Raw genomic sequence first — 121896 nt, 5'->3', positions numbered from 1 at the left:
GCTCTTATAATTTCCTGCAAGAAGCTAAATGATCACGAGGTCTAGACAACCCTTTTGTCCCTGACACTGGCCTTATTATCAGCATGTGTCCACCAACAGTTTCTCCGTATCTCAGTTCCCCCATCTGCAAAATTTAAGTCTTTTAGGCATGGAATGAGGATTGGGTCTAGAAGGGACCCTTAGAAGCCACCTAGTTCAACAACCCCATTTTATAGATAAGGGAAAAGATGCCAACTGAAGCTGTAATTTGCATCCATTTACAAGTGTATTAAGTGGATAAGAACCTCCCGTCTGGCTGCAGATTCAACACTTGGCAGGCCTCTACTTCCAGACACACACACACACACACACACACACACACACACACACACGCAGCTTGCTTCCAGACACACACACACGCAGCTTGCTTCCAGACACACACACACGCAGCTTGCATTTATTTTATAATTGGGAGAAGGATCTGCAAGAACCCGAAAATAAAGTGATAGACTGTTTTAGAGAGTGGGGACTGGGCACATTTTTATAATTAAATGCTATGTCAGAGGGCACATAACTAATATTTCTATCCAGTATCTTTTCATGAAACATGTAGGACAAAATAAAATACAACAGTACACAACCTAATGCGATGTTGGGGGATCCATCTCGAAGCCCCTCTCTCCCGTCCTCCCTGCCCCTCCTCCTCCCCCCTATACAGATAAGCTTTCCTGCCCCTGGTCCAGCAGAAGGCAGCCGGTGACCGGACATTCACGGAGGGCCTCGGGAAATGCTAAAAAAGGGAAAGCGCCGCTCCTTTGGCCCTAGGACCCCCGCGCAGCCGCCCAACTCGGGGCCGGGGCCCGCCCCCTGACCTTTCGGCTCCTCGTGGGGCCCCACCACCTGTTCCCGGCAGCCAATGGACGGCGCCGGGGGGAGGACGAGAGGTGGGGAACGTGTATATAAGGCTCCCCGGGAGTAGGGTGCGGGTTCGACGTCTGCTTGCGGTACGGGTGGGAGACAGCCCCTTGCACGCCGCCCCAGCGGAGACCATAGCGATCGCGGACCGGCTGCCCTTGGGGAGATGCTGCGAGTTCGGTGCCTGCGCGGTGGCAGCCGCGGGGCCGAGGCGGTGCACTACATCGGGTCTCGGGTGCGTACTCCCCGCCGCTCCCCCGCGCCCCCCCACCCCAGGCACGGTGACGTTGCCTCGACTGCCGCGGCAGGACGGGGTCACAGCCGGGCGCCTCGGAGCACCGCGATGGGACTGGATGAGGGGATACGATCCGTGTCCTCCCTCGTGCCCGTCTCCGGGGGCCTCTGAGGGCTCTGGCTGCGGCTGGCCAGGGAGATGGAGGCGGGGCGGCTGCGGGCGTCCGGGAGGGGAGGGGAGCGTCGGGGGACTCAGAACCCGGAGTGCAGATGAGAGAGTGCAGAGAGCCGTGGAAAATCGGGGGTGGGGCGGAGGGCCCAGCTAATAGCGGGCCCCTCCAGGAACAGGAATAGCTCAGACCGCGCCCCGCAGCTGTTTGAGGAACAGCTGCCCCTCCTCCCCACCGCGCGTCCAGGGGCCCCCCAACTTTCCTGCGTCCAGAGCCCCGCGGGCAGGACCAGTGCAGGCTGCCAGGTCCCGGCCCTGACCGAGGGGCGTCACTGCGAGGCTCATTGATTTTAAATAATAATTGACCCGCCCCCGCCGCCCTTTTCCCTGTCAATATGTGCCCTGACTTAATCTTATTTCTTGCTTCTAAACTCTGGACTGCCCCGAAATGATGCAGGACATTAGCTCCCAGATACAACGTGGCAGGGACAGTGAAGTATTTCAGAGGAGGAATAGGTAGGTGGTTTGGCGCTGTTTATCGTGGAAGAGAATGCCCTTTTGAAATGCCATCACAGAGGTTTCTTTTGCAGAAGAAACCTGTGACTGATAACCTTTCATTGTAGAGGCCAAGAAGGGCTGAACCCAAGCTACAAGGCCTGGGGAGGAGCGCATAGGATAGATAGCTTCCCCCCTCACATTCCAGGCACCAGCAAACGTTAAGCATTCACTAAGTGTGCGGTGCTCTACCAAGGCCCTGGGAATAGGGGATTCAAAAGCCACCAAGGCCCTGCCTTCAAGGAGCCCACGATTCAGTTTGGAGGGAAAGCTGTACACAGCTAGGACGTGATGAAATAGACAGGACAGGTTAGACGTGACTTTGGAGAGTTGTAGGATGAGAGGGGAGAAAGGAAACCCAGGGGGGCAGGCTTCATGGAGCAGGTGGCGAATAAGCTGGACCTTGAAGAGGGTGATTTCAAGCAAAGATGTGGAGGAAGACTGTGGAGGGGTGGGGAAGAGAAGGCCTCCATGCAGGAAGTAGGAGAGGGCCAGTGTAAATAGGTGCTTCTGAGGAATAACAGATGTACAGTGACTTTATGCTTATCCCTGGCATAGAGCAGTGGTACACACGGAATAATATTCTTTCCTCTTTGAAGCTTGGAAGAGTCTTTACAGGATGGGTGCAGCGAACTTTCCAGAGCACCCAGGCAGCAGCAGCCTCCAGAAGCTCCTTTGCTGCTGATGACAAGGCCACTGATCCTGTTCCTAAGGACTGCCCTGTCTCCTCCTATAATGAATGGGATCCACTTGAGGAGGTGATTGTAGGCAGAGCTGAAAATGCCTGTGTTCCACCATTTACTGTGGAAGTTAAGGTAAGATCGGCGTGCTCTACAGGTGTGTTCGTGTGTACATATGTGCATGCACCAAGTGTTTGCGTGTCTGTTTATGACACATCTTAGGTGTCTTGTCCCACTATTGCCTGTATGCAATTTAAGTTGTACATTTTGCAGCATAGATGCTGCCTAAAGCATAACATCAAAAAATCAGGTAAATTTTCCTTGGGAAGAAATCTAGAGCTCTTAACGTCAGTCTAGCAAAAGTTGTGCCGCATTTCAGTCTATTTGACTTCAAGCCACTGAAACCCATTAAATCAACATAGTTACCACATTGAAGTGAAGATGGAGGGCAGTAATTATTTCCGAAGCTGTCTTAGAGCTCTCAGCATTGTGGACTGCCCAGGTCGCAGTCCTGGGTTTTAGGTCTGGATCTGCCACTCTCTGCTTAAGAGGCCTGAGACAAGTTGCTTAACCTTTTCTGCTCTTGGCTGTATAACATGAAGGTGTCAAGCTGGAAGTTATCTAATGTCCCTTCAAACGCTAAACATCATCTCCATCAAATGGGTGGTTAGAAGATAGAAAAATGCTTCCCCACTAAGTTGCCTTCTTAGAACTAAGTCATTGTGAGAATCATTAAGCTGAGAGCTGGAAGAGATCTTAGAAGCCGCAGAGTCCAATTCTCTGATTTGACATGAAAGGAAGCAGCTACAGAGAGGTTAAGTGACTCTGGGTCACACAGATAGCAAGTGTCTCAGGCAGGATTTGAATTCACATCTTCCTCAATATATATCCATTATTAAGTCTGTCCATGCAATTTTTCCACCTGTACTGTTTGTCTTTCTTCCTTCTTCCCCTTCCTCTCTTCCTTCCCTCCTCCTTCCTTCTCTTCCCCCCACCTTACTCCCACCCCCCTCTTGTCAACATTTGAGTTCATCAACAAACTTCAGACAATATCATAAAGTATGAGCAAAATTCCAGGTTGCCAAGAAAAAAATACACTTAATTTTTAGGATTATTACGTTTTTCCACCATAGTCTTACTCTTGCTGCTTCATCTTGGTGTGGGAGGTGATCATGGGTTCCTAGAGGCTGCCAGCGGAGTATAGGTTCTGTCACGTCCTACCAAGCTAGAAAGGCCTTGAGTGTGGGTCTAGCCACTGTATGTCTGGACTCTGTATGTCTGTCATCTGAGGAACGGCCTATCAAAGTGTGGAGAGTCTTATCACTTCATTGATTTGGGGGTGATTTTTTTCTTTACCTTGGTAACTCTCCAAGAACATCTACTTAGATAAAGCAGGATTGCAATCTGCAGTTGCATTAGTGAAGAGTGCCTATAAAGAAAATTTAGATATTTCTTTTTTTTTTTTAATTTTAATTTTCTTTATTATTCAAAAAACATATCCTTTTTATTTACTTTTTTGACTCTGTGCTTATGCCTTCAACACCTTCACAACAATTTTCTGCTCCTCAATCAGGAGAGCACGCTTGATCCTGTCATGGACACACTTAGCACACATGAAGCCACCATAAGCCCTGCTGACATGCTTTTTTGTCTTCGATAGCCTCATAAGAACTTTAGGTCTCACTGCACGAACACCTCGAAGTCTTCCTGGGCATACACCACAGGCTGATTTTGGTGCTTTTCCAACTTTCTTGATATAAAGGTAAACAATTCTGTTACCCAGGGTTCGTGACAGCCGAGTTTTGTTGGAAGCTGTATTGTAGGACAGCCTACAGCGATATGTCAGATGCTGAACCATTTTTAATTTCTGTCAGGTCCGTCACCGGAAGAGGAAATTTAGATATTTCTAGTAAATTAATAGTTCTTTGTAGAATTTTACCTATGCTTTAAAAATTATAATTTATCTAGATGTATGAGAGGAGAGGTGAATTGACTTCTGGCAGAAGTGAACATGTGGGTCTTCTGCAGACTCATGATATAGGATGAGAAAGTAACCTGATTACCCCCAGTCACATTGTACTTCTGTCCTGAAGACAGATCCCTAGAATCTCAGAACAGAAAGGGGCCTTAGAGGCCGTCTTCTCCCACCCTACCTACCCAACAGATCGGCAGGCAACTTTTGCTTAAAGGTCCGCGATGAGGAGTAACCCTACTTTTTGACAAGTTCTAATTGTTAGTGAATTTTTCTGTAATTGTGTGAGTTTTTGTTTCTTTAATTGCAATTTCCACACTGTATGAGTATTTCTTGTTTTTCTGTAAATAGAAAGTACAGCTGTTATTGGAGCTATTAGGCTAGCGTAGCTCTCTTATGCATTTATTAAACACTGGCTCTGGACTAGATACTGTGCTAGGTGCTGGGGATATAGCTGCAAAAGTGAAACAGGCCCTGGCCTCTAGGAGCTTACATTTTATCATGAGAAACAACCTGTATGTAAACCTCAGAGAGAGAGTGTGTGTCAGTCCATATCAGGACAAAGGGAAAATTTCTCTGTTTTAAAGTAGGTCATAGTATTATAACGACATAGGATTTAGAACTAGAAGAAATCTTGAGATCTTTTAACACAACCCCCTTTTATATCAAAATTTATGGATATTTGTACCCCCCTTGAAATTCAGTTCTTTTTAGCAAGTCAAAACAATTCAGCAGAAAACCCATACAGAGGCCGTACATGACAGGCAATGCAACGTTCTCCCATCATAGTTTCCTTCCTCTCTGCCAAGAAGAGTATTTATTTATCTGTTCTCTGGGATCATTACTGATTTTTCTATTACCTTAGAGGGAATGTCGGCCAGGGCATGGAGGAGGTGGGCAAGTCTCTATTCCTTCCCTCTTTACAGTCAGATCTGACATCAGCTCTGTCCTACATTGCCCCAGGTTGAGAGGCTGCCCACATGTGGCAGAACTGAACACCTGAGGGATGATAAGAAACCTCCATGGTGGGAAAAGCCCTGAATGTGGAGGCAGAAGCTCTGGGTTTGTATCCCAGGCCAGCTGCTTATTATTACTTAGGTGGCCTTAAGTGGGTCACTTGGCTTCTCTGGGCCTCACTCTTCCTCAGATCTGTAGATGAGGGGTTGGACTAGATGACCTTTGAGGTCCTTTTTAGCCCTAGCTCTAGGATCCTGGAACTTTTTAAATGACATTTTCATTCACATCGTTGCAGTCACCAAGAAGGCTGTTCTTCTGCACCTGCTTATTGCATTGACCTGTGTCTCTGAATTAATCAGCTTAATTATTGCTTTCTATAAGATACTCCATTACATTCATGTGACTTGGCTGGTGCAGCCTTTCCCCAAGCCATGAATACCCACTTTATTTTGGTTCCTTGCTGCCACAAAAAGTGCTGCTATGATTATTTTGGAATACTTTGGACCCTTCTTTCTCGTCTTTTACCTCCTTGGGGAGTATGCCCAGGAGCATTAGATTGTAAACTCCTTGAGGGCAGGGACTGTCTTTTCTACCTCTTTTTTGTATTCTCAGAGCATAAGCACAGTGTGAGGTGCTTAATAAACATTGACTGAGTGACTGGGATCCCTGGATCAAAGTGTATGACATTTTCTCAGCTCTTTTTGAGTTATTTTTGGCTATGGTTTTTTTTTGTGAAAACTAAGCAAGGGCCAGGTTATTAACAAATATGGTGCCAGCTCAGTCTGTATGGGAAGACAGGACAGGTGCAGAGAGAGCCTGGCCTGTTGTATTTACTACTCAGCTTTGGAATTCAAGGTATTAAATGATCCCTGGCAGGTGAAGTGTTCAGAGAAAGCTTCTTGTTCCTTCTGAACAAGTCATGAAGAAGGGCAGGACTTCTTAATGACTTGATGTCCAAAGTAATACTTCCTGTCATTCCAAAACTCTTAGGCTTCCACCAGTGACCCCTCTGATCCTGACTTTTCAGAGGAATAAAATCTGTAAACGAATTCTCTAGTGCCCTTATTTGATTTTAGAGACCTTAGCTATTTCCTCCATCAGTCTTGGATCTTTTATTTGTGAATAGTCCTTTATATTACCCTTACATAGGGAAGCTATTCCATTACCTGCATCGTTTCTGTTAGATAAAACCCAGAAAAAATCAAACTCAGACATGTTTTGTTTTTTTATCATCTTTGAAAATGCTGACCTTAGTTCCATACCTTGTGATCTCATTTGGAATCAAGACGACTTAGATTTTATTATGATCTCTGTTCTGATTTGCTCTATAACCTTAGACAGTTCACTTTGAAGTTTCATGGTCTAGTGGAAAGCATGCTGGGCTGGAGGTCAGGAGACTTGAGTTGGCCAATTATCAAGTATTTATTGACTGTCTAGTCTTAGTTCTTTAACTAATGAGCTTTGTGTCCTTGGGCAAATTACTTCATAGTTCCTGGGCTTACTTTCTGCACCTGTAAAACGAAGACAGATACTTCTCCCTGCCTACCTCAAGCAACTATGAGAGCAAAAGGAGTTAACAAGTTAATGTAGTTTTTAAAGATTTTAAGCACTAATGCATTTTTATAACTCAGATCTTGTTTTTGACTCTTTAACAGTACAGATGCTATTGGCTAACACACTCCCAAGTTACATTGCTAGGATTGTTATTATTAATAACCTTTTTGTCAATAACTCTGTTAGCTAGGGCGTGGTCTGATGAGACCAAGGCTGTGGTTTAAAAATGGGGTGCTTGGGAGCTATCTTGTAAATGAGAATGGTAGCTCATTAGTGGAGTAGATAAAGAAGAAAGAAGAATCGGGCTCAAGACTGTAAACTGCTTAATAACACCAGCCATATCCTTACTATTAGAAAAATCAATGGCCTGTGTTATAGATGGTGGGTCAGTCACATCATCTTTTTGTTCAGAGGACGAAAATTAATCCATAAGCAACTCTTGTTTTGAACCTAACACTGTGTATGGTACTATAGGGTTCATAAGACATCTAATTCCTTCTCCTCAAAGGACCATACTGCCCAGCTGGAGAGGTTAAATAACACGTGCAGATGAAATATTTAGGAAACAATAAAATGTTGGTACAGATTGTAAGTGCCAAGGGAATCAGACACAAGAAGATGGCAGCAGATATACATACACACACACATAATATGCACACCATTATTAATGTAAATGTGGTATTTTTCTGTAAAAGATGACTACTTATAGCTGGAAGGGACCTCAGAGACTACCTCCAGTCCATTCCCCGGATGGAAACTGAGGCCTAATGAGGTTAAATGCCTAGCTTCAATGTTCATGAAGAATTTGAATCTTAAGTCCTCTTAATTTTAGAGCCAACACTATCCACTGCGCCACACCACTGAATGAAGGAAGGGGAGTGAGAGTGTGTGTGTGTGTGTGAGAGAGAGAGAGAGAGAGAGAAAGAGAGAGAGAGATTCAGTATAAATACAAAAGGTATTTAAAGTCACAAGGTTGAAACTAGCTCAGTTTCCAGCTGGGTAAATAAGGAACAAAACATCTGCTGAAGTTCCTTACATTTCCAGGGACAGCAAATAGCTCTTTAACCTTTCCTTGGCTATCGATGCAGAACTTACAGAGCTCAGTAACAGGGCCAGCTTTTCTGTTCTCACTGCCCTCTGTTAAAGTACTGTGTGCTGAGCATGTAAAATGGTGCTCTTATCCTGCAGACACTGAGTAAATGATTGTTAAGTAATTGAGCCAGTTCATGAAAGAGTGCAAATAGCTTCTGTCTCACCCTTGGAAAAATTATTATATCATGAACACCTGGACCTTGTCCAACTGATTTTCAACCACAGCTCTCCCAAGTAACCCTCATACTTGTTCAAACATTTCTCTCTCACTGAGCAGTTTGCTTCATATCTATGTAGGAAAATTCCACCCCTGCAGAATCCTCCTTGGGATGGCGACTTGTGCTTGAGCACGGCAGTCAGCAGCCTATTCTGCTGTAGGCCTGGCTGACGTCTAAAAGCCTGCTTGTCCTTTGGCTGTGGCCTGCAAGAGATGTGCTTGGCATGAAAAGAAGGAAAAAGTGAATGGGTGCTGCAGCACCAGCATGTCTGAGAGGACTGTAGAGAGTAATTTATTATCCCTTTTTGTTAGCTGCCACGGTATGAGTTTCCTCCTTGGTGGGAGAGGCTGGAATGAACTCACTACTTACACCTTAGCGGACATGGTCAGGTTTTGGATGGAGTCACTGGGAGCCTAATCACTTTGGTTCTCATTGTTTTGTGCCTTCATAGAGATTGTTTGTGTTTGTAATGGTCTCTATGGTTTGCTCAGTCCTGAAGATGAAGGCAAAGAACCACTGAGTTAGGGCATAAGTGGTGAAGAGGATAGTGTGGGGCCGGCCTGCCTGCTGAAGATCATTGTCCAATCTCTCCTTCCCATCTGGCGTCTCATCTAGGTCCTCTCTCATAGCTGGAGCCCAACAGTTGGGCCTGCCAGGTTCTAGTCCAATCTGCTCATGACAGCTGGGTTTAAGTGGTTCTATTCACTTAATCCCTCGATGCTGGGCTGCAGAAGTTAGGATCATAGGACATCAAGCTGGAAAGAGCCTTAGAAGTCAGCTAGTTTAACTCCCTTATTTTACAGGTGAGTAAACTAAGGCCCAGGGTAGTTAGGTAATTTGCCCCAGGTCATACAAGTAGTGATGGGCAGAATTTGAACTCAGGTCCTCTGACTTGAAACCCAGTGTTCTTGATTAAAATAGATGTTTTTAAATTTTGAGATCGAATGGGATTTCAGTAGTGGAAGACCTTAAGGCCTGGTCTAGAAGTTACTCTCAATTTAATCCCAATTTAAGTTAAGAATTATCGACCATAGTTTCAGGTAGTTGCAGAATTATTGATTTTAGCGATGAACTGTTTGAATTTGGGTTTTTTTTTTTAGTTCATAAAATTAGTCAGTGAAAATGTGAAATATAAGCCAGGGAAGCAACATGCTTTGAGTGGAGGAGGAAAGGCAAGGGAAAGGAATTGGCAGGAGTCTTCAAAGCCAATTCCTTTCAACAAGCATTTTTTTTTAGCAGTTGCTACTGCAAGACATTGTAAACAATTAAATAGTCCCAGCCCTCAAGGAGCTTATGTTATATTAAGGGGAAAGATCATAAAAACAGATGATTATATACAAATAATTAGGAAGTAATTTCTAGAAGAAGAGAGCATTAACAACTGTGAGGTGTCAGGAAAGGCATCATATAAAAAGTGATCCCTCATCTATGCTTTGATGGAAGATTGGGGTTCCAAAAGGCAGAGAGGTGAGTAAGGGGTACAGTACAGTTCCAGCAGTGGGGCACAGCCTGTGGAGAGAGAACAGGGTGGGAAATAGGATACTCTGGGGAACAGGTGAGTGGAGTAAAATGCAATAAGCCGAGAAAGGTGGATTAGAGCCAAACAGTGGAGGGCTTTAAATGCCAGGCGGAAGGGTTTGAATTTTATGCTGGCAGTAGGGAGCCACAAGACGTGCTGATACAAAAACACAATTTGCTTACATCTGGAATGCTGTGCATTTCTGGTCAGTGAACCTTAAGTACTAGAGCTGGAAGATGTCCAGAGAAAGGTAACTAGATAGGTTGTACAGTTCCCATATGGTAATAGAAGAAAAAAATAAACTGCACCCTTCAGTTTGGAAGGCTATGTCTGTAGAGTCGTAAATGGAGTTGAACAGGTGTTTATCAAACACCTCTTCCTTCGTGCAGAGCGCTGTACTAAGTGCTGGGGAGATGCAAAGTGTGGCTAAGACAGTCTCCCACCATGGCCTTTCTGGGGCTATAAGGGTATGATGTACAGGTAGGTACAATATGAAGTTATAGACCAGATGGGCACGAAGGGTATGAATGTTCATCAAAATAATGAAACATTAGACCTAGAAGATACTTGTTGAGGCTTGGGAAAGGATAAGTTAAATACAAATACCCCAAACTCTACTTTTCTAATTGTTAGTAAGGAACTTGCTAGCTGCATGAGCCGAAGGGTTTCCATATGCATTTTTAGAGCTAGAAAGAACCTTAGAGGTTATCTAGTTCAGCTCTCTTAATTTTACAAATGAAGAAACTGAGACATGTCAAGGTGGTGATGTAGTCCTTGACTCCGGGTCATCTTGCTCCGAATCGAACAGTCTTCACCTGGCAACACACAGAGGGACACTAGGCATGTTCATCCCCTCCTACCTACCCCAACCCTCCCCTCCCAGTAGATTATCCACTGACCTATTATTGAGGAAAACAATTTTACCTTTAGAAAGTCTTACAATCCCACCAAACCTCCTCTGGGAGTAGAACACTGAGCTGGATGGCCCTGGAGTCTGGCTTAGTATTGCGATATTTATGTTCTTATCTGTTCACTGTTTCCTTTTATATTTCTCCAGGACTCATAAGCACTTAAGCTTAAGCCTATGGAACATTGTGGAAAATGGCCAAGAGTGTTCTGGGGCATACTTAAGACCATGTTATGGATGATAGGGTATAAATGATACGCAAGCCAGAAGAAGATAGTCCCAAACATTAGACCAGGAAAGCTGTCCCAGTTACATTCTATTACATAAAGTTGCACGTTGCCCTCAGTGAATGGTCTAATCTATCAGGAGTTATATTTTTCTTCCTTAAGGATTGATCTGCTTTCTTTTGCTTCTAGGCCAACACTTATGAAAAGTATTGGCCATTTTACCAGCAGCATGGAGGCCAGTATTTTCCCAAGGAGCATCTGAAAAAGGCTGTTGCTGAAATTGAAGAAATGTGCAATATTTTGAAAATGGAAGGAGTGACTGTTAAAAGGCCTGATCCCATTGATTGGTCTTTCAAGTACAAAACACCAGATTTTGAGTCTACAGGTGAGTGGTGTCCTGTAGCTGACTTAGCTCATAAAGTTCTGGCTCTAGTGATCTTTATAAATTGCAGACTACTTTTAAAATAATTATTTGTAAGACCATCCCAATTCAAAGATGTTTCATGGAGAGAAGCAAAATCTTTCCTAAATTCTGCTATCGGGGTGTGATAGAACTGGATTTAGAGAATGAATGATTGAGTTTCAGTCCTCATTCAACTACTTCCTCACTGTATGCCCCTGGTTGAGGCCCTTTCACTTCTCTGAGCCTCAGTGTCATCTATAAAATGGGACCGATAGTATTGGCACCATGTACTTCAAAGGATTGTTGTGAGGAAAAATCCTTTAAAGCACTAAAGAAATGTGCACTCTTAAGAATTACAGCTTTCCACCTATAGAAAGCAAGGCATGAGGAGTATATCCATTTTGTTTAGGAACCTGGAAACAGATGTAGCCATAGTAGAACCCTAGTATTCTGAAGATGCGTGATTGTATTTACATTGGACCTGAAGATAAGAGCTAATATTTTTAATCATTGACAAGCTGGTCCTTCAAATATTTAATTTCATGGTTTTTTTAGCTCATGTGTGAACAAGTGAATCCCATTAATCAGTATTATTCTTTCGTTGCATTTAATGGAATTTATTCAGTTTTCTTGTTTTCCTTAGAACAGTGGCCCTTAAATTATTTATTAGGAAAAACTTGTCTAACAATTAACAAGTAAATCACAGAAACCAAGATGTTTGCTGAGCTAGTCTTCTGTTTTATCTAGTTAATGATTTTTTAAGAAAAAAGTTTAGAAATACCCTGTTTCCAGACATCTAGGGCACCCTTAGATAAAGAGCTTATTCAGGAAAGCTTCTTTAGGAAATGAGTTTCCGCCTTGGCTAATATCACTGCTACATTATTCTTGTTCTTGAGTTAAATATTTTCATTTATAGTTCTGAAAATGAGATCAGGCTAATTTGTAATTTTTTACACACTTACCTGAAGAAGCTTACCTTTCTATATCACAAAAGATATGATATAAAGAAATAAAAAGCTATAAGATAGAAATGGTTCTGTCTAGTGAGACCTGGAGATAGCCCTAGTCTTATAGATAGGTCTCTTTATGGGAACATAGGATTTAAGGCAGGGACAGACCTTTGAGATCATCCAGTCCAGTCCCCTCATATTAGAGATGAAGTAACTGAGGCCAGAGAGGGACAGTGACTGACCAAGGTGATACAGGTACTCAGCATGTATTGTTTTTATTAATATTTAATGCCTGTCAGTGGCTAAACTATTGATCAGGTGCGTTTCTCTTAGTTTTATAGTAACTCATGTTTATATTATAGGGCTTTAACATTTACCAAAGTGTTTTCCTTTCAACAGTCCTTGAAATAGGTAATGTAGATTTTGTCTGCAGTGACTTGCCCTGACATGGTTGTAACACAGTTAATAAATACCAGAGTCCACACTTGACCTGCAGCTCCTGACAACAGTCCTCCTTGTATTACACAATAATAAGTAGTGGAGGAAGTGGGCAGCTTGGTTTAGATAGAGTGCCAGACTTGGAGTCAAAAGATCTTGCCTCAGACACTGATTAGCCTCAGCGTCCTTTGAAAAATTAATGTAATAATGTCATTTATCCACCTTCTGATAGAGAAATGATAGATTAAATATGCAGAATCATACATACATTTTTAGACATAGCCAATGCGGGAATTTGTTTTGCCTGGATCTATGTATATTTGTTGCAAAGGTTTTATTTTTCTGTTTTTTTCCAGTGGAGATGGGGGGAGGAGAGAAGGAAAAAAAACTTATTAATTGAAAAAGATAAAAGCACCTACATCAAGTTATTGTAAAAATGCATTTAAAACACTGCAAATCTTAAAAGTACTATTTAAATGTGAAATGTCATCATGGTTGTCATCATTACACCAATGGGCTTATCCTGGCTAAAATTTTGAAATCTATTTGTAAGCAAAACCTTCTTACTGCCCAGAAAAACCAGTAGTCCTCATTTTCAAGATGGAGTAATGCATAGTGCCAAAGCTAGGTAGAATCCTCACCTTTGTGTTGTGTATTATACCTATTATCCTCTCTCTGCCACTTATTTGGAAGTGATAGTACCACTAGAAATGCTCTGTGATTGTCGGGATATTTCTTTGGATTGATGAGTATGCTTTTGTGTGGTTGCTGGAACAACTTTGGGGAGCAGATAATAAGAATTTCTCTAGTGACTCTCTTGTGTCAGGCACTGTGCTAGATATTGGGAAGTATTTTGTAAGGTGCAGTGAAGGCACTAGCTGTGGGTGGTGCAGGAGACATCTGAACTAGTCCCAAATGTCTCGAGGACTAAGGGAGCTCGTTGTTGACTTAGCGGTCCCAACTTAGAATACAAGCACCTTTGGGGGTAAAGATTATTTCATACTTTGTACTCCAAAGGCTTCTAGCACAGTACCTGGCATATGGTAGATATTTAATGCTTTTTGATGAACCATAAAGAATTGGGATTTTGATAATATAGAAATGGCAAATTTCATTCAGTACAGGAAAAAATGTAATGAGAGAATTTGGTATCCCAGATTCGAACTGTTCAAGTTTCTTGCTTGGAAATTATTTTTAAGAATAATCTGTCTCTGAAAATTTGCTATTGTGATTATTTTAAGACTTTCTGACATTTTCAGGTTTGTATGGTGCAATGCCCAGAGACATTCTGATTGTAGTTGGAAATGAAATCATTGAAGCTCCCATGGCATGGCGCGCACGCTTCTTTGAGTATCGAGCTTACAGATCAATTATCAAAGATTATTTCCATCGTGGGGCTAAGTGGACAACTGCTCCTAAGCCCACAATGGCTGATGAGCTTTATGACCAGGTACTTTCCTAACTTTATTAATGTACCTTTTTCTACATAGCCCATCAGAGTTGTGAGTAGGTTCTATATTGCAGACTCTTAAGATTGTTACCTATTTGCTATTGTTGAAGTGATTTTTCTAGTATGAATTATAAAATCCAAAACAATAGAACTCAGTCTGATGACTAAGGGTTCCATTTTCATTTTGGGCTTAAAATCACTGAAAAATTCTTCTTTCAAATGATTGGTTACAAAAGTTTCTGTAGTTTGTGGGAGGTGGAGACTGCAGGGGTTGTGCTCAGGAAGGGAGGGAAACTCCACCAGCCATCTTTATTTGATGGTAAAGTCATATACGTAGAAAGGAGTATTCTCACTGTAGAGCGTTATCAGACCCCATTTGGAGTTTTGTGATTTGTTCTGGCTACGGCAGTTTAATAAAGATGTTAATAAGCCGAAAAGTCATCAGAGGAAAGGACCTGAGGTGAAGGGTGTTGAGTCCAATGAATGAACTAGAGATATTTAGCCTAGAGAAGAAATGACTCAAGGGACATACATGATAGCTCTCCCTAATATTTGAAAGATTTTTCCTGTGGTCTGTCTGGCTTCAGACAGTAAAATCATGTGTACTAGCTAGAAGCTGGAAAAAGGGCAAATTGAAGCTTAACGGGAGAAATGTTTTTCCCCTAATAATTAGAGTTATCCAAAAGAAGACCGGACCATTTTGTAAGGTGGTAGCTTCCCTCTCGGGGAGGTCTTCAAGCAGAGACTAGATGACCACTTGTTGAGTAGGTTCTAGTACTAGGGTACTCCTTTTCAGATATGGGTTACACTAGATGGCTGCTGAGCTCACAGCAGCTTTCAGAGAGAAGAAAGAAAGTTATGATTTGCATTGTTGGAGAGAATACCCTGAAATAACATTTCAGACTTTTGAAGTGTAGGGGACCCAGAAGGACCAAGAGCGATTTCCTTTTGTAAGAGTATAGAATGACTTCATTCTGGTAATTTCCAAGGTTGTAGCTAACCATATATAAATCAATATATGGCTCATGGAATGTGCTCTACAGGATTCAGCTGCTGACCTCGGCATCACACCAGCTGTCTCTGAATATCAGAAAATTGCCGACTACCCTAATCCTTTTTCCTTGTTTACACAGACACAAGTTTCCCATTCACGCGCTTTCACTTAGTTTCAGAAATGAGTGGTACAGATACTTCTTAAATAGCATACACCATGCTAACGGATTCTCAGTTGCGGAGTTGCCTTATTTTTCTTCCTCACAACTGGTGTATTGATTTAGGTGTTGTTTGTTTTTCCCGTTAGGATTATCCAATCTATTCTGTAGAAGACAGACACAAATTGGCTGCTCAGGGAAAATTTGTGACCACTGAACATGAGCCATGTTTTGATGCTGCTGACTTCATTCGAGCTGGAAGAGATATTTTTGTACAGAGAAGCCAGGTAGAGAAAAGCTGTATATAAAATGCCATGCTTTCTTGTATATTTTGTATTTTAGCATAAATTATTAGTCCACCTCTAATGGCACATCTTTATAATTTTCTTTCCTCTTGTTTTCAGGTAACTAATTACTTGGGCATTGAGTGGATGCGTAGGCATCTTGCTCCAGACTATAGGGTGCATATCATCTCCTTTAAAGATCCCAATCCAATGCATATTGATGCCACCTTCAATATCATTGGGCCTGGTCTTGTGATTTCCAACCCTGACCGGCCCTGTCATCAGGTAAGAAAGAGTTAATGACCCTAGAAATAGCAAATATGACTAGCAGCTGAGATAATAGTAATTCAAACAGCATTTCTGTGAGAACTGGGCATTTCTAATTCAGTGCTATTGTAGACTTAGTTAGGCTTCTCTTGATAATGGTCAAACATTAGATCGATGATGGGATGTAAATTAGCATGGCACAGTGGTATCGGTGACAGTCAGTGGGATTCCACTGGTATCAACTTCGGTTGCTTGCTTTTGTCATAGCTTTAGGTTCATCTGTATGTGTGCACGCACATGTACACGTGTGCTTTGAAAATCTCTTCTCCCACGTTATAGTCACTGCTTATAACAAAGAGTAACAGTTAAATCAAAGCAATCCATACTTACAGTAACCAAGTCTGACAGCGTGGTCACCTCTCTTCCCTTTTAGTCCCCAGCCTCCACGTGGAGTAGCGGGAATGTTTCACTATGTGTTGTCTGGTACCAACATTGATGATTTCAGTTACTCAGAGTTTAGCTTCCCTTTAGTGTGTTAATTTATTTCATTGTACATACTGTTCTCCTGGTTCTACTTACTGCACTCATATTTATAATTTCACATGGTAAAATAATATGCTGTTAAATTAATATTCCCTAGACAGCATGCCTCCATTTTGCTTCTAGTTTTTAACAAAAGAAGTGCTATTTCATAATATGCAACAGCTGAATCACAGATATCACAGACAAGACGATGCCTGCATGCCCAGGGCAAGTCCCGTTGAATAATGGGTGTCTTCCCTCTCAGCTGATCTCCTGGGGCCTCCTACTTCTGCTCACTGCCCCCTACTTCTAGTTGGGCAGATAAGTGGTTTTATTTTTAAATTTCTAGGCAGCGGTACAACAATTTTTCAGTAATTTCTGCACCATTAGGAAAATAAATGACAAGGTTTTATATTTGCTAGAAGTATGTGGATAAATCCACAGCAGGTCACGAAGGGATATGTCACAAGAATCTTGGGAGTTAGAAGGGACCTCAGAAGCCATCTAGTTGGATGTGTATCTAAACAAGAATTCGGCTGACCTTTGTTTGAAGGCCTCTAGTGGTGGGGGAGGCCTGCTACCCCGAGACAGCCAACTTTACTTTTGGATAGCTTTAATCAGTAGGATTTTTCTTGCCTCCAGTCTTTTTGCACCTTCTGCAGGTTGCTTCTAGTTAATAATTGTCATGATGGTTAACAGGTGACATACAGCACTTTAAGGTTTGCAGACTGTTTTTTGTATATTGTCATTAGAGCCTTACAGTAGCTCCATGAGGGAGATACTCCCAACTGTTTTCCTCATTTTATATGTGAGGAAACAGGCTCAGAAGGGTTAAGTGATTTCCCATGAACACTTTGGAGTAAGTATCAGGCAGAGGTGGGGTCACCATTGCACCCGGCCCTCTGTACACCCCCCTGGGGCCAGGAGAGCAAGGCCTGTCAGAGATTTGAAGACGGTTATTACGTCCCTCCCAGGTCATCTTTTCCCAGGCTAAATAACCTGTTTCTTCATCTGACCTTCACATAGCATGCACTCAAGCTGCTTCACCATTCTGGTTCTCCTCTGGACACTCTACAGCTTAATGTCCTTCCTAAAACATAGTGCCTAGAATTAAACACAGTACTCCAAATGCAGTCTGATGGGGGCACAGCACACAGCAGGAGCATCACTTGCCTGCTCATGGACACACCTTAATGTGGCCTAAGACTTCACTCAAGTTCTTGGCTTCTCCAACATGATGTTCAAGCCCACTGAGTTTGCAGCACCCTAAAACCCTGGGTCCAACTCCACCATCTGTACTTTTTTACTTAGGAAGGTGATTTTTTGAAACCAAGTATAAGACTTTATACTTACCCCAATAAAGTTCATTTTTATTTGATTTGTCCCAAATGTTCTACTGATGTTAAGGATAGCTGTGTTCTCTTCATATCTCTCTGCTTACCTTAGTTTTCAACTCATTATGCTCTGAACTTTCTAGTCCAAAGATTATCGAGCATTAAGTTCTGTCCTCTCTGCATTTATAATTATTCTATCCAACTCTCCCAGGACTACTATCTTTTCTTTGATGTTCCTCCTTTCTCCAGTATATGACTTGGGGTGGGGGAGAGACACAACCTTTTTAACTTTCCTGGTCAGCCTCAATTCATTCTGAACATTAGCACTCCTCACACAATTCTTCCTATCCTTTTCTATGTTTTTTTTTTACTCATTTTTTTTTTTTTTTGCTTTTTTGGCAGGGCAGTTGGGGTTAAGTGACTTGCCCAAGGTCACACAGCTAGTACATGTGTCAAGTGTCTGAGGCCGGATTTGAACTCAGGTCCTCCTGACTCCAGGGCCGGTGCTCTACTGACTGCGCCACCTAGCTGCCCTTTTCTATGTTTTTTTATTCTTCTTATGTTACTTCTTTTCTGTAAATGTATTTTGAAATCTAAGTTGATTAATGAGTTTCTTTTACATCTTCAGAATTTCATTTTTGAGAGCTTCTCATCCCTTTTAGGTTTGTTTTCCTAAATATGTTTAGGCCAGGGAGTCCTACCTGTTCTTTTTTTAAACACTTTGAAATCTCTCTTCCCTAGATCTATGATGTCTTTCAAGCTATTCCTAGCTTTTCCTCTCCTTTATCTAAAATAGTGATCACTTCTTTTCAGAAGTTCCTGTCCTCTCCACCGCAGGAAACAGCTTCTCCTTGTTGGTAACCCAGACCTAGAACAGAATTGCCACTTGTGGGTTTCATAGCCTTTTGAATAATGAAATTATCATTTTAGCAAATGAAAAAAATTACTGGAAAGCTGTTCTGTCCTTGGCAGAGAGAGGGCTCCAGCAGATGGCTGCCTAGTTGAAGTCCTTTGTCTTTATGGTGCCGTGACTCTAGGCCAGGCTTATAATCTGTTTTCTGAGTTCTTCCTGTGTTTTCTCTTTCTGTCCATCTAGTCTGTAATTTACTCTGGTGGCAATATTGCTTCTATTTCTGTTTCCATTCAGTTACTCTTACCATGTTTCCCCACTCTGGTTCTTAAGTTTCCTCATATGAGTCTGTCTTCTTAATATAGAATGCTGCTTTAACAAACCCCCACTCTCCACCTGTCTTGGTTTCCTGTTCAGGGGTACAACTCTAAATCCTTTGGAGTTAGAAGTCTTGATAACTGAGCCCTTGTACAACATAACTCATGGTATCACTGTCTAAGACAGAATCCTGAGCTAGATGGATTTTGGACTTGGCCTAGGATGGTTGAACATGGCGTGATGCAAAGAGGCATGACCTGGGGAGCCAGAACCATCTGGGTTTTAGTCTTGGTTCTGCCACGTTTAGCTGCGTAGCCCTGAGCAAGTCTTCAGAGTCTTGGTTTCTCTACCTGTAAGATGGCAAGAGTGATTGCCCGTACTATCTCAGAGATTGTTGCGGGGATATAGGTGACATAATATATTTAAAAATCATCATGTAACGTATGAAGTGCTATGTAGATAGAAGGTATCCTTATGATTTTATGAATAGGCATTGGTTAATAAAAGTGAATCTTATTCAGAAACATTTTTTGTAAGATATAAAAAATACAAGTTCACCTAAAATGTTGATTAGTCATTATAAAGCTCCTTAATGCTTTCAAAACATTAGGTCAAATTTTTCTTGCTTTATAACATAATACAATTTGTATCATACCCAGCATAATCATTAGTCATAATCAGAATGTTTGAAAAATAACTGTTAAAGATGGGAACTATTGGGGCAGCTAGGTGGTGCAGTGATAGAGCACTGGCCCTGGAGTCAGGAGGACCTGAGTTCAAATCCGGCCTCAGACACTTGACACACTAGCTGTGTGACCTTGGGCCAGTCACGTAACCCCAATTGCCCTGCCAAAAAGTTAAAAAAAAAAGAATGGGAAATATTGAGATGACATTTCAGATGGAATTATTGATAAGGGCTGAGAAAGAGAAATTAAAAAAATCTTTTTGGATTTTTCTTTTAGATTGAACTTTTCAAGAAAGCAGGATGGACTATAGTTACTCCTCCAACTCCAGTCATCCCAGATGGTAAGAATTCCTTTTTATTGTGAGATTAGCCCTGGAATTTGAACTTATTTATGTGAAGTACAAAGTTGAGCAATTTGGGAAAACATTTTTCCCCCAAAAAGAAATTAAGTAGTTCTTAGGACTAACTTTCTTCTTTTTAGGACATAAAAGTGAGGAGGAAAAAAAAACTGGCCGACAAGTAGAGGGAAATTGTTTAAAAGATCATTTAAAATATAGTATTGTGAAATTCAGATGTATAATTGAGACTGATATATATTTATGTATTTGTGTGAAGATAATGAAGGAAGTTCAGAGGCCTCCTAGAGAACTGCTGCCAGCATGGAAGTACTATCACCTTCTTGTGCTCTTTTCTCGAGAACCTCAGATTTAAGTGGAAAATAAGAATGGGGACTGAAACATCGTTATTGATTTTGTCCTTTTTAGACCACCCACTCTGGATGTCATCCAAATGGCTCTCCATGAACGTCTTAATGCTGGATGAAAAACGTGTTATGGTAGATGCCAATGAAGTTCCAATTCAAAAAATGTTTGAAAAACTGGGTATGTTCAGTATGTCGAAATCTTTTTAAAATTACATATGAAAGAGTTAAGTTAAAATGAGATCTAAGCATCATTCTGGGTCAGAGCAGTATTTTATTTCTAACAGTGGTACCAAGGGACATTTTGTGGAAGAACATTGTATTTTGCCTTTCATGATCTCAATTTTAAAAAATTACATGTCTTCAAATACATCTAACTTTCCTTTAGTAACCAGTTATTTAACTTCATAGATAATAGTTCCTTTTGGTAATTTAATTGATTCCATGAACCCAGTTACTTCTGTAAAGGTTACTTCCAGGTTTATGTACGTAGCCTTGCTCTCTGTCCTGGGCCTGAGTCCCAAATCACAACCCGCCTATTAGACATTTTGATCTGGATGTCCAGGAAGCACCTCAACCGCAGTGGTTTCAGAACAGAATTGGTTATCTTTTTCCCCAAAAGTCACCCCCTCTTCCTAGCTTCCCTGCTTCTATCAAGGGCACCCTTGCCGCCCAGCTGCCACAGCTTGTCAGTGTCTCTCTCACTTATCTCCTCTTTATTCACAGGCACTGCCCTGGATCGGGCCCTTAGCACCTTTCTTTCATTAGCTCCCTTCATGTGCTCCACAGTCTACTTAAAACGGCCTCTTTATTAGTTTTTACATAGAACATCACATCTCCCATCCTGGTGCCTTTGCAGATGCTTTTACTTTGCCTGGGATACCTTCCCTCTTCACCCCTACATCTTCAAATCCTTAGCCTCCTTCAAGCTCAGTTCAAGTGCCTCCTCCTCCAGGAAGCTTTTACTGATAACCTGCTGGTATCTCCTCTCCAAAATTATCCTGTAGGGGCAGCTAGATAGCACAATGGATTGAAAGCCAGTCCTGGAGTCAGGAGGGCCTGAGGTCAAACACAGCCTCAGACAAGTTACTAGCTGTGTGACCCTCGGCAAGTTACTTAATCCTGTTGGCCTCAAAAAAAGTTACCTTGTATCGTGTGTGTGTGTGTGTGTGTGTGTGTGTGTGTGTGTGTGTGTGTGTGTGTGTGTATGTATGTAAGTGTAATTCCTGTTTTGTATCTGGTATTTCCCTAAATATGGTATGTCCTTCTTGAGGGCAAGGATTAAGGGTTTAGGGAACTGCATTTCTGGTGCCTAGCACATAGTGGATGTTTAACGAATGCTTGCTGAATATTTATTCCTAATTTCATTTCTAATAATTTAAGCCTTTTAAATGGGAAACTTAACAGGTAACTTATAAACCAGTCCAAAGTCTACCAGTCAAAGGTTGTTTTGTCTTTCTTTTAAAGGAGATAGCACTATCTTCCCATCATTTGGAATATTAGTCTGTTTTAGACTGAATCAGGAAGAAAATGCATATATTTTGAAACCTAATTTCCTTCTACATTTTCAAAGTGTATTCCCATCCATCAAGGTGCAATCCAAGTCTCACCTCAACGAAGCCTTCCCTAATTATTCGTCTTTTCTCTCTACTTGTACTTACTGCCACACGATTTTATCAGCTCATTGTATATTGTCTTATATTTTATGTATATCTTGTCTTTGTGATAAGTTTAAGTTCCTCAAAAATTTTTAAATGCTTAAGGGACATGTTGGATATTTGGTAGTTAATTGGCTAATAAGATGTTTATAATTAGCTTAGAAATCATATTTATACCATGGCATTCCTCACACTATTTTGCATTGTGAATATAAAATTGAACAAAACTCTATAGCTTTTAAAGTCTTAATTATCTCTATTTTACAGTTGAGGAAACTGAGACAAACAGAATAAATTGCCCAGGGTCACATAGCTAGTAAGTGTCTGAGGTTGGATTTGAATTCAGGTCTTCTGATGCCAGGCCTAGCACCCTCCCCACTGCCACTTAGCTGCCAACATTTTACTGGTAGACTTAGAAAACTGAAAATGAAGACTTTTTTATCTAGTAAGATGTTATATCTTGTATAAATCTTATCTCTTTGTTTTCATACAGGTATTTCGACAATTAAAGTTAATATTCGGAATGCCAATTCATTGGGAGGAGGTTTCCATTGTTGGACCTGCGATGTCCGTCGACGTGGCACTCTGCAGTCCTACTTTGACTAGAACCATCCAGATGAGTGGTGGTGGCTGCTTAGCTTGAAATAAGCCTAGGAAGCTTCCATGTAAGCTTCATTCTACCGCTGAAACAAATGCATGAGCTAGCTATATAGTGCTTTAAGCAATCACATCCTTAACTGGAGTCTTGAACCTAGTTTATCCTCACTCTCTTCCATTAAGGGAAAAAACTTAATTGCTAAGTCTTTGGGCTAACTTTTTGAAACACTTTATTTCTACTCCTGAAATCTTATTCACCTTGGCTTCAAGTGTGAAAATGTGACAAAATGTGTTTCAAGGCAAAGGTTAGCTGCTAGAATATCTTGGCCACTAATGTTTAACCATCTACCTCTGTTTAATTTTCTATCCAAAAGGCAGCTTGAAATGATAGCCCTGAATTTAACATTCTTTTTTTTTTCTCGGTTAAGTAGTGTTATATATGTCACTTTTTTTCAAAATAAGAAAGTACTCAAGTACTCACATTTTAAGTGGTACCAGATAACTGCCTCTTTTTCTAACAGTATTTTGGTTAATTTTTTATTTCTATTTTTTTAAGATAAGCTAAACTATGCAAACATCAAAGGGAATTCTCCAGGAATTTTGCTAATATTTTCATCTCAACATATTCAACATTAGTATTACTTGTTTCTAAAAACATTTTCATATGACTTACCTCATTTCAAATGAAATATTTTGTCCACATTTCCTGTTATTTCTAAGATTCTTACAGAAATATTCAATGCAGCAAGATAAAATTGTAATTTCCCATCTCTAACTCTTTGGTGTGTTCAATAGCTATACACTACTACATCTGCAAGTTTCCTTTCTTTGGTAAGTTAAGATTTGTTTACGTAAGTGCAAATTCTTTAAAGCATAGCTGAGAAATAAGAGCATTCAGTAATTAATGGAAAAAGCCTGCATACATGGTATGACCTGGTTTTAATGTTGGATACTAGACATGTATTTTTTATGCTAATAAAAATGTTTGTGTTCAAAAACAAATTTTGTGCTAATTTGGCATTGGCTGAAACCTTTAGAATACAGAAGGATATAGAGACTGCACTTCTGATTCAAAGCTGGAGATTAGGTTCTAAAGTTATACCATTGTACTTTGAAGACAGATATTTCAGTACTGTATTAAACCATCAAGTTGCTTAGAAGAGCCATTTTTTGTTCTTTTAGCTTGAGAAGGTATGAATTTTTCATAGATGATGGACTTTGGAACTAGAAGGGAAGAGACTTTAGAGCTCATCTATGTTAGAAATGAAACAAACTGAGGCTCTAAGAGTGATTTGTTCAAGGTCGCACAGGCACTAGAGCTGGAAGTTAAATAGGTGAAAAGCCACTGTTCTCTCCATCTTTCTAAATCTGTGATGTGAACTTTAATCGAGGGAGTTATTGATTTCTAATCATCAGTAATAGCAACTAACTCAGTAATTAATACTTGGGAAATTTATAAGGATAAAGCCCAATTTCTAAAATGTTATTCCTTCTCCCCCTGTTCGGAAGAGTTGTTCTTCCAGTATATTAATACAACTTACATAACCTAATGCTGGTTATGTGAATTACTTGAACAACCTTAAAATGGCTTGCTTTCAAGTTTTAAGCCCATGTTCAAAAGCCTTTTTTAGCTTGGTAGGCCTTGCTAAAGCTTGTGCTACTGCGCTAGCCTAACCTTTGAGGAACCATATATCTTTGTGCCAAAGAGGAGACATAACGGGGGTCTGTGAATTAGGTGAGGTGTTGAACTTGACAGTCTCTGGGGATTTGTAGCTCTTCAGATTCTACCTTTCTAGTCAACCCCCACCACTCCCTTTAATAGTCTCTGTGTTCCAGCTAAACAGAACTACTTGCCCTTGGTCAGATACGCCCTGCCCTTTTGCCTCCGTACCTTTGCTGACACCGTCTCCATTTGGAATGTCCTCCCTCTTTGTCCAAATCCTGTCCATCCTCCAAGACCTCGCCCAGATGTTTCCTTTGTGAAACATCCCTGACTCCTTCACCCACGACGATCTCTTCTTCTGAATGCCCAGAGTGTTTTCCATATACCTCCCTCATGGCACTTAGTACAGTCCGCTCTGTATTAGAGTTCTCTGAAGGCTCACCTTCTCTCTGAGTGCATAAAGTCCTCATGAATAGGGGCTGTTGTTTTGTTTGACCAGCACAGTTCACCACATAAAGTGAGCATGATACGAATTTATTAAAAAAATAGCTCTGGGAGTTCTATAGAAGATAATTTTTACTTGACGTTCTTGTTACGATTCGCATAAAGAAACCAGTTTCATGATGCAGTCTGGTGGACAGAGGGCTGTCCTTGGAGTCGATGACCTGAGTTTAAGTCCTGCCTCTGATCAGTTTGTTGCTGATCTTCATCATTGGAGGGATTTTCTACACTACTAAAATCACAGGTGTGTGTCCCACCTCCCCAAATCCTTGCCATCATCCCAAGCCCTTTTTTCCATCACTCAATCTCTGATGAAGTGGTGGCCTCTTCATTTCTCTAAGCCCAAACCTTTCACGTGTTCCCTGTGTGTGTGTGTATATATATGTATATGTACATATGTACATGTTGGCTCCCCTTTTAGAATATAGGCTCTTTGAGAGCAGGCTTTGTTTCACTTCTGTCTTTATATCCCCAGTACTTTGCCTTGGTACCTGACACATAGTAGGTACTTTATAAATATATGTTCATTAATTGATTGAAAATTCACAAACATTCTATACTGTGAGCAGTATTTAAAAAGGAGTAAAAATAGCATTAACTCTAGACCAGAGAAGGTGATTCCATCAACTTCTAAAACATGACTGAAGAGTCGTCTTCAAATCTTGACTTAAAGCTCTCCAGTGAAGGAAAGAACATACACTTTCCAAGGCAACCCATTCCACTTTTGTATAATTCTGATTAGGAATTTTTTTACCCCATCCAACCCCATTTGGAGATTTCTTGGCAGAGATACTGGAATGGTTTACCATTTCCTTCTCCAGCTCATTTTACAGAGGAGGAAACTGAAGCAAACAGGGTGAAGTGACTTGCCCAGGGTCACACAGCTGGTAAATGTCTGAGGCTAGATTTGAACTCAGGAAAGATGAGTCTTCCTGACTCCAGGTACTCCTGGTACTCTATCCACTGGATCACATAGCTGCCCTAGAACTAATCTAATGAAGTTTATTATTATAACTTGTTGCTCCTTTACCCCTTACTCTCCAACCAGCTACAAGAGTACCTGGGTTGTGTTTATGTTTATGCATGGGTAATTTTTTCCCTCAGTATGAAGTAGACACAGCCCTTCCCCTCATTTCCACTTTCCCTCCTCATGGCTCTACCGCTGACTAAGGCAGAACTCTCCTGAATGGTTTAAGCAAAATAATGCCAGGAAGACAGCTGAAAAAAGGGGCAGATCCTGAAGAAGATTCTGGCTGTAAGACCACAAAGGGCAGTTGTGACAGTGAAGGTGCTATGAAGCCAGAAACATCATTCTATAGGGTAAAAACTATTTAGGAGGTAAGAGCACTTTTATTTTGAAGTACCTGCCTACAACACTCTCTGTTCCCGAGACTTACCAATTCTAGAATATAGCAGTTCCCAGGCCTTTATTTCATTTATATGTTTATTCAGAAAGCTCAAACCCACATTATTACTTGAATATTTTTCTAGGATGAATAAGCCGTGAAAGCCTGCCAACCTGAGGGTTCTGACTTCTCAGTTCTGTTTTTTCATTATGGATTAGCTCTGTTCACCAAATAGGCTCCTCAATGGTGCCCACAGCATAATGGGGGTCAGAATAGTGCCCTGCAGCTGAGGTTATAGACAGAGGAAGACAGCTTCCTACAGATCAGGTAACTAGAGCTCAGGAGGGTCACGTTCCAGGTGGGCAGGAGTGTGGTTGAAGAGCTGGCAGCAATTGGTCAAAATTTCTGTACTGTGCTCCACACCTTCCCAAAGGTGAAGGGGGTTCTGATGTTGAGGACAATACTGAAAGGAAAAGTCAGCATCTGCTCAGGCTAGTACTTAGAAACAAGCAAAACAGTGAAAACACATGTTCAAAGAAGCAACTGACATTAAACCCTCTTCCCTATCATACCAATAGCCTGCCTATCCTTTCCAGCCCATACCTTCATTCATTCAGGCTTCCACCAATAAACAGGGAGGAAGGAATAACATGGGCCAGAAAGGATGTCAGCCTTTCTCTTTACAGCTTAAATAAATACTGCTCCCTGCTATCTTCTGGTAACTTAATTCTTCCTCTCCTGTGGTTCTCTTCCTTCCCCAAGACACTTGTATTCAAAGAAGGAGCCCTATAGTCCTGGAGGTTCTTACCTTTTGAAAAGTTCTCTGCAGCAAACATAGTTCTCCTAGTTGGTGGTGGTAAAACTTGTTTTGTTGAGAAAGGAAACACAATTGGCCTTAGCCCCTCTGGAGACATAGAGGATTCCTGAGGAAAGGCAATGAGAAAAATAATGCTAGAGAGTGTGAGAAATAATTGTCTTAACAAAAAACTCCACAGGGCCTCAGTGAATTAAAGAAAGATTCTTATTTTATGTCATTTCAGATGGGTGACCTGGCCAGCACCCCCTTGTGGAAAAGGGTAACCTAGCAGGCACAGTCACACACTTTGGGACAATTAAAAAGCCTTTTATAACTTTTCCGGATTTACATTTCCCTCTCGTATTCCACTGGCCCAGCATTTCAGTGTTCACAGCCTATCAGAAAACACCTAAAACCCACCCCTGCTTACATCTCCTTTCCACATTTCAATTCCCTCTCCCCTTTCGTCCTCATTCTCTTTATACTTTATTTAGTAAAGAAATGACAAGCCATAAATACTTTTAGTCTGCATCACTTAGATTTTATAATCTCCAAGGCATGAAAAAGGAATTTTCTCAATTGCTAAGAGAGTTGATAAAAGTGTGAATTGAAGATTCAACCTAGAATATCCATAAGAAAAGTCCCATTATCTAAGATAGCATCTGGGTTAACAGGTCTCATCTTTAGTGAGGTGCACCTGGCCTGGCAGTTTTTGATACACAGGAAAAAGGCCTCAGAACAAAAGGGAGTGTCTGCTCTCAACTTCTGGGCTACATTCCCCACTGCTTTATACTACAATCAGTTTATCTCTTACATTAGCCATAAGTATTAATCCTTAGGTTTCACAAATTATGTTTCCCATGATTTCTGTGGAAACAAAATGCTCTAATTTTACTGTCTTGTTTTTTTGCCTCTTTTTTTGACTCCTCAAAGGCAGAGGCCATAAGCACTTCCTCTATAAGCCTACTGCAGTTTACACACAGTTGGTTCTCCAAAAATGTTATTGATTGCTTCTCTTTGGGTACTGGGTTGACCCCTTTCTTCTCGGTAACTAACTGACCTCCCTCTATGACCTATGGGTTATATGGATCAAAACAGTCCAAACAGGATCTCTTGCCATGGAACAAAAGTAGCTTTGATAAGTGATCCCATTTCTTGCTGAAAGATGGAGGAGAGGTACGTACCTGCCACACAAGCATTGACAAGGGATACACAGGACCTTGTGAGGAGAGCACTGATCACAGCATTGGAAAAATCACTCTTCCAGTGGGGCATCATTGAAGCTGCAGGAACAGAAAGAGACCAGAAGAAAGGACTTTAATGTGATCAAATAAATACAATAGATGCTCAGACTTCTCAGTAGAAGAAGCATACTTAAAATGAAAAATGGCATTTTAATTCTGTCCATAGTTAAATCATATACAATTGGTATGTATACTAAAGTAAACCTCTTACTTCCTTATCCACTTCCAAAGTTTAATTGTTCTGAAAAGAAATGACATCTAGGATGTGCTCTCTCAGACTCAGAATCCTTGGAAGAGGAGAAAATTTTATCTGCTTGTCTGGCAAACGTTTCCCTTGATCAGTGACTTAACTGGTAAAGGCAACTACAATATGTTATCTGCTGAGGGTGAGGCAATGTCCTTTAGCAATGCAGGTGGGCACTGTGAGGTTAAGGACTTGCCCAGGGTCAGCCCCATAGCCAGGATGTGTCAGACATGGGACTTGACCACAGGCTTCCAGAGCAGTTCTCCATCCACTATGTGCCATGCTGCCTCACACACATACTTTCTGCTAAGATGTTTTTAAAGTATGTCAAAAATAGGAGTCTAGCTGCTTTTAAAAATCAACATGTTTGTGAACTAGAGGTCTGTTAAATCCGCCAAGAGAATCAGTGAATATGTGTTTAATGAGTTAGTTTTTCAGTGTAAATGAGAAACAAGCCTTTGCTTCTAAAGAGTGAAAAGGTGGTCCAATGAAGGAAAACCTTGCCTGAGCAAACTGCAGTCATGGAGGAGTTGATACTAGCAAACTCAGGCTGTTCCTTTGTTCTTCCAATTGTGGAAAAGGAAAGATTCAGGAACCCTTAGTCCTCAGAGATCTTTAGAGATTGTATGACCTAAGGCCATTCTTGGGAAAAGAAAAGGGAAATATGGATAGGATTCTTTCATTGGAATAATTAATGTCATAGGGGAAGAAAGCTTAGAGATTTTTTGTTAATGGACTTTTGGAGAGCCTATACTGAAGAGATTTTCAGGTTATAAAGTTGTGTACAACCTGACAAAATCCAGGCTTAGATAGTGATTTGAGATAGTTGAAGATTGGTGAGTAAGGTACCTATTGTAAGGTGTTCTTTTAAACTTTCTCTATGTTGTCTTTGTAAGTATGCTAGTTTCATTATACTTAATTTTTTATCTAGTTTTTAATAGTGAGCTATTTTTTAATAGAGAGGAGCATAGCTGAATGGAAAAGCATGTTAATTAATCTCTGCCTCAATTAAGCCCGGCTATTTGGACCATGATGTAAGATACTATGTACCACTCTCCATCTGTTGATAGCTTATCCAGATTGTATTAATAATCTTCACATAGCACGACAAAATTTATAAAATATTTTATCTAGTTAAATCACTCGAACATTATCATATTCCTGCAAGGTAGGCAAGGCAAGTATTCCAATCCCCATCTCACAGATAAGACTAACGTTCCAAAAGGTTAGAGGACTCGCCCAGAGTTACTAGTGGCAGACAAAGATTGGAACCTGGGCCTAATGGCTCCAATCAGTTGGTGTCTCCACTGTACTACAGCTGCTTCCACAGACCTAAGTACCAAGAAAACCAAAGGATTCTAGAAAGTCATTGGTGCTGACTGAAACCTCCAATGTAATTGCAGGGGTAGGGAATGGCCTGTGATCCCTTGGATCAGGGAGCTCCTGGGGAGGACTGTCTGTGGCTTGGAGTGTTGCCTGGGGCACAGAGGGGCCTCAGCTTGTGGCAGAGGCAGGACTTGAGTCCAGGCCTCCAAGGCCACTTTTCTGTCTGGTACACCAGACTGCCTCCCACAGCTAGTTCCTTTCTTCTCAGTCATCTCCTCACTTTTAGCAACAACTCTCTTAAACATTCTTTTCTTCATTGGAAAACATTTCTAGGATTTTAAAAAGTTGCTTTTTTTTTTTAAATCAGTGATCCCCTCCAAATCACCAGATAACTGGACCTCTGGGAGACAGAAGCACTGCAGGCTTACACCAAGAGATCCACATCTTTGCAAGGTTACAAGCAAATCTACTAGAGGTCGTGAGCCTCCCGAGTGTCAAAGATACAAAGGGTCTGTACTTCCAGGGCCTCAAGATCAGAAGGCAAATACTTACTCTGTATGTAATGTGGTAGCTGGGTATGCTTCCGTTTCCTGCCATCTTGAGAGGCAGTGATCTGAGACTAAGTCTGAATTCAGTCTAGCCTGAAGGGACCCAGTCACAATTTGTAACCATCATCTGCTACTGGCTGAGTCTTAAAACTATAAAGATGCCAAACCTCGAGGAAGCAGAGGGCCTGAGGGGAAGGACATTCATGAGTGAATTAGAGCGAGAAGCACCAGAAAGCTTGCATCACAGGGAGTATACATCTGTTTAAGATCCCTGTCACACCCATGGAAAAGTTAACGATTCAGACAGTCAAGGTACTGGAGGTTCCATGCTTCTTGAGGCTGCTAGGTGGTGCAATGTATAGAGTGCTGTGCCTGGCATCAGAAGAGAGTTCAAATCCAACCTTGACCACTTATTAGCTGTGTGACCCTAGGCAAGTCACTGTTTCCTTCACCTTCCTCAACTACAAAATGGGGAAATGATAGCGCCTACTTTCAGAGTTGTTAGGATCAAATGAGATTTGTGAGGTACTTAGAAGATTGCTTGGCACACAGTAGGCACTACATAAATGTTTATTTATAAGCATATTTCCTCTCCCCTTTTCCCTTTTCTGGAACTTAAAAGACTGGTAGCTGAGGGTCTGTTCTACATGCAGGTCTTCTGGGTGTGCCTTGTATCCAGGCCATCTTGGGATGACAAGGATATTAAGCATTCTATGGGACTGGTGCTAAATGGGAGTTCAGTCTGACATGTTGAGAATTTCCTGCTGCCTCCAGCTACTGGGGTCTATTCTCAGATCTTCTGGGTATGGAGCAACCAGCTTTGGAAACTGACACTTCTGTCTCCATAGTGACATCTGCTTAGTTATAGAACCCCAGAGGTCCTGACCACCTGATTTTCCCCCATTTCTTAGGGGTGGGAGACAGACTATAACCGCCAGCTTCTCTTATCTCTGGGATTCAGAATCACCATTGGATAGAGTTAAAATCCCTTCCCTTGGTACCTTCCCTGTACTTTCATTGCTATCCCCCTCAACCTTACCTTCCTACAGTTCATATCTGCCTCTGTATTCCCTCTGGAATCTGCACTCCATAAAGAAGCTTTATCTCAACCCTGTGATTATCATGGAAATCTGGCTCCCTCTGGAAGATAACAATTCCACTTGTATACTATATGTTTCTTCTAAATCTATGCAAACTTTGAACTCTAGTTCTGCATTATCAACTACATGTTGGACAGCTCTACCTGGAGGTCACACAGGCATCTCAAATTCCACCTGCCCCAGACAAAGCTTGTTCTGTTTCTCCCCAAGTCTATCCCTTGTCTAAACTTCCTACTTCCTTTAAAGACACCACCATCCTTCCAGTCACTAGGTTCACAATCTCAGAGTCATCCTGGTCGCCTCCCTCTTCCTTACCTCATATACTCAATCAGTTATCAGGACTTATGAATTTCACCTCCACAATATCCTGTAAATTCTTTCCCTTTTATTCACTCACATGACTCCTACTCTAGTTCAGGCCCTGACCACTTCTTGCCTAAACTACTGCAACAACTTCCTAACTGTTCCCCTTCTTTCCCATCTCCAGTTCTTCCTCCACACAACTATCAAATTAATATTTGTACCTTCTTGGCTCAGGAATATACAATGGCCCCCTGTGGTCTCTGGGACAAAATACACACTTATCAGCTTGGCATTCAAAACTCTCTACAGCCTGGCTCCATTCTTTCTTTCTAGCCTCTGCCTATGTTTTTGCCCTCCACCTACTATGTTTCAGACAAAATGATCTATTGGTTGTCTGCTTAACTTGCTCCTCTGTCATCCATCTCTGTGCCTTCATAGAGGCTCCCCACTCCCTGACCCCATGTACCTGGGATGTGCTCCCTCACCTAGACCTCTTAGATCCCTTAGCTTTCCTCAAGCCTTAGTTTAGTACCACCTCCTAAAGAGAACCATTTCCTCATTTCCATCTGTTGTTAGTGCCACTTTTCTCAAATTATCTTTTATTTACTTATCTCCGTATGTATTGTTACCACCTCAGTAATAATCAGGTCTCTTGAGAAAAGGCATTTTTTCATCTTGTCTTTGAATCCCTAGAACTTAGCAGAGCACCTTGCATATAGCAGACACTTAATGTTTGTTGAGCTAAATTTTTTACATCTAAAAGATATTATCAATACTTCCAACTTTATTGTTCCATTGCTCTCCATTATATTTCAATATGGTATTCACACTCTTAGTTCTATAGATAGATGCCTCAACAAAATCTCCATTTAGTTCTTTCAACTATCTCCTTCAAGATCCTATGAATGTTTAGGAGGAGTTCTAGTAGAGGATTGGGAAATAAAGAATATATTTATTTTACTTACTCAGGCCTCCTCATATGATCCCCATAGAGCCCAGGTTGGCAAATTCACAAAGAGCAAAAGTCATGATGATTTCTGCTCTCACCTAAAAAAAAATAAATATAGGAGAAGCTGTGGATACCACTGGTGTTCACGTCTTTGTAAAACCTAGTGTTCCTAGTCTTTCCATTCTAAATATGGATAAACAACCTTGGGCAGACACAAGCTGAATGGGAAGACACAAGAGTAAGTGCTCTTCCCTTCAGTGGCAGAAGAGAGCAGGAGCCCCTAAGTTTCTTTTGATTGTTTAGTTATCTGTGAACATTTCAAAATGATTTTTTGGCATTTAGAGAAAAAGTTAAAGAAAAATAACAATGGAGATAAATGTTAGTCAGTAGAAAATTAAGCATTCTAACTCTCTGGAAAACATAGAACAAAGTATTGTCAACTAAAGAGTATACATTCAAGTCTGTGGATGAATCTGACTTTTCCTTCTACTGACCTTTCCCCTCGACTTGCTTTTTAGTTATATGACTGCTGATAGCACCTTCACCAGGAGACAGAACAAGAGAAAGAGCTAAAATTCAAATTAGTCAACTCTTTTCTTGTACCAGCTTTGCTTTTAAAAAGTTTGATAAAAGTATTAGCTAAAAATTGAAATTTCAGAGTAGATGAGATCTAACTTTATGCTATCCCTGTGCAGCAAAGTTTATCATTAGTACAATATGGTACAGGGAGTGATGGAGTCCTAAGACCTAGGTTCATATCTTGATGCTGTTGCTATGGGACCTTGGGCAGCCACATCACTTCTTTAGTCATCAGTTTCTTCATCTGTAAAATAAGGAGATTAGATTAATGAAGTCTACAGGGGTGGGGAACCTGTGGCCTTAAGGCCACACATGGCCCTCCAGGTCCTCAAGTGCAGCTCTTTGAATCCGAACTTCATAGAATAAATCCCCTTAACAAAAGGATTTGTTCTGTAAAACTTGGATTCAATCAAAAGGCCAAACCCAAGGACCTAGAAGGCACCCCTACAAGATCCCTTCTAGCTATAAATCTATAAATCTTGTTTGCTTATTATTTTAGTGACACTTCAGCATCCAAGTAGCAAATTCTACTTAAATGCATTCAGAGTTGTATTAGAATAATTCTTTAAGTGCCACGTTCTATAGAACTAATTGTCTCAAATTTTAAATGGTAGGGAAGATCATTTTGTTAATTCTCCTACATAAAGCCTTTCCATAGGGAACAGTGAACTAGAATTCTGGTAAGGTAGGATGAAAGACATTATTATTAGATTATCAGGGTACTGCCTGCCCCATGTGTAACAGCAATGCTACTTACAGCTGCTGTGGAGGTGTAAGACCAATAACACCAGCATGTAGGAGGTCTGCTAGCACAGGTACTTTGATCTGCTTTTGAAAAGGAAAACAACTTCAAAGGGATCAACAATCTTACTTTAATTAAACACATATATACATACACACACATATCATTCACTTAGTTCAGGGGAAAAGTCAGCACCTTGGATTTCAGAGAAAATACAAACAGAAATTACAAGCAGAAATTACAAACAGCAAAGACCAACAGACAGGGCTTCTAACTGTCTGAGAAATTAGCACATATCAACAGACATATCCAACCGTCTGACCAACATACATAGTTACCAGAGAGACAAGCACCAACATCTGGGTTTTCAAAGCTAGGGGGCTCCTTAATGGCTACCCAGAGTCTCATCTGGCCAAATCAAAAGAACATTCTTCCAATGAGTGAGCCCCAAAGCAAAACCTTACCTCAGAGTATATATATATATACCCTTTTCAGAGCCAGAGAGCATCACAACCCTTGTGACCAAGAAATTAGCAAAAGGTATGATCCTTCCTACAAATAACCCTCCCCTAATCAAGCTTCCCTTAATGGGCTCCACGTGAGGCCAATTAATGAAGGAGGAAGACTTTCAAGTCCTATTCTATTAACATTACACCATGACATAAAACCAAGAACTGCCTTGTTAGTCACCATTAGAAGTTGTGATGCTCTTCATCATAGAAGGGCTTAGACAGTATTCAATGATGAGTGACATGCATTTTTCCAAAAATTTAGGGTGAACAAAGTAGATTGAATCAATGGGGCTATCAGGATTGATCACAAGAAGAATGAAATAGATGTTTGGGCCTGCAAGCTTGTTGATTGAACTTTAAGGTTATCAAGCACAACTTTTTCCTTTTTACCAGCATCAAGGCAACACTTTGATTCTAGAAGGATAGACAAGATCCTGAGGAAATTACAGCAGGGAAGCTTGGATCACACAAACCTTAAAAAATATTAGGAGTAAAAGACCTTGTTCTAATATTGACAAACAATATCTTGTTATTTTTTTCCATGTTAATTGTAAATCCTGGGAAGGGGATTCTTGATACTGCCTTAAATCCTGCTCTAAAGATAGGTAGCCACCATGACTGAAACTTCAGATGCTTCTCTGGCTATAACACTTAACAAAAATCCACTGTTTCTCATCCCTGACCCACATCTCAATTCCAGAGAGTCATTTGTTCTTGTACTGAGACAGCTGCTTATAGGTCACAGACTCATTCAGGAAAAACTTTATTCCCAATATCTCTGCTACCATTGGACAGTCACCCATCATAAAGGCTATGGGTCTCGAGGTATCTGAGCAGATGACCTGAGAAAGAGTCCAGGACAAAGAAAAATTAATGGTAAAAGAAAATGGTAAGAAATTCCTCTATAAGCAGGGTTCGATTCTTCCCAGATTGGCCCTTGGAAAGACTTCCCTTCTTCATGACTAGCTGTCTGACTCTGGGTAAGGCATATGAAACTAGTAGTCATAGCATTAAGGTCCTGTTAGAACCCATTTCTATCACAGCTTCTGGAGGCTGGACTTAGCACTATCTCGTCCACCCCAAAGCCGCTCATACTGAGATAAGGCTGGCTCCCTTGGTTCAAAAATCGAGGACTTAAGGGCACAAGTACAGCTCACGTAACTGACTACTCACAGAAGAAGTAATCATTCTTGATGTTGATATATTATTATCTGGAAGCCAAGTCCCTGTATGTTCACCATCTGCCCTAGCCAGGAGAGGGCAGTATTGATAAAGGCTAATACAGTCAGGAATGTGATCAAATTGGCAGCAATGTTAGCAGCAACTCCCAATGAAATTGCTGCTCCTTTGATAACAGCTTCCAAAAGGTTCTGCGCCTTCCTGTTGGTAGGAACTATTTTTACTGAATTCTTTTTAAACATTAGAGACCAGAGAGATCTGTCCCTACCTTGTCAATTTGTAGTCTGATTCAAACAAACAGGAAATTCCTACTTAGTGAAAGCCTGAGATGAGGAGCCAAGAAATCACAAAATCAGATTCTCAGCAGTGGAAAGTGCCTCCAGAGCCATCTATCTCAACCTACACCTGAACAAGAACACCTTCTACAACTTCTGACAAATGATTATTCAACCGCCTTTTGATTACATCCAATTACATACAATCCAATGATGGGTTACAACTATTTCTTGAGGCATACCATTCTTCATTTGAATGACTATAATTGTTAGGAAGTATGTCCTCATATTAGATCTACACCTTCTTCTCCGTTATGTCCACCAACTGCTCTTAGATCTGTTCTCTAGGACCAACCAGAGCAAACTTAAACCCTATTCCACATAACATCTCTTCAAATCCCTGAAGACAGGTATCATTAGCCTTCTCTTTTTTTCTGACTAAGCGCATTTTTCCAGAGCATCTGATAGATAACATAGGTTTTTTTGAGAATTATAAGGCTGATAGTTCAGAAAGGATGAAATGATGCAGAGAACATTTAAAGGCAAAAGTGAAAGGAGAGAAATGAGCATGTGCAGAATGGAGAGCACAACAGAATAGAGGAGAATGAGAGGCAGGAAGAAGGAATGGAACAATATGGAACGATGATATGATAATGAAACATTTTTACCATTCAGAGAAAAATGGGAAAGTCAGAAGAAATTTTGGAGAATGGTTGAGGTAGCATTCCCAGAAAATGCTCATGGAAAGGAAATCAATTTTTACAAATGACTTTAAACAGAAATTTGTAAAGTCAGACCAGGTAAAGAAGAGAAAGGTGGCATGTACAGAATTGCTTCTTGAGCAGTTCATATGAAAGCTACTCTTTTTCTCCCTCAGTACTATACTGAAACGACTGCTTCTACTGGGACTGTTTTACTGAGACTGTAACCATACTGTCACTATTATATTGAGACTGTCGCTCCCTCCCCAGACCTACCTTTGTCTTTCTAACCTCTTCAACTCTCTTCACTTTATCGGACTCACCCATGTAACAGTGTCACCCCCTCCTCCTTCAACTTGGAGACTTCCACTTCTGGGTAAACCAACTTGGACAGGGCAAGAGCACAAGGTGCAGCCATTACAGAGGCAGCAACCAAAGAAGTGGAGTCAATCTGAAAGACCATTTAACAGGGATTGGTTCCTATGCCAAAAAGTTCTAAACGGGGGGAGGGAAGGTTGGAAAAGTCCTTGCATAAATTGGGTTTATGTTTAAGAAATATCACAGAAAAAAAGAGAAACACTGGATACAATATTGCCCTCAAACGTTAGCTTTCCTTTCCCTTTTTTTTTCTAATGTCTTATGAGAACATTTCCTCTACTAGATCCAACCCTCAACTCAGCATTGTCTTATCTACTGTGGGGATTACCCAAGCAAGAATTGAATTTCATTATAGATAATGGAATGATGTTCCCAATATTAATTTATCACACAATTGTGATTTCAATAGGATTACATCGGATGCAATTAAATGTAATTAAAGAATTAAGAAATGCCTTTGTACCAGGGTAACTTATCTTTATCCAGATATATGCTTCCTGTTACATCTTGGGGAATTCTCATAACAACACTAGAAAAATGCAAAGCAAGGTAAATTTCTTTCTAGTATCCCTGGTACAAAGGCAACTAGGTACACCATCTGCATGGCTTCCAGGTAGCTTCAAGGGTCTCTACTCCAAAGGTAACCCAAAGGTGGGAGAAGAGCTAGCCTAGGGAACAATTTTGTCCTGCAGCTGCCATAGGGGAAGGGAGCATCCCCTGGCCAGGTCAATTCCAGATAATCAGAGGACTCCTTCTCCCATTAGCAAGTCAAACCCGGGTCCGCTGGAAGAATCTGGATTTATGAGGGATCCCTGGAGCTTCCCCTTGAGCTGAATGAAATACATAAGAGACCCTGGAATAAATTTGACCACCTAGAAGATTCCAAACTAGACCCAGGTTATCAAGTGGAATCTCTTCACTTCACTCCAGAGGTCTTTGGTTTCTTCCTAAGTGTGCCTTTGTCTTGACTAGGAGGATGCCAGGAGCCCAAGATCATCCCAAGGTTTTTAGTGCAGACAGCTATGCCCTCCTTACCCCTACAAATGGTAGAAGAAACGTGGTGAAATGAGATGTGGGTAAGAAAGGGGAGTGTTTAATTTCCCTGCGGTGTTGACCTGTGTCATATAATAGGGTAAAATATGGCAAAACTAGGCACTTTTAGGGAATGTTTACTTGTCATTGCCCCTAGATAACATATCACAGGAAGTATACAATGTTCCTGGGACTTTATTAGAAACAGGTGTTAAGAGAGATACTGAGTACTTACATTCCAGAAATAAGTCAACAGAAAGTTCTCCGGAGGCTCTCATTTTCTCACCTTGGGCTTTCCAAAAGAGTCAAAGCTCTTAACATCCTAACATCCATAAGGCATTTGCACACATTTTTGCTCCATCAGAGGATCACTGAAGGGAAACAGTAACATTACAAACCTGGGAAACTTACCTAGGGAAGTTGTGCTTCCTCATTGGATTTCAGTCTGATGCTATTGCTTACACAAGGCTGAGACAGTGATTCTTACCCTGAAAGACATGTAGGCTCCCATGACGCTGCCTGAAATTGTGGTAAACCCTCCAATCGTCAAAGCATGGATTTCAGAGAGTGTCATATCTACAAGGTAAGGCTGGATCAGTAAAGGTATCTCTGTAGACAAGAGAAGGAAGTCAGACTCTTAGATATGGGCAACCATGAACTAAAGTGGATTGTTGGTTACTTCGTGAAATAACTAAATAGAAATAAACATGCTCTTTCTGCTACCTAGATTTGCGAAACAAGGTAGCAACATATCAAGAAGGCTTTAAATAAGCAGGGAACGGTTGCTACTAGTGTGAACATTTCTAAATATAAAAGTTTTGAAAAGTTCTTTTCCATCTAGAGTTCTGTATGGTTCTTAAGAATTATTCTGAAGCTGCTAGAGACTGTATGCTGCTTATCATGCCTCCAAAGATGTTTCCTGCCACACTCAGACTCTCTGTGGCTACGGTAGATATGGTGACTTGCATCAACCAGGCAATCTATAATAGAAAGGGCAACATTTTAGTTTAAGTAGGCAAAATGAGTACTGGGTACAGATATTTTTCTTACCAGGTCCCCTAGACGAGTCTGTAGGTCTATACGCTGACATGATATGAGTCCAAAACTACTTTAGGCCTCTAAGTTTTACATTGACCTCAATTTATATACCATTTTGGTTTAGTTATTGCTTGCAGTGTCCTTTCCCTTGTTCTTACTAATGTTTCTCAATATGAAGAAGGCTACCCAGATTAATACAGAAGAAAGGACTTCATTATAACCTTAATATGTATGGTCAACTCTTGACCATCATCAATACATTATATAACCTTTGCACTCTGAAGGCTGACCATAGAGCAAATTCTTATCTGGTTATGCAGCCTCTTTTCTTTCACTACATTCACTGAATTAACTTTTCTTACTTCCATTCCGCAATGTTATGAAGGCTTATGTTTTCAGTCTTCCTACCCTTTTTCATTGTCTCAACCAGGGGTAGGGAACCTTAGGCCTCGAGGCCACATGTGGTCTCCTAGGTCCTTGGGTGCCGCCTTTTTACTGAGTCCAAGTTTTCCAGAACAAATCCTTTTATTAACAGGATTTGTTCTGTGAAATTTGGATTCAATCAAAGGGCCGCACTTGAGGACCTAGAGGGCCAAATGGCCTTGAGATTGCAGGTTCCCCACCCCTGTCTCAACCTAATATGGCAGCCTGCATTCTATCATCAAGAAGGACTGGAGATGGGTAAAGATGAAAAGAGGAGGTGTGATGGTAACAATTCCTCTAAACTCCTGATCTGATGATCCTTAAAAAGCTGACTTTAAGAGGCTCCATCTACTCCTTTTCCTTTTATTTAGGAATGCTTTTTGTTCATCAAACACTTCCTTTCCTACTAATATTATTACCTTCTGGATAAGGATAAGGAAAGGAACATTTAGAGGTATGGTGTAAAATGGTGGTGGGAAGCTCTGAATTCATCCCCTCTCCTTTAATTCTTCCCTCTGGCTACCTCTCAGCTCTTCAGCTCTCTTTTTATTTGCTTTCTAAGCTTAAAATCCAGATGCCTCCCCGACTACAGATGGATAATCCATTATTTTGTATTGTCCTCAGTATCATCTTTTTACATTTGAAAAAAAAATGTGTTTAACTGCATTACTGCTTATTAAAAAAAAAAGAAAATTTAAAAAAACAACCAATAATGTACTAAAATAGAGCCTCTGAGAATTGAGTGAAATTTCAAGCTTATCCTAACAACTACTTTCTCAATTTCTAAACTTAATCATGAACTTTCAGGTTCCAGCAATAAACCAATGATTATTTAGATTGGCAGTGGTAGTGGAGGTAGTATCTAGAAACACATATGCATAAATTATTCAGGATAGATTACAGGGGTGGGAAACCTACAGCCTCAATGCCACATGTGGATCTCTAGGTCCTCAAGTGAGGCCCTTTGATTGAATCCTAATTTCACAGAACAAATCCCCTTAATAAAAGGATTTGTTCTGTAAAACTTGGACTCAGTCAAAAGGCTGTACCTGAAGACCTAGAAGCCACATGTGGCCTTGAGGCTGCAGGTTTCCCCACCCCTGGATAGAACAAAGTCAGGAATTGCCATTTGTACAAGTTTAAATGAGATCCAACTAGGAGTGGTTGTGGGGAGAGGAGTAGAAATTTACCTTCCAGATTACTCACTACATAAGGCCCAGGTGATAGAGAACAGACATTACACAGTGAAGAAAAAAATTATTGGTAAAACCTGCGGACAGAACAAGGCATCATAGGTCTGGAGTTGGTCAAAGACAAATGTACAAATGTATCTTGCACAATGCCTGAGAGGGTTCAACAAGCCAAGAGCTATATGCAATTGAAAGACTTTAACTTCAGGTTTTTGCTAATAATCAATTAATTGATCCAATTAAACGTAAGTTTGCAGGTTCTAAGCTCCATTGACTCTCATTTGAAAATTGATGTGTTTTCCCCAAAGAAACTTCTCAGCAGCATCACTGGGAAGTTTAACTGTACACAGAAATATGGGAAGAATAATAGATTTTAGAAATCATCTGGTTTTAGAGCTGCTGTGCAGTACAATGGAAGGACCACTGGATTTGGAGTTAGAGGACTTGGATTTGAATCCTGGCTCCTCTATCTACTGCCTATGAGACCTAGCCAAGTCATTCAACTTCTCTGGACCTCGCTTCCCTTATCGATAAAATGAAGGGACTAGATGATCTCTAAGGTTCTAGCTCTAAATCTATGGTCTTAGGAAAACCAATGGTGTTAGGTGCCTTGTTCTCTAGTAAGTGATAAAACTGGGCAGTTAGGTGGCACAATGGATAGAGTGCTGGGCCTGGAGTCTGAACAACCCCTTTTCCTGAGTTCAAATGTGTCCTTAGACACTTAGTAGCTGAGTTACCCTGGGCAAGTCACTTAACCTTTTTGCCTCAGTTTCCTCATCTATCAAATGAGCTGAAGAAGGAAATGGCAACCATTCCAGGCATTATCTTTGCCAGGAAAACCCCAAATGAGGTCAAAGACTGAAAAAGTGAATAAACAGTGATAAAACTGGGACTAGAAAAGCAAAAATCCTTCTCCCAGATTTCTCTTAGAGCAGGGTTCTTAACATTGTTTTGTGTGTCATGGCAGTCTGTTGAAGCCTATGGACCCTTTCCTACAATAATGTTTTTAAATACATAGGTTTCAATTATATTGAAATAAAATTGAAACAAAGATACTGTTCCCATTCAAGCTTATAGGCTTCCTGAAATCTATCCAGGTACCCCAGATTAAGACCTTGTCCTAGAGGGATTTCAACTTGGTAGGCACCAGTGTGCCAAATTGTTCTATCCACATCCAGAGAAAGAACTATCTGAATGCAGATCAAAGCATACTATTCTCTCTCTCTCTCTCTCTCTCTCTCTCTCTCTCTCTCTCTCTCTCTCTCTCTCTCTCTCTCTCTCTCTCTCTCTCTTCTTTCTTGTGGTTTTCCCCTTTTTTCTGATTCTCCTTTCACAACATGCCTAATATAGAATTATGTTTAATATGATTGTACATGTATAGCCTATATTGGATTGTGTGCTATCTTGGGGAGGGGGAAGAAAAGGGAGGGAAAAAAATTTGGAACTCAAAATCTTGTAAAAGTGAGTGTTAAAAACTATCTTTGTATATACTTGGAAAACATAAAATACTATTAAGTGGGGAAAAAGATCATAGCTCTTACACCTCATTAGTACCCTTTGCCCCTGGGGCTCCTCTTATTGGAGGGTGGAGATCCCTTCCCTGAACCTTCATTGAAGAAGGTTGCTCACTTCTGCACTTCTCTACCATGACCCTGGTTTTGTATATTGTCTTTCCCCATTCGTTTGTAAGTTCTTTGAGGGAAGGAACTTCGTTTTTTTTCATTTGTATTCCCAGTGCTTAGCATAGTGCTTGCCAACTACCAGCACTTAATAAATGTTTATTGACTGGCTGACTGAATATATCGAATTTTAGTCTCTTTCTTATCTCCAGTCCCATATCACCAACTGCCGATTGGACATTTAACAACGGACGTCTCATAGGCATCTCAAACTCAAAATGTTCAAACAGAATTCATCATCTTTTCCGCCAAAGCCATTCCCTTTCCTAACCATCACCATGTCTCCAGTCACACAGGATAACAGTCTTGGCTATCCTCATTCTCCCTCTTCCCACATATCCAATCAGTTGTCAGATCTTGTCATTTTTACTTCCACAACATCTCACACAGAGTCTCCTCTCTATTCACACAGCCACCACCAAAGTTCAGACTCTTATCACCTTTCATCTGTATCATTATTGCCAGTCTCCTAATTTATCTTCCTGCTTTGTCTTTCCTCTAAACAACCTATTCTCACAACTGCTGAAAAACTTGGATGATTTCACAATTTGGTTTAGCTTTTGCCCTGTTGGCTTTCTGCACTTTCCATCTGCCCTAATTACTGCTTCATCCTCCAGGCCACTGCATCTTTCCATCCCCCTTGCTTCTGTACCTTCTGCACCAGAGATTATGTACTGGGAGACCTTCTAGCACATGGATTCTTAACCTGAGGTCTGATATATAGATTTCATGGAGTCTGTCAACTTGTAAAGGAAAAATAATCATACCTTTATTTTTATTAACCTTGAATTTCTTTTGTAACCTTATGTATTTTATTTTATACATTTAAAAACATTATTCTGAGAAGAGGTCTATAGGAGTCACCAGACTATCAATGGGATCCATGATACAACAAAGGCTAAGAATCCCTATTGTAGGGAAAGAAGATGATTTCTTCAAGAACTTGGAAAAAGAAGATCCACTAGTTAGAGAGCAGAGCCAATGAGTTATTGAACAGGGCAGGTCCAATAGGAATTACTTGTTTAGAAGTCCCCAAAGTTTGTTTATATTCCAGGGGGAGTCTAAACCACAGATTGGTTCTATAAGTTTTGGGTGGAACTCTGTAGGAGAAACACACTAGAATGGCAAAAGATTGCTCAGATGGCAACCTCAAATTTAATTCCCTTTCTGGGGGAGCTGATGTGAATGCTTGTGTGTGTGTGTGTGTGTGTTTATCTAGTTATGGATTCCTTTGAATCTTGGTCATTTTTTGTGTGTGGTAAAATACTTGATATCTTGTATGGATCTGAAGACTCTATTATCTGAATTTTGGGAAACCTAGTCATAAGTTGTAGAGAAGCTGTATCATCCAATTCTGAACCAGGGTACAGAAGCCTGTAGGGCTCAGAGGGGAAGGTAATAATCAGAGTATGCCCTAGATAAAACTATCCTACATAGACAGTACTAGCACAGATGGCCATGTACATTGCCTTCACATAGACCACCTGCCCCACTGGCCCCACTAAGACTGCTCCAGTGGCCCACACAGACCACTTCCAGTGCAGCAGGCTAACACAGAGCCCATTACCAAGACCTAAGATTACACAGAGATCAGCATCAAGACTCAAGATTCCTTCTAGAAATGCACAAAGTCTGACCTGTCACAGTACCAATTCATGAAGACTAGAGAGTGAGTAAATAGAAGAAAATACCAATGATAAAGAAGTATTATGAAAGCCAGGGTCTCTCAAGAAACAAAATCAGAAGACAGGAATAATTCCACGTTATCTACAAGCAAAAACTCAAAGAATTTCACAGATGTGCCAGAAGCTCTACTAGAATTCTTGGAAGAAATGAGGAGTCTTAAAATAATCCTATGGATAAAATACAAGCTCTACAGGAAAGAAAGGGAAAGAAAATGGGAGCTCTAGAAGAAAGAATTAGAATAAATAGATTAGAACAGAAGCAGAAAGCCTTACTCATTTAACAAACTCTTGGAAAATCAGATTGGACCATACAGAAATCAGTGACTCCATGAGATGAGAGGAATACTAGAACAAAAATTTTAAAATGTAAGGGATTCTTATTAAAAACAACTGACCTCAAGATGGCGGCTGGAAAGCAGGGACTTGCATGAGCTACCCCCCCCACCCCAGGTCCCTCCAAACACCTATAAAAAATGGCTCTGAACAAATTATAGAATTGAAGAACCCACAAAATAGCAGAGGGAAGCAGGGCTCCAGCCCAGGACAGCCTGGATGGTCACGGGGTGAGGTCTATCACACGGAACTGGGAGCAGAGCAGAGCCTAGTGTGAGCCGTGCCTGGACCAACCAGACTGGGAGCCGGGCGGAAGAAGCCCTAGCACCCTGAATCAGTGAGCTGTGCCAGTTACAAGACTTCTCAACCTACAAACACCAAAGGCAATAGAGAAGATTAGTGGGAAAAGCTGCTGGAACAGAGTGAAAGGAGTTTGCGGTTTGGCCACCACCCGGGGGCAGCAGAGGTGATGCAACTCTGAGGCTGCTTACAGAGCTACAGCTACAGTTACTTCCAGCCTCAGGCCCACCTAGTGGGAGGAATTAAGTGGCAGATCAGAGCAGGAGTGCAGAGCCTGCTTAAGATCTGTGTCAGGTCTGGGTTGGCAGTTCTTGGGGAAGGAGGAGTGCTGGTGTGGCAGAGCTGGCTGTATAGAAATAGCTCTGAAATCAACAGCACAGACCCTCAAGCTTGGAACAAAGTACTCTTTGCTCTACAAGCAGTCATACCCCAACAAAAAACTCAAGGGTCAAGTAAGTTGGCTGGGAACATGGCCAGACAGCGAAAACGCACTCAGATTCAGTCTCAGACTTTGGAATCTTTCTTTGCTGACAAAGAAGACCAAAACATACAGCCAGAAGAAGTCAACAAAGTCAAAGAGCCTACATCAAAAACCTCCAAGAAAAACATGAACTGGTCTCAGGCCATGGAGAGTTCAAAAAAGGATTTGGAAAAGCAAGTTAGAGAAGTAGAGGAAAAATTGGGAAGAAAAATGAGAATCATGCAAGAAAACCATGAAAAACAAGTCAATGACTTGCTAAAGGAGACCCAAAAAAATACTGGAGAAAATAACACCTTAAAAAATAGACTAACTCAAATGGCAAAAGAGCTCCAAAAAGCCAATGAGGAGAAGAATGCCTTGAAAGGCAGAATTAGCCAAATGGAAAAGGAGGTCCAAAAGACCACTGAAGAAAATACTACTTTAAAAATTAGATTGGAGCAAGTGGAAGCTAGTGACTTTATGAGAAATCAGGATATTATAAAACAGAACCAAAGGAATGAAAAAATGGAAGACAATGTGAAATATCTCCTTGGAAAAACCACTGACCTGGAAAATAGATCCAGGAGAGATAATTTAAAAATTATTGGACTACCTGAAAGCCATGATCAAAAAAAGAGCCTAGATATCGTCTTTCAAGAAATTATCAAGGAGAACTGCCCTGATATTCTAGAGCTAGAGGGTAAAATAGAAATTGAAAGAATCCACAGATCACCTCCTCAAAAAGATTCCAAAAAGAAAACTCCTAGGAATATTGTTGCCAAATTCCAGAGCTCCCAGGTCAAGGAGAAAATACTGCAAGCAGCCAGAAAGAAACAATTTGAGTATTGTGGAAAAACAAGCAGTATAACACAGGATCTAGCAGCTTCCACATTAAGGCACCAAAGGGTTTGGAATATGATATTCCAGAGGTCAATGGAGCTAGGATTAAAACCAAGAATCACCTACCCAGAAAAACTGAGTATCATGCTCCAAGGCAAAATATAGATTGTCAATAAAATAGAGGACTTTCAAGCTTTCTCAGTGAAAAGACCAGAGCTGAATAGAAAATTTGACTTTCAAACACGAGAATTAAGAGAAGCCTGAAATGGTAATCAAGAAAAAGAACAAGAAAAAGAAATTGCAAGGGACTTACTAAAGTTGAACTGTTTTGTTAACATTCCTACAAGGAAAGATGATGTGTATGATTCATGAGACCTCAGTATCATAGTAACTGAAAGGAATATGCATGTATATGTATATGTGTATATAAATACACATACACATATATATATGTATATATAGACAGAGGGCACAGGGTGAGTTGAATATGAAGGGATGATATTTAAAAAAATAAAATCAAATTAAGGGATGAGAGAGGAATATATTGAGAGAGGGAGAAAGGGAGAGATAGAATGGGATAAATTATCTCACATAAAAGTGGCAAGAAAAAGCAGTTCTGTAGCAAGGAAGAGGGGGCAGGTGAGGGGGAATGAGTGAATCTTGCTCTCATCAGATTTGACCTGAGGAGGGAATACCATACACACTCAATTGGCTATCTTGCCCTACAGGAAAGAAGGAGGAAGAAGATAAAAAAGGGGGGATGACAGAAGGGAGGGCAGATGGGGGAAGAGGTAATCAAAAACAAACACTTTTGAAAAGGGACAGGGTCAAGGGAGAAAATTCAATAAAGGGGGATAGGTTAGGAAGGAGCAAAACATAGTTAATCTTTCACAACATGAGTATTGTGGAAGGGTTTTACATAATGATACGCATGTGGCCTATGTTGAATTGCTTGCCTTCTTATGGAGGGTGGGCGGGGAGGGAAGAGGGGAGAGAATTTGGAACTTAAAGTTTTAAAAACAGATGTTCAAAAACAAAAAAAAAGTTTTTGCATGCAACTAGGAAATAAGATACACAGGCAATGGGGTGTAGAAATTTATCTTGCCCTACAAGAGAAAAAGGGAAAGGGGGATGGGAGGGGAGTGGGGTGACAGATGGGAGGGCTGACTGGGGAATGGGGAAACCAGAATACATGCCATCTTGGAGTAGGTGGGAGGGTAGAAATGGGGAGAAAATTTGTAATTCAAACTCTTGTGAAAATCAATGCTGAAAACTAAATATATTAAATAAATTAAATAAAAAAAATGAAAAAAGAAAAAAAAAAGAAAAAGAAAAAGAAAAACAACTTTGAAAGACTTATGAACTCTAATCAATACAATGACCAATCAGGACTCCTGACAGAGGAGTAATAGCACCAAGAAGCAAAATTAGATGTACATTTTAGGAAGTGACAAATGTATGGATTTATTTTGCTTGACTATATTTTCTAAAAGGATTGTGTTTTAGTGTCATTATTGGGTGATGGCATTTGGGGGCGACAGGAGAACTAGCAATAGTGTTGCCAAAAAAAGGGAAAAAAGGAAGAAAAGAATCACTGAAGCATTTTTTAAATACATAGAAGAGAACGGAAGGATGTTCTGAAGGAAACACAGACGAGGACGACAAATTTAAAAGTAACACACTGAATTTATTATATATGTAATAGGTGAAGGCCTAGTCCTTAGAGCATGAGCAATATGCCCTGCCTGGTTCCAAGCCATTTGGAGGCTTGGTGAACTTGATTCTGGATATGGATAATGAAGGGATCCTCTTCCATCCCCCTCTTCAGAGCACTGGCTAATATCTTCTGACCCTTTCTATTGGTTTACTTCTTGGTAAGAAAAAAAAAAGCCTTTTAAATGGCTGCTGAGCCAGAACTGAGTGTGCATACAAAAGGTTTAGGCAAATGATCTTTCATTCATTTCTCTGCAGCTTTTGAGGGAGGAAGATTGTTTGCTATGGGCAGTAGGGTCAGGGAAGAGTATTGGGCTATAATTCCTACCTTACCACTAGACAGTTGTGAATGTATAATGTTTCTATTTCTTTTATTTCTTGTGGTTATTATTTCTTGATATTCAATGAGTAGACAGAGATATAACAGAATGGACTAGATACAGGGATGGGGAACCTGAGGCCTTGAGGCCGCATATGGCCTTCTAGATCCTAAAGTATGATAGCCTTTTGACTGAATCCAAATTTTGCAGAACAAAATAGCCTCAAGGTCACAGATGCCCCACCCATGGACTAGTATCTAGTCACTAGATTATGATCTTGTGATCTTTGTAAGGTCAAAAGAGCCATTAAGAGGCCTAGAAACTGCAGTTTATAACAGGTCTTCTGCCAATGATGGTGTTTCAACAATCCGGCTAGCAGTTGCCATGGGGGGCGTAAAATCAACAACCACCAGCTCACAGAATGCTGCAAAAGTCCAGGTTCTTTTGATCTGCTTTACTAAGGAAAGTAACATTAAGGGGTTAACAAGCTTACTTTAATTCAGCATACAAATACCATTCACTTAGTTCAGGTGGAAAAGCCAGTACCCTGAACTTCAGAGCAAATATAAACAAATTACAAACATCGACAGACAGACCAAATATGAGCCCATTCTCCCTAAGGACTTTGTATATATATATATGTAGGAGAAAAAGTGCACCCTGTGTTGAAGAAGACTTTTTTGTATCAACCACTTTTATTTTGAGTTCATTTTCCCTAGGACCAAGCTAATGCAGAAGGGATAAAGGCATCTCTCAGTTTAAGAGAATGTGTTTTGTACTTTGGACCTTGCTATGCTTTCTCAGCAAATATCCGTTTGCTTTGTAAAATCTAATTGATGTGAATTGACTGATAGATATTAAAGAGATATTTGAGACCATACAGGATGGGGATTCATGAATTATAGTATTAGAAACCTCCAAGCTTCTAAGAGTTACCTCTTGAACCCTAAGAAGTAGTCAGCTACCATCTGGGGACAATACCAGCTAGTGAAGGTGGGAGTTGAGAGAAATTTCAGAAGAGGTACTACATAAACTTTTTTTTTTTAAGCAAGCTGTAAATAACAAAGATTCAGGGTTTCACATATATTTCACTTTTTCTGTTCTATTTCACATTTGGAATTTTTTCTTGTTCAATAAATTCAGAATTTAAAAATAAAATTAAAAAATAATCTTATGGGCAGAGACTGTTGTACTTGCTTATACTTTGTACCCCTAACTCTTAGAACAGCGCCTAGCACATAGTAAATACATAATAAATGTGGGTTGTTGTCTTTTTTTCATTTAAAGTAGAAAAAGAAAAAAAGGCTAAAGTTCTATAAAGTCCTCTGAAGCCACATGATACTTCTAGGATGTCATCTTCACCCTAAACTGTGATATCTACGTGAAACCTCTGTATATTATGGTTTTAAAAAAAGAAATAATTAGAATAAATAAATAGAATAAATAGAAATAATATTAACAACTTTATCAACATTTCTTAGAAAAGTTTAACCAATGCCAAACAGTCATCATTACAGAGAGGCCAAAAGCCTCAGAAACTGCCTCAGCCTACAGAAATGGGATCTTACCAAAGGTAGATAGATGACAGATAAAGGCAACACCAATATAAACTCATTTGCAAAACACTAAGAAGGAAGACAGACCATTATAAGCAGAATCTTCTCACAAACAATAAAAAGCAGGAGAAGAAAATTAGACTATAGAAAGCTTAGGTCCGGTAACCCAGAAAATCTTGAGAGCATTTGTAAATAAGGCTTAAAGGCCTTGAACCACTGGGACCCAGGACCACCAGACACCCCACATCAGCCCAGAACCTCCTGGTGAAAGCAGAAGTCAAGTGAATATTCTATCTACAAGAAGTGTGTTTCCTGGGTATGCCTCAATCCCTGCCAATTTAAAGTAAGACTAAGGAATCAATTCCAATTGTGAGTTTAGTACAGTCTCAAGGATCTAATCACCAGGTATAAATCATTCAAGATGCCCATCCTAATCTCCATACTAGTTCCTATCCTAGTGCTAAGAAACACCTGACTTTTCCCCTAATCACAATGATTCAGAACTGCTACCTCTCTTTGCCCTATCAAACTCAATTGTACCCCTCCTCTGGCCCTCTCTTGCTTTGCCCTCCCATCCTATTTGTGCCCTCTGGATCTGCTGCTCTATTGTTAACAAACTCTCCTTCATTCTAAATCTCTTCATCTCATTCTTTCCATATTCTAACACTCAGAGAAACTTAGATTTCTCTGGAAGACCCCTCAAACCTGGCTAACTGGAGGGCTGCTCTTATATACCTCTGACAAACTGGGTAAAGAGGAGGAAATGAGAGTTGGCATATTCTTTACTCTCCATTATCACTTCCAGGGCCTTCCTCTATTGTCATCACTCTGAAGCCTTTCTTCCTTTGAGATTCACTCACCTTTTATTTTACCCAGTCCAAATCCTAGTTCTTGTAATCTAGTTGCCTCTTTGTCATCCCTCCTCCTTTCTCAAGGAATTCAGTATTCAGCTCACAGTTTCACTCTACACCCCAACCCCTTTCCTCATACTTGAGGACTTCAATATTCACAATGATGTCCTCTCAAATTCTTGGGCCTCCCAGTTCATCGACTTCCTGTGCAAGAGGACATAATAATTTAGTGGAACCAGTGCAAATTTTATGGACAAAATAGAATGCTTACCTTTCAACTTTTGAAAACTATTTCCAAAGTTGATATAAAGATTTAATAGATATTTAAATTAGAGTTTTCTACCCCACAAATGACCAGACCTAAAAAGCAAAGACCTCTTGAATCAGTCTGTCTCCAAAGACAAATCTGGAGCCAACTTTGGTATAATCCAGGAAAACCTGGAAGTAAGGACGCACATGTTAAACACAATCTTTTCACTTTTCTACACAATATCCTATAACCTAGAGTTGTTTTACCTTGTAACATCATAAAACTTAGTCTAGTCGGACCTATCATTATCCTACAAAGATAGGTAAACTGGATATTGAACTCTACGTCTGGCAGATTGTAGGTAAAACTAGGCATACACAGTCGTGTCTAATGGGATGAGTCCCCAAGCCGAGCAATTGAACAGCATAAAGAAAATATTTTTTTAAAAGCAATATTAGCCACCTATTACCACCCAAATCAAGGTGCCATTCTCTGGGGAAACATCTAAGTCTTTTCCCTTTCCACTCTCCTGAGAAAATATTTCTTAGAAGTTTCCTGTTCCTTTGCTTGTAATAATGCAAGAACTCGGGGAGTCTAACAGAGAGAAAAGGGTTCCTGGGACCAAATCACAATCAGTATTTGATAAGATAGCTGTCTGCATTAAAGGACATTATGACTGAGACCTGGAAATATCAGGACTGGCCAGTTGCTGGTAACTGCAATGACATCATACAATACTAATGTGGCCTACTCTTGGATCTTGCTTCCAAACCCTCTTTTTCCCTAGGATGTGGAATTCTTCTCCCCTGACATTTGGAAACAGAAGATCTAGTAGGGAAACCCAGGTTAATAGCCTCTTTTCACATTATGTTTTCTTAGATTATGCTCCTCTATACATATTCATTATGGTATTGAAACAGTTTAATCCACCACAGGGAATTAGTTATTTGTATTGAAGCAGCAAAAATACTCTCTTTTTGTGTTGGGTCTCATCTTCTATCTCTGGCTCTCTCTCCTCCGTATGTTCTACTACCAGGTCTCCCCAGTCTCCCCAGACTATACGAAATGGACTTTATAAGAACACATAGCCATCCAATCAATTCCCTTGTATCTTGGCAGGACAAAATCTGAGCTCCCCCGCCAAACCCCAATCCTTAGGGACCTAAAAGTACAGGCTCCTGGTACCTGAATCTGGATACCCAGACACTGAAATGCAGCAAATCCAGGGTTCATTCTGATGACAAAGATTCCAAGAGAAAACTGGAGTCAGAAGCCCCACAGCACTGTCCTAGAGGATACCTGGGATGTCGCATATGTACTACTTTAATATATTCTAATGCATTTTTTTTACTCATCAAGGCTGAGGATTCCTCCTCAATCCTTGTGTATAATACTTTAAGGACACTGAAAAGCACTAATTTTCCCAATAGCAATATGTTGCTATTATATTCAACTTGGATTCCAACTTGCATTTTACTATGACAAGTAAACTTTGTTATGATGACACTGAATAGCCATTTACTAGCCTTTTTGGGGGGGAAATATTTTCCAACAATTACTTTCCCTGAGCTTTTCCTAAATCAATCAAATCCTACTCCTGATCATTTTACCAACTTAGTTTAGAATTCTAACACAAAGTTCTAAGAAATCATTTTCTGTAACTTTTAGGAAAGAGAAGAGAAGAAACAGAAAAGAAGTCAAGTGAGACTGGTAAAGATGTTATCTAAAATAAAGCCATTCAGTTTCATAACATTCAGTTCTTTCTTTCCAAGACCTCTATGTACTCATAAGCATTGGAATTGGTTTTCTCTTTCTCTGCACCTACAAGTGTTTGTATTACTCCGTGCTAATTTAAGGCTCAAGATTTGGTTGGGAGTAGCCCAAGACAGTTACTGCTATGGCCACACCTCTGGCCTTTGCCCTGTTGATGATTAGCCTAAGTAGGACAGATACCCACCCTGCTTGGGAAATGCCTTTATCCAACCTGCCCGCTAGAATACCTTCATACTCACATCTACTCAGAATGACAGGAGCTTCACTAATCTTCGAGAATTTATCAATCGCCTTCTACCAGCCAGGGCGAGTGTATCCTCACATTATTGTGCCCTCTGTGTTAGTAGGCAGCTGCTTGCACTAGGGTAATTAGTCATGTCTTTCCCAGTTCCCTGAAGTCAGTCTAGCCCTCATCTAGAAACTTACTGCATGATGATGTCTCAAGCATACAAAAAGGATGGTGATGAATAGACAAAAACTAGCAAAGGAAATCAGGTGCTTTGGACTTCATGAAGTGTCCAGAATTAGCCATGAAACCAAGCTGATCAGAATGGCTGCTCCCATGCCACTCTGGGAATGGAACTTATTATTCACTTATATAACTGGACCCATAGGTACCCAACCAGACTAGTGAAAGAAAGAATAGGCTTTAAAGTAATTCAATAATTACCCACTCAATCCCCCCTGACTCTAGACAGGATTGCAAACTATCTAGGATCATTGAATCACCTTGGTGTTACAAGTAACTAATCCCTCCCTGTACTTTCAACTAAAATGAATTCTTTGCTCACCCTTAAAAATTAGGCAGTGAGAATTTCTTAAAGTTTAAAAACATGTTTGAGGCTAATAAAAAATAACTATCATTAGTTAACAGAGCACATTCTCAGAAAATGGTTTAAACTTTAAAATGCAAATTAAAAATTGCATGCAGCACAGAAAATTGTACAAAATTTTTACATGGTATTTTACTGTTCTAACTTAATGGTTTTAGGGAAACATGTAGATAGAATGATGTAGAACATTGCTTTTCATCAGTTGGTCTTAAAATAATTTTGATGTCCATAGTAGGAACCTTTAACCTATTTTTATTTTTTAAACTCAACAGATAAAAAAACCTTTAATACCTCCCTTAACCTTCAATATGTGGGAGATAGCTAAAATGTTCCAGTGTAGTTTAATATTCTGTTGGTTTCATAGAATTTCAAGAGAGTTTCTACAATTTGATAGCCTCTTTTTGGCAAAGGATACAAATGTTTCACAATGCTAATCACCAAGAAGCTTTTTAAAAAATGTCTTCTACTATAGTTTCATACACTTTTTTGTTTCAAAAATAAGGAGGCCTGCCTATGGGCCATCAGTAAATGCTAAAAAAAATACAGCTATTTTATAGGGATGTCAACTATAAATTACGTGGATCCAAGTATTCTCCAGAAGTCAAAATGTCTGACTTCCATTTCTAGCTTTGCCACTGAAATATAGTAGTCTTGGGAAACACATATTCATTCATATCTTAGTTTCTCCAAATATACAGCCATTATTTGATAATAGGTATCTCTTTAATTCTCCATCTTCACCAAAAAGATTAGAAAATATGTTAATATATACATAAAATGTTTGTATAATAAATCTTTATAAAAGCTAACATTCCTGCTGCTTCTTTTTATGATGGAAAGGTTCTTGCAGGGGTCCATTCATCTAAAAGCAGAAAAGTCAATCAAATGAAAGACATCTGAAATATTCTTTTCAACCTAGTTTTGATATGGAAACCTTTAGATAAATTAGAAGAAAATTGGTTTTTAAGAAAGTCGTAAGTATAAATGGCCAGCTCTGTGGGTTACATTCTAAATAAAGATTTGTGGTATCAAGGTAACCATATATAGGATCATAGGATTTAGGGCTAGAAGGGACCTTAAAGATTGTCTAGCTCAATCCTCTAATTTTACAAATAGGACTGATAAACTGAGGCCCACAGAAGTGACATAACTTAGCCAATATCACAAAGGTAGTAAGAAACAGAGCCAGTATTCCAACTTGGGTCTTCGGGTTCAAGATGCAGGGCTCTGCCCGTACTGCTGTCCCTCACACAATACAAATGACATTCATGTTTCAATAAATGTAATTCTAACTGTACAACTGAGAGTTTTATATAATACACACACACACACACACACACACACACACACACACACCACTAAAGCAATCACATAGGTTAAGGGAAAAAAAATCTCAGTAATTTGATATCAACCAGATTTTTTCTTCCTAGGAAGTTGACAGAAAAAAAGAACTAGGAGAAGATTTGTTCAAGGGATGACTCTGGGGGCAGGAGATGGGAGAGGCATATATTTGGAAACAAAGGAGATGCAAAAATAAAAGACAATGATAAAAAATTTAAAAACAAAAATTGCAAGATACAGCGACTAATTGAATATGTGAGGTGAAGCAGAGTAGAAGTTGAAACGAATGCTGAGGTTATGAATTTAGGAGACTGGAAGGATGATGGTACCTTTGAAATATATACAGAAATTTAGAAGAAAGGAGGGAATGGGAGGGAAAGAAAATGAATTCGGTTTTGGAGTATGAGATGTCTCCAGAGACATCTAGCTTGAAATGTTTGATAAGCAATCAGTGATACATGACTGAAGCTCAGGAAAGAATAGGGATGAATATATATATCTGAGAAACATGTGCATATGGATGACAATTAAATCCATGGGACCTGATAAGGTTACCAAAAAGAGAAAATGTATAGGGAGAAGAGAAGAGAGACTAGGATGAAACCTTGGGGAATATCTACAATTGAGAGGGAGAGGGAATGACACAAATGATGAGCTAGCAGAGGAGACTAAGAATGAGCAGTCAGACAGGGAGAAGGATAACCAGGAGAGAGACGTGTCATGAAACCCAGAGAAGAGAGAATATTCAGGAGGAGTGGTCAAAAGTGTCATATGCAGAGAAAGATGAGGCCTGAGAAAAGACCATCAGATCTAGCAATTAAGAACTCTTCGGAGACAGCAGCTTCAGTTGAGTGATGAGATCAGAAGACAGACTGCAAAGGCTTGAATAGTGAGTAAGAGTAGAGAAAGTGGGAGGGCAATAAGTGTAGATGGCTTTTTCCAGGCATTTGGCTGAGAAAGGAAGTAGAAATATAGGATGATAGTTTGAGGGGTGTCAGGGCCTATTGATAATTTTTCAAGGATAAGGAAGACCTGGACATATTTGAAGACAGTAGGGAAGAACTAGTGAATAGGAAGAGGCTGAACATTTGAGAGACAGGATGACTGAGCGTGTAATCTGCTGAAGATGGGAAGGGATGAGATCAAATACACATATAGAAGGGTTTCTCTTCTACAATGAAAAGTTCCGCATCTTTGTCAGAGACTGAGTAAAATGAGAAGGGAGTGAGAAATGATGTCAAGGGGTTTCAAGATGAAGAAAATAAGAGAGAGAGATTGTGTCAAATGGCTTCGATTTTCCCAGTAATGTTAAAAAGCAAGGTCCTCAGCTGAAGGGGAGACATGGAGTGAGCATAGGGGATGAAGAGAAGGTAAGAGTGTAATGGCAAGTAAAGTGGGACTTTTTGTTGTCTTTTGTTTTGGAGTGCTTCTAACTACTAAGGCAATCAAGTGCCTTTGATTGAAGCTTGCTTTTGTTTGTAGGAAGGTCCACACACTTTGGCTAGTTAGGTCAGTGGAGAGATGTGAAACCTTCTAGAGGTGTGAAGCTCTCTGACCCTGAAAAAAGGGTATATATACTCTGAGGTTAGCATTTTGTTTGGGGCTCACTCATCGGAAGAATGTTGGTGTGGAGACTCTGGGTAGCCATTAAGGAGGCCCTTGGCTTTGAAAACCCAGATGTTGGTGCTTTTCTCTCTGGTAACTATGTACATATAGCCTTGGTCAGACAGCTAGAAGCCTGTCTGTTGATTTGTGTTACTTGCTCTGTTTACATTTTCTCTGTTTGCAATTTCTGTTTGTATTTGCTCTGAAGTTCAGGGTGCTGACTTTTCCCCCTGAACTAAGTGAATGACATATGTATGTTTGATTAAAGTGAGATTGTAAACCCCTTTAAGTTGCTTTCCTTAGAAAAGCAGACCAAAGAACCTGTACCAGCAGCCCTCCTGTGTGCTGGTGTTATTGGCCTTACATAGCCACAGTAGTGGCAAGTAGCATTGTTGTTGCAAGGAGAGAAGAAAACACTTGATGTACTTACCAAGGAGAAAGAGATGATAATGAAGCAAAGAAAGCATGGAAACAAGAATGATTTCAGACAAAGGAAAAGCAAGGGTTGATCTAATTTAAAAAGATAAAAAAGGAAACTATATCTTACTGAAAGGTACTATAGACAATGAAGTCATATCAATACTAAACATATATGTACCAAATGGTATAGCATCTAAATTTTTGAAGGAGAAGTTGAATGAGTTACAGAAGGAAATAGATAATAAAACTATAGTCATAGGGGACCTTAACTTTCTCCTCTCAGAACTAGATAAGTCTAACCAAAAAATAAACAAGAAAGAAGTTAAGGAGGTAAATAAAATTCTGGAAAAGTTAGATATAATAAATATCCAGAGAAAACTGAATGGGAATAGAAAGGAATATACCTTCTTCTCATCAGTGCATGGCACCTACACAAAAAATGACCATGTATTAAGACATAAAAACCTCACAACCAAATGCAAAAAAGCAGAAATAGTAAGTGCGTCGTTTTCAGATTATAATGCAATAAAAATTACATTCAATGATGGACAATGGAAAGAGAGATTAAATATGAATTGGAAATTAAATAATCTAATCCTAAAAAAACCAAGTGTGTCAAAGAATAAATTATAGAAACAATTGATAATTTCATTAAAGAAAATGGTAACGATGAGACAATGTACCAAAATTTATGAGATGCAGCCAAAGTGGTACTTAGGGGAAAATTTATATCCCTAATTGCTTACATCAATAAAATAAAGAAAAAGTAGACCAATGAATTAGGCATATTAAAAAAAACTAGGAAAAGAACAAATTAAAAATCCCCAATTAAACATCAAACTGGAAATCCTGAAAGTCAAAGGACAGATTAATAAATCTGAAAGTAAGAAAATGATTGAAATAATAAAACTAGAATCTGGTTTTATGAAAAAACCAATAAATATATAAATCATTGGTTAATTTGATTTAAGAAAAGAAAGAAAAAAAATAAATTACTAGTATCACAAATGAAAAGGGTGAATTCACCACCAATGAAGAAAGGAGGACAATTGTTAGGAGCTATTTTGCCCAATTATATGCCAATAAATTTGATAACCTAAATAAAATGGATGAATATGTACAAAATATAAATTATCCAGATTAACAGAAGAAGAAATAAAATACTTAAATAACCCAATCTTAGAAAAAAATTTGAACAAGTCATCAATAAACTTCCTAAGAAAAAAATCCCCAGGACCAGATGGATCCACATGAATTCTACCAAACATTTAAAGAACAATTAAGCCCAATACTATATAAATTATTTGGGAAAATAGGCAAAAAAGGAGTCCTACCAAATTCCTTTTATGACACAAATATGGTGCTGATACCCAATGCAGGAAGAGCCAAAACAGAGAAAGAAAATTGTAGACCAATTTCCCTAATGAATATAGATGCAAAAATTTTAAATAAAATACTAACAAAGAGATCACAGCAATATATCACAAGAATCATACACTATGACCAGATAAGATTTATACCAGGAATGCAGGGCTGGTTCAATAATTGGAAAACTATCAGCATAATTGACCATATCAATAACAAAACCAACAGAAATAATGATTATCTCAACAGATGCAGAAAAAGCCTTTAACAAAATATAGCACTCATTCCTATTAAAAACACTAGAGAGCATAGAAATAAATGGAATTACCTTAAAATGAAAAGTAATATTATCTAAAACCATCAGCAAGCATTATCTGTAATAGGGATAATCTAGAAGCCTTCCCAATACAATCAGGGATGAAGCAAAGACCATTATCATCTCTATTATTTAATATTTGTACTAGATGTTAGCCATACCAATAAGAAAAGAAAAAGAAATTAAAGGAATTAGAATAGGCAATGAGGAAACATAACTATCACTCTTTGCACATGATTATCTTATACTTAGAAAATCTTAGAGAATCAACTAAAAAACTACTTGAAATTATTAACTTTAGCAAAGCTGCCAGATACAAAATAAATTCATATAAATCATCAGCATTTCTATGTTACCAAAGTCCAGCAGCAAAAGATAGAAAGAAAAATTCCAGTTAAAATAACTGCAGACAAAATAAAATACTTGGGAGTCTACCTGCTCAGACAAACCCAGGAACTATATGAACCAAGTATAAAACACTTTTCACACAAATAAAGTCAGATCTAAACAATTAGAAAAATGTTCACTGCTCATGGGTAGGCCAACCCAATATAATAAGAATTATAATTCTACTGAAATTAATCTATTTATTCAGTGCAATAGCAATCAAACCATCAAAAAATTGTTTTGTAGAACTAGAAAAAATAATAACAAAATTCATCTGGAAGAACAAAAGCTCAAGGATATCAAAGGAATCAATGAAAAAATGTGAAAGAAGGTGGTCTAGCCATACCAGATCTTAAACCGTATTATAAAGCAATAATTATCAAAAACAATCTGGTACTGACTAAGAAATAGAGTGGTAGATCAGTGGAATAGATTAGGCACAAATTACATTATAGTAAATGACCATAATAATCTAGTATATGATAAACCCAAAGATCTAAGCTTTTGGAACAAAAACTCATTATTTGACAAAAACTGCTGGGAAAACTGGAAAACAGTATGGCAGAAACTAGGTACAGACTAATATCTCACACCATATATCAAGACAAGGTCAAAATGGGTACATGATTTACAAATAAAGGGTGACATCATAAGCAAATTAAGAGAGCATGGAATAATTTATCTGTCAGATTTATGGATAATGGAAGAATTTAGGACCAAAGAAGATAAAGAGAACATTATAAAATGTAAAGTAGATCATTTTAATTATGTAAAATTTAAAAGTTTTTGCATAAACAAAACGAAGGCAAACAAAATAATAAGCAAAGCAGAAAACTGGGGAAAAAATTTGCAACAAGTATTTCTGATAAAGGCCTCATTTCTCAAATATATAGAGAACCGAGTCAAATTTATTTATTAATAAATGGCCAAAGGATCCATAGTCATATGAAAAAAATGCTCTAAATCACTATTGATCAGAGAAATGCAAATTAAAACTCTGAGGTACCACCTCACACCTATCAGAGTGGCTAATATGACAAAAAAGGAAAATGTTGGATGTTGGAGGGAATGTGAGCAAACTGGGACACTAGTGCACTACTGGTGGAATTGTAAAATGATTTAACCATTCTGGAGAGTAATTTGGGACTATGCCCAAAGGGCTATAAAACTATGCATACCCTTTGATCCAGCAATACCACTGCTATATCCTAAAGACATACACAAAATGGGGAAAGGACCTATTTGTACAAAAAATATTTGTAGCAGCTCTTTTTGTGCTGGCTAAGAATTGGAAATCAAAGGGATGCTCATCAATTGGCGAATGACTAAACAAGCTGTAGTATATGATTGTAATGGAATATTATTGTGCCATACGAAATGACAAGCAGGATGATTTCAGAAAAACCTAGAAAGACTTACATGAACTGATGCATAGTGAAGTGAACAGAACCAGAACGTTGTACACAGTAGCAGCAATATTGTTCAATGAAGAACTGTGAATGCCTTAGCTACTCTCAACAATACAATAATTCAAGACAATTCCAAAGGACTAATGATGAAGCATATTATCTGCCTCCAGAGAAAGAACTGATATTGATTGAATACAGACTGAAGCATGCTATTTTTCACTTTCCTTCTTTCATTTTTTTTTTCTTTTGAGTCTTCTTGTACGAAATGACTAATATGGAAATATTTTACATAATTGCACATGTTTAACCTATATCTGATTGCTTCCCATCTCAGGGACGGGAAAGAAAATGGGAAGAGAGGAGGGACAGAATTTGGAACTCAAAACTTTAAATAGAAATGTTTAAAAATTAAAAAACAAGGAAGAGAAATGGTTATTATAACTACTCCATTGATTTCCAGCACAAGTATTCTTTTCCCCAAGTGGCAATATAATGTCAACTCTGAAAATTTTTCATTGGAATAAAAAGGAGAGATATTGCATTTGATTGACTATGCCATCCATAGCTGTGACTGGCTTTATTTTTACTAGGATGCATTTCAGTCTCTAGCTTTTCTTTTTATGACTCCTTGGTGACACCTTCATGTCATTAAAATAAAGATTTCTAAAGTTAAAAAAAAAAGTCTTAGGTCTCTTTCAGATAAACTGTATCTAGCCATCTTGTATTTGTGCAGTTGGCTTTTTTGAACCCAAGTTACATTTAACTCTATTACACTTCACACGTTACTAGATTCAGCCCCTCATTTTAGTCAGCTAAGATCTTTTTGGATCCTGATTCTGTCATTCAAGGTATTATCTTTCCCTCCCAGCTTTGTGTTACCTGAAAATCTGATAGATGTGCCAGCTTGTCTTTTTGCAAAAGCAGTCCCCTCTTATTCTGGGCTGCCACTCTCCCATTTGCATAGAAAGGGAAGGATTTCGGCTGCTCCTGGGGCTCCAGAGAGCTAGTATGCATACAAATAGAAGTGACAAAATGTGAAAGAAAGTTAGGGGTGCCTCAGAGAAGGTCTCAAGGTCAATGAGAAGCCAGAACAGAAATATGATGGCATGCTTTTTCTTGTTGATGCTATAGCTGAGGCATTCATTTTTCTCCAAGCTACGGCAAGAAGCAATCTGAGGTCCCTGCCAGTGACAAGACACTAAACTATAAAAGCTTTAGTTCCCACCAGATCCCAAATCCCCATCCCTAGCTATCTGTGAAGACCCAAGTCCTAGGCCCAGAGTTTCTAAGTCTTCACCTAATGACCTGCTGAGGCTGAGTCAAAAATGGGCTGGATATGGTCTACACTTCTTTGAGAAGCAGCAGCAGATAAGCAAACTGACCTGGAAGTTCTCAGCTCAAAGCAGCCAATATATCATCTGAGGGCCTTCACTTCTTGATGCATACATGTGTGTCTATGTCTGTGTCTCCCTGTCTGTATCTATCTAGCTATCCACATACACATACATGTACACATACATACATACACATCTATATGCGTATATACGTATTAATAATGTTTATAGTTATTATTTATTGTTTTATTGATTACATTGACTCTATACAAAAGTAAAACATAGTATCTAAATATGTGCTTTTGCAAGTCACTGATAAAAATTTTAAAGAGCAGAAGGGCTAGGATAAGGGCACATTGATATAGATCTCCTTCCAGGCTGACATCTAGCTATTAACGAATATTCTTTCACTTCAGATATTTAACCAGTTTTGTAGCTACCTAACCATACTCTCATCCAGTCCACATCATTCCATCTTATCCGCAAGAATACCACAAAAACTATGTCAAATGCTTTACTAAAACCTAGGTAAACACTGCCTATAGCAGTCCCCTAATCCAGTAACCCTCTCATAAAAAGATATTACATTGGTCTGTCTTCATCTATTTTTAACATAACCTTACTACTGTCATTTCCAAATGTTCATAAATCATCCTTTCATATGATCTAAAATTTAACCAGGAATAAAAGTCGAGCAGTGAGTTCTTGTTATATAAAACAACAAATAGTCCAAAAAAATCATTATCTAGCTTTGAAGTGAATGATGTGATTTGAATAGCAGAATTACCTTCCTAAATAGTCATGCGTACACTTAAATTAAAAATTAGTTCAGTCACCATCACTGCAACAGGTCTGTTGAGTAGATACCAATGTTTCAATGGCCCAAAAACATGCTGAGTAGCAGGAGGAAAATCAGCCTAAAACTAAGGATTTCAATGACAAGGTAAGTGGTAGAGCAGATCGTCATTTCTGTTTGTCTATATATACATTGAAATGTCAATGTTATGTTGACAGTGGAAAAGAGTTAAGAATTGAAATAGTTAATAGTTGAAAATAACATTAGACATCCCCCAAGCTGATCCCATAGCCAAGCTAATTATAAACCAGTTGTTTTAAACATTTTTGTTCACTGGAGGTGGTAACAAAACCCAACAGTATTTCCCACCTTCTCTCCAAAAAAAGACTGGCCAGAGAATTTCTACATACACACAAATGGAATTTGCTCAAATGCTCCCATCCATGCCACCACCAGGGTAGAATCTGTGTTGACAGAAGCAGCCCAACTCTTTTTACTTGCCATTTCAGACAATAGTTCTGGCAGCATTTTCCAAAGAACTTGTGACACCTCATCAGCTTCTTTCCAAAGAGTCTATGAAATAACAGGCTGTGAGACAGGAAGAAGACATCACACAGGTAGATATGAATAAGGTCAAGTCCCTCTGGAAATCCAGGACACAAGAAGCCAACAAGAAGGCAGCATAAGCTAATAAGAGGGGAAATGGAAGAGTTACAGACTCAAAGGAGGCAACTATCACCTCTACTCTGACCGGTTCTCTTTTATCCCACAGAGGTCACCTACTTGCTGGAAGACAATGAATATGTGTGGAGAGCAAGACTAATCGATTGTCTAGTATTAATGAGGTTTGGGGTCGAGGGGTGCTCCAGACCCTAAAATACTGACACGCTGGATCCTGCCGAAAGAATTCGACTCAAGGCTTCTCAATCAAGGAAAAAGAGAAAGTTTATTAAGCGTTTGCCATATTGGGTTGTCTTAAGAAATCTCACCATTTGTGACGACTGTTTTCACAAGCGACCCAGATTCAAGATTGAATCTGAGCACTTTCATGGAGGCAAGATGGAGATTATATACAGAAAGCTTGTGGGAGGGATTGAGGGGTGGTCTGGGGTGACTAGAGGAGGGGTTTAGGGAGGGTCCTGAGGAGGAGTCTAAGGAGGAGCTTGATGGGACTGGGATGAGGTCAGATTCCAGAGTGCAATCTTGTCACAGATAACCAAACCATTTGTTCATTGTCATTGTCATTGAAGTAGATTTATCACTTAAGATGTAAGAATGGTGCCTGCGTCACCTGCTTGTCAAATATAACCATACCATTTGTTCTTTGCCACTGTCACCAGAGTAGATTTATGCATCCAGATCGTACCCTCAAGGCTTGCATCTTCAAGCTGAGAGAAAGGAGGTTGGGAGGGGGAATTGCGGTTAGGGACCTATATAAACACCCGAATTTTCTGTGTCCGGCGCACTCTGACACTGAGAGGATCCTTGGTGCTCTTGGTGCCTGAGTTGCCCTTTCCCGTGGGATCGTCATAAAATTGCCTTTCTACGTTCACCTTGAGATGTCTCTGCTTTAATTCTTTAATTCGTAAATCTGTGCCACACAAAGGGATGCTCATTTCAGGAAAACAACTGTTTTTGTTTGTGCTTCTGTCACTTAAGGATACTAAATAGTCAACTCCCACATTCTGAAAGGTATCATTTTCTTTTCTTTTCTTTTCTTTTTTTTTAAAGACTAAGTGTCCCCATCTTGCTCAAACTGGAAGTATAGGGGATACTCACAAGCCAATCCCATTACTGAGCCAAACCAGAGCTTGACCTTTCCTGTTTCTGATCTGGGCTAGTTTGCCTCACCTTAGACAATGCGGTTACCACTATCGCTGAATTTATGTAGACTCTGGATTGGCACGGCCCATTGCAGCTCAGAAATGCCTTGCTCAAGAGATTTGCTAACCTTGGCCTCCTCAGGAACTGCTGGGGTTACACATGTGGGTTGCCATGAGGGGCTAGTATAATCTCTTTTTTCCTCCAAGAGCCATCTCCTCACCTTCAACAGGTGTATAGCTCACATTTCTTACTTTCTTTTCCAGGTTGCTGATTGTGGGAGAAAAGCTTTAGATTGAGCTTTATTGAAGGAAGACAGAGGCAGAGCTCAAAGCTAAGATATCCCCAATGTAGAGAATGTAGTTCAAACTGTTCTTACTTCTTACCTAAAGCTTTTTGGGGGAAATGTATAAATAGTCTTCTTTTTTTTTTTTAAAATGGAAAAAATTTTCAATGCTGGATTTTGGAGGCAATCAATCTCTTTAAAACAGAGCCTCTGAAGCTTTGCCTCCACCTGGTGGAAGTAATCTCCCTGGCCCTAAACCCACTGGAAGCCAGAACTTTTCTCTAATGCCTCTTCTTCCTTTATTTCCCCTTTTATCAAAGAGAAGAAACGAAATCCTAAAGAAATCTCATACTCCAAAAAAGGAGAGGCCAAATCTCCTCATCTTTCAGATGACTCCCCTATACTTTAGTCAATGTAGTTCCCTCTGTATTTTGTTCTTCCTCCTATAATAACAGGCAAAATTACTGTAGTTAGGCTTTCAAAGAAAAAAATGTTAAATTAATAAAGTGCCAAGGCAATCAGACTTTTCCCTGTTCTTCCCTTTTGGAATGCTAAGACTATCAAGTCTGCCCTTTGTTTGAATGGGTGAGAAACCTTTTTGCTACCTTTGTTTACGAGTATTTCTCAGCACTGAGGCAATCAAGAGCCATTGATTTGTCTAGGGGATGGGGATGCTGGGGATGGGGAACTTTCATGCTGGCAGCCTGGGTGAGGTCAGAGCCCTCAGGGCTCCAAACTGGATATAAATGAGGGGAGCTTGGTGTTTGACCTTTGGGACTCTCACTCGTTGGAAGAATGTGGTGTGGAGACTCTGGGTGGCCATTAAGGAGCCCCCCAGCTTTGAAGAAACCCAGATGTTTTGTTTGGGGGGCTGTCAGTCACTGGAAGAGTGGCGGGACTCTGGGCAAGCTGTTGTAACTGCCCCAGGCTTTTCTAACACAGACCCATTGGTTCTTTGGTAACTATGAATTGTGATTGGGTCTGTTTATATTGTCTCTGTAATTTGCCTGTATTTGCTCTGAAGTTCAGGGTGCTGGCTTTTTCTCCTGAACTAAGTGACTGATATTTGCATGTTGGATTAAAGTAAGATTGTTAACCCCTTAATTTTGCTTTCCTTAGTAAAGCAGATCAAAGAACTTGTGTTAGCAGCCCTTCTGTGTGCTGGTTGTTGTTGGTTTTACACAGCCACAGTAGCTGCTAGCCGGATTGTTGATACATATAGTAATTGGAAAGAGATTACTGGGAGATTTGAGGAGACAATGCCATTATCCCATTTGGGGATCCTTCATCCCCAGATGGAACTTCCCCCTTTATTTCTGCCCCTCTGTTATTTTATGTGATATATATATAAATATATATACATATATACACACACACACATACACACACACATATATACACATATATGTGTGTGTGTGTGTGTGTGTGTGTGTGTGTGTATACACACATACATCAAGTTCATCTGCCCAGAGCAGAGGGAGTCGCAGTAGAAAGGGAGAAGGTGCAAAAGCCCAGTTGGGACTGACACTGGTTTTTATTTTTAAAAAAAGCCTCCTAATTGGCCTCCTTTGCAGCAAGTCTCTCCCCTCTCTAATACAACTTCCACACAGTTACCAAAGTGATTTCCCTAAGAAACTGCTGCCACCCTCTCCTCTGACACCACGACTACTGAAGACTCAGGAAAAAAAATTGTCAATATCAAAATAGCTCAATATCAGAAACAAATATGGGCTCTCCAAATGGCACTAATGATGTTTATTCATTAGCCTTATCTCTCTACTACAATCCTGTCAAACTGGATTACTTGTCATGTAGACCACCAGGAATTTACTCTCTGTCCTGTAGAGGCTAGAGACCACCAAGGCTTTCCATTTACCCTGCAGCTGAACCCTTCTACACATTTCTCCCACTATTAGATTGTAAGCTCCTTGAGAGCAAAGGTGATCTCATTTTTCTATTTTTCCCCAGCACTTAGCACAGTGCTTTCATTAAAAGAGCTTAAAAATATTTTTTTCCAGTTCATTCATTCATTCATTCAAGAGGAGTAGGTTTTGGGGGTGAGAAGATAATGAGTTCAGTTTTGGACATGTTGAAGTTGAGATGCTTATGGGACATTCCCTTCAAAATGCCCAATACTCAATTGTTAATGTGGGTCTGGAGTTCAGGAGAGAGACAGGGCTCATTATCACCCAGATTACTGTGATAGCTTCCTAACAGATCTTTGGGTCTCTACTGTCTGCCTCCTCCATAATGTCCTATATAGTGCTGCCAGATTAACCTTCCAGATACATATAATCACATCACTATTCTGCTCAAAATCTTTGAATGTTTCTCTTTTGACTATCATGCCAAGTTCTAACCCTTACGTGGCATACAAAACTGTCCAGAGCCTGGTGCCACCCCACTTTCTAGTCTTATTTCATATTCTTCCTGTCCATATACACTTTTGTGGATACAATTCTTTAGGACATTAATTCTGATAATATGCACTTTTCCTAACACAGTAACCATGAAATAATACATAAAATGTAGTTCAGAAAATAAATTGGTAACACACAAAATGGCGGCCGATGGTGCAGTAGATAAGAGTGCTAGGCCTGGAGTCAAGAAGACTCATGTCCCTGAGTTCAAATCAGGCCTCAGACACTTAGTAGCTGTGTGACCCTGGGCAAGTCACTTAACCCTGTTTGCCTCAGTTTCCTCATCTGTAAAATGAGCTGGAGAAGGAAATAGCAAACTACTCCAGTATTTCTGCCAAGAAAATCCCAAATGGGCTTATGAAAAGTCAGACATGACTGAAAAACAACTCAACAACACATGATTCACACATATGAGAGAGAGGGGAGATATAATTGCATCAGTGGAAGCAGGTGACAACGCCTAGGGCCGAGATGTAGCAATAAAAAGTGAACTGAAGGATGAAGGATAGAGCACTGAGGTAAGAGTGACAGGTTGTTTGTTCTACCATAGGAGATAGTCTAACAGTTACTGAAGAAACACCGAAAAGATAGTTTAGAACAATGGTAGGCAAATTAGATAGGGATTGTACTCTGGAGTCCCATGTTGGAGAGGGTACCAAAAAATCGTTAAACATGAAGCTCTTAGGTGTCCTATGAAGAGAAAGATGGGAATGAAGCTATTCCATTTTTAAGACTGGAGACCCAGGGAAACCCTAAAACGTCAGTATCATTCTCATGGGTAAACTTAACAAGTGAGAGTCAAGGAAAAGAGATACACTCAAAGTCACTGATTACCTGGCAGAGCCAGCTTACAATGTTATGATCCAATCCTTCTGCCCTGTTCTAAAGGTTTAGTCCTATTCCCATGCCCTGCTCAGTAAAATAGCTCAAGCTTACATAGAACTTTAAGATCTACAGATTGCTTTTCTCACAATTCTGTGAGGTGGTACTACTAATATTATGCTCATTTCACAAATATAGTAATTAACCCCTATAGAAGTAATCACTGGAATCCAGAACTTCAGTGTTGCCTGTCAAAAGTCACACACACACATATATGATGCTAAAATGCCTTCCTCTCAACAGCCCAATAAGGCAGGTGATATAAATCCCAATCAGCATTACACAACAAATTCCTACCCCTATTTCTTCAATGCTGACCTGAGGCATTCACTTTTCCCTACTCCCCAGAGTTCTCTATTAATGTAACCATTTTCCCACAAATTTCTACTTATGTGCCACCTTGTGGCATAGAGGGAAAGGCTCCTGGGTTCCTGGAGGCCATACCAACACAGTGCGAGCTCTGATGGGTCTTACCAAACTGAAAGACTTCAAGTGTGGTCAGATAGTGGATTATTAGTCTTTCCTCTGAGCTAAATTGCAGAGTACACCATGTGAAATGCAGGCTGAATGAATCAAAAGCCAGAATTAAGACCGCTGAGAGGAATTATCAGTCTCAGATATGCTGATGACACCACTCTGGTGGCAGAAAGTGAAGAATTAAGAAGCTTCTTGATGAGGGTGAAAGAGGAGAGTGTAAAAGCTGACTTGAAGTTTAACATCCAAAAAACTGAGATGTTGGCTACTGGTACCATCACTTCCTGACAAAGAGGGAGAAGCAGTGTCAGAATTTAGCTTATTGGGCTCAAAGATGACTGCAGAAGGTGACTACAGCCATGAAATTAAAAGACTCTTGCTCCTTGGAAGGAAAGCCTTGCCATATCTGGACAGCATACCAAAAAGCAGACACATCACCTTGCTGACAAAGGTCCAGATAGTCAAAGCTATGCTTTTTCCAGTAGCAGTGTATGGCTGTGAGAACTGGACTATAAGGAAAGCTGAGTGCCACAGAATGGACGTTTTCGAACTCTGTGCTGGAGAAGACTTTTGAGAGTCTCTTGGAAAGCAAGGAGATCAAATCAGTCAATACTTAAAGAAATTAATTAAGGCTATTCACTGGAAGGTCAAATATTGAAGCTGAAGATTAAATACTTTGGCCACATGAGAAAACAGGACTCATTGGAAAAGACCTTGATTTTGGGAAAGACTGAAGGCAAAAGGAAAAGGGGATGGTGGAGGATGAGACAGATAGTATCATGGAAGCAACAATGAACATGAACTTGGACAGACTCTGAGAGATAGTGGATGATAGAAGGGCCTAGTATGCTATGGTCCATGGGGTGATGAATGATTGGACATGACTCAGATGATAACAAAAAATTGGAGAGGTTTATTGGAGAGGTTTAGCTATGAGGTGATTTTTTCCCTCTTCCAACCCTGGATCTGGAGTTGAAATAACTGGGTTTAAACTCTGATTCCTTTACTGTGTGTCTTTAGATAAGATACTTCACTTCTCTGCAGCCTCACTTTCAAAGGATCATAGATTTAGAACTAGAAGAGCCTTTAGAAACTCTTTATTTTACATATGAGAAAACCGTGACACTGAGATTAAGTGACTTTCCCAGGGTCACATAGCTAGTAAGTGTCTGAGCCAGGATTCAAACTCGGCTGTTCCTGATTTCATCCACTAACCTAGTTGCCATCATCAGTGTCAATCAGCCAACTTATGAAGTGTCTGCCTTGTGCCAGGCACAGTGCTAGTGCTGGGGGATTACAAAAAGAGGCAAAGGGCAGCCAGTCCTCAAGGGGTTTATAATCTAATGGAGGTGCTTACAACGTGTGCTTCCCTCTTTTAATCATTTCCTATTTATCCTGTATATAGATTGCTTTGTCTACATTCACTTGCATATTGTCTCCCCCTATTAGATTGTAAGCTCCTTGAGGTCAGGGGCTGTCTCTTGTCCAGGAGCCTGACTGAGTATAAGTTTTACAGAATCCTTTTATCAAGGGGATTTGTTCTGTGAAGTTTGGATTCAAAGGGCCGCACTTGAGCACCTAGAGGGCCAAATGTGGCCTTGAGGCCGCAGGTTCCCCACCCCTGAATGGGCTGGTCCAGCCCCCTTCTAGCTCTAAGCCCTGTGAGCCTATAAAAGAGGTGCAATCAGATTGAGTGAGGGGAGTTCCCACAGAGAGGACATTACCTGGTCTTGAAGTACGCATTGCTGCCAGGGTGTTTGGGGGTTTTTTCCTCCTCCCGAATCACGGCTCCCATTCCTCCTTGGCCCCTCTCCCTCAGGACCATCAGCCTCCTTCACCTGACCTGATTCCTTTCTTTCCCTCCCTTATTTTTCTCATTCTTTTCCTTTCTTCCTCGACCTCGCGTTCACTCTCATCTCCCAGCTCCATTCCTTGCTTCTTCTCCTCTCCCCGCCTCTACCCCTGCCCCTCACCCGACCTCCTCTCACCAGAGCAGAAAGCAGCTCACATTCGGGAGGAGAGAGGCTGGTCTCCAATTGGCCGAGGGCCAGCAGGTGGAGCCCCCGGCCCAGAGCTTCACTAGGGATTCACGACTCTGCCCCTCCCCCTCCATCCGGCTCCTCCCCTTCTCTACGCCCCGCCCCTTCATTCCGTCCTCGCCCCGCCCATGTCCCACCTCTCCTCTCGGCCCCGCCCCTCCTCTCTTCTTCCTCCCCCTCACCCCGCAGGACTGGCCTGTGCACTCAGGGAAAGTCTGGTTCCTCCTTCTTGTACAATCAGTCCGTCCGCCCCTTCTTACTTGACCAGCGGATGCTGCGGCCATTCCCCCTCCCGCACCCAGACCAGGTTCGGTGGTCTAGAACCGAGATTCTGAACCACTTCCCACATCTCTCCTCGCTGGATGGATGTGTAGCAATTGGATTCAATCGAACAAACATTTATTAAGGTCTGGCTATGTGCAAGACATTTTGTTAGGTGCCACGAAAACGGACAAACAAAAGAAATACTGTCTTCTCCTCGGTGAACTTTTCTTCTACTGAGGATACAATATGAGCACAGATAAATACGTTATAAAGCGATTTTAGGAAGGAGATAGCACGGATAACCTGAGGGAAGGGGAGCCCAAACAATGCTTCAAGAAAGAGGTGGCCTCTGAGCTTCCCTTGCAAGGGAGGACAAGGATTCTGGGAGGCAGAGGATGGGGCACAGAGTGGTGGGAGATGGAGTTTCCAGTTTGCAGAACGGCTGGAACGTATGTTCAGTTAGTTTGGAACATAGATTTCATGGAGCAGTGGAGAATGAAATAAACCTAGAAAGAAGGTGGGGCCAAAATTGTGAAGGCCCTTAACTGTTATTTACTTGGAGAAATGGGGAATACAGTGGCCCTGAGAATGTTTTAAAGGAAATTTTAGCCCTCTCAATAAATATGCATATACCTTTCAAACATGACTACAGAAATTCACAAACTCTTAACTTGACCACAAAAGTCAGAGACTCATTCTTTTCTTTCACTTGCCCCAAATCTCACACATTAAATCATATCTTCACTTTGTACCATGCCAAACAATTTCCACAATAGACACTGGTATTAAGGTTATAATGTTTTGTGGGAAATGCTTTTACTCCTTCAAATCCAAGTTCATTCTTAGGACAGGCACAGGGGGAAAAATTTATCTGGTCTCACATGGGTATTCACTTCCATCAGTGAACTGTGAACCAAAATGAAAATTTTGAATTTTACATGATTGTTAAAAGACTTTGGTGGGTTAACTGTATGGGAGGATCTGTGAGAAATGATTCATGTGAACCCCTACTCTATGCCAATCACCATTAATCACTTTGATATGATTCTATAAGGATAGTGATTATAAGTTCTGTATATTCGGACCCAGAGCTGTGAACTGCAGATTCTAAGTTCACTTGTTTAATCATAGGAAGCTAACTAGAGGTCCTCCACCTTTGTTTTCCCTTGTTATGGTGACCAAGCCCAGCCTGGCAGAGGTGATTCAATGACATAGAAAGTCCCCCAACTTATTTGTGCACCTCCAAACTACTCTTTCTTGTCCAACATGAACAGGTGACCATCTTATGACCACTTAGTCAGTGGAGATGCCCCATGTTACACCCAGCCCAAGACCCTTCCTTCCACTCCACCCTGCTGATATACCATTTTTTGGCTGATAAATCATTTTTGGTACTCATTTTTGATACAAATAAGGTCCTAGAGGAAGGGGGTATCTCAGATTGTGAGGAAGATCTGAGGTCTACTTCATTAGAGGGGACTGTAGACCCTTTAATAAAGTGCCATTGGCTCAGAGCTCTGCCTCACTTTATTTTACTGTAGGTTGGACAATTTTAAACCCCACAGAACCATGTATTAAATCAATCTGGACATTAATAAGGAATTTGAAACCATTTTGTTTTCATTGTAAAATCAGAGGTACCAAGCTTATGGCTCTGGCCCTTGGGAACTCTCAAGTGTAATCTGAACCTTGTTAAAATGTAATGGAGAAATTTTTAACAAAAGAATCAAAAATATAAAACAATATAGATAATGTTAATTTGTGGTTTTCTAAATTAATACACAGTTTCAGGGATTACCACTGGACTAGAAAACCTCAAAGGTCTTTCTAGCACTAGATTCTATGAGTTATGATCTCGTATTGTTACACAAAGTGGCTGTTTTTGATACAGCTGGTATGGTTGTAGAGTCCACAGCAGTTGGCAATGGTCTCAGCACCAAATTCTGGGCTTGTCTGGCCAGTGTTGTTGAGTGTGATGCTGAAATAGAAAGCCAGAGAAATTTGTCAATTGATCAGAATTGAATCTCCATTGAGAAAAAATAAGACAAGTAGTCGAAAAAGGAAGGAAACATTGAGCAATCAGAAGTAATCAAGTTGCTTTATGAAATTTATCATTTCCTTCAAGCCTAGGGTTGAACTTCAAGAAGAGCTTCCTGAATTTGAAGTTAGAGGATCTCAGCCCAAATCTCACCCCTGATACTCCACGTCTAACTTTGGACAAGTCACTTATGTTACCTGGGCCTCAGTTTCCTCATCTGTAAAATGCAAGGGTTGGACTAGATGAACTCTAGAGTTCCTTCCAGCTCTAGATTTATCATCTTTTCCTGTATTTTCCCCCTCCCTCCAGAATTACACGTGACTAGAGAAAATAGAACCCTACCTGCCCACAGGAAAGTTTCATGGCTATGTCACACAGAATGCATCCATTCCCAAAGAATAGGTAGGTGACAGAATCACCATGCATACACACACCATGACCAAGCCATGCCTTCTTTGAGAATCCATTTCTAGAACAACTGAGTGGAAATAAACTTTATAACCATAACCTAGAGGTCCAGATTCCTGAAAGCAGGCATCTTCCTCTCCTGAAAAGATGCTTTAAGTGTCCTAATGTACCTTTATAACTTTAGGATGCTATGAGCTAAATACGGACATACAAATCATTATTACTGTAGGAAGATTTTTTTTCCCACAAAAAGCCTCCTCCGGTGCTTCATGAGGGCACAGAGATGACCCTCTATACATCAAGGCTAGGCTGGTAGAGCATAAAGTCTGACAGGTCTTAATAAGCTGGAGAGGCTTAGAGTATAGCCTGCTGACTGATTACAGTTCTCATGATCAAGCGCCAGCCCAGCTGGATTCGGAGAGGTTCGTCACCAGAAGCTGACCATCAGTATGTAATTATTTTTGGCCACAACAATACAGGCAACTGTCTCCTAAGGCATGGAGGGTGATTCGTCTAAGTGAAGGGAACAGTCACACTTGTAAAATTACAGCTACATGAGGTAATTGACAGTAATTTTAATAATGGAGTAAAATGGATTTCATATCAATGGGTTAATAATTTAAGAGCAAATTTAAATTGAATGACATTTTAACTCTCTTTTAAAATGTAATACAAATCTCCTTTCCTCCATGAAGCTTCCAAATCCCCTTTGGACTCACAGAATACTTTGTTTTACAGCTCTTTGATGACTTTTCGTGTCATTTTATGCATTACAATATCTGTGTTAATGTTTTATTCCCCCGATAGACTCTAAACTCCATGAGGGCAGAAACCTATCTAAATTTTATAAGTCCTATAATAATAATTTCGTTGTCGCTCAGTCATTTCAGTCATAGTTGACTGTTTGTGACCACCCTTTTGGGTTTTCTTGGCAAAGATACTGGAGTGGGTTTGCCATTTCCTTCTCCGCCTCATTTTACAGAGGAGGAAACTGAGACAAACAGAGTTAAGTGACTTGCCCAAGGTTGTGCCCACATAACCAGTAAGGCTATCTGAGGCTATATTTGAATTCACGAAGATGGGTCTTCCTAACTCTAGACCCAGATCAGCGGACTCTATCCACTGCACCACCCCCTCATAATAATAAGTGAATCTACTGAGCCTGGAGTCAGGAAGACTCATCTTCCTGAGTTCAAATCCAGTCTCAGACACTTACTGGTTGTGTGACCCTGGGCAAGTTACTTAATCCTGTTTGCCCCACTTCCTCATCTATAAAATGAGCTGGAGAAGGAAATGTCAAACCACTGACGTATATTTACCAAGAAAACCTCAAATGGGGTCACAAAGATCAGAAGTGACTGAAAAACAATTTAACAGCCACAACAGTATGAAGGCTGAAGTATTATCATAAGAACATAGATTTAAAGCTGGAAGAGACCTCGGGGGTCACCCAGTCCATCCCCCTCCTTTCACAGATGATGACAGTGAGGCCACGGGAAATTTAAGTGACTTGCCTAAGTTCACCAGATGGTTGTTGTCCTTTATGCTTGAAGAGGACCAAAATGACATCGTTATGTTGGAGTCACGGTACAGTGTGTCTGACTGTAGCTGATCAGACCACTATGAGTTTAGCAGATGCTACCACAGATCCAGCACAAATAGCCTATATGACATTTGAAGTGGAGATGTCTCTAAATTTGTGCATCTCATGTTTCTTTTGAGTTACTGCAATTCTGCTTTGATCATACACCACAGAGCATTCTTTGATTCAGGCACACCTTGCTGGAGAGTCCTGTGCCAGTGTCTCCTCTGTCTCACAATCTAAAGTTCTTTTTTTTAATTTAAAAATTTTTATTAATTTATTTTAAACTTAAATACTAAAACTTAAATACAAAATAAGAAAAGAAAAAAACACTGCCATGTGCACAGAAGAACATAAAAGAGGATTCAAAATACACAGCTATATATTTCCATTTCAAGAAAGCCTATATAATAAATACTAGACGTGTTCAGAACTGTCCATCTTTTCTTTGTTACCTTGTAAGTTTTCTTTTGTTCTCTGCTGTGCACTTTTTACTTTGTTCTTTTCTTCCCCCTTCCTCTGCCCCCTCCCCCAAGATGACTACAATTTTCATAGATACATACACACACATACACATGCACATATATACACATATGTATGCACATACACACATATATACACACATAGACACATATATACTTAAACACATATATACTTAGATATCTGTAATCATACTTATATGGAGAAATATACATTCATATGCACCTATGTAAGACTGTACTATACATGTTTGTCCTCTGTTTCTCTGAGGGTGGATAATGTTTTCCTTCATAGGTCCAAGTCTTTCCATATTTTTCTAAGTCCACCAACTCATTGTTTCCTGTACCCCAGCAATATTCCAACCTTATACTGTCTAGTTATTTTAAATAGTCTAAAACAATATTAATATGGCTGACATATAGTATGGTTTCCCCATTTTTCTCTTTTGATTAGATCTATTTTAGCTTTAACTTTGTCTGAGATCATGATTACTACCCCTGACCTTTTCGCCCCGATAAGTTCTACTCCTGATCTTTATTTTATGTTTGTGTGTATCTCTTATTTCCTATCCCTCCTGACTCCTCTACTTTACTTCTACCTGCAAAAATTTCTGTACTTTTTTTGTGTTTCTACCTCTCAGGGTAGGATCCCTGCTTGCTGCAGCAAGCAGGCCAGGATTCAGTTAGGTAGCCTTTAGGGCACCTTTTCTAGTCCCTTCCTCGTACCAGCAGGTGAGTAGTGCAATGCTTAAAAAAGGCCGAAAATGCCTCAGCAGCCCTCGCACCAGAAGTGCTGTCTTCTTTAACACCCATACTTCCCTTTTTTGTCACACAGGTAGTAAATGACAGACCCAGAATTGGAACCCAGGTCCTGGGTACTGGGACAATAAGCAAAGAAAATATATGGAGCTAAGCAGAGGCCAAATGTATCAGCCACAACCATTGGGGAAAACAAACAAATAAACAAACACAAAAAGTACTTTATGCTGCAGGGATTTTGCGAACTCTTTTTAACTTCATAAAGACCCAAGGAAATGGAATCTTCACGAAGTGATTCCATTGAAAATGCAACCTTTCTCCATGAGGTTTCCAGATGCTTAGTCTTCACTAAGAGAGAATGTGTTCAGAGATGGATGAGGTCTATGAGTATTCCTTGGTATGTATCTGTGTTTTGCATATGTCTTTGACAGGGCTGATGAAGCTTCCATAACTAGCTAATAAATCTTTGAAAACTGGGATATTCTGGGTCTATCGGTTATTTGTCCAGTTTTTTCTGGTCTCCTATATCTAATAGCTCTGCTCGATTTTGGCAGTATTCATTGGACACAACAAGCCTTTTTCCTCTTGGGTGACAAAGGAAGGAGGATCAGGCTCAGGGCGCAGTGCAAATCAGTGAGGTAGAACCTGTGCCTTGTTCTAGCTCCAAATCACTCTCAGGATGGGGGCTATCGGTACAATGCCAATAGAGGCTTAGGTGAGCAAAAAGAAAACAGGGGAAAAATACTGTGTTTGGGTGGTGTTCATCAGTGAGAAGGCAACAGCTCAAAACAAAGCTACCTACCTACCTATTTTTCCTTTGGGGTCGATTGTAAGACTTGGGGATTCTTAATCTTAGTTGTGTCAAGGACATTATAACACTGTAGCAGCCTTGGGAACCTATCCCCTGTCTTGGAATAATGTTTTTAAATATATAAATTTCAATATACGGGAATACAAAGGAAATCAAATACATTGAATTATTGAAATATTTTTTAAAATAAAAGTTCACAGAGCCCAGGTTAAGAAATTCTGCTTTTACTGGATTACCATAACAAACTATGATAACATCCAAGACTAGCAGTCTACCAAGCTTAGAAGTCTGCCTTTGACAACTGTAGAAGGTATTTTGGTGAAAACCCTTCATGGGACTCAAGGACTGACTTCCATTAATATCTTGGTACAGATCTCACCTCTTAGACCTAAACTCTTTTCATATATTTTCAGTCTTACTACTCCTTGAGATTAATGAATTGGATCCTAAAACTACCTCCTTTAAGCTCCATGGTATATCCCCTTTTTTATGGGAGGAGAAGTGGGTGAACTTGACTCTAATCTTCAACCATAATGTCCCCCTTCCCTTCACCTTTACCACTCATGACCAAAAAGTCAAGCTCTACCATCCTTTTCCTTTTATCTACCTATCCACAATCACAACCAGTTCCTTCCTACATCCCCTTGCTACATTAGAACAGGTTCTAACCTTTCCATTTCACATGGCACATTTAGCACTCAGATTATATACTCTGGTTCCATGGTTAGTAACTGACCCCTCAAGGAATAGCGTAAATCAGTGAGGTTAATATCTTAAGTTAGTACCTGATCCCTCAAGAAATAGCGTAAATCAGTGAGGTTAATACCTTGGGTTAGTCCCTGACCAACCAATTCCTCTGCCACAAAGGCACTCCTTTGAGGGGATGCAGAGAGAGCCAGGAATGACACGCTCCTCACCTCTGGAAGAGTTCTCTGCAGCACACGTAGATGTCATAGCTAGGACTGGTGAAATTTGTTGTGTCCAGGAAAGAGGCACAGTTGGCCTCAGCCCCTCTGGGGACATAGAGGATTCCTGGATGAAGGAGATAAAAATATCAGACATGAAGCAGGCCTTAAACATGGTCTGAAGCTTCTCTGTCCTTTGGTATGTGAACTCAGAACCTTTAGGAATTTCCTTTATCCCATAGGATTGGGTTGCCTCCTCCCTACCCAGATGCTTGGACAATTAGATAGGATCGATCACTATTCTTAGATATGTCCTGCTCCAAGCCAAAAAGTAACTATGAGGAAAGTTGACAGAGGCACCTACCTGCCACACAGGCATTGACCAGGGATACGCAGGCCCCTGTCAAGAGGGCCCCCGTTACCAGCTTGGCAAAGTCACTCTTCCGGTTGGGTGCCATTGAAGCTTCAGGGAATGGGAGAGGAAAGGAACTTAGTATTGGAACTTAGTATTCCAGAAAATCAAGCCTACTGTGAGCTTCCACTGACAATAATTCAAAAGAATAAAACATATGCATCAAAACCATCTTTATCCCCTGCCACCCTCACCATTAAGAGGCCAGATACAAAAGTGGTGCCATAAGTTGCTATGTATCTGCTCTAAGTGATTACTGGACTAGAGACCTTCAGGAATGTGAGATGTATCCAATGCAAAAGTTTTAAGGCAGGATTGGCTGGCCCAGTTAATTCCAGGATCAGCCTATACTAAGACCAAGTCTTAGCAATGGTATCTTAATTGTTCCAACAACCCAAGGGTCCTATGGATCAAATATGATTTGGGCTTGCTCCAGATCGGAGCAAGCCCCTTGGACCTTTCCTAGTCAAAATTTGCAAGGCTTGGCCAGAGTCAGATTAACCTCTGAGGAGAGAAGAATAAGACCCCATTCATTCAGTCCTGGCCATAATATATTTGTCTTCTTCTCAGAGGCTGTCTCACATTTAATCGATAACTAGCTTTCAGAATTAGTGCAATGCAGAGGAGTACTGAGCAGGAGGAGGGTGGGGGGAAGATGCATTGAAAAGAAATGATGCAATCTCTAATGAACACAACTCAATAAGCAGCCAAATCAATAAAGCTAATGATTCTGTCCTGAAAATAAATGAGGTAAAAATAGTTTTCCTTCTATGTGCCTTTGACACAGATTCTCTGTGAACTTGTACTCAGATAGGGAGAGCCATGGCTGCAATCTCAACACAGAAAGCACTTTAGCTGCCAGATCACAAGTAAAGCAGGCAAATTTGCATGCAATTAGCATTTTACTCATTAAGTGTCAAAGATATAAATGTCACTATAATTCTTTTCATCATAGATCAGAATTCATTATAAGGCAGATCTATCTTAGACCGAATCTATCTAAAGGAAAATAGTTACTCAAGATTGGGGGAAGTGGGAACTGAGGAGGGGTGAATCCCTTTTAATTTAAAAGCATCTCATTCACAATATGATGGTGAATCTAGACCAAAGGAGTCAAACTCAAATAGAAATGGGGGTTATTAATCCTTATACAAGGGTTCTTGAGAGCAGCATATTGACTTAGTTTTAAAAATATATTATCATCTATATTTTATGGTATTTTTATTTATTTTGTTAAATATTTCCCTGTTACATTTTAATCTGCATGTGACTTGTGACTCCATGTTTGACATCTCTAAGGATAAACAGAAATCTCCCCTGCACATTTTTCTCTCCCCTTAATTAACTGATGCTCTGGTATTTCCATTTGGGTGGGCCTATACTAGCTACAATTTCTCTGCCTGGGTGCACCTGACTTTGTAGTATCACGGCTGCAAATTACAAGGCTTTCAGTGTCTTGCTGAGGCCTTGGTTATAGCCTTTAAGAGACACAAGGATTTCCTGTAACTCACTTAAGCCTCCTAATGTGATCCCCATCGAACTGAGATTAGCAAATCCACACAGTGAAAAAGTTGTAATGATTTCTGCTCTCACCTGGAAGAAAAAAGAACTTTAGACACATGTATAAGTATGTATGTATGTATGTATGTATGTATGCATGTGTGTGTGTGTAATTTGTGTGAGTCTACGTACATATACGCAGGCCATCTAGCTGTGTATGTATATATGCATATACATACATACATATAGTGCATATGTGGCATATATAAGCTGCCTACATACATGTATACATATACACATGTGTGTGTTTATGGCCTAATGGATAGAGTACTAGGCCTGGAGTCAGATGACATTTATTAGTTGTGTCACCTTGGGCAAGTCACTTAAGCTCTGTTTGCTTTAGTTTCCTCATCTGTAATATGAGGATATTAATAGCACCTAACTTGTCATGAGGATCCAATGAGATAATATTTGTAAAGCACAGTGTCTGGCACATAGTAGGTGCTTTATAAATGTTAATAACACACAAACATATGTACACATACACACATATTAGAGATGTTCTGAGAGAGGGAAAACGAAGGAGAGAGAAAGAAGGGAGGGAGGAAGAGAGGTCATCAAATTACAAATCAAGGAAACCCAAAGAGTTAATTTAAGACTCTAAGGTAAAGAATGAGTGAGACTATCACAACACCAGAAAATTATCCCTCTGAACAGTCAACCACTCTGTCAAGATCTAGTGCTGGACCAGAGAGAAAAAAATGATAAAAGATGAAGGAGATACAGGCCTCAAGGAAGTTCGGGGGCCTAAGACAGAAGGCCACTACTGGGTTTGCCTTGCTGGCTGAGCATAATCTCACAGCTTATTTCAGGGCTCGTCCTAGCAACCTGGAAGAGGGACCTGGAACCTACTCCTGCATTTTCCAGGGCAGTTTCCTTCTTCCTCAGCCTTGGCTGAGATCCCATAGTGTTCCATATTTCTCTGGATGTACCACTTACAGAAATCCACTGCTTCTCACCCCCAACCCACTCTTCAATTCCAGAGAGACGTTTGTTCTTGTACTGAGACAACTGTTCATAGGCCACAAACTCATTCAGGAAGAACTTGATCCCCAGCATCTCAGCTACCATTGGACAGTCTGCCCAGTCCACACCCATCATGAAAACAATGGGCCGTAGGACATAGGAACAGATGACCTGAAGGAGAGAGAAATAGAGAGAGAAATGTGAGAGAGAGAGAGACAGAGACAGAGAGAGAGAGAGAGAGAGAGAGAGAGAGAGAGAGAATTTGAGTTTATCCAAAATAAGGAAAAATAAATGGCAAAGACCAGGTAAGAATATCTATCCCAGTGGTAGCTAGGTGGCACAGTGAATAGGGCACTGGCCCTTGAGTTAAGAGGGCCTGAGTTCAAATCTGACCTCAGACACTTACTAGCTGTGTGACCCTGGGTGAGTCACTTAACCCCAATTACCTCCAAAAGAAAGAAAGAACATCTATCCCCTGTAGCCAGGGCTCAACTTCTCCCATCCTCCCATCCTTCTCCCTCCCTTCCTTTCTCTCTAGGTTACATAGGATCAAGGGAACAAGCACAGTATTGGTACCAACCTGACCACATCCCAGGGAAATGGATTGTGATGGGTCAGTGTGACATACATTACCTGGAAGGTGAGTCCCTCTATGTTCACCATCTCCCCCAGCCAGGAAAGGACAGCGTTGATAAAGGCTAACACAGCCAAGATGGCGATGATGTTGACAGCAATGTTAGCAATGAGTCCTATAGAGTCTGCAGCACCACTGCTGGCGGCTTCTAGAATGCTCTTCTGATTGCTGTGATCGTCATCAAAGATAACAGATAAAAAAGAACGAGGGGCTGTAGTTGGCCCAGTGTTGGCAACTCTGTGTGTGTGTGTGTGTGTGTGTGTGTGTGTGTGTGTGTGTGTGTGTGAGTCTTGGCAGGGGGGGGGGTGTTTACACTCAGAAGAACTAGCTTTGAATTTGCTCCATGGAGGATGGGGGCACTCAGAACTCTCCGTAATGAAACTGACTCTGAACCAGTATCAGAAATAAGTGTTAGAGAACCAATCAATCAATCAACAAATATTTATTAAGCACCTGCTCTGTGATGCTGAGCTACAGAGACAACAGGCCAGAGGACATGACAATGTTAGGAAAGGAAACAAAGGATTATTTGGAAACAGTGATGAGGAAGGAGCAGGCAGACTCTTCTTACCATGGCATCTCAGCTAGATGAGACACAGAACTGAGCTCATTCTACCACTCTCTCCTGCCTCTGTATGCGGCCCTTGTTCCACAATCTTCCAAGAAATGTGTTTCATCCGACTCACCCACGGGACAGTTTTACGCCCTCCTTATTCTTGAACTTGGATTCTTCCACTTCTGGGTAAACCAGCTTAGACAGGGCAAGAGCACAAGGAGCAGCCATCACAGAAGCAGAAACCAAGGATGCAGGATCAATCTAAAAGGTCAGATCTCAAGGTCAGTGACTGTTCAGAACCCAAGACTACCTGCCAATTGGTGCCATGGATTTCCCTGAGTGCCAGGGCATTTTGTTATCTACAAATAAACTGAAAACAACCAAGAAACACGTCAGAATGGAACCTAGCATGATGATAATGATAATAACAAAAGCAATAATGATGATAGCTCACATTTATAAAGCTCTTTAAAAGCACTTGCCTCCCAACAACCTTATGAGGTAGGTATGGAAAGTTTTATTATCCCCATTGACCTGGAAATAGAACCAATGGTATATTGAGAGGGTAGTATTTGGGATGACAAGAGGACAATCTCTTGTTTGCGATTGTATGTGTGTTATGTTATTATACTGAGGAGAGAGCCAAAGTTCTCTCAGCACATCAAGACTCAAGTCTGAGTTCCTTATTTTATAATATGTGTTCATTCTGGACTTCCTGCTAGCTGATTACTCTCATATAGGAATGCCTTAGGACCTTGAAGCACCTTAGCTGAAGCTCCCTAGTTCTCAGGCCTACAACATAAATAGTAAGAACAGGGGGAGCCCGAAATCAGAAAAGCTCCTTGAAGACTTTCTCTGCGGAATGTCTATTAATGCTGTGAAAGAGACTATGACACTCTGGTTTACACAGGGGCTAAGAAACCAATGCCTACCCCAAAAGAGATGTAGGCTCCCAACACAGTGCCTGAAATGGTAGCAAAACCTCCAGTCATAACGGTGTGGATTTCTGAGGATGTCATGTCTGGCAGGTATGGCCGAATCAGCAGAGGTGCCTCCGTCTGGAAAAAGAAAAAGTCAGTTGGGCTTGGAGGCATGAGTGGCTCCAAACACCATTGTCTTCACTACTGTGCTCACAGCACAGCCCAAGAATCAGGAGTATATTCCCCCAAGGAGAAACCTCTTTAAGGTTTATAAAGCACTTTCCTGCCAACAACCCTGTGAGGTAGGTATTTCAAGTGTTATTATCCCCATTGACCTAGTAATAGAAACAACGGTATATTGAGAGGGCAGTATTTGGGATGAAAGGAAGAGGAGGATAATCTCTTATTCACAGGTTTATTATTCATTGGGTTCTTGTCCATTGGCTTACTATACTGAGAAGAAAAACAACAGAGGAGGGTGATAGAATACGGAGACACATTCAGATCTAGGAATCACTTTACCCTTCTCTGAGCAATCTCCTAACTCTCTGTGTCTTTCTCACTCACTGTGGCATTTAATCAGCATGGTATGGTGAAAAGTGGAAATAATTTGGACTAAAAGTTTGAACCTTGGTTCAAATCCCACCTTTTCCATTTACTACTTGTCTGACCTGGGGAAAGGCATTTAACTTCCTCAGACTTCAGTTTCTCCATCTGTTATTGTGTTCGTTCTTTGTTTTCGAAGAGGACCATGACATCAGGAAAATGATGACATAATTTGCAGTTGACTTTGATTTGAGTGAGGGAGGGCTGTATAAGGTCACCAGCCTCACTTTCTCCTCCAGAGCCATCTGGGTCCAGTGGCCTGATATTCATCAGGATGACTGGAGATGGCCCAGGATGCAATGGGAGACCCTGGCCCTTTCAGGCTAAGGCCTTTTCAGGTTCTTACTTTGAGAGAGGTAATACCCATTCAATGAATAGGCCTCTTTAAGAAGTGAGTCAAGGGGTGGTCCCTTTAATTAGAAAAAAAATCAAACTAGGAGGGGAAGACCCTCAGGGTGGCTAGTCAAAAGAGAAACAGTTACCATTGACATTCACTCTGAGCCAGGGGTGCCCAAAATATAGCCATTAAGTGGAGCTTGGATAGAGACTTATTGTGATCTAATCTATGGGCTTCAGAGTGAAATGGGTCAGAAAAAGGAAGGGAGGAAGGAAGGAAGGAAGGCAAGAATCTAGCCAGCAAACCCCAAGTTAACTGGGGAGCTTCTGGACATCAAAATTTATCTCCCTTTGGAGAGGAGAAGGAGAGGGATAGGTCGAGCTGAGTTACCCAAAGGGCTGGGGAAAGAAAGAGAGAAAGAGAGAAAGGGGGGAAAGGGAGGAAGAGAGGAAGGGAGGAAGGAAGGGAGGAAGGGAGGGAGGGAGGAAGGGAGGGAGGAAGGGAGGAAGGGAGGAAGGGAGGGAGGAAGGAAGGAAGGAAGGAAGGAAAGAAAGAAGGAAGGAAAGAAGGAAGGAATCTAGCCAATAAACCCCATCTGTAAAATAAGGGGATTATGCCAGATAGTCCCTAAGGTCCTTTCCACCTCTAAATCTATGATTCTATGAACCTATGACCTTATGCTGCCTTAGATTGTTAGGGGATACTCAGAGCCCTCTTCAGTGAAACTCACTCTGAACCAGAATCAGAATAAGTGCTACAGGACCAATCAATCAATCAACAAACATTTATTTCTATATTGCTAAGTTATAAGCTCCTAAGTAAAGAGACTATTTTTTTCATATTTCTTTTGTGCCTTCTGAGTATACCATATCTAAGTACATACAAGGCATTTAATAAATGTTCATTGGATGTTGAATGAATGAATGAAGTATAGAACCTACAGCCAAGGTCTATCTTGTCATTAACTCTATGTCATCTAATGAGATACTACTCCTATTTTTCAGTTATTCAGTCAGAAGCATCTATTGAACACTAACTGTATACTGAAGTCTCTTAGGCATTTGAGGAAGAAAACACAGTTCTTGTGACTAATGAAACATGTAGAAGATGATCATTAAATCCTTGTGAAAGAAAAGGAAGGAAGAACAAAAGGAGAGAAGACTTAGTCATGAATGATTAGAAAGTTTGGACAAATATAACTGTTTGTAAATAAATAAGCAAATATGGAAAAAACCTATGAAAACCCACGTACTCTTTTTGTTGTACTTGAGACAACTGGCCTGAGTATGGGTGGAAACTAAAATTAAACAGAGATATTCATGGATGTAGGGACATGGAGACTGACAGAAAAATATGATAGAGGTCACAAGGAAGCCTAAGTCATCAATATCCCCCTTAAAAAAAATGATAGGCAGGCGGCAGTGACAAGATGGCTGCTGGAAAACAGGGACTTGTTTAAGCTTTCCCCCAAATCCCTCCAAACACCTGTAAAAAAAATGGCTCTGAACAAATTCTAGAGCTACAGAACCCACGAAATAACAGAGGGAAACAAATCTCCAACCCAAGATAGCCTGGATGGTTGCTGGAAAGAGTCTACCGCATGGTGCTGGGAGCAGAGCACAGCCCAGTGTGGCCCACACCAGGAGAGACCAGACCCAGACCAGGAGTCAACCAGAGCAGGCCTTAGGTCCATGAATCACTAAACTGTAGCAGTTACCAGACTTCTTAACCCAAAAACACCAAAAACAATGGAGCAGGTTAGTGGGAAAACTCCTGGATCTGGAGGAGAGAAGTGAGCGGTCATGCCCCAGCCCAGGGGGTGGCAGAGGTGGCACAGCGGCAGCAGCAGGAAGCTCCTGTGGCTGCTTCCAGAGCTCCAGAGGCTGCTTCTGGCCCAGGCCCACATGGTAGAAGGAAACAAGCAGTGGATCAGGATGGGAGTGAAGGGAGCACTTTGCTGGTGCAGAGGCAGGGTTCTCTTGCCTTGCGTTGCTTGGATCTGGGTAGCAGTCTTGATTGGTGGTTCTTGGAGGAGGAGGAGTGCTGGTGTGGCAGAGCTTGCAGTGAGTGTGGAGTAGAAGCAGCTCTGAAAATAGCAGCGCAGCCCCTAAAGCCTGGGACAAAGTACTCTCTACTCTACAAGCAGTCATACCCTGACAAAAACCTCAAGGGTCAAGTAGTTGTCTGGGAACATGGCCAGGCAGTGAAAATGGACTCAGATTCAGACTCAGACTTTGGAATCTTTCTTTGGTGACAAAGAAGATCAAAACATACAGCCAGAAGAAGTCAACAAAGTCAAAGAGCCTACATCAAAAGCCTCCAAGAAAAATATGAATTGGTCTCAGACCATGGAAGAACTCAAAAAGGATTTGGAAAATCAAGTAAGAGAAGTAGAGGAAAAATTGGAAAGAGAAATGATAGTAATGCAAGAAAACCATGAAAAACAAGTCCATGACTTGCTAAAGGAGACCCAAAAAATACTGAAGAAAATAACACCTTGAAAAATAGGCTAACCCAAATGGCAAAAGAGCTCCGAAAACCCAATGAGGAAAAGAATGTCTTAAAAGGCAGAATTAGCCAAATGGAAAAGGAGATCCAAAAGGCCACTGAAGAAAGTACCACCTTAAAAATTAGATTGCAGCAAGTGGAAGCTAGTGACTTTATGAGAAATCAAGAAATTATAAAACAGAATCAAAGGAATGAAAAAAATGGAAGACAATGTGAAACATCTCATTGGAAAAACCACTGACCTGCAGAACAGATCCAGGAGAGATAATTTAAAAATTATTGGACTACCTGAAAGCCATGATCAAAAAAAGAGCCAAGATATCACCTTCCAAGAAATTATTAAGGAAAACTGCCTTGATATTCTAGAACCAGAGGGTAAAATAGAAATTGGAAGTATCCACCGATCACCTCTTGAAAAAGATCCCCAAAAGAAAACTCCTAGGAATATTATAGCCAAATTCCAGAGTTCCCAGGTCAAGGAGAAAATATTACAAGCAGCCAGAAAGAAACAATTCAAGTATTGTGGAAACACAATCAAGATAATACAAGATCTAGCAGCTTCTCTACATTAAGGGATTGAAGGGCATGAAATATTCCAGAGGGCAAAGGAGCTAGGTTTAAAATCACCTACCCAGCAAAACTGAGTATAATACTCCAAGGCAAAATATGGATTTTCAATAAAATAGAGGACTTTCAAGCTTTCTCAATGAAAAGACCAGAGCTGAATAGAAAATGTGACTTCCAAATATAAGAATCAAGAGAAGCATGAAAAAGTAACAGGAAAGAGAAATCATAAGGGTTTTACTAAAGTTGAACCATTTTGTTTACATTCCTACATGGAAAGATGATATTTGTAACTCATGAGACCTTTCTCAGTATTAGGGTAGTTGAAGGGAATATGCATATATATAGACAGAGAGCACAGGGTGAGTTGAATATGAGGGGATGATATCTAAAAAAAATAAAATAAAATCAAGGGGTGAGAGAAGAATATATTGGGAGAAGGAGAAAGAGATAGAATGGCGTAAATTATCTCACATAAAAGTGGCAAGAAAAAGCAGTTCTATTGGAAGGGAAGAGGGAGCAGGTGAAAGGGAATGAGTGAATCTTGCTCTCATTGGATTTGACTTAAGGAGGGAATAACATACACATTCAATTGGATATCTTACCTCACAGGAAAGTAGAGGGCAAGGGGATAAGAGAGGGGGGATGATAGAAGGGAGGGCAGATAGGGGGAGGAGGTAATCAAAAGCAAACACTTTTGAAAAGAGACAGGGTGAAGGGAAAAAATTGAATAAAGGGGGACAGGATAGGATGGAGGGAAATACAGTTAGTCTTTCACAACATGACTGTTATGGAAGTGTTTTGCATAATGATACATGTGTGACCTATGTTGAATTACTTGCCTTCTCAAGGAGGGTGGTGGGGAGGGAAGAAGGGAGAGAATTTGGAACTCAAAGTTCTAAAAGCAAATGCTCAAAAAAAAAGTTGTTTTTTACTTGCAACTGGGAAATAACATATACAGACAATGGGGTATAGAAATCCATCTTGCCATGCAAGAAAGTAAGGGGAAAAAGGATAAGGAGGCGAGGAGTGGGGTGACAGAAGGGAGGGCAGAATGGGGAAAGGGGCAATCAGAATATATGCCATCTTAGAGTGGGTGGTGGGGGAGAAATGGGGAGAAAATTCGTAACTCAAAATCTTACGGAAATCAATGTTGAAAATTAAAAACATTAAATAATAAATAAAAAGATAAAAAAGTCCATAACAAAACAAAACAATAGAAACACAAGAAAAAGAAAACAACCAGAATCTTCAAAATAAAATGTAAAAATCAACCAAAAAATTGATGAACCAAAGAAAAGCTCCAACACAATGACAAAATACAGGGTGTCCTACAAGTCAAGTCTCTTAAAATTAAAGCAGGCTTAAAACTTCTCTAAGCCTTTTGGGATATCCTGTATTATAAATTAAAAGAAACCGGCAAAAAGACCAAAAGAAAAAGATATTGAAATAACATTGACAGGATTATCAGAAACAAAGCTAGAATATGGTAAGTAGATAAAAGGCACACTGAAGGAATTAGGGAAGAAATAGAATCAGCAAAAAAAAAAAATTATGAAAAGAAATAGATACAACTAGATGTAGCCAAGGAATGTCAGGACAAGACTCAATAGTTTAGAAGTATGCCTAGAGATTATGTACGTAAAAATGAAATTGATGAAAAATCACATTATTTTTACTAAAAGACTGGCTACTAGAAGGAACAGAAAATAGAAAAAGCAAACCCTGAGAACCCCCAAGCTGGAAAAATAATTTGGAAGCACTGCTGGTGAAAGTGATGGATCTGAAAAATGGATCAAGTAGAGAAAATTTAAGAATCATTGAGCTCCCTGAAAAATGTGAAGAAGAAATGAATCTGACCATTATATTTCAGGAAGTTATAAAAGAAAATGTTCAAGAAATGTAGAAATCAAGGTCAAGATTGAAAATAAATAAAATTCATAGGATGTTAGTAAGGAAAAACCCCAAATTAAATTCACTCTGGCATATCATTATCAAGTTTCAACACCACTATAATAAAGGGATAATCCTGCAAGCAATCAAGAAAAATATCATCACATATCAAAAAATGCCATTTTAGATTTCACAAGATTTTTCTATAAAAATAAGAAATAATAGAAGAAACTAACCTGTGCTATGTAGAAAGTTAGCAAGCATTAGAATTCGTGCTAAAATCAATTTCCCAGCAAAGCTAAGCATTCTTTATAAAAATCAAAAGATGTACATATAAAAATCAAGGCTTATTTTGAGGAACTCATTGAGAAAAGTTCTAACTTCAAAGAAACTCTTGATTTGATATTAAAAAGAGTATCCAAATCCTGAAATGAATTTCACAACACCTCTGCAATAAAAAGATCATCAGGCTAAGTGCTTTTATCTGTTATGAAGGATTAGTTGCTATCTTAGGACACCCATCATAAAAACATTTAAAAAACAGATTTTTTTTAAAAGACAGGAAGCAGTTTAGAGGCTTGCTTCCCCATAACATAAGGGAAAAGCTCACCTATTAGAGCCAAGAAACCCGAGGGCAAAATCCAAGGTTGTTATTTATGGGAGGAGATGAGAACAATGGTCAGAGCTTAGGCAGCATGGCAAAAAGATTATAAGATATATCAGTATAATAGAACATACTGATGAGAAAAAACACTAAAGTAATGTCATTTTGGGGACTTTGGGGACATCCTGTATTATATTATATTATATTATATTATATTATATTATATTATATTATATTATATTATATTATATTATATTATATTATATTATATTATATTATAATAGTGATGGAGAAATTTTATGGTTTTATTTTATAATAAGATGCAGAAAATGGCTTTAATTTTAAAACAGCATCCATTTATATTAAAAATTCTTAAAAGCATGAGAATAGAGTGATTTTTTTCCTTTAACATGATTAAAAAATACTTATTTGAAAACAAGAATTACTTCATAGACATTTTCCATTAAGAACAGAATGTCTGTCCACTCTCAGCATTTCTCCTTGCAATAGTTAATCATACTTGGAAGGTTAGGCTGCCTTCTTAAAGTTAAACAAAAAAGGAGAATGATGTCTTATTGGAAATAATATTAATAATAATGGCATTTATGTACTGCTTTAAGGTTTGCAAACCATTTTATAAAGACTATCTCATTTGATCCCCTTAACAATCCTGGGAGGTAGATGCTTATTATCCCCATGATAGAGATGAACAAACTAAGGCAAAGAGCAGCTAAGTGATTTGCCCAGGGTAACACAGCTACATGTCTGAGGTTCAGAAGTCTTCTTGACCTCAGGTCCAGCGCTCTATCTACTGTGCCACCTAGCCCGTCAGTAAGAATTAATTAGTCAAGATTAGTGACATCTACTTTTCTGTAGGTGTTGGGACTAGAAGTGATCTTCCATTTGAAAAACCAAGATAACTCACTCAGGTCAGAGCTGTTCCAAAGCCAAGATAAAAAACTGGTTGATCACATGATTTCTACTACTTCCTTCAAAGTCCACGAGAGCCAGGAACAGGGTGCCCTTCTATTCAAGGTAGAACAAGACAGATAAGAGACTTCTTACAAAACCAGTAGGGAAGACAGTAGTATCCAGAGCCAAGGGAATCTCTTTAAGACTGAAATTCTACGCTCACTTCTCCATCTACTCTTTGAATCTCTGTCTATCTGAAAGAGGCTTGAACCCTTGTAAATTCTTACACCTCTGCTATAGAAAAACTGGAATAAGAGTGTGTAGCTAAGGGCAGCTAGGTGGTGCAGTGAGTAGAGCACCGGCCCTGGAGTCAGGAGGACTTGAGTTCAAATTTGACCTCAGACACTTGACACATTTCCTAGCTGTGTGACCTTGGAGAAGTCACTTAAGCCCAATTGCCCTACCTTCCCTGCCTCCAAAAAAAATACAAAAAGAAAAGAGTGTGTAGTTATCATTAACTTTTTACTAAGGACCTTCAGGGGTACTGCTCATACAAGAAAGTACAGGAAGGAACTGAGCTCTATTAGGTACACTCAATCCTCAACATTTACAATTTAACTTTTGCTACTTCAAGCATTTGGGTAACTTTATTAGTAACCTCATTTTTACTTTTGCATTGTCAACCTTGCACATTTGTAGGGCTATGCTCAGTAAATTAAATGAGAAGATAGGTAAGTTTGTGGAGAAGCTGGTGTCCTACTAGGTGTTCCACTCATTTGGTTTATCCTACCATTGTAAAGCATTCCCCTGCATTTGCTGTATATTTTCATTGCTTGCCTTTAAAACTCAAGTTTTGTGTTGAAATTATGCCCCCAAAGAGTAGTACAAGTCCTTTGGTTCTAAGTCCAAGCGTGCAAAAGTCAGCAATCTGACTTAGTGAGGAAATAAAGGTGGGAGATAATCTTCATGCTGGAATGACTACAGCTGCTGTCCACCATGAATTTGGAGGTAATGAATCAACGATTCCTTATATCAACCAAAGCAGGAGCGTATTCATAAATGTTTGTGAAGTCCTTCCAGAAAGTGTTAAACTAAAGGCTCAAATACATGATGAGGGAATTGAAAAAATGGAAAAGTGGCTGTTTGTGGGTAAATGAAATGGTGGAAGAATGAAAAAGCATGGCCAGTATGGCAACCACCCACTTGAAGGCCCAACAAACATATAAGCATGTTACAATAGGCCAAGCAAATATGAAGCATTTTGTAAGCTAGCCAAGGGTGGGCGTATTGTTTTAAGTTATGGTATGGTTGAAAAAATGTGAAACTTTCTAGTGAAGCTGGTTCTGCTGATTCTACGGCTGCTGCCGAGTTTCAGAATATGTAGAACACACTGATTGAGAAAAAGGGTCATGCTCCCACATTCTGAAATCCTTAAGGGTCTCAAAGAGCCCCTGAAGCAGTTAGAGCTGATGGATCATTTCAACCTGGTGAGTCCTTCATGATCTCCATTGCTATTCACCAGCCATAACATATGGGATGTCAGAGGTGATGTCAAGACCTTCTGACAGCAGTGACTAAAGTCCCATCAACTTCTCCCTTTTTTTCAGAGGGCGACCAAAGTAGACAGTGGTAGAGTATATAGTACAACACCCTCATACCACCATCTGACACAGTAGAAGAAAAGATTCAGGTTAAAAAACGTTTTAGTTTTAAGAGTTCTATTTGCTGTACAGTATTTATGGTACTGTAGATTTCATTTGTTATAGAAAGTGAATATTGTCTGGAATCAATTTTTTTTATTGAGATGTTAGCATAAAAGGTCACAGAATTCTAAGAAATTACTAGAAGAAAAAAAGTTTACATGTTTTCGTTGGTTTTTTTCTTTTATTACCTCTTTATGACCCCTTTTGAGGTTTTCTTGGCAAAGATACTAGAGTGGTTTGCCATTTCCTTCTCCAGCTCATTATATAGATAAGGAAGCTGAAGCAAAGAAAGTTAAGCGAATTGCACAGGATCTCACAGCTTGTAAGTGTCACATTTGAACTCAGGTCCTTTTGACTCCAGGCCCAACACTTTATCCACTGCACCACCTAGCTTCTCCAGGTTTGCATGCTACCAATTTTATTTTGTGCACTGCATTTTATGGGTTATTTCATGGCTATTATGTTAGGAAAAGTGCATATTATCAAAATTAATGTTTTTTAATAAAGAATTGTATGCAGAAAAGTGTATTTTCAGCTATCTCTAAAGGAAGATTATAGTTTTTGGTGATCACAGAAACCTAACCCCCTATTCCTCGTAAGTTGAATGTATCGTCATTCATGTTTTTAACTTTCATACCATTTTCTAGGAATGTTACCTTCGTGACAGTTGAAGAGTGACTGTATTAACGGTAGATCAATATGGGGGCCAATCTTTTCTCTATTTCTTTTACCCATCCCTCTGCCTCTGTGGCTAAAGATATAGAAATGATACCTGAGCTAAGAAGTGCGTTAAGATTCCTGGCATAAAAGGAGCCCTATCAGTGGCCAAGGTAGTCTCTAACCATACTCCCTAAGGAAGTAAAGAGTCTGGCTGAAGAACATCAAACTGAACTATGACTATAAAGAGGCCAAGAAGTTGTATGTTGCTTACCATACCCACAAATATGTTCCCTGCCACACTCAAGGTCTCTGTGGCTGTGGTGCCCAGGGTAATTTGCAAAATCCAGGCAATCTAAGAAAGACAAAAAGGAACAGATCTTAGTCATACACCCTCATTTCACAGATGAGAAAATTGGAGCTCAGAAAGGTCAAAGGTTATGAAAATCAAAAAAGATAACCTACGTAAACTAATTTTAAAACTTTTACGTGCTACATAATTGTGAGCTATTATTGAAGGTGTGTGTTGGGGTGAGGAGGAGAGATTTGTTCAATTAGATTAATCAGCCACATCCTTTATTGGGAGTGATGGAGTTCTAATAGAGCTCCCCCCCAGCCCCAATATTCTAACTTCATTATAGGCCCACTGTACCTACCTAGCCCTCCCTCCAATGTCTTAACTTATGCCTCACTGCTCACTAGAACAACAGGTGTGTCCCTGAACTCTTAGTTCCCACAGAAACAGCAGACGTGTCCATGTGATGGGAACCCAGCCACTGCCTCTACCTAACTACTGTCCCAGACCCATTCCCACATATTTGAACAGGTGTGTCCATGTACTCAACCACAATCACATCATCCATTTAGCCCAAGACAGGACCACAATACCTATCTATCTTGACCAGACAGGACCACAATAGCTAGCCAATTGGAGGGCAGCATGCCCAGAATGTTTAACCACTGAACCATAGAAGGGACCCCTCCTCAATTACCTAATCCCTTAACAAACTCCTCCTGCCTTTTTAATATTAATCATATTCCTGTATTCTATGTATATATTCATTGTGTAATCAGCATCTTTACCTTATAAAAATCCATCTTGCTTTCTCTGAAGTGGCTGGTTCCTCTTGGAACTTAGCCCACTCCATGAGAGGCGTCAATCTCAATAAACATGTATACTTGGATTAGAGGTGGTCTGACTCTGAATTCTTTGAGATGGTTCCATCACAACACATCATGAAACCACAACAGTTTTTTGGGGTGGGCAAAGACTAAACCTCAACAGGAGTATCTAATGTTTTAAACAACAGAAAAAGCCAATTGAATAAAATAATTTATTTCTTTTAAAAAAGTAATTAGAGCAGCCTAATTTACTCAATTTGGTGCCAATGCTACCTGGTGGGATATAACATTGAATTCTAGTTCAGCTATATTGTGCCCTAGACTTGGGTACTTTCTAAAGCATTTCAGCCCTGAGACTCCACCTGTTTGGATTCCAAATATCACAAAGAATTGGTTATCTCATGGCCTGAGTGGGAACAGGACCCACCTTCACAATCACCCACTGCATGAGTCCCAGGTAGTAGAGGACGGACATCACACAACTGAAGAAGATGATGACTGGTAAGGCCTAGAAGGAAAATGGCAAGAGGCATTTAAGAGAGGAGATGTGGCATTTACATCTCATTCCTACACCTTTACACAGATAACTCCCCTTCAGTTACTTTAAAGTCCAGCCTAGTCAAACCACCCAAACTGTTGTTCCTGGTACATGGCATTCTATCACCCTCACAGGGCCTTTGCACAACCTGACCCCCATACCTGGAATGCACTCAGCTCTATCTCTTTGAATGCCTAATTTCCCTCAAAGCTTGGGTAAGGACCACATTCTAAGTGCTTCTCTACCCCTACCACCATTAACTTGTTTTTATTTTGTTATTTATTTTTTATATACTTAGAGATACACATTTTGTTTCCTCTGACAGAATGTAAACTCCTTGAGGGCAGAGACTGCTTCATTTTGGTCTTTATATCCAAGCAACTAGTACAGTGCCTGGAATATAGGTACAATATTTGATTAATAAATGTTTGCTGATTGCTTATATGATGACTGAAGTCATGCCGCCTTAGCAGGCCAAAGCTCCCTGGGAGCACAAGGTCCAGTACAGTGCCCAGCACAGTGCAGATTCTCAATAACTATTAAGTACAAGCTAATTTAGGAGGAAACTTAAATGGTGAGAGTCTTTCACCCCATAGAACCAAACTTATTTGAATCTTACTTCCCACAGAAAGTAAATCTAGTTTCTGAAGGTGATAGCCATCAGAGGAAGCCCAAGTGTGCCATTTCCCCTTTTGTCTTTCCTCTTCCTCCTCCCCCACCCCTTTACCCCAGCACTTTCCCTCAGCCCAAAACTCATATGGGATGCAGTCCCTGTCCCCTCTTGCTGCTTGACTTCATATAAGATTTGAATGAAATGCAAGTCACCACCTCCATTTCTTCCAGTGGCATGGAAGATCTCCAGGCCTTGCCATCTGCCCTACCCTTGCCTCCCAAGGTCCCCCAGGGCTTAACCTATGCTCTGGTTCTGTACCATGTAGTCCCCTGGTGCTGTTGTCTGACCTAAAGATACTTGGACCTTACCATTCACCCTGCTATAAACCTCTGCAGCTTGACTGTGTTTCGTCTTCTCTCCCCCAATCAGAGAAGGGACTTTCTGGATAGCAAGGACTGTCTCATTTTTCCTGTCTATAATTCCAGCACTTTGCACACTGCTTGGCACAGAGTAAGAACTTAGCCAATGAGGGCTTAAGAATCCTGCTCGTCCTTGCGCCTATTGAAATCCAATTAAGATCATACTGCCAGACTGACTTTGCAAGCCTGGCTTCATAGGACAGACCATTAGTTCACTTTCTTCATGACTGTGAAGGCTTTGATGTGGCCAAAACTAAAGCCTGTTATGAAAAGTCATTGTTGTACTACACAGACACAGACACAGACACAGACACACAGACACACAGACACACAGACACACACACTCTGGTTCAGCCACTATCCACTTGCTCCCATTTCCACCCACAAAGACAGGTGTCACCTGAAAGGCAAAAACATCGTTGATGAGAACATCCCCAAAGACAAAACTGGAGCCAGCCACCGTATAATTGAGGAAAATCTAAAGGGAAAGAAGAACAAGGCAAAGATGAGGAAGAGCCATGAGGCAAAAGATTAATTATACTCATCACTAAACTCTGCTTGTGCTCATAGGCCACACCATGGGGAAGTCCCATTGTGGTGACTCAAATCAGGGCCCATTCAAGGTCTGTGAAAATGCTAATACTCCCCCTTTCTGTGGTATGCACACACCATACAAACGTATCGCTATTGGATTTTCTTGTGATGGGGTCACATATGAGACTGTTAAGAGCCTGGATTGTTTCCAGTGATCATCAGCCTGATGTTGTCGACTCATGCTCTCTGGCCAGAGCACAGATGCTTTAGGTCACCTGCCTATCTATCAAATACAGTGGGCTTTCCTTTCTAGCCTCCGCACATGAGAAGACTTTCAGGGCCTTTGGTGAAGCATCAGGCTCTGAGTTCCTTGGTAGAACAATCCACATCAATGCAATAAAATACGGAGTGTTCTTAAGTCTGGACACATAGGCAATTGACAGCAATGTGGAGTTATTGCATTGAGATCATGTGAATCTTGCAAAGCGCATCACCTTTGCATCACAAATGATGGAAATCATATTGAAGATGTTATTTGTTAATATTCCAAATAAATAAAAATTTCATTCATTTCATTTCTTGAAAATATGCATTTTTGCCCATGTGTCCAGACTTTAGGAACACCCTGTAGATGTCACTGACTCCTAACTGGTCTTGCCATTTCTAGATTTGAGCCAATGAACTCTGTCCTTGGGATAGGGAGATAGTGAAAAAAATCATCCCTACCTATCTTGACTTTCCTGATCAGAATTGTTTGGTGTGTTTTTGTTTGTTGTGGAGGGGGTGTGTTGGGATATTGAAGCAAAAATGTTGGCTTTTACTCCACCATCTTGACTTTATGCATCTCTTGTCTGTGTCATGGTCTTGTTCATACTTCATCTGCAATCTCCTTGTGTATTTGGATCTCCTCCCCTGAGATCTTTCCCTAGCACTCAGGATAGGATCCGAATTTCCCTTTCTCCCTTCTCCCATCCGTTCTCTTTCCAGGATCCTGAGGCAGAATAGAACCTAGAACCCAGTTTCCCATACCTGAATTTGTTCTCCAAGCCACTGAAATGCAGCAAATCCAGGATCGGTTCGGATGACCAAGATGCCAAGAGCAAATTCCAGCATAAGACCCCAAAACACAGCCCTCCAAGACACCTGGGTTTAAGAAGAGGTAGCTAGATGGCGCAGTGAATAGAGATGGGACTTAATCCTTCCTGAGACACTTATTAGCTATATGACCCTGAGCAATACTTCCCTGTCTCAGTTTCCCCATCTGATGGAGATAATAATAGCACCTACTTTACAACGTGGTTTTGAGGATCAAATGAGTGTGAGAGACTTAGCTACTTTAATCAGTAAAATGCCAAGACAATTCCAAAGAAATCACGAAGAAAAATGCTATCTACATCCAAAGGAAGAACCAAAATTTCGTTGGCAAATCGAAGCATACTTTTTTTTCCACTTATTTTATTTTTCTTGCTTTTTCTTCAACGTGGTGAATATGAAAATATTTTGCATGACTTCACACATATAATTGACATCACATTTCTTACCTTGGCAATGGGTGGGGAAGGGGCTGCAGGGAGGGAGATAATTGGAAGCTCAACATTTTTTAAAAAATTACTGTTGAAGTATAATTATCTTAAAACATATATAAAGTTCTTTTTAAACCTTAAAGCACTACATAAATATTATTTTTCCCATGTTATCTAGGTTCCTATCACAGAATCACAGAATTTGAGAGTTGGAGGGGACCCCAACAAGCATCTACTCTAAATCATACACAAAAGGAATCTACACTATAACATACCCAACAGTGGTCATCCAGCCTCCACCTGAAGACTCCTAAGGAAGGGGATCCCACCACCCTTTAAGGAGCCCATCATACCTGTATATCATTCCAAATGTCAGAGCTGACCCATTACTGGAGGCAACCTGAGATTTTAGGTATGGGCCTGAGGGATCTCTAACAAACTAATGCCATGCAGAAAAACCCAGAGTCAACTAACCTGAATAATTTCGGAAATCATGGTTAATGGCTAGGTGACACCCATTTGGAGGCTCTGGGACCCCTAGAACTATTATCTGGGCTTGAAATTGGGGTTGTACCAGAACCTGGAATTCTAAGAGACTATAAGACAACTTTTAAAAAAAAGTTTTGCTAAGTTTACATAATAAAATTACACTTCTGATATATCGCAAGCACACTCAAATTGTATTTCAGATAATCAATATGAAAATCTGCTGTCCATACTTTTTTTAAACATAGATTTTCTGGTTTATGCATTTGACTTCTCTGATTTATTTTCTGAATTCCTAAGGTACTACCAAACACTTTAGCCTTGCTGGCTCCTCCTAATCAAAGAGGAACCAGACAGGATTTCATAAGAATCCCCGGCATTTCTTATCTCCCTTCTGACTTTATGATCTGGTATTCTCCCCACTCCCCACCTGACACCAACTTATTTCTTGATTGAGCATTGGGTTCTATAGCCAAGTAGTCAGAGTTCACATTATTTCTATAGTAGCCACCTGATGGGCTTCTCAGTGATTAAGTAGGAGGCCACTGGGGTGCCTTTCTTAGCTCTATATATAAACCCAAGACTTACTGAAAAGTGGTGTTTGGAGCAGGCAAAGAGGATGATAACAAACATACAGATTCCAGCAAAAGAAATGAGCTGTTTTGGCCTTTGAGCAGTGTCAAGGGCCAGCCACAGGATGAGGCCGACCAAGGCAACTACCATTAGACCCCTAAAAAGAGAAGGAAAGAGAGGATATAATTGACTGAAATAGCTCAGAGATAAAAAGGTGTTACAGGCACAGTAGTGAAGTCTTAAACAGAGAATTATTCTCAATGAAAACCCACTACAATGAGTGAATAAAAACCTTTTTCAGAATCCTTGTTGGTTTAACACAATTCAGATATGCATAAACTTCCTCACAATTACTAATAATGATTTTTAAGGGGTCCGTGATTTCATCGGTATAGGGAAATCTGAGTGTGCAAACTTCCTCTACCGATGAAACTTGGTAACTTGTCTGTAATTTAGAATCTTAGAGAGTTGCCTCGGACATTGAGAGGGTGTTTTGCCCTTGGTCAGTCAAGTCAGTGTGTGGTATGGGCAAGACTTGAACTCAGGTCTTTCTGACTCGAAGGAAGTCCTTCTCCTATACTTCTTATTCCAATGAATTAATGTATAAAAATACTTGACAAACTTTAAATCACAAACATAAATGAAAGCTATATCATTATTATTACTATTTTAAAAAATAAAAACCTGACACATTTGATGCTTTCAGGTTTACAAATCCCTTGATGCCCATTATCTTATTTAGCCTAAGGAAAAATACTCTCTTTGCCTGTATATGCTATAGTGCCACATGTCTCAGTGACTCAGAGAGGAAATGCAGGGATCATTGATTTAGAAGTGGGAGGGGTCTTTAATATCATCTAGTCTAACTTGCTCATTTCACAAATGAGGAAACTGAGGTCAAGCGAAATGTAAGTGCCTTGCCCAGGATCACACAGATTGTAATCTTCAGAGCCAGTATTCAAACCCTGATACTCTGATTTCAAATCATCACCCTTTCCACTGTATCGCATTGTCTCCCAATGATGGACTTATGTAGATTCAGGCTGCTATAAATTCCCACTGGCCCCTTATACCTGGGCTTTCCATTGAACAACTCTAAGAGAATAGAGAATATCCAAAAACAGGAGGAGTCTCAGAGTTTGCTCGTTACCCTGTGCAAAAGACCACAAACATATTGTTGGAAATGATGTCCCATTCCTCATTGGCTAAGCAATAAGTTTGCTGCTAGAAATTCTAGAATGGTAAAAGGCAGATCTGTCAGCACTACCAATAGTCCCAGGAAGTCTGGGGATATGATGCAGGAATATGTAATTTCTAGAACAGGATGACATCAACACAGTAAGACAGAGTAATGCCCTGTCCAAAGCTTTTCTATTCATTATCTAATTATTGCACTGAATTGGATTGTCGTTTCTCTTTTTTTTTTTTTGGTGGGGGGGAGGCAGGACAATTGGGGTTAAGTGACTTGCCCAAGGTCACACAGCTAGTAAGTGTGTCAAGTGTCTGGGGTCACATTTGAACTCAGGTCCTCCTGACTCCAGGTCTGGTGCTCTACTCACTGAGCCACCTAGCTCCCCCCAGATTGTCGTTTCTCTTGTTCCTGATATGGACATTTGAATGGTGAGCCACTTGATGACGTTCCCTGAAATATCATTATACCCTTCAGGCATGCTAACCTACATGAACGCAAGGGGCAGGGCTAAACCCACTGGCCCCAATGAGTGCAGCAATAATCTCTCCTAGGAGATACAGAGAGAGACAGAGACAGAGACACAGGAAAGACAAAGAGAGATGAGCAAAAGAATTCCAGAATTTGGAATAATGGTGGTACCTATCTCAAAGATGACAAGACTGTGCAGCAATTGGCCATTGAAGCTCTCTTCCCACTTACCATTTTAGCCAAAGCCATAGCTTAGAATTTCCAAAGGGCTTCCCATATTGCAACAGTTTCTTCCCAAAATGCCTTTTAATGAAACTGTAAGCCAAGAAGAAGAGGCCCAAACAGGTGAGGACAAACAAAGCCAGGGCTCTCTGGAAATTCAGGATACAGGCCACCAGAAGGTAGGCAGCATAGGCTAAAGAGAATTCAAAGAGAAAAGGATAAAGGTCAGGGAATGGACTTGTAAGGCGGCAATGAGAACATCTCCCAAGAATTGGAAGAATTTGAGCAAGAAACATCTGCAATGAATCTCCCGAGCTCAGCCTCACCCTTGGCATCAGGCAACATTTAACCTAAGCTGCACTACTCAGATATCTGTCATTTTCTTTTTTTTCAAAATGTAATTTTTTCAATCAGCAAAAATCTGCCCTTTCTCCCTCTTACCTCATCCTTTCCCCCAACTGAGAATTTTTTAAAAACTCATTACAAAGAAGTATAATCAACCAAACAAATTTCTGCATTGACCATGTCTAAAAGGAAAAAATATGTAAATATATATGTATATGGATATATGTCTCATTCTGCACTCCAAGTCTCCTCTATCGGCAGGATGGTGCATGTTTCATCATGAATCCTCTGAAATCATGTTTGAACATCACGCTGATCAGAGTTCTTCAATCTTTCAAAGTTGTTTGTTTTTACCATATTGTTGTTATTGCATAAACTCATCTGGATCTGCTCACTTCACTCTGCATCACTTCACACAAGTCTTTGTGTTTCTCTGAAACCTTCCCCTTCATCGGATCATTTATTCCCCAAGTGATGGGCAAGATTCGGCGACTTGCCCAGGGTCACATCACTACCAAGTATCTGAGATGGGCTTTGACCACAACTCGAGTGCCTGTCCCCTATGACATGCTGCCCCTCAACATTGGAGGTTATCTATTTTTCAGATGAAAAACTGAGGCCCTGACAAATTCTTCTTTTGAGCCCACCCTGCCTTAAACAAGCCTATGATTCTTTGATTTTTCTTTCTCTTTTTTCTTTCTTTCTTTTTTTAAAAAAAAATTTCTCACTTAAGCAAATGAGACATGATTATAATATAGCCTATTAGGTCTAAGTAGTAAAAACAAAACCAAAAAAACAAAAACTCTACCCCCCGCTGATGTAGCCATAATAATAGCTAGTGTTTATATAGTATTTTGAGATTTGTTGGGGCAGCTAAGTGGTAAAGTAGTGCTGGGCCCGAAGTCAGGAAGACCTGAGTTCAAATGTGACCTCAGACACTTATTAGCTATATGACCCTGGACAAGTCACTTAACCCTGTTTGCCTCAGTTTCCTCATCTGTAAAATAACATGGAGAAGGAAATGGCAAAGCACTTCAGTATCTTTGCCAAAAACACCCCAAATGGGGTCACAAAGAGTCAGACATGACCAAAACAACTGAACGACAACAGCAAAAAGGGTAAAGGGACCTATTTGTACCAAAAATATTTATAGCAGCTCTTTTGGTAGTGGCAAAGAATTAGAAATTGAGGGGATGCCCATCAACTGGAGAATGGCTGAACGAGTTATGATTATATATGCTACATATATGATAGTGATAGAATATTACTGTGCTATAAGAAATGACAACAGCATCTATTGAGATGATCATATGGTTTCTGCTAGTTTTGTTGTTGATATGGTCAATTATGCTAATAGTTTTCCTAATATTGAACCAGCCTTGCATTCCTGGAATAAATCCTACCTGGTCATAGTGTATTATTCTCGTGATGATTTGCTGCAATCTTTTTGCTAATATTTTATTTAAAATTTTTGCCTCAATATTCATTAGAGAAATTGGTCTATAATTTTCTTTCTCTGTTTTGACTCTACCTGGTTTGGGTATTAGTACCATATTTGTGTCATAAAAAGAATTTGGTAGGACTCCTTCTTCACCTATTTTCCTAAATAGTCTACAAAGTATAGGAATTAGTTGTTCTTTAAATGTTTGATAGAATTCACATGTAAAACCATCTGGCCCTGGAGATTTTTTCCTAGGGAGTTCATTGATGGCATGCTCAATTTCTTTTTCTGAGATGGGGTTATTAAGAAATTTTATTTCCTTTTCTGTTAACCTGGGCAGTTTATGTTTTTGTAGATATTCATCCATATCTCTAAGGTTGTCAAATTTATGGGCATACAGTTGGGCAAAATAATTCCTAATTGCTGTTTTGATTTCCTCTTCATTAGAGGTGACCTCACCCTTTTCATTTTTGATACTGGTAATTTGATTTTCTTCTTTCTTTTTTTTAATCAAATTGGGCAAAGGTTTATCAATTTTATTGGTTTTTTCATAAAACCAGCTCTTTGTTTTATTAATTCAATAGTTTTCTTGGTTTCAATTTTATTAATCTCTCCTTTGATTTTCAGTATTTCTAATTTGGTATTTAATTGGGGGTTTTCAATTTGCTCTTTTTCTAGCTTTTTCAGCTGTATACCCGGATCATTGATCTCCTTTTTCCCTATTTTATTCATGTAGGCATTTAGGGATATAAAACTTCCCCTAAGAACTGCTTTTGCTGCATCCCATAAGTTTTGGTATGTTGTTTCATTATTGTCATTCTCTTGAATGAAGTTATTAATTGTGTCTCTGATTTGTTCTTTGGCCCACTCATTCTTTAGAATTAAATTATTTAGTTTCCAATTAGTTTTTAGCTTATTTTTCCATGGTTCTTTATTAAAAATTATTCTGATTGCATCATGATCTGAAAAGGATGCTTCGACTACTTCTGCTTTTCTGCACTGGATTGTGAGGTTTTTATGCCCTAGTACATGGTCAATTTTTGAGTATGTGCCATGTACTTTTGAGAAGAAAGTATATTCCTTTTTATCCCCATTCAGTTTTCTCCAGAGGTCTATCATATGTGCCTTTTCTAAAATTCTGTTTACCTCCTTAACTTTTTTCTTATTTATTTTGAGGTTAGATTTATCAAGTTCAGAAAGGGGGAGGTTGAGGTCTCCCAATATTATAGTTTTGCTGTCTATTTCTTCCTGTAACTCCCTTAACCTCTCCTCTAAGAATCTGTATGCCTTACCACTTGGTGCATATATGTTAAGCAATGATATTGCTTCATTGTTTATGCTGCCTTTTAGGAGGATGTAGTGTCCTTCCTTATCTCTTTTAATTAAATCTATCTTTACTTTTGCTTTGTCTGAGATTAGGATTGCTACACCTGCTTTTTTTACTTTAGCTGAGGCACAATATATTTTACTCCAGCCTTTTACCTTTACCCTATGTGTATCCCCCTGTTTCAAATGCGTTTCTTGTAAACAGCATATTGTAGGATTATGGTTTTTAATCCATTCTGCTATCTGCTTCTGTTTTATGAGAATGTTCATCCCCTGCACGTTCAGAGTTACGATTTCTATCTGTGTCTTTTTCTCCATCCTATTTCCCCCTGTTTATGCTTTTATTTCTCCCTTTCCCCTTCTCCTCCTCAAGAAAGTTTTGCTTTTGACCGCCGCCTTCCTCAGTTTACCCTCCCTCTTTATTCCCCTCCCTTATCTTACCGTTTCCCACTTGCTACTTCTCCTCTCCCTTCTGACCACCCCCCCTCCCTTTTTCCCCCCTTCCCCTCCTACTTCCCGTAGGACAAGTTAGATTTCTAAACTTATCAGGGTATGTTATTCCCTTCTTGAACTAGATCAGATGACAGTAAAGCACAAATACTGCTCTTCTCCCTCCCTTCTTTCCCTCTACTATAATATGTTTTTGTGCCACTTCATTTGGTGTAATTTACCCTTTTCTACTACCTCCTTACCTCTCCTCTCATAGCCCTCCCTTTATATCTCTTACTTATATTTTATATCTTTACATCAGTTAATTTATACAGGCATTCACAACCTATGTATATCCCTTTCAATTGTCAAAATAGCTGTACCATTCTCAAGACTGACTTATATATGTGTATATATATAAAAGTTTTTTGGTTTGCTCCATGTCTTCTTTCAAAACATGACTAATATGGTAATGTGTTTTGCATGACTGAATATGTATAACCTATATCAAATTGCTTATTGTCTCAGGGAAGGGTGATGTAAGGGAAGGAGAAAGAAAATGTAGAAATCAAAATTTTTAAAAATGAATGTTAAAATTTGTTTTGATATGTAACTGGGGAAAAATAAAATTTTATTGGGGAAAAAAAGAGAGATCTACAAAGGGATGGATGCTTACTGCTATGGAAAAGCAGTAGAGTGGCCAAAGCTGGGTCCATGCCCATGGCTATTTTCTCCTCCACCTCCTCCTCTTCTTCTTCTTCCTCCTTCCTTCCTTCCCTTTCCCCCAGGTCCAGCTTAGGCTTGTTCGGGACAGCCCATCCCACCCTGGCTCTGAGGGACAGCCAGAGGCCTCTCTGTGGATGCCTAGGTAGCACATATCTGCCTGTTAAGGTTGGGAAAAGGAAAACAACTTTTTGAGTAATGAGGATGCCTCCTAAATTCAAATACCACCTAAATGATGATGTCATCAGTTCCACGAAAAGTGAAAGAAAAAAATGGAAGCAGATTCAGATGAAGAAGAGGGGCCCATCTGGACCAATATTTGGATCTCAAAATGACAAAATTAGGCACGTGTAGAATTAGATGGAAGTAACTGGTGTCATGCAAGGAAATATTACAAAAGTAACTGAAAGAGAAGAGGGACTGGATGAACTACAAGACAAGTCAGAAAGTTTAAAAGACAATGCAAAAGCTTTTTTTGTTTCTTTGTTTTTTGTAGGCAGGGCAATTGCAGAGCAATTGGGGTTAAGTGACTTGCCCAAGGTCACACAGCTAGTGTGTCAAGTGTTTGAGGCTGGATTTGAACTCGCTCCAGGGCCAGTGCTCTACTCAATGTACCATCTAGCTGCCCCCCAATATAGTAGCTTTTAGGAACAGAGTTAAACAGTTTTGAAGACAAATGTGGCAGCATGGATGCAAAATAAAGGCCATCATGGTTCCTGTTGCCATTTAGTTTTAGCTGATGATTTATCATTCCTATTGTCCTGAAGTATCAGGCTTGATTAGGTGACCAGATATCTTCACTAAAACAGTTCCAGGGCAATTTTAAAAGAGGAAGATTGCTGCATAATTTAATGAAATATGTATACAACTTTCAAAAGTTTTTTCTCAAAAAGTAAAAAAAAGGCCAGTATCCAGTTCATACTGGAGTGTTGACACGTTTCTAATTAGTCTTCTCTATTTCAACAAAATACGCTTTTATGAATTTATTTTAAAAACAGAAAAATCTACTTCGGCAAGTTCTAAGAGCTTAATTTGGAACTAGATATTTGCTAATACATTTATAACTAGATAGCTAACTTTTGGTGATTACAATTGTATTATAATTTAACAGTTTTCTACTGTAAACTAAGAGGTGAGAATTTATTCCATCAAGTTCAGGAATAGGGTGGGAGGTAAGAAGCATATGTAGAGAGATGAAACATTATATAAAAAGGGATGGCAACCACATAGTTAATGATTACAAAATGTATAATTTTTCTCATTAGAGGTTTTGGAAATGGTTTCTATAGTTCGTTGTTGCTGTTGTTCAGTTGTTTCAGTCGTGTCTCATTTTCATGACCCCATTTGGGGTTTTCTTGGCCAAGGATACTGGAACAGCATATCACTTCCTTTTCCAGTTCATTTTATAGATAAGGAACTCAGGCAAACAGGGTTAAGTGACTTGCCCACATATTTATGGAGAACTAAGGTTTTCCAATATTACTACTTTCAACTGTGACTAAAGACATTCCAGTAAACCTAAAAAGAATATTTCAGAGTACTTTACATATTTCAATTGATTTGAGCCTCACAACAACCCTGTGTGTTGTAGGGGATATTATCCCTATAAGCAGACACAGAGCAGTTGAGTCACTTGCCCAGGATCACACAGCTAGTAAGCTTCTGAGGAAGGATTTTTAACTCAGGGATTCTTGACTCCAGGCCCAGCCCTCTATCCACTGTACCACCTATCAGCATGTCTTATTGTGATCCAGCACCAATCCCATAGTGATTTAATGTCTCACTTCTCAATATCTGAAGAAAAGCTGCCCTCAGAATGTCTCACCTGTACATAGGAGGACCAACAGGATTCTCCGGAACAACTGGGCATGAGTTTTGTAGAACTGTCTTGCCTTGGAGAAAGGCTGCTGGCTCCCCCTTATTAAAGACCAAATAGCAACAAGTTAGAATTACCTCAGCTCCTTCTCACCAGCTCCTACATTCCCAACTCAGGAGGAACACCATGGTTCCAGGTAGAACCTGTCTTTGTTCATTGGATGCACTCAAGAGATGATGGTCTTTGGCATGAAGAAAACTGATCCTGGTTGTGTCAAAGCTGCCCTTTCTTGGCCCCAAATCACAGCAAACTCCATCCCACCCTGGACCTAGAGGTATCCCAGCTTACCCCTCATGCCTCAGGAAAGGGAATAGCTTTTTTTTTGGCCTCTTTCAAAGAAGGTTTTCACTCACTGCTGTCCACTAAGGTCACTAAATACACAGTAGCCACATTCTGAAGTGGGAGAAGGAGATGATCTTCTAAGAAGCCCTTCTGGACTTTCTTCCCCCCAGAGATACACCTTTGAACAGTGCATCAGAAATGTATTTACAGACTAGAAAACTCCAGTGGAGGGCCTTCCCTAATTGGTTAGGTTGTAAGCAATATGAGGGCTTCAGAATGATCCCACCTCCTCATTTGTCCCGCCTCATTTGTCTCTGATATCTCTGAGCTTCCTTTATACCTGTAACCCAAAAAGCAGACCTCCTTGTTTCTCTGAGCCCAATCGCTCACTCTTTGAGAATGATGGTGTTTCCAGAGAGAGTTTTTGTTGCGGAAAATAGGAAAGTGTCTTTCAATTTCTCAGTGTACCTAGGCAACTAAGACTGCATCAGGTGAGGAGGAAAGGGCCGAATAGGAAGAAGGAGGAATCATAGAACCATAGAAAGAGAGCTAGAAGGGACCTCAAAAGCTCCCTCATTTTACATTGAATAAACTGACATTAAATGACCTAACTTGGACCTGGACTATGTCTAAGGTGATATAGGAAGCATCATTTGAACCTAGATGCTCATTCCACTACAACAAGCTGCCTTTGAATAGGGGTGAAACCAAAGATTCCAGAGAGAGAAAGAGATAGTGAGTCATTCAATAAATATTTATTAATCACCACTATATGATAAGCACTGTGCTAAGTGGTAGGGATGTGAAAAGAGGCTAAAGACAGTCCTTATTCTCAAGGAACTCACAATCTAATGAATGGACAAACAAGAAAGAGACAGAGATAGAGGTAATGTCAAAGGAAAAAAAGGAATAGGGAAGAGAGACAGATGTGAGAGACAGAAAAACAGAGAGGGAGGGAGGGAGACAGAGAGAGAGAAGTAGGGAGGAAGAGGAGGAAGAGGAGGAGGAGGAGAGCAGGAGGAGAAGGAGGAGGAGGAGGAGGAAGAGAGACAGAGACAGAGAGAGAGACAGAGAGAGAGAGAGAGAGACAGAGAGAGAGAGAGAGATAGAGAGAGAGAGAGAAAGAGAGAGAGAGAGAAAGAGACAGACAGAGAGAGAGAGAAGATAATCTAGCATTTGTGGTTAAAGCATAAAGGGACAACCAGGAAATTGGAGCCAAGGGGGCTATTCCAGAGTCTAGATAGGAGAAGTGAGCCTCTGGTCAGAATAAAGGTTTAATATGAAGGAGCATGGATGAAAACAGTAAATACTGGGATAGTTGTAGAAAATGGCACCTGCAAAGAGGATGCATGTGGAGTTCTAGATCTGCCCTCCCAGACAGTAATACCTACTTGGGAGATTAATAGTGAAGTGCCATTGTTCAGATTTGATCTCTCACCCTTCATCTGAAGTACCTTCTAGCTCTAAATTGATGGCCCCCTTACTATCCTCTCATCATCTTCTTATGGGCTCATTCTATTTTTTCAATGTTGTTTCTAAAATGTAGTGACCAGAACTGAGCTCAGTAGTCCTGATCGTGGTCTGACCAGGACAGAGTGAAACATGGCGTCCATTTCCTTTCATATGGACAGTCTCTGTTGCCTACTATATAATACTGTTGACTCATATTGAACTTGCTGGCCACTAAAACCCCCAGAATTCCCAGTTTCACAAAAACGTATCTCACCAAAACTACCCTCCATGTTTTACTTGTCAATCAGTCTGTCTACTAGCACCTATGTGCCAGGCGCTATGCTGAGTTCTGGAAATACAAAGAAAGTCAAAAGACAGTCTCTGTTCTCAAAGAGCTCACAATCTAATGAAAACAACAACCGGTACCAACAAACTACATGCATAAGGAAATGACTAAAATTAAGGCAGACCAGGAAAGGTTTCTTGAATAAGGGTGGAGTTTAGCTGGGAAGAAAGCCAGAGAAGGTGGGGATAAGGAGGGAGACAGTTCCAGATATGGGAGATAGCCAGTGAAAACTACACATACAGTGGTTTTTCTTAATTCTTGTAGGACTATACATTCATCCCCATGAAATTTCATGCTGCACCTTTGGAAAGTGGAAAGCTCTGTTCCATTCTCCAAGGTGATTCCTGTATCTTCATTCCTTGTTTTTTCTAGAATGTCTGGTTCTTCCCCCTACAAACATGCACAAAGTCTATGTAAGTCACAGAGAACAGCAATGGTTTAGAAATGATGTTGAGGCCAACACATATATTTCCGTATAAGAAGAAACAGAATTACCGTGATATCTAGTCCCTGGTTGTCAATACAATTCTCCCTTGGAGAGAGCGAAATAGATTCTTTCTCTTTTTCTTCCTCCATCTTTTGTTATTCTTTTTAAGCTAAAACAAAACAAAACAAAACAAAAAACCGTAGAAAACTAAAGATTAAGTTGAACAACCCATAATTTGGAAACAGAATTTTTTTCCAAATTAGGACCACTGACCCATCAAGTCAAGACAACAAGCATTTATGAAGCACCTACTATTTGCCAGGCACTATGCTAAGCATTGGGGTTCCAAAGATGGGTAAAAAAAAATCAGTTCCTCCCCATAAGAAACTCACGGTTTAACAGGAGAGGTAACATACAAAGTACAGTGTCACTGGATCACAATGTACAGGGTAGGAAGGAGGCATGAGGTATAAGAAGGTAAGAAAGGAATGTTGGGGAAAACAGGAGACACAGAGGAAGCTAGGGGACAGTGATTAAGAAAATTGAGCTTCCAAGGTAAAATATGGACTTTCAATTAAATAGAGGACTTTCAAGCTTCCTCAGTGAAAAGACCAGAGCTGAATAGAAAATTTGATTTTCAAACACAAGAATCAAAAGAAGCATGAAAAAGTAAACAAGAAACAGAAATCATAAGGGACTTACTAAAGTTGAACTGTTTTGTTTACATTCCTACATGGAAACATGATATGTATAATTCATGAGACCTCAGTATTAGGGTAGCTGAAGTCTTCATGACCTCATTTGGGGTTTTCTTGGCAAGGCTTATCACTTTCTTCTCCAGCTCATTTTATAGATAAGGAACTCAGTCAATATATATATATTTGTAGAGAGAGAGGGCACAGGGTGAGTTGAATATGAAGGGATGATATCTAAAAAAAATAAAATCAATTTAAGGGATAAGAGAGGAATATATTGAGAGAGGGAGAAAGGAAGAGATAGAATGGGGTAAATTATCTTGCATAAAAGTGGCAAGAAAAAGTGGTTCTGTAGGAAGGGAAGAGGGGGCAGGTGAGGGGGAATGAGTAAATCTTGCTCTCATCGGATTTGACCTGAGGAGGGAATACCATACACACTCGATTGGGTATCACCCCACAGGAAAGAAGGAGGAAGAAGATAAAAAAGGGGGGATGATAGAAGGGAGGGCAGACAGGGGGAGGAGGTAATCAAAAACAAACACTTTTGAAAAGGGACAAGGTCAAAGGAGAAAATTCAATAAAGGGGAATAGGTTAGGAAGGAGCAAAATATAATTAATCTTTCACAACATGAGTATTGTGGAAGGGTTTTACATAATGATACGCATGTGGCCTATGTTGAATTGCTTGCCTTCTTAGGGAGGGTGGGTGGGGAGGAAAGAGGGGAGAGAATTGGAACTCAAAGTTTTAAAAACACACATTCAAAAACAACAACAACAAAAAAAAGCTTTTGCATGAAACTAGGAAATAAGATACACGGGCAATGGGGCATAGAAATTTATCTTGCCCTACAAGAGAAGAAGGGAAAGGGGGAAGGGAGGGGAGTGGGGTGACAGATGGGAAGGCTGACTGGGGAATGGGGCAACCAGAATATACGCCATCTTGGAGTGGGGGGAGGGTAGAAATGGGGAAAAAATTTGTAATTCAAACTTTTGTGAAAATCAATGCTGAAAACTAAATATATTAAATAAATTTAAAAAGAAAAAAAAAACAAAATTGAGCTAATGAAGTCAAGGGGACTTAAAGGATTAAGGGAACCAGGGGACTGAGCTGTAACTGCTTAGAGTAGCAGAAACAGGTATGCATGATGAATCAAGCAAATTGTGTAATGAGTATGAATTCTTGCTCTGGAAGGTTTCCCCCTTGTGTACGAACTAAAGGGTATGTGTAAGGTATATGTAAATATGTTAGCTTGAGAGATATGAAGGGGTAAAAATCAAAACTGGGAAGACTTCCAAGGCTGAAGAAGATATCCTGAGAACCATAGTGTAATATTGGCTGATTGTTCATTTCTGCTTGACACCCTTTCCCATTCTACAGCTATGAGGGGTCTCTCTTTGTCTTAGAGCCTGGAATCTAGTTACCCCTCAAAAGCAACCAAGCCATCCTATCATATCTTAAGAAAGCTTTATGGTAAATCAGTGTGGGACACTATCTAAAAAGATACATGTAAATGTCCACCTTAGATTTATAAACCACCTCAGATTTTTAAAAATCCCTGAGTAGACAAAAAAACAAGGGCAGGTAACTTAGAAACCACTTTGAATTTTCAAAAGACATGAACAGACAACAGAAGCAAGGATAGGTATCAGGAACAGGCCTCTTGCTTACCCTAATGTGTGAGTTTCTGCTGGATGTCCTGGACACCTTTGGGAGAGTACTTCTGAGGGAATGAACTTGAGGTTGAGTCTCAGGACCCAGCAGAGAAAAGGGGTGGGAACAGAATGTCATGTGGTTCTGGGGAGGAGGATCCTTCTAGGTATAGGAGGTGAGTGAGGGGGGAAGTAAAGGGATGGAATTTGAAACTTTATCTCTGCTATAACCAGTTTCCTCATTTGTAAAATTAAGGGGTTGGCATCATTCCAGAGGACTGAGGATGAAGCACACTACCCGCCTCCTAACAAAGGAATGACAGAGATTCAAGATGCAGAATGAGACACACATTTTTGTAGTCAGCCAATGTGGGTATTTGTCCTGCTTGACTGTTCACATGGTTTCTGTTTTTCTTTCTTTTAATTGGATGGGGTGGTGAGAAGGATATAAAATAAATATTTGTTCATTAAAAAGAAAGTCAAAGAAAAATAAAACTTACATATAAAAAGGTACAGTAAAATAAAACAAAATATCCCCAAGAGAACTACCACCAGAATGACGGTATTGTTCCCAAGGGGTTCACAACTAAAAATGGGAGAACAACTGAGAACCAAGATAATAACTGAGTCTGGAGACACTAATGACAAACTTTAACAACTTCACAATTTTGTTCAAGGTTGGCCTTGTCTACTACGAATGGACAAACCAAGTATTGAACGCCTATTTTTGTCTTGACTGATATCTTCGAGCCAGGTTAACAGTTAGGTTGGGTACCCTGTCTGGCACTGTGGGATGGGCAGAGGGATAGTAAATAAAATAAAACATAGTCCCTGATCCGAAGAAGCTTATAATCTCTTTGGAGAGACAATAGACACTCCTATGAGTTAAAAAAGAAAGAACTACAGCACAGTATTGTCTAAAGGACTTAGGGAGACAAGAGTGTTATACAAATCACAATTATAGGACTTCAGAAAAAGGACACCTGAATGTGGGTAGGAGTGACTGCCCCTAAGCATCTCCACTTGGAAGACTGCCTGTCACCCCAAAATGATTCTGTGGTCTTTCTTGACCTCACTCTCCTTCCTTTTTCTCTCTTTTCGGTTATGCCCCCCCTTTTTTTTCCCTTTCTCCCTCTCCTTTAAAAATATACATACATCCATACCTTCTAATTCCTGCCCCAGAGCTGGGCTGAGAAAAAATGTGCAGCTCCTGACATCCAGTACAAGATGAATGATGCCACATGGGTGTGCTATCTCTAAACTTGTAGTTTCCTGTTCTTGCCCCAACTTCCCCTAAAAAGCTAATTATTATGAAATTGTACTTTTTAGAGAAGAAGTAATTGCAACCACTTCACTCAGATGTATTGTAAAGCTTTGAGGTTCTCCAGGAAGAGGTTTTTGCAGAGGTTGAGTCTCTAAACAGGAGGAGGGACTGTTCTCAAATTACCAGCTCCACCCTCCTGGGACAACCTGACTTCGAATCTGGATTTCCTCTCTCAGGTCCTTCGTTCCCTTAGGAAAAAGTAGCCTGTACCTAGCCTGCTATTCAGACCTCCTGCAACCCATAGGTAAACACCCAAACCCCTCACTCCACTCCTCCCTCCTCTACCTCTACTCCCCAATAAAATCCTCATTCCTTTCCTCTGTCTCCACTCCAGGGGGAAGAAGTCCAAAGGTTACTTTCTCAGCTTCAAAATCTATTTACTTGTCAATAAATGCTTCTCTTTCAAGAGCTTGCCTGTGACATAGATTGAGAGCTGGGAGTCCAACCTATTCATCTTACAAATGAGAAAACTGAGTCACACAGATAGTAAGAAACAAAGGGAGAGTGGAACCTGAGATTTCTGACTCTAAATCCAGCAGGCTTTCCATACACTACCTCTATGGAAAGTTAGTGGAGACAGTTGACCAGAGTTCTTAAGTCCAGATGAGACTATATTCAGGTCAACTATCAATTTAATTTATTATAAGAGAAAGCAAAGACATCCATGAGAGGACCCCTCTACACAGAGTACAAAAGAGTCTGGCTCTGCAGGCAAAGCCTGAGATATTTATGGGTTTTCAGCTACACTGAAAGCTATAGGGGAAGGAGAAGGGTCAGTCCCTTCCATGAACCATTAGAACATTGAAGCAGGATGTTCTTGTATATCATGAGCTGGGAAGGGGGCTTCTGCAAACCACAGCACTGGTTTCAGCCAGTTCTAGGTAGCTCTTCAGTGGGCTAGCTCATCAGGGGCAGCCAAAGTAGGGTCCCAAAGTAAGGCAGAAGCAAAAGATCACTGGTATGTCAAGGCTAAGCAAGAGTCAGATTGCCTACTGACCAGTCCATTGTGTCTTTTGGCCCTCCATCCTCCTCTTCCTCCAGTCCTATGGAATAAGGTACTTCAAGGAAGACATAGAGATTAATCTTGGTGTACATTCACAAGGCAGAACCTGAGAGAGAGAAAAAAAGTGAAAAGGGAAGTCAGCTATTTGGGTGGAAGGTAAAAGATACTTAATAAGTCAGAGGACGCAGATTCAAAGCCTATTTCTGACACTTACCACCTGTGGGTAACAAGTCACCCTACCTATGCCTCGGTAAAATGAGGTTGGGCTAGGTGACCTCTGAACTCCCCTCCAGCTCAAGACCTGAAAAAGAAAAGGAAATAAGGTTTCTTGACATGGAGTTTGGGCAGAATTGACCAGTTGCTTGAAGAGTCAGTAAAGCTCCTAGATCTGAATGGCGTTTCAAGTCCTAGGAAAGGCTTGGAAGCAGAATTTCCTCTTGGATTCCCTCACCTTAAGAGATGAATTGAACTTTTATTTCCACAGAAATTATGTAGTACAAGTAATACCAGAACGTCTTTTATTTGCTGCTGAATGCAGGAAAATAAATTGATTAGAGGGCAAGACTTGGAAATACTGATTAACACTTCACTCATTGGGATGTGGGTGACTTCATATCAGCATATGTAAAGGCGAACACCTCTTTCCTCCAATTTTGAGTAAAATCTAGCAATTGTCTCTTTTGTGTTCACAACTCCCAAGGCCAGAGGAGAACTTCATTCCACAACACTATCTGGAATATTGGGACTCTTCTTATGTTAATGGTGAAGGAAACTTCAATCTCCTTGGGTGTGGCTCATCATTAGAGAAAATTCCTTTAAAAGAATTTATGACTTGTCATTCCTTTACTAAATAAAGTATAAATGAAATAAGAATGGGGGTCGGGGGGGAGAGGCCTGAAATGTGAAATATAATCAGAAGCAAAGACCCATGTGGGTGGTTTTAGGTGTTTTTGGATAGGCTGTGAACCCTGAAATTCCCAGGCAAGGAGGAAGGGGAGGGAATGTGAATCAGGACAAGGTATAAAAATTATGTATCTACCTTAAACAAATGTACCCATGCTTAGGTTACCCTCTTTTGCAAGAATGAAATAAATGACTTCCTGGGTTCAGTAGTTAATGTCTTATTCTTTTGTGAGCACGTTTCTGACACTCACAATACTCAGGATAGGTTAAAGTGGGACAGCCTAAACCTAGATTTCGATATCCTTTCTTGGGTGTCCCTTCAGCTTAGGGAGAATTCTGACTAGTAGGGAGCACTTGGCCTGCTGCTATTTGGATTTCCATGCAACTTTTGATCAGAGGACTCTATGAATTCAATTAACTTCAAAAACCATGTATTAAGTACCTATAAGGGTGAACTCAAAAGTTTTTTAGGATTTTCTTACTATATCTCCATACTTAGGAAAGGCCAGGAATCTGGCCAGATAGGAATGAAAATGACTTTGCCCTCTGGCCTTAGCTTTCAGGTTTCTGCCTCTCCTAAACTCATCTACTTAGGAGATTTGAAAGGACTTGGAGAGGAAAAAAATTGGGAAACACTGCATCCTAGAGCTGCCTGGCTTTTATCAAGCATTTTGAATAGTCCTCACATGGATAAAGATCATTTATAATCTAGTTATCAGATATTAAAATCACAAAGTATCAGGAAACTGAGAAAAATTATAAAATATGGAAATAATCCAAAATGGGTTACAGAAAGAAAAGCACACATACACTGTTAGTGGAGCTGTGAATCTGTCTAGACAAGTTTCTAACTAGTCTCCTTCTATTCAACTAAATATACTTTTATTAATTTATTTTAAAAACAGAAATATCTCCTTTGCCAAGTTCTAGGAACTGAATTTGAAACTAGATATTTGCTAATACATTATTCACCTATAGCTAACCTTTGGTGATGAAATTTATAATTTAACACAATTTCCTACTGTAAACCAAAGAGGTAGGGATTTATTGCATCAAGTTCAGAGAAAGGGTGGGAGGTAAGAAGCATATGTACAGAGATGAAATGTTATGTAAAAAGGGATGGCAAACACTCAGTTAATGATTACAAAATGTATAATTTTTTATTGTAAGGTTTTGGAAATGGTATCTATATATTTTGTTGTCACCGTTTTTCAGTCGTTTCAGTCATATCTCACTCTTCATGACCCCATTTGGGGTTTTCTTGGCAAGGCTTATCACTTCCTTCTCCAGCTCATTTTATAGATAAGGAACTCAGGCAAACAGGGTTAAGTGACTTGCCCACATATTTATGGAGAACTAAGGTTTCCCAACATTACTACTTTCAATTGTGACTAAAGACATCCCAATAAACCTAAAAAGAATATTTCAGAGTTTTAATTGCTTTAACTTAATTAATATTTTAATTGGTTTGAGCCTTACAACAACCCTGTGTGTTGTAGGGGATATTATCCCCATAAGCAGACACAGAGCAGTTGAGTCACTTGCCCAGGATCATACAGCTAGTAAGTTTCTGAGGAAGGATTTTAACACAAATCTTCTTGACTCCAGGCCCAGCACTCTACACACTGTACCACCTAGCAGCATGTTTTATAGTGATCCAGCACCAATCCCACAGTGATCTAAACTCTTATCAGTAACTGAAGAAAAACTGCACTCAAAATGTCTCACCTGTACATAGGAGGACCAACAGGATTCTCCAGAACTGGGCATGAGTTTTGTAGAACTGTCTTGCCTTGGAGAAAGGCTGCTGGCTCCCCCTTATTAAAGACCAAATAGCAACAAGTTAGAATTACCTCAGCTCCTTCTCACCAGCTCCTACATCCCCAACCCAGGAGGGACATCTTTGTTCAATGAATGCCCTCAGCAGGTGATGGTCTTTGGCATGAAGAAAACTGATCCTGATCATGTTAAATCTACCCCTTCTGGGCCCCAAATCACAGCAAACTCTGTCCTACCATGGAACCAGAAGTTGCCCAGATTGCCATTCATGCCTCAAGAAAGGGAATAGATTTTTTTTTCTGCCTCTTTCAAAGAAGGTTTTCCACTCATTCCTGTCCCCTGAGGGGGGTAGTTACATTCTGAAGTGGGAGGAGATGGTCTCCTAATAAGACCTTCTGGACTTTCTTCCCCCAAAGATACATCCTTGAACAGTCCAACAGAAATGTGTTTACAGACTAGAAAACTCCAGTGAGGGGGCCTTCCCTAATTGTCTGGGTTGTAAGGAATATGGCGCTTCAGAATGACCCAACCTCCTCATTTGTCCCTCCTCACTTGTCTCTGATATCTCTGAGCTTCCTTTACACACGTAACCCTAAAAGCAGACCTCCTTGTCTCTCTGAGCCCAATTGCTCACTCTTTGAGGATGGTGGTTTTCCAGAGAATTTCTGTTATGGAGAATAGGTGGGGATCATTTAATTTCTTGGTGTACCTCAGCATCAGCTGAAGGGGGAGGGGCTGAATGGGAAGAGGGAGGAAACATAGGATCATAGAAACAAAGATAGAAGGGGAACTTTCTCAAAAGCTTTCTCATTTTATATTGAATAAACTGAAGTTAAGAGACTTATCCTGGACTTGGACTATATCTAAGGTGACACAGGGAAGCGTCAGAGGTAGCATTTAAACCTAGATGCTCATTCCACTGTCACAAGCTGCCTTTGAATAGTGACAAAACCAAAGGTTCCAAAGAGAGACACAGATAGTCACTCAGTCAATAAATATTTATCAATCACCACTATATGACAGGGACTGTGCTAAGGGCTGGGGATGCAAAAAGAGGCAAAAGGCAGATCTTTCCCACCCATTAATAGGCCATGTGACCTGCTTACATCACAGGAAGCCTAAGTTACATGTGGTGGAAGGAGTTTCCTGACAGGAAAAAGAAGTTATGTCATAGGGAAATAGAGAGAGAGAGAGAGAGAGAAAGAGAAAGAGAGAGAGAGAGCAGTTATGGCTGCTAATGGCTGCTGATGGTCACTGTCGTGGTAGTCAGAGCTGAACAGGCTGACTTAGCTGTACTGTGAGTTTGTTTTTAGGAAGACCCAGCTGGGGGTCAGAGAGGTTTTGGGATGGCGAGGCTCCATGTTGTGACACTGTGTATTGGATGTTTTACTGCTCTGATAGATTGTATAAATGGCTTGTGGGATATGGTTCTCTGGTGTCTGACTGAATGGTTTACTTCTTCTACCTTCTACGTGGAGAGTCTCATACACTTTGCAATACAGAACTACATAGGCATTTTGACACTATTTGACACTACATTATTATTATTATTATTGCCTCACTGATACAAGACGAGAGCCAGATATGAGACACAGAGAAACAGAAGAGAGTGACAGATCTAGACAGAAGAAGAGAGAAGAGAGAGGGAGGGAGAGAGACAGAGACAGAGAAAGAGAACGAGAGAGAAGAAAAAGAAGAGGAGAGAGACAGAGAGAGAGAGAGAGAGAGAGAGAGAGAGGGAGAGAGACAGAGATAGAGAAAGAGAATGAGAGAGAAGAAAAAGAAGAGGAGGGAGACAGAGAGAGAGAGAGAGAGAGAGAGAGAGAGAGGGAGGGAGAATGAGACAGAAAGGATAATTTAGCATTTGTAGCTAAAGTATAAAGGGGCATCCAGGAAACTGGAGCCCAGGGGGTTATTCTAGAGTCTAGATAGGAGAAGTGAGCCTCTGGTCAGAATAAAGCTTTAATATTAAGGACTATGGATGAAAACAGTGAATACTGGGATAGTTGTAGAAAATGGCACCTTAGAGAATATATGTGGAGCTCTAGATCTACCCTCCCACACAGTAATAACTGTTTGGGAAAAGAATGGCGAATGGTCATTGTGCAGATTTGGTCTCTCATCCTTTATCTGAGGTACCTTTGAGCTCTAAATTGATACTCACCTGATTCCCCATTCACTATCATCTCATCATCTTCCTATGAACTCATTCCACTTTGTTAATGTTCTTTCTAAAATGTAGTGACTAGAACTGAGCTCGATAGCCCTGGTTGTGTTCTGACCAAGATAGAGTGAAACATGGCTTCCATTTCCCTTCATCTGGACAGTCTCTATTGCCTACTATACCATACTGTTGACACATATTGAACTTGTGGGCCACTAAAAGCCCCAGAATCCCCAGTTTCCCACAAACTTGTCTCATCAAAGCTACCCTCTATGCTTTACTTGTCAATCAGTCTGTCTTTTAACACCAACTGTGTGCCAGGCACTGTGCTGAATGCTAGGAATAAAAAGAAAGTCAAAAGACAGTCTCTGTTCTCAAGGATCTCACAGTCTAAAGATATGGGAGCTAGCCAGTGAAAACAACACATACAGTAGTTTTTCTTAATTCTTGTAGTACTTTACATTCATCCCCATGAAATTTCATGCTGCACAATTGGAAAGTAGAAAGCTCTGATCTATTCCCCAAGTTGACTCCTACATCTTCATTCCTTGTTTTTTCTAGAATGTGTGGTTCATTCCCCTACAAACACGCACAAAGTTTGTGTAAGTCACAGAGAAGAGCAATGGTTTAGACATGATGTTGAAGCCAACACGTACATTTCTGTATACGAAGAAACAGAATTACCATGATATCCGTCCCGGCTTGTCCATATAGTTCTCTCTTGGAGAGAGCAAAATAGCTTCTTTCTTTTTTTTTTCTCCATCTCTTGTTACTTTTTTTTTAAGCTAAAAAAAAAACCAAGACTAAAGATTGAATTGAACAACTCATAAGTTGGAAACAGAAACTTTTTCCAAATTAGAGTCACTGACCCAACAAGGCAAGTCAACAAGCATTTATGAAGCACCTACTATTTGCCAGGCACTGTGCCAAGCATTGGGGTTCCAAAGACAGGTTAAAAAAAAATCAGTTCCTCCCCTCAAGAAACTCACAGTTTAATGGGAGAGGTAACATGCAAAGTACAACCATAGAAACAAGATACTTACAGTTTAAGTTAGAGATAATCACACAGAGCTAGAGAGCTAGCATTAATAGAACACTTTAAAGTTTGCAAAACACTTCACAAATTTCTCATATTATCCTCACAGCAACCCCAGGAGGTAGGTTCTATTATTATGCCAGTTTGATAAATGAGAAATCTGGGGCAAACACAGGTTAAGTGACTTGTCAAGGGTCACACAGCTACCTGAGGCCAGATTGGAATTTATGTCTTCATGACTCCACATCTAACAGCCTATAATCTAAATCACCTCTGTCCCTAAAGAAGGAAGGAACTAGGAAGCAGGTGAAATATTAGCTAGGACTTGAAGGCACCCAAGGAAGGCAGGAGATAGAGGATGAGGAGGAAGAGGATTCCAGGCATGAGGGACAGCCAGTGAAAATGCCTGCAGTTGGGAGAAGAGTGTCTTGTTTGAACAGCAAGGACACCGGTGTCGCTGGATCACAATGTACAGGGTGGGGAAGAGGCATGAGGTGTAAGAAGGCAAGAAAGGAATGTTGGGGAAAACAGGAGAGACAAAAGAAGCACAGAAAACTGAGTAATGAAGTTAAGGGGATTTAAAGGATTAAGGGAACCAGGGGACTGAGCTGTAACTGCTTAGAGTAGCAGAAACAGGTATGCACGATGAATCAAGCAAATTGTGCAACGAGTATGAATGCTTGTTCTGGAAGGTTTCCCCCTTTGACTATGAACTAAAAGGTATGTGTAAATATGTTAGCTTGAGAGATATGAAGGGGTAAAAGTCAAAACTGGGAAGACTTCCAGGGTTGAAGCAGATATCCTGAGAACCATAGTGTAATATTGGCTGATTGTTCATTTCTGCTTGACACCCTTTCCCATTCTACAGCTATGAGGCATCTCTCTTTGTCTTAGAGTCTGGAATCTAGTTACCCCTCAAAAGCAGCCAAGCCATTCTATCATATCTAAAGAAAGCTTTATGGTAAATCCGTGTGGGACACTATCTAAAAAGATCCATGTAAATGTCCACCTTAGATTTATAAACCACCTCGGATTTTTAAAAATCCATGACTAGACAACAAAAGCAAGGGTAGATAACTCAGAAACCACTTTAGATTTTTAAAAGACATGGACAGACAACAGAAGCAAGCATAGGTATGAGGAACACATTGCATAAAATGAGGCTCACCTGAACAGTAATAGAATTAACTGAATTTAGTCATTCTCCCTTAAGAGAAGCCCCACAAACAACTTTATCAATTAGACCTCTTGCTTACCCCAATGTGTGAGTTTCTGCTGGACATCCTGGCCAACTTTGGGAGAGTGCTTCTGAGGGAACGAACTTGAAGTTGAGTCCCAGGACCCAGCAAAGAAAAGGGGTGGGAACAGAATGTCATGTGGCTCTGGGGAGGAGGATCCCTCCAGGTATGGGAGGTGAGTGGGGGAAGAGGGGGAGTAAAGGGATGGAATCTGGAGCTCTATCTCCTCTATTTAGTCCCTCCTGCAATAAATAACCTTAACCAGTTTCCTCATTTGTAAAATTAAGGGGTTGGCATCATTCCAGAGGACCGCGGATGAAGCACTCTACCCACCTCCTAACAGAGGAATGACAGAAATTCAAGATGCAGAATGAGACATACATTTTTGTAGTCAGCCAATGTGGGTATTTGTCCCGCTTGACTATTTACATGGCTTCTGTTTTTCTTTCTTTTAATTGGATGGGAAGGTGGGAAGGATATAAAATAAATATTTGTTCATTAAAAAGAAAATCAAACAAAAATAAAACTTACATTTAAAAAGGTACAGTAAAATAAAACAAAATATCTCCAAAAGAACTACAACCAAAATAAGGATATTGTACCCAAGGGGCTCACAATGAAAAACAGGAGAACAACTAAGATTCAAGACAACAACTGAGTCTGGAGACACTAATGACAAACTTTAACAACTTCACAATTTTTTTCAAGGTTCATCCTGTCTACTATGAATGGACAAGCCAAGTATTCAACACCTATTTTTGTCTTGACTTATATCTTCAAGCCAGGTTAACAGTTATGTTGGGTACCTTGTCTGGCACTGTGGGATGGGCAGAGGGACAGTAAATAAAATAAAACATAATCCCTGATCAGAAGAAGCTTATAATCTCATTGGAGAGCCAATACAAACTCCTATGAGATAGTTTAAAAAAAAAAGAAAGCAGTACTGCATGGTATTATATCTAAAGGACTCAGGGAGACAAGAGTGTTACAGAAAGCACAATTATAGGAGTTCAGAAAAAGGACACTTGAATGTGGGTAGGAGTAAGCATCTCCTCTTGGATGACTGCCTGTCACCTCAAAATGATCCTGTGGTGTTTCCTGACCTCACTCTCCTTTCTCATTCTCTCTTTTTGATAATGCCCCCTTCTTTTTCTTCTCTTCCTCACTCCACTTAAAAAATATAAATATACCCATACCTTCTAATTCCTGCTGCAGAGCTAGGCTGAGAAAAACTGTGCAGCTCCTGACATCTAGTACAAGATGAATGATGACAAATAAATGTGCCATCTCTGTTCTGGTAGTTTCCTAATCTTGCCCCAACTGCCTCTAAAAAGCGTATTATGAAAGAAACTTTACTTTACTTGAACACCTAAAAATGAAGAAAAAGAAGAAGTAAATGCAACAACTTCTCTCAGATGGATTGTAAAGCTTCAGGGTTCTCCAGGAAGAGATTTTGGCAGAGGCTGGGTCTCCAAGCAGGAGGAAGAACAGCTCTCAAAGTGCCAGATCCACCGTCCTAGGCAAAAGACAAGAGGACAACCAGATTC

General features: G+C 40.1%; 3 protein-coding genes and 1 pseudogene across 3 annotated transcripts; 1 reads left to right on the top strand and 3 right to left on the bottom strand.

Moving 5' to 3' along the window:
• The first annotated feature begins 930 nt into the window (after window positions 1–930).
• On the top strand, window positions 931–23587 carry GATM (glycine amidinotransferase). Its single transcript, XM_036735468.1, has 9 exons — window positions 931–1129; window positions 2452–2667; window positions 11168–11363; window positions 14029–14219; window positions 15520–15657; window positions 15775–15939; window positions 19908–19971; window positions 20395–20511; window positions 22482–23587. Exons 1-9 carry the CDS (start codon window positions 1061–1063, stop codon window positions 22592–22594), a joined length of 1269 nt encoding a protein of 422 aa, XP_036591363.1. The 5' UTR covers window positions 931–1060; the 3' UTR covers window positions 22595–23587.
• On the bottom strand, window positions 4061–4390 carry LOC118828661 (60S ribosomal protein L34-like). Its single transcript, XM_036735469.1, has one exon. The coding sequence runs from the start codon at window positions 4388–4390 to the stop codon at window positions 4061–4063; it is 330 nt and encodes a 109-aa protein (XP_036591364.1).
• Window positions 23588–26426: 2839 nt separating the features above from the next.
• Window positions 26427–65150, bottom strand: LOC118829833 (annotated as a pseudogene).
• A 7119-nt stretch (window positions 65151–72269) lies between these two features.
• On the bottom strand, window positions 72270–108706 carry SLC28A2 (solute carrier family 28 member 2). The gene is made up of 17 exons (XM_036735697.1): window positions 108626–108706; window positions 108432–108520; window positions 106000–106091; window positions 99920–100103; window positions 98044–98185; window positions 96476–96589; window positions 95313–95390; window positions 93770–93850; window positions 92495–92575; window positions 82449–82574; window positions 81647–81777; window positions 80960–81128; window positions 80300–80497; window positions 79312–79393; window positions 77753–77851; window positions 77401–77515; window positions 72270–72384 (listed from the first exon to the last, which is right to left on the bottom strand). The coding sequence occupies exons 1-17, from the start codon at window positions 108704–108706 to the stop codon at window positions 72270–72272; spliced, it is 1977 nt and encodes a 658-aa protein (XP_036591592.1).
• Between the last annotated feature and the right edge of the window lie 13190 nt (window positions 108707–121896).

The sequence above is a fragment of the Trichosurus vulpecula genome, chromosome 8 (genome assembly GCF_011100635.1).
Source record: "Trichosurus vulpecula isolate mTriVul1 chromosome 8, mTriVul1.pri, whole genome shotgun sequence".
Classification (NCBI taxonomy): Eukaryota; Metazoa; Chordata; class Mammalia; order Diprotodontia; family Phalangeridae; genus Trichosurus; species Trichosurus vulpecula.
This window is presented reverse-complemented; position numbering and strand designations above follow the sequence as displayed.

Excerpts from the sequence above, each read along its gene's own strand:
- GATM (XM_036735468.1), top strand. The coding sequence starts at position 1,061 with ATGCTGCGAGTTCGGTGCCTGCGCGGTGGCAGCCGCGGGGCCGAGGCG. Across the intron at positions 15,940-19,907 it reads CTGACCGGCCCTGTCATCAG|ATTGAACTTTTCAAGAAAGC; the intron begins GTAAGAAAGAGT and ends TTTTTCTTTTAG. Across the intron at positions 20,512-22,481 it reads AAAAATGTTTGAAAAACTGG|GTATTTCGACAATTAAAGTT; the intron begins GTATGTTCAGTA and ends GTTTTCATACAG.
- LOC118828661 (XM_036735469.1), bottom strand. The coding sequence starts at position 4,390 with ATGGTTCAGCATCTGACATATCGCTGTAGGCTGTCCTACAATACAGCT.
- SLC28A2 (XM_036735697.1), bottom strand. The coding sequence starts at position 108,706 with ATGGAGGAAGAAAAAGAGAAAGAATCTATTTCGCTCTCTCCAAGGGAG. Across the intron at positions 98,186-99,919 it reads CTATGGCTTTGGCTAAAATG|GGGTCTAATGGTAGTTGCCT; the intron begins GTAAGTGGGAAG and ends TTCTCTTTTTAG. Across the intron at positions 77,852-79,311 it reads GATCACATTAGGAGGCTTAA|CTTCAATGGCACCCAACCGG; the intron begins GTGAGTTACAGG and ends CATTCCCTGAAG.